General features: G+C 41.7%; 6 protein-coding genes across 8 annotated transcripts; 4 read left to right on the top strand and 2 right to left on the bottom strand.

The window, feature by feature from the left end:
- Positions 1 to 4,096: 4,096 nt before the first annotated feature.
- Positions 4,097 to 6,749, top strand: LOC128944491 (butyrophilin subfamily 2 member A2-like). 2 transcript variants are annotated; one of them, XM_054287779.1, is made up of 3 exons: positions 4,097 to 4,231; positions 5,253 to 5,355; positions 5,682 to 6,749. In XM_054287779.1, the coding sequence occupies exons 2-3, from the start codon at positions 5,280 to 5,282 to the stop codon at positions 6,188 to 6,190; spliced, it is 585 nt and encodes a 194-aa protein (XP_054143754.1). In that variant the 5' UTR covers positions 4,097 to 4,231; positions 5,253 to 5,279; the 3' UTR covers positions 6,191 to 6,749. The 2 variants fall into 2 exon arrangements, with proteins under 2 accessions (XP_054143754.1, XP_054143748.1); XM_054287773.1 differs by lacking the exon at positions 4,097 to 4,231 and adding an exon at positions 4,302 to 4,398.
- Positions 6,750 to 6,978: 229 nt separating this feature from the next.
- Positions 6,979 to 10,001, bottom strand: LOC128944180 (C-type lectin domain family 2 member E-like). The gene is made up of 5 exons (XM_054287330.1): positions 9,944 to 10,001; positions 8,900 to 8,998; positions 8,022 to 8,194; positions 7,575 to 7,681; positions 6,979 to 7,192 (listed from the first exon to the last, which is right to left on the bottom strand). Exons 1-5 carry the CDS (start codon positions 9,999 to 10,001, stop codon positions 6,979 to 6,981), a joined length of 651 nt encoding a protein of 216 aa, XP_054143305.1.
- A 2,448-nt stretch (positions 10,002 to 12,449) lies between these two features.
- Positions 12,450 to 15,252, top strand: LOC128946003 (killer cell lectin-like receptor subfamily G member 1). Its single transcript, XM_054289955.1, has 6 exons — positions 12,450 to 12,519; positions 13,187 to 13,285; positions 13,602 to 13,742; positions 14,181 to 14,335; positions 14,561 to 14,670; positions 15,084 to 15,252. The coding sequence occupies exons 1-6, from the start codon at positions 12,450 to 12,452 to the stop codon at positions 15,250 to 15,252; spliced, it is 744 nt and encodes a 247-aa protein (XP_054145930.1).
- A 13,906-nt stretch (positions 15,253 to 29,158) lies between these two features.
- CDC37L1 (cell division cycle 37 like 1, HSP90 cochaperone) lies at positions 29,159 to 39,085 on the top strand. The gene is made up of 7 exons (XM_054284141.1): positions 29,159 to 29,308; positions 30,595 to 30,876; positions 33,181 to 33,271; positions 35,255 to 35,370; positions 35,646 to 35,768; positions 36,638 to 36,793; positions 37,729 to 39,085. The coding sequence occupies exons 1-7, from the start codon at positions 29,204 to 29,206 to the stop codon at positions 37,828 to 37,830; spliced, it is 975 nt and encodes a 324-aa protein (XP_054140116.1). The 5' UTR covers positions 29,159 to 29,203; the 3' UTR covers positions 37,831 to 39,085.
- Positions 39,086 to 40,843: 1,758 nt separating this feature from the next.
- On the bottom strand, positions 40,844 to 52,077 carry AK3 (adenylate kinase 3). Of its 2 annotated transcripts, none has more exons than XM_054286843.1 (5): positions 51,905 to 52,077; positions 47,586 to 47,705; positions 44,542 to 44,714; positions 42,764 to 42,882; positions 40,844 to 41,827 (listed from the first exon to the last, which is right to left on the bottom strand). In XM_054286843.1, the coding sequence occupies exons 1-5, from the start codon at positions 52,050 to 52,052 to the stop codon at positions 41,704 to 41,706; spliced, it is 684 nt and encodes a 227-aa protein (XP_054142818.1). In that variant the 5' UTR covers positions 52,053 to 52,077; the 3' UTR covers positions 40,844 to 41,703. The 2 variants fall into 2 exon arrangements, with proteins under 2 accessions (XP_054142818.1, XP_054142827.1); XM_054286852.1 differs by lacking the exon at positions 40,844 to 41,827 and adding an exon at positions 43,735 to 43,850 and having other exon boundaries at positions 42,763 to 42,882.
- Positions 52,078 to 61,866: 9,789 nt separating this feature from the next.
- RCL1 (RNA terminal phosphate cyclase like 1) lies at positions 61,867 to 94,829 on the top strand. Its single transcript, XM_054287935.1, has 9 exons — positions 61,867 to 62,019; positions 64,664 to 64,735; positions 65,573 to 65,748; positions 71,833 to 71,907; positions 73,167 to 73,291; positions 75,769 to 75,894; positions 77,390 to 77,546; positions 87,011 to 87,114; positions 93,185 to 94,829. Exons 1-9 carry the CDS (start codon positions 61,872 to 61,874, stop codon positions 93,333 to 93,335), a joined length of 1,134 nt encoding a protein of 377 aa, XP_054143910.1. The 5' UTR covers positions 61,867 to 61,871; the 3' UTR covers positions 93,336 to 94,829.
- Positions 94,830 to 110,140: the final 15,311 nt, after the last annotated feature.

The raw sequence follows: 110,140 nt of genomic DNA, 5'->3' as shown, positions 1-110,140 counted from the left end.
CTCGGGGTGGCAGCTGCCCGCGTCCCAAAGAGCTGCGTCGCGGGACGGGCAAGGCGGCGATACCGGGGCCGAACCGAGCCGTGCCGGAGCCACCAGAAGAGCTGCCCCGAGGGCGAGACGGCGCTACGAGAGGCGCACAGCGCGGGTGGTGCGCTGCGAGCCGCCCTGGTCGCTGCCCAGGCCCCGGGAGCTGCACCACGGTACGGGCGGGGCGGCGGCAGAGAGGCCGCACCGAGGCGGGGGTGGGGGGCGAGATGTGAATGGAACGTACAGAGCAGAATAAAATAAATAGAATTAAAGAGCCGCAGCGGGGGATGGCCGCTGAGAGCTGCACGGCGGGACGGGACAGGCGCGGTCCCGCGGGGAGCGGCCGCTTATCGTGTGACGGCAGGCGACAGCCAGAGCCGCGGCAGCCGCTTCCAGCGGCGGGGAAGAGCGGGACGTGCTGTTCTCAGTCATAGCTTAGGACCCGGGACAGGTCCGCCACCCCGCACCCGAGAACCGGGACCCGTGTATGCCCCTTACTCGCTTGCTCCCTTCTTCCTGGCCCAGCGGAACCAAGAAATACCTTAAAATCTAGCCTATGCATACACACACGCACACGAACAGGCGCATGCACAAAAGAAAAATTGAGGGTGGCTTTTTTGTTTGTTGGGGGTTTTTTCGCCTTTAATTCATGACCTACATGATGAGCAGCAACAGAAGATTGGTTACTAATTATGGCAGCTGGGAGGGGAATTTTCATAAACCATTTGTCTCCCTAGGAGCATGGGCAGCACCTAGAATGAGGATGCACAGGTGGCATCTTGCAGAGTCCATCTACTGTGTCCACGTTCTGCATCTCCTGGCAATGACCCCTACTAGCTACTAGCCAGCTACTAGCCAGCTCCTGACCCCAGCAGAGGGCTCTCTGGCCTCATCCTGCTCCTCCTTCTCATCCCACCACACCCTTTTTCTCTCTGCCAAAAGCTGTAGGAGAGGAGTCGTGCCTCCAGCATCATCTTTGCTGTCCTGGCGCAGCCGCTCAAACTCAGCCTCGATGCAGCGCCGCTCAGCTTCACTCGTCTCCTGGAGGAGACAAGAAATCCGCATGCAACCCTCAGACCTAATTTTCCCCTTTTGAGTTAAAGGACGAAAGTGCTTCTGCTGTAGCCAGGGGGGGCTATAACACTGGGGCAGGGCTGGGCATGAAGCTAATTAGCGACTGATTACGTACTTCACCCTGTCATGGTTTGACACTGGCACAATGCCAGTGCCCCCATGAGAATACCCTCTCCCTGCTGTGAGATGTGACCAGGAATAAGCAAAGCAGGCTCCTACTTAGAAATAAAGAAAACTTTATTAACTAAACTACAAGGAAAGAAAAAAAAAACACACAAGGAAAATTAAAACCTTACAAAAGCATTTTCCTCCTCCCCCCACCAAATTTCCCAATACAATACATTCCCCCAAATCACCAACTCTCAGTCCGGCACCACCCTTTAGAATACTCAATCTTCAGTTTATCAAGAGTGAGGAGTCCTTCTTGTGCCATAGGATTCCCCCAGAAACACCATTGAGACCTTTTGTGTTTCCTGTCACAGGTGGCACCGCTCGGAAAAGCCTTTGTCGTCGTGACATCTTCCTTTCTTGCTCAGTGCTCTCACCACTGCGCATGGACCAGAGCTGCTTCTAGGGTTCCCCTTTAAGGATGCTTTGCCCAGTTCTAACAAAGAGCACAGTCTCTCACTTTTGGGACACCTGTCCCCCCCCAAATTTCACCCCCTGGGGCAGAGGGGTCTCAAAAACAGAGATCTTCTCTTCTACTGAAGTGAGAGAGAACCAACCACGCTCTTCACCTGTTGTCTCTGTTCGTGCACTCTTACACATAACATTACTGCACTCCCTTGGCTCTGAGCCATTGCCTCCCCCTAAATGCAGTCTCTGTGTCACAGGGGGAAAAAAAATGGTTCAGTCTATGGCCACACAAGAAAAGTCCAGCCAAAAGGCCACCCTGTCATCTCTTCCCCCACTCAAAAGTCTTCTCCACTTCCCTAGTGGCCCATCCCCTCTTATCTCTTATCTCTCTTCTCATTCAGCTCCAGGAGGATCAACATTTGCAAGACTTCTATCATGCAAGAAAAGGGTTAAGTATCTCAGTCTCTGCCTGTCCCAGAGCTTTGGAACTTCCACGCTGCCCTGCCGGGCACCTTCTCACTGCGCTCCCCCTTCTCCTCCTCGGCCGGCTAATATCAAATTCAGACGCTGGCTCTCCCTCTCTCTCTCCCATGGGGTGAGGGGGGGGGGGGGGGGTGGCTGCCCGATGTCTCTTGGTGCTTCTCCACCCTTCCATCCTCAAGGGCCTCCTCACCTCCCATCTCTGTCCAGCCCCAGGCCTACCACATGGCTGCCCCTCCCCCGCCCAGCAGCAGCAGCTGAAGAAGGCAGGGACATCCGACCTCTGTGCCTCCGGAGCCTCTCGGAGCACCAGCTCTGCTTTTTAACCCCTGTGTTCTCAGAGGCATGTCCAAATGTCCCAATGGCCACATCAGGTGCCAATATTAAAATCTGAGCACCCATTGGTTTGACTACAGCATTCTAGAATTCCCATTTTTCGGTCAAACCAGCACAGCCCCATGATTCTCCTTTTCCCTCCCTTTTTGCCATTCCTCTCTATATTCTGTCCAAAACCAATCCAGGTCCTGAGAAGCAGGGGGGAGTGTTAATTCCATGTTAACACATGTCCCTTTGTGACTCAGTCTGGGGTGAAAATGAGCAGCACCATGACATTGATTTAAAGTGTGGATAATAAGCAGCTGCACATGGAGGTGGTGCTTGCCAAACCTGCCCAGGATCTGCGCCAACCATTCCAACTGGATGTAGGGCTTTACAGGGTGCCAGGATGCCTCTTGGATATGATCCCACCTGTTTCTTCAAGAGGGGCTTGGGGAAAAATAAATACCCAAAGGCCCATTCAGACTGCCGAAGAACCTGTATCAGATAGTCCTGGTGTCTCTTCTCTTCACTCGCTCTCCAGTCCAGAAATTCTACCAACACCTTCCTTAAGGATTGCACATGAGACTGGATTTTCTCCTGAATACACACACACACAAAAAAAAACCAACCAAAAAACCAAAACCAACAAAAACAACAAAACAACCTACAAGTGAAGCAATCAGCTTGTTTGTATAATCCTGCCTTCAAAATCTTACATTATTCAGGGGAGGAAAGCAAATAATCCCCCTAAAAAAGCCCCCTCATTGCCTTCCCTGGAAAGCAGGGATCAACTCATTTTGTGTTTCTTCCACAGCTAGGAGCAGGCACTAGAGCTTTGCTTTCCCAAGAAGAAATTAAAATATTTTCACTTTGCACCTTTTTTCCACGGGGAGAGAGAGGGGGAAGGACTGATGGGTCACAGGAAGGTGATCTCACCTCACAGATCTCATCTAGTCCTCCAAAAGTCTTCATGACCACAGCCTGTGGTGTCTCACTCATTGCCTCCTGAGGGGTTTTTGTCCCTTCAGCACCAAGAGATGAAGCTCTGGCCAGTGTCAGCACAGGGGCTTTGTGTGGCCATGCTGCCCTCCTGGCAAGGAGAAAGGAGTGCTGGGGGTTGGCCATGGCACGGGTGAAGCTGCCTGCCCTTGAACCGCCCCTGGTTGTTCCTCTGCTCAGTTCACAAGCTGCCCCAGCTGGAAAAGCAAACGTCATCACCCACAAGTAGTCTTTAAACAAATTTTATATCCACAAGTTTGTCTTATTTCCAGGCATTGCTGTCACATTCCTCACCTCGAAGTTACTCCCAACTTTGCCTTGTTCACCTCCATCATGTGTAAGGGGCCAGAGTCAGGTTTGGGGAACTAGGGAGGCAAAATTTAACCGATTTTTCCCTTGTGGTGCCATGCAATAATGGGGTTTTTTGCAGTGCTTTAATTTTCCTCCCTTTCCTCCCCAGTGTCTGTGTTGAGAAAATAAATGGCCCTGATATGGGGGAAAAAGGGGCAATCAGATAGTGCAGGTGTCCAAACACGTCATGGCCCCATCTGCAGGCACGAGATTGGAGGGCTCCTCCCTTCTTGGCTGATAAAAGCTGGCAGAGGCTGAGACAGGACTGAGCTTTGGCTGAGCCTGTGCCAGAGAGAGGAAGAAAAAAAATCCCAAGAAAAAACGCAGTGGAGAAGCAGCCAGTAGAAGAAAACCATCTGGAGGAACCCGAATACAGCACCAGGATAGCAAGGAAAATACTAAGAAGGTTTGAGTCAGAGGGAAAATCCCAGTGCCTATAGGGGGGTTACATCACCCTGATGTCTGGGGAGGGGGGAGAAAGGGGATTTTGAGCCCCCTCCCCATCCCATGGACTCAAGAAGGGAAAGGATTTACCCTTGCTTTTGTCTCAAGATCTTTGTTTTGGATTTAAAGGTATTTTGCAATGGAGGGTCATGATGATTATTTACTTCTCTTCTACCTGTAACAATCCAGCCAGGGAATTTGAGTGAGAAACAGCATGGCTCCTGATTTTATTTGGGTGATTTTCTCACCTTTTTCTCACTTTTACTCATTACCCTGCTGCTTTAATCCCCTTATCTGCAGATTTGCAGATGAAAACACAGGGAAAAGAAGCAACCTGTTTGTTTTCAACTCTCACAGCATGGTTTATTCAATCATTTTGGGGCTTTATTACTCATGCCAGGGCCCTTTAGCATGGGCAATCCCTTGTTTGCGTGCAAAATCCCACACTGACTTCCAGAGGAAGAATTTGAAGCCATTTGGTGCCAGCTCTTATCTCCCCCATACATATTTTCTCCAAGATCAATAACAAACTTCCCTTCTCACAAGATTTCTCTGGATATGAGAGATGAATGTGGCTTATCTCAATTTTAGGGACTTTCCTCACTCAAATAACTTTGTCAGATTTGACTGATGAATGGTGGAGGCAGAAACGGATTTAAGATGGACAGATTCAGCCTTCAGCCCACTCAAGGATTTGGGGGTATAATATCTACAATAGAGATGGGTTCATCCCAATGTGCTACTCTTGTTCCTTTCATAGTCATTAGGGAATTAATTGATTTAACCCATCTCCAAGGGTCTTCCCATAAATGAACCAAGCTATGTTGCAACTGTTGAAGAAAAATAATGCTATTTTCTTGAAGTAGTTTGATTAAATGTAGTGGTTAAACACATTTTTTGACATAGAAAGGGGCAGAAGCTGAGATAGCAGTGAAGGATGATAATTGGATTTTATCCTTTCTTTCCTTGTTCTGTGCCTCCAGTCAGGAAGAGAGGACTCTGAGGGTGCAATGGCTTTCTTCCTCAAACCACGGCCATGCACATGGGACCTTGCCCTGGACTACCACACCGCCAAACAGTTTGAAGGTAATCAGAGGCAGCTCAAAAGGAGCAAAGTACCTGTTCCTTGTGTTTTCTGGGCTGAGATGTTCAATGGGGTTGGAGATTCTCCAGCTCCACCTTCTGTCTCCCTAGGGCCTCCGTCTCCAACCTCCATCTCTTTGTTCTTCCATCTCCAGCCTCAACTGGATATATATCCTCCATCTCCTACTTCCACCTCTTCACACTTACATCTGCAGCCTCACCTTTCCTCTCCCTTTCTCTTTGAAAAGTCACCAGTGAAGGCATTTTGGGGGTGTATTTTCTCTGGGCTTAAATTTGGCTTCTGATCCATTCTCTGTTTTGCTTTTCAGTGGACGTAACCCTGGATCCAGCCACAGTGGGCCCAGAGGTGATCCTCTCTGAGGACCTCAAGGAAGCCACCTGGGGCAGACCTCGATGCCAGTGGCCTGAGGGTCCAGGCCGGTTCGACACAGACCCGTGCATGCTGGGCAGCGAGGGCTTCACCTCGGGCCGCCACTACTGGGAGGTGGAGGCCAATGGGCGCTTCTGGGCCGTGGGGGTGGCCCGTGAGTCAGTTCAGAGGAAAGGCCGGGTCCTCTTCAAGCCCAACACTGAAATCTGGGGCTTGCAGAAGTATGATGAGCTCTGCGTTGCCCTCACAGCTCCCTCCCACACCTCTGTTCCACTCCTCAATGGGGAGATTGGGGTCTACCTGGATTATGAGGTGGGACAGGTCTCTTTCTACGCTGTCAGCAGCCGCCAACGCATCTTCACTTTTCCTGCCTCCTTCAGTGGGGAGAGGGTCTTCCCCTACTTTTGCGTGCTCCTCTCAACCATTAAACTGTCCCCCAAGGGCTGACGCCCTTAAAGGATCCTCCCAAAAGCTGGTTGCATCACAGTGGTTGGAAATGCTGGTTGATGCTCCTCAACTCTAATTTTCCAAGTCTTGAAGTCATTTCTAACTCAGTTCATGGTCATTCCTTCATCTTAGATGTCTCTGTTTTGGGTTGTGCCATGGAGATATTGGGTCTGAGCTCAGTACAGCTCATCTCAAGTTGCTAAATTCATGCAAAGCTTGTTAAAAAGAGCTGGACTTCCCTGAGCTTGTTTTGAGCTAAAATCTTCATTTTTTTCTCCCAAATACAGCTTCCTCTGGAAGGTTCCTTTTGCTGACCTCAGTGCCTATGATTGGCTGGGCTTCCAGCACAAATTAAAAATCTTGATTTTTGCAGACTTTGTATTAATACCAGCAGCTATTCCTATTAAAACTTGTAATTTAATATTGTTTTATATCATTTAAATCCCCTTGTTATCACAAGGATGTGCTCACATCCACTGCCCCCACTCTTTTCCTCTGCTGTTCCCTATGCTTGAGATGTATTTCCAAGTACTTAGCATGTAAATATGCTCCAGATAGAATAAATTTCTTTTTCTCTAAGAAATCTGTATTCAAGCCATCACCAAGTTGCCCCAAACCCAAAAAGAGCCCCCAGAGCTGCCCTGCCACCCCACCCCACTCCCTCAGAACTATCTCATGTGGATCCCCAAAGTCTGCCTTGTCCCAGAAACACTTTGTTGGCCTCTGGAAACATCAATAACCCCTTGCCCAGGGATTCCAAAATCTTCTTGAGATTTTCTTTCATGTCCCTATGGTGCACCAGATATCTGGGAGTGAGAAGGCCTCCCTGCAGCGCCCAAGGAGCTGACACAGAGGTTTGGAGGCCGTCTCATCCTGTTGCCCTTGCCTGAGCTCTGCAGCTCATGTTTATTACAAATCCAGCTCCTCTCAGTGCTGCAGTGGGAGGAGCTGAGCCCATTGTCATCCAGGTAAGCACAGAGCCCACTACCACGGATCCGAAACCTGGAAGTACAGAGGACATAACCCATTTCAGATGGAGCAGCAGGAAAAAGGAGAAAAGTAACATATAGGCTTCCCTCAGCTTCAGTTCTCAGGCATCCTCATGGGCACCAGCATGCCTAAATACTCACACTGATCTATTTCTAATATGAAACCCAAAGCTTTGTAAGAGAGAAACAAACTTAAAATAAAAAATCCAAACTTAGGATTTTCTCACCAAATGCATCACTCCCATCTTTTAGGTCAAAGGGGAAAACAAAGACCAGATGCAATGTTGCCCTTCCCAAATATTGTCCCATTGCTACCTCAAGTACAAGAAGAAATGCACATTTTGTGGCAGAGGAAACACCAACCAACATCTTAATAATGAAAAACATGGACTCACAGGTGAGATAGAGGTGAGCGATTCACCCACATCCATGGCTGCTCCTCATCCTCCCGCAAAAGGCCAATCCAATGCTCTGAGATGCCTTTGTACCTCATCACAAAGCTCTGAAAGAGAGGGAAAGATTTTTACCTTCTTCCAACCAAAGCCCTCCATTTTACCACTTGCTTATGCTGCTTTAGGGCTTCTTTGGGGCTTGAACATTTCAATCTGCTACCAGAAAGTGTCATCTAGAAACAGGAGTTTATCCCTACAGTCCTTGCAGCAGTTGGCTTTGGTGAGGAATTTTAAGAGACCCATGATGACATACTCTCAAATTTTCCCCAAATTCTCACCCCAGATCTTCAAAAAAGACCCTGGAAGAGCAGTCACAGAAACCAAAAGGTTTCAAATATAGTGCTTTTGGTTTTTCCCCCCCATGCCAAGCAAGTTCTCATGTCCCCTTACCAAGTCCTCCGTGCTGTCCAGCATAGCCAAGGAAGCACCAAGTGCTGAGCAGTTGTCCTGGCTGTATGTCCAGTTCCCTTCAACCTCAGAAAAATAGTAGCATTTTCCTCGGTACCTGATCCAGTCAAAGGGGCACTGAAAGCAGGGCTGGGCATGAGGCTGAAAAGCTTGCACTGTCATTAAGAATAGAACAACGTTAACGAGCAGCACCTTCCCCTTGCCTCTCTGGCGTGGAGAGATCATCTTCCACCCCATGGCTTCCAAAAGTCTTCACCTGTCTCAACTGTAGGAGAAGAGAAAAATTAAGATACCAGGAGAGATCCTGTAAGAAAATAAGCTCATCATGACCCAGCTTGTGATGTTGGATTAGAAATACAGGTGCTGCACCTTCAGAGAAGGAAATAGGGTGGTAGACTTCAAAAAAACACATTTTAAAGAGGAGTTTCAGAGTAGTTCTATCCCTAAACATGCCTTTGGGTGTTGCTCTCTGTCATTAATGCAAAAGTAGTGAAAAAGACAGGACAAATGTCCTCTGATTCCTGCACACTTCTTGACTTGGTGGGACTCATGCCAACATCTCCAGGCCCCTTCTTCTCTGAAAAGAATACTTCTGTGTGACTGTACTCCTGAAATGGCTCTTCCTGTTGATTTTCTAAGGGTTTCTTGATGACATCAGTTCCCACACCATGGGGATGGGTTTGTTCTTCTGTAGAAAGACTGCTCTGAAATGTCCTTCTCTCTCTCAGAGAGAACAGCAGCTTGGGTGGGCTTTGTCTTCCACAGAAAACACAAGGAACATGGAAATAAATCTGTCATAAATTCAACAAGCCAAAATATCTCAGAGACATTACCTGTGAGACTAAAACTTTGACATTCACCTGCAAAAGCGATGGCTGTGATGAGCAGAGCTGTGAAAAGCACTGCCAGCATCACCTGGCAGGCGACACGTGCCTCTGGCTTCATCTCCATGCTGTGACCTGCAGGAGAACAGACCTTCAGTGCCTCTGCAGGGGCTCCCAGGGCAGCAGCATGCCACAGGCCATGCCAGGAGCATCAAGCGTTGGTCTCGTGCCAATGGCACTGGACTTGAGGTCATTTTGTGTGAGAAACACCAAATATTCTTCTTCACATGGAACAAAAGTAGCTATTTTTTTATTTATGGGAGCTCTTTGGGGAACAGTTTCCTCCCCAGCTCCAGATGCAAACTCATGAAATGTACCACAATTAAAAATCTGCTTTAATTTCTGAGATTTACCTCATTATTAAAATTCAGTGGAGTTTTTTCCTCCACCTAAACCAGGACACTTGGGGTCATGGTGCCTCCATTTCTGTGTCTTGTGATCCAGAATATGCACTTTCCCTTCACCATGAGCAAAGAAAATTCTCTTTCCTAGGGGTTTTTTACAAAAATCTTAGTGTTTTCATCCAGTAGGACTTGCCCATTTTTTGTTTAAGATTTTCCCTTTTTGTTTCCATCATATGAACCACATGTCATGGGAAAAACCCTCCTCTCACCTCTTCTTCCTGGAAAAAATATTAGAAAGTAAGTAAGAAGCAAAATATTAAAAAAAAAAAAAAGTTATATTAAAAAATTAAAATCAACAAATGAAAAATCAACCAAAACATGGAATATTTGAGGGTAAAAAAATATGCCTAAAAGAATCAGTTACTCAAGAACCTCAGGAAAGTTTAATGCTAAATTTGAATAACCCATCATGTCTGAAATTGGTCTGTTTAGAGCAAAAATTCTATCTGCTGAGTGACAAAAATTTTCCCTCAAGGGAAGTGCCAGAAAAAGCTCTTTCCCCCCTACAACCTTACTTCAGCTGGGTTTGATTCTCAAATTACAGAAGTATCAAAATAAAACCCAAACTCAGTGATTCTGAGTTCACTGAGTTCACAGTTCACTGCCCTACAGTTACCTGCCCGCTTGTTCCTTTCCATGCCCAAAAATCCGGAATAAACTCTTATTTCCTCCATTTTTGGAGTTCCACCTCTACAGGTGCTCTTGCCTCACCTGCCAAGCAAAGTTTCATCTATTAGAGGTGTCACAAAGGCTCTCCATGCTCAATTAAAAATTTCTCACAATTTAAAATTTCCTCCCTGCATCATATTCAGACTTTTCTCTCCACCTGAAGTTTTCCCACACAATTAAAATCTTATCCCTGCAATTAAAATTTCCTCTCCCCCCAATTAGTTTTATCTGGTTAGTTGTACCTTTCTCCCCTCAGTTAAAATTTTCTCCCTCTATGTCAAGTTTTCTCCCCGCAACTACACTTTCATCCCAAATTAGTTTTCCCCACCTATTAAAATCTTAAAAATTAAAATTAAAGTTTCCTCATGTAACATTTTCTCCCTGCAGTTAAAATTTTCTGCTGTAATTAAATTTTCCTCCCTGTAAACTTTTCTCCCCATTAAAGATTTTCCTCCAATTAATACCTTCTCCCCTCAATTAATATCTTGTTTTCAGTTACTATTTTCTCTCCAAAATTAAGGTTTTCTCTACTTAATTAAAGTTTTCTCCCCCCATTTTAAATAATCTTGTCCTATTTAATATCCCCTCAATTAAAATTTTCTCCTGCAATTAAAAACTTCTCCCTGCAATTGAAATTCTCTCTTCCAGTCAAAATTTAAGACCACCTCCCCTCAGCCCCCAGGCCATCCCAAACCCTGTTACCTGTGTCTGCTCTGTGGGAACAAGCCCAGTGCTGCAGCACAACCTGCTCCTGTGAAGAGAAACATAGTATTTTAAAAAGAATGTTGTTTTGGGTTATTTTATTGTACTCTTAGGGATTTTCCTGTGCCTCCTCGAGGGCAATGAAGAAGGGGCTGCCTGCCACCTGCCCGCCCGCAGAACCAGGGGTTCCCTTCCAGCTCCACCCAGCAACACTTCACCCTCTTTCCCAGCATTTCTGGAATTTTCTCTCAGCTAGGGAGATGGACAGTCCAAAAATGCCTTATTTTAGTGTGCTGTTGGAGGAAACACTGCTGGAGATCACTCTGTTCCAGGATGTCAGGGCACCCCAGAACAGCGTTCAGGGATTCTACAAGGGAGAAGTACAGTTCCCTTCTGCACATTTTATAAGGTTTTTTACTGTAAAATTATAAAAAAAAAAAAAGTGTTTTTGCAATTAAGCTACCCAGCTGCAGGTTTTACCCTAAAACCTAATTTATTTTGTATTTTTAGGGGATTTTTGTCATCACTGGTCACACACCACTGGAGCAGCTGCCTTTGCAGAGGGCAGGAAGGCTGGCTGATAGCAGCACACCACAAAAACTTTCTGTGATAAAGGGGGGAAAAGAAACTAAAAATAATCAGGAAACAATAAAAAAAAAAAGTACATAAACACAAATTTAAAATAAAACTATTTATTTTACTTTAACTAAAAATTTTAAAATTATTTCAAAATAAAATAACACAGTGCTTTTCTTACTGGGGCCTTTGGTTTATCTTCTTATTTACCCTATTTCTGTGTGGTGGTAGCTACTGGGGAAAATTTCTCCATTTTGCTTGCTTTTTATTTTGGGGGGGTGTTTGAGGAAAAAAACATCATTTTTGCCTCTGTAAAAAGGTGTTGCTTTGGGATACTGTGGCACTGACTAAAACCTGGGCTTAACATCAAAAAACCCTAAGAAAAGGGAGGGGGAAAGGTTACTGTAGGCTGGAAATTGTTGGTGGTTCCATGCAGTAGTCAAAGAATCCCAAACCTGGAGGAAACATAGGTCTAGATGGTGTAAAAGGATACATCAGGTGTGGGAGGATGGGCTTGCAGGTGAAAAAGTCAAAATAAAATAAAATAACAAAATAAAATTCATTAGCAGCAGGCAGCCAGATGGAAATCCAGATTCTTACCTCATCCTGGGCAGGAGCTGGGCAACCCTTGACCACATAGGATCTCTTTGCCCCAGGATAAAACAGAGACCAAATATTATGTCAAAACCAGCAGAATAAGTCACATGGAGCAAAAGGCATTTCAAGTCACTCCCAGCCCATATTCTGAGGAAGAAACACCAAATGTCACCTGTCTCTTCCCCACCTGCCTGTGGTCACACTGATCTACCTCCTCTCAGTCAAAAACCTTATTTAAAGGCTTTTTGAAATGATTATTTATTAATTCTGCTTTTCTAGATGTTTAACACAGCCACCAAACCCACAGATGTTTCTACATCTCCAGGTGTGCCGCCTCTTCCTGGCTGAAGGACACCCATTCCCTCTTCACCAAGTTCCATTTACAAGGGAAGGGTGTAGAATACACACACACACACATATATATATATGTACATATGTACAAACTGAAAAGCAGATAAAAGCCCCGGCCAATACCATTTCCTGGAGCAGATGCAGCTGTGAGTGCGTAGTTCACAAGGCAAGGGGTTGTCCGAGGACAGTGTCACTTTTGGGCTGCTTCTGGGACCTTCTGAGCAACCATGGCTGGGGAAATTGTTTATGCTGATTTACGGCATCCTGGGGACAGTTCTTCTGCTGAGAAGCATCATAGTAAGTGCTATTTTGGGGAGAAAATGCTTGTTTCAAATTTTGGGAAGTTTTTTGGATTTGTTTACTTTTAGGTTTGCTTGCTTGCTTCATCTCCATGTTAAGGTTTCCAAGATCATGGAGAACATTGTTGTGGGTTAAATGTCTTCTAAGGTAGCATCCTGGCTTGAGAAGAGGAGAAATAAGAGAAAGGAAGGGATGGGAGAGGGTGACAGATATCTGGAAGCCATTTTGCTTCTGAGACTCTTCACCTGGGGGGCAAAATGGGTGCCAAGAAACCTAACATGAGCCAACACACCTGGATGGGAAGGAAAGCTGCTGAGATCCTGTCTGGAATCCTGGTGGAGATGAGAGCTGGAGTGACCATTGTCTCACCAACTCCCAGCTCTAGCAGGAGCTTTAAATTAAGCCAATTTCAGAATGGTTTCCCATCCCCCAAGATCCATCATTGGGTGCCCAAGGATGCTCCTGAGGCTCCTGCAGCCCCTCCTCCACCTGAGAAGCCACCCTCACCCTAGACCACATCAGTGGTGATTCACTTCTTTGGAGGAAGCAAAGAAGCTGTAAACTTCTGCTCAAGCTCACCAGCTTGAGAGAGGGGCTTTCTTTTTCCTCTAAACCCCCAGTATTTTCATCTTTCATTTTTTAAAGCAAATGTGGCCTCTTTCAGCACCTGCCTTCTGTCCATGGTGGCACAGGCTCCTTCTCATAGCCAGCGGGCTGGGGCAACTCATCCTGCTGGTCCTGGTGGTGGTGCTGAGTGTGCAGGGTGAGTAACCAGCTCTTTTCTACACCTCACACTCCAGTGAGCAGCCAGGGAGGGGAAATTGGGGTTTATTTCAACATTTCAGTCTTTGGAGGGGACAAGGTTGTCCTGTAGAGATGTGACATCACCCATCAAGAATAAGCCCATTCTGAGTAAACATGGATTATACCCATAGCTATCAAACAAGGGTGAAGAATACAAGCCATGTTTTTCAGGCTGGCTTAAGCAACTGTATAAGAAAATGAAACCCAGTTTTGTGGGGTTTGTGGTTTTTATCCCCAAATGGCTGCGGCTTCTCACCCCGGATTACTGCTCCAAGTTTTTCAGGGGTCCCCACAGCCAGTGGTGAGAAGCGCTCCACAGCTAGGCAGTGGGATCCAGGGAAGGAACCAAGTGGAGCAGTGCATGTTTTCATCCCTGGTGCGGTATTTCTGCAAGCCCCAAGGGGACAACCCCACAGGTAATCCCCCTCTCAATCTGACTCTGCTGGGAGATGTTCAGGTGAGACCTTTGTGGGGATCTTCTACTGCAAGGAGAGAGACCCTTGGGGTTGTGAGACCACAAGAGTTATTTGGCAAAGAGGAGTCTTGCAAGGAAGAATCCTCTTTTCCATGCAATTTTGCTGATCCGTCCTCCATGGAGGAGCAGGATCAGCCCTAGGGAGAAGATTCCTTGCCACTCTTCCTCCACCTCCACTGGCCAATAATGTCCTTGTGGTCACCCAGCCTCAGTAACCTTCCTTCTCTCCAGTGGCTGGTAAAACTACATCGATGTGAAAAACCCAGCAATGGGGAAAGAGCTGGAGTGTGGGATGGGGTACCATCAGTACCTTCAGCTGGTGGCTTGGGAATATCCTGACAGCCCTTCGGAGTGTCTCATGGCTTTTTCTCCACTTCAGCCTATGCTGGCTGCAAGCTGTGTCCCCAGGACTGGCAGCTTCATGGGGAAAGATGCTACTGGCTTTCTGAGGAACTGGGAAACTGGACTCAAGGCATGAAAAGCTGTGAGAACCAGGACTCCCAGTTGGTGGTGCTCCAGCATAAGAAAGAAAAGGTAAATAGGGAGAAGAAGGCTTTAAAAAGGACACAAAAGTCCTGACTTTTAGGTGGACAGGGAAGAAAAAAGGGCCTATCAACAGGAGGGCTTGGAGAAGCATTCAAATTAGGGGGGAAATTCATGTCTCATGAATTTGGGAGTCACATTTACTCTGTGAATTTGATTGCCATGAAACCCTCCAGAGAGAGATTTTGGGAGCAACTGGTCACTTCTATTTTCCAGGAGCACATCAAGACTGTTACAGGCAAGAGCCCACCACCAGTGTGGATTGGATTAAGGTCACATCAGAAGGTGTGGAGATGGGTAGACAACACACCTTTCAACCCCAAAATGTGAGTGTATCCACAGTCTGTTGGTGTAAACAGCAGCTTTGCTCCATTCCAGACCCAATTCATGCTCTGACCCATCTCTCCACCATGTTGGAGTTTATGCAAGAGTCTCATATTCCCCCCAGCAAAGTTCTGTAGAACAAAGGTTGGGGAACTGTACCGGAGCACAGTAACCCCACAGCTCCCACCAGACCCATGCAACAATGTGTGGAGCTTTTCATGCTCCACACGTGCTCCTCGTAGATCTTACTGCAGGTACAGCAACTCTCCTCAAATCCGGTCATCCTCCACCAAGAAATGATGCATGCACAGTGAGACAGTGCAGGAAAAGGGCAGAACAACCCCACCCCACATCTCCTTTTCTGCAAGATTTGGAGAGTTTCCTCCTCTTCAGCACTACAATTTTTGTTTTACAGGCTTGGCACCTCTCTGCATGAGATGGATGAAGGGTGTGGAACACTGAGAGCCAAGGACTTTGAAGTTAAAAGATGTGACGCTGAACACAAGTGGGTTTGCAAAAAAAAGCCTTTCCTTCTCTGCTCTGTGACAGCAGAAGATGGAGAGAAAAACGATGCCTCCATCTGATAAACATGCACCCCAAAATGCCCACCCCACAAGACACTTGCTGGCAATATTTGGGGTGAAATAGCCCCATCCTCACAGTTACAGCTTTGCAGGGTTTGGAAATCCTCTTACCATGAGGATAAGACCAGTTTTGGGGGCACAGATGAACCCCTGAGCTGGAGGATCAGAAAGGCCTGTGCCTCAGGCACAGTGTTGATAAAGCTGTGGCATCAATAAAAGCTTATCAAACTGGTTTGCTTCAATTTATTGAAATAACACAGGCAAGAGCACGAGTGGCACATCATGCAAAGTTCATATATAAACATTGCAAATTTCAACTCAAAAAAGCTTTTGTGAGTGACAGATATTACCTGTATGCATCTCTCCAAGCACAGCTGAGAGTGTCAGCACACTGATGCAAGTAACTGGGTGAATGCAGGCAGCTGGGTTTTGCTCAAGTTTTGAGGATCTGGAGGGGTTTGTTTCTCTTCTGAGTTGTTTTGTTGTTTGTTTTGTTGTTTTTGTTGTTGTTTTAGGGTTATTTTTTGCTGCTGTTTTGGAGAGGTTTTCTGTTTTGTTTTTTGTTTATTTGTTTGTTTTTGAGGTTATTTTGATTGTGGGTTGGGGGTTTATTTGGTTGGTTTTGTTGTTTTTACCAAATTCTCTCCTTTTTTTGATCTCCTTCAAATGGTAGAGAAGTGTGCAAGAGGCAGGGAAACCTCTTCAGCTCCGGATTTGGAGGGAAGGGAAGTTCTGGGAAGGAAAGTTCTGGGAAGGGGAGGGAGGGGAGATTTGGTTGATATTCAAGAATCACCTCCTACAGGATCAACAAGCTCCATCACAACAAGTAGGAAATGAAAGGCAGCTGGAGACTGGAATGACAATGTTGTTCCGAACTGAACTCAAAAGGAAACACACACCGCAGTGAAAGCTGGGACAGATTGTGCAGGAGGAATACAGAGCTGTTGTGATAGCACCAGGAAAGCCAGGGCTAGCCTGGAGATGAATCTAGCAACATTTCTGCACATGAAGGGTAACAAAAGAGAGTTCTATGTGTAGTTGTAGCAAATAGCAAAAGGAATAAAAGGACAGCTAGGGAAAATGTAAACTCTTCCTGGATGGGGTAGAGGTGCTGATAACAAAGAACATGGAAAAGTCTGAGATATTTAATACCTTCTTCGCCTCCATGTTTTCTAGTAAAACTGTCCTTGAGGAATCCCAAGCCCTAGAAAACAGAGGAAAGTTTGGAACATGCCTGGCCCTCCACAAAAGAAAAAATAGATTAAAGAGAGCTTAAACGAACTGTACATATATAAGTTCATGAAGCATAAGAAGTTGGACCCACAAGTGATGGGGAAGCTGCATGATGCCACTGCAAGTCTTTATTACTCTTTATTACCTCGATATGTCATGGCAACTGGGAAAGATTCCTGAAGAGTGGAGGAAAGAAAATGTTACCTCTATTTTCAAAAGTGGCAACATGAAACATCAAGGGTACTACAGGCAGAGCAGCTTCAACACAATCTCTGGGCAGATAAAGGAACAACTAATCCTAGAAGCCATTTTTCCAAACAGGTGAAGCACAACATGGTAGTCAACATGGATTTATGAAAAGGAGGCCATGCTTGACTAACCAGATAACTTTCCACAATGTGGATGATGTAACTGTTTTGGTGGATAATGGGAGAACAGTGGAAGTTGTTTACATCAATTTCAGTAAGACTTGTGACACTGGCTCCCCTAACAGACTCAGAACAGCTGGCAAAATACAGGTTAAAGAAGCACACAATGAGGTGGATTAAAACAGCCTACCTGCCAGGCCCAGAGTGTTGCGATCCCTGGTTTAGAGACAAGACATTAGGGCGTATCCAAGTTTTGGGACCAGCACTGTTAAACATCTTCACCGATAACCGTGAGTACATCTTTCAGCAAGTACACAGTACACAACTAGAAGGACTAGCTGATCTATAAGGTGATTGTAGATCAGAGATAAGGTAAGATTCAGAGGGTCTTGGTCCAACAGAAAAAGGATGTCGGAGAGAAATCTCTTAAAGAGCAACAAGGATGAATGCAGATGTCTGTGTCTGGGGAGGAAAAACACATAGCAGTTACATGCTGTGGCCTGGCTGACTGAAGAACAGCCCTGCAGAAAAGGATTTGAGGACTTTGGTGAACAAGCTGACCATGATATAGTGATGCAAGCTGATGGCAAAGGCAGCCAACAGCCTCCCAGGCCACATTAGGAAGGGAACTAAAAGCAATGTGAAGGGAGGTGGTCTTTTGTCTCTACTCATCTCTAAAGCCACACATAGAGCACTGTGTCCAGCTATGAGCTCCCCAATACAAAAACAAGATGGACTTACTGGACAGTGAAGCACTACAAAGATGACTAGGAGACTGGAACATCTTCCAAATGAGGAAAGCCTGAGAGAGTTGAGACTGCTCAGCCTGGAGAAGAGAGGCTTGGGGGTGCCTTACCCACATGTATAAATACCTGAGGGGTTGGAATGAAGAGTGCAATGCCAGGCACTTTTCAGTGCTTCTCAGAGACAAGAGGCAATGAGCACAAATTGAAAACCATGGAATTCCATCTGAACACAAGAAAACACTGTTCTACTGTGAGGCTGGTCAAACACATTGCACAGAAAGGTTAAGACATTCAATGAGCAACTGGGCATGATTTTGAGTAACAAGTTCTAGCTGTGAGCAAGAGAGTTGGTCTCATGAAATGTTTTCCAATAGAAACAATTCTGTTATTCTGAGATTGTGCAGTTGTCTATGATTATCTAATGTGAGGATATAGGGAAGATTAAGCCAGGCTTTTTTTCAGGCAAGAATAAATGGTGTAACTTTTAATTAGATGGAGGGAAAACTCTTTTTTTACCATGGTGGTGGTCAGCCCAGAGTAGCTATGAATCCTCTGTCCTTGGAAATATTCAGAACTCAACCACGCACGGCCTGAAATAACAGCCATCTGCTGATGGGTAGTTTTAAAGAGCTTTGCTTTGTGAGACTTTTTCATGAAATGGCATACTTAGGACTGACTTGGAAATAAAATACTTCAGCTTATTCCCATCACTGTAGCAAAATTTCATTTAACAAAAACAAAAAAAACCCAACCATCCCATTATTATGCTGCAAAAACAATGACAGGGGAGTTAACAAGGGACTTTCAATCACAATATTAAAATCATCCAGCTGATCTCCTTTGACCATCCTGTTTCTGACTTTTTATATCTCACCAATTAGCTCTATTTCTCAGGCTTTGTAACCTTGCTAGTTGCATACATCACCTTAACAAAATTAGACTTGCCCTTAAGTTAGAAGTGACAACACCAGACACAGCAGTTAGTTTACTCTAGTTAGTTTACTCTAGTTAGTTTACTCTAACTACACCTGCTTTAAGGGGAATTTGGACTAAGTGGCCTCCAGAGGTCCATCTCAAGCTGAAGCATTTCATGATTCTCCATGGCTAGATTTAAAGAAAGTAACTCATAACAGCTCAACATATTTGTGGTAGCACTTAAAATACACATGACTCTTAAATATAGGGTTGGTAAAACATGCATACTGAGGAATACAAGACCAGGACCTAGGCAAAGCCAAGTTACTCTAGCTAGCTATCATTTTAGACTGGAAATGCTGATCACCTGAGATATGTTCCTCTATATATATAAATAATCAGAAGAGCACTGTCCTAGTAATTTTTAGTGCTTTGAAACATTCAGATGGAACACCCCACTGACTAAACTCAAAGGCTTACAGATGAAACCCCAGAAAACCTTTTCCACTAACTTGAATGACTAAAAAAAGAATTTGATGGATCTAAGGGGGACTGACAAACATTGCCATATCACCAGGTGCCTCAGCCTACTTGGCCTGTCAGTAAGTGCAAACAGGCCCAGAGATTTCAGAAGGAAGCAGAAGGCCTAGCTCAAAAATATGAAAAAAACCTGCTCATTAAATCCTTACCAAATATTGAAATGTACAGATTGGTTTATGTCCAAAATAAAAGGAGAAGGTTAAAAAGAAAAAATATTTTAATGTGTCTTTTGAATTTGAAATTCAGGAATACCTTTTCCTTTCCTAAATATTCCTAACTCATTAACCTGATTTTCACCAGAAATTTGTCTATGATATCCAGATACAAATGCAATAGTAAAAGTAGACTCAAACAGACTCAATAATAGGTTGTAAAAATTGGAACCAGACCTTCGTCCTTAGCATAAATGCTTACCTAATTTTTCCTTCTGTACTGAAGTGGAAGCTCTCCAATAGTTGTCTTCATGCAGAACTCTATTTTTGGTGCTATTCCCTTGATAATAACTGTTAATCACTACATATGCATCACTCTTATAATCAGAACATTTCAAAACCTCCATTGAAACTGCATAATCAGAAATTACTAAAGGAGGCATTTTAGCTAAAGAAGCCTTACAGCAAATTCACCAGCAAATAACAGTGGCAAAGGAGTTTTCCTATGAAAAGCAGCACTTTGATTTTAGTCTGCTCTTTTAATTGGTATAAACTGTACCAGAAGGGGAACATGATGCACAAGGCCAGCATGTTCCAAACACATGCTTGAGGCACTGACCCAGGCACTTGGTAGTGACTTTGACACTTCCTCATAAAGCCAGTATTGTGAAGAAAGGGGAGGAGAAACCCTTGATCTAGAAAAAACACATACAGTTTTTAACTGTAAGTAGCAGCTCCTTTTGTACTGTGGGGGAGGTGGACTAGCTTAACCCAAAGGACACTTTCTAAAGTGATGTGAAAAAGAAATTCAGATTTGCTTTTCAAGGCAGGTAATGCCATGAAAAATACTGTAAAGACACTAATGAACAACAGCTGTTCACTTATCTTAGACTTTGAATTGTGCATTTCTAGAAGCTAGTCTCTTTCTTCTACAAGAATGACAGAGAAATCATGGTACGGTACCTTCAAACTTCATTTGCCCCTACCCTTATGCAAAGAGGATAATATATAAGCAGTAGTGATAAAGAAGGAAAGAAATAAGGTACACCTGGAAGGAAATATGATGACATATTAGTAATTTGAATGCAGCATCTGGCTGGCCCAGACCCAGCCAGAGAAATGAGGTGATGCTGCCATTTCTCCTTCTGGATCTAAGCTAGTTTGAGGGTACTCCCAAATCACCTGTTCCTTTAAAACATGTCACCACCTTCTTTGTCTTCATCAGGTTCTTAAGGACCAAGTTAAAAAATTGTACAATGTAATGTTTAGTTAACCTGAGCATATATTTCTAAATTTCTATTCCAAATGTATGGAAAGTATTCCTGTATTAGGCAGAACTTTGTAACAGTTAGATTTTTTTTAAGTCCAGTATTTCTATACTTGCAATTTATATATAATACCTGATTTTGTGATGTGAAATAATGCCACTACTAGTTTGTAGAATAAGCATGAGAACCTTCTGAATGAATCAGTGCAAAAGTGAGTTCACAGGAAAGATGACCCTCCCTGCTCAAAGCTATTGTATGCTGAAATACACTCATATCAATACAACTGAAGTCAGTTTCATTGCTTCTTTTGCATAATCTAATCCATCATGTAGTGAGAAGTATGAAAATATAATTATTCTAGGCTGCTGTTTCTCCTCCTGGAAACAATGAACCCTAGAAAGAATAGGCAGTGGGAGGTCTTACAAAAATAAAATACCCCCAAGAGAAGAGTGAGAACAGGCAAAGTGAAAAAAACAAGGCATGTACATGAGATAAAGAAAATGGACAGCAATCTGGCATCCCCAAAGGCCACTGGTACAAAGAATCTTGAAAATCTTTTAAGTGACTGGACCTTTCACACTATCTGTGGATGAAGGCATATAGCTAAACATAATGTTTTGTTATTAGATCTTCTACCAGCCTACAGGGTGTGACTAACGAATTTAATTGTTAGGATGGCCTGTACTTGGAACATTCTCTCAGCACTTCTATATTCAAAAGCGCGCAGGAGCGTTCCCCTCTGCTCAAGAAAATTAAAGAGAGAGTCAAACTCCATTCCACACAAAATTGCCACTGCCACTCCAGTCCTTTCTTCAGACACATATGATAAGCACTAGTTTCAGGCAACTTACCAGAAAATAAGGAGAAACTGTCATCGCTAATTCTCTATCCATACCACAACAGGCAGGAGTCAGCTTGCATTCTGGGAACAGAAAGTCTCCTGTACTCCCTTCAAAAAATGCACAGTCATCCTCTACTAAAAGAAGAAAGAGGCACCTATCAAAAATAGCTGTCAGGGTTGTTATATGGAATTGTCATTGCTGTGCAATGAAAACTTCATAAATTTATAAATGTGAATGAATGAGTGAATGCTCTTGACAGAATGCTGCTCATCTCGCGCATAGTGATGCTTTCAGAAGCAGGTGGTGGTTGGAACATTAGTGGGCCTAGGAAGCGTGGTACAGGAATGGCACATATTTAGCAGGATTAAGAATCCTGCAGATGTTGGAAATCAGCATACTGTCCTTCTCTGTTGTCAGGGAACATTTCGGTTTGTATTCCTGAACACAGCAAACAAAACCAGAGAAATAAGCAAGCCCAAACCACTTGGTCCTGTATTTGTATATAGGAAAGAACACAACAACATCAGGGGTTTTCTGCCTGCTTGACTAAAAGATAACTACTTATCCAGAAAATGGCTTATTCAATATATCCCCAGAACTCTTACTTTGCTGCAGCTGATTACTTTGTTTTCTGAACAGGAAATGAAGAGGGTAAGAGGTTGGGAAACCATTTATGTTTGCACTGGTTTTGAAAGATTTGGTTTAGCAGAGCAGTCCTGAAGTTTGATGCTGTCATTAACCTTCAAAGCATTAAAGAAAAGTACATTGGGGATGGACACAACTACAAGACTTGAAGGCACACTACTTATTTAGGTTGTAGAGAATGTCCACAGCTGTGATAGAGGATGTTGTGCTAGTGCATATTTTATAAAATATGTATAAGGCATATGTTTATACACAGATTACTAAATCTTGATCTTGATTTTTCAGTGTTTTCAGTACAATTAGAAAATGTCTCACACAGGGAAAAGAATTAAATATTCTAATCCACCTACTGCAGGAATAAAATAAAATAATTTGATATGAAATTACAACACTTTAATGTTTGTTCAGCAGATGTGTCATCATAAAGTAGTGTTGAAAGATAATCACCATAATTTTCAAAATGTATTTCCTCCAGAGAGCCAGCATGTAGTAAATGAACATTGTGTAATTTGGCCAACAAGCCATACAGCATGCAAGCAGTGTCCTACAAACTGAGGGTGTAAGTATCCATGTATTACAAGCAAAAAGGTGATGCTAGTCTCTCAAGGACAAGGCACAACAGTCAACAACTTTGGCTTTGCTGAAAGCATGGCATTATCAGTACACAAACCCTAAACAAATGGGGGACCAATGGAACTGCATGGGAGTACAGCTCAAAGGATAGCAGTGCAGAGACAGATAATAAAAGTTGCACTGATTAACTGGCTTGATTTACCTATATGTGCAAAGTTCTGTTTTGTTCCCCAGGGATCTCACTGCTTTTGTCTGAATTGCAAGACTGGGAACTGGTCATCACACTGGTACCTGTGCAAAGTTGAGTGCAGATGATGAAGGAAGCAAGCTATCCTGGTTACTTGCACCAGATAAAACATGCTTTATGTTTTATAACATAAAGCATATGAGGGACTCTGCATATGTGGATGGGGAGAAGTAAGGTACCCCAGATTACCATGACCAGATATGATGTACCTGGGACTGTACATACTTGGATGAGGGAGGTGAATCGTCCTGGGTTACCATGGCAAAGTCTTGTCAATCCCTATAACACACTTGTCTTTAGCTCTTTTCTCCCTTCAGAAGCCTATTAACTGTGTTCTGAGTAAAGGAGGTCAGTGCTGCGCCATACAGGTGGCATAGCCAGAGAAAGAAAATACTTTCATAAGCTCTCAGCACAGGAGGAAAGCTATATGGCACACTGTCAAGTATCTGGCTTAGAAACTATAGCAGAAACTAGAGCCTTCCTGAGGTGTGACACTAAGATGGCCACAATGGATATTCTGCTAAAAAAGCTGCTGCCTTCACTTGGACAGGTTCCGTGTCTTTACAGAAGCGGGGACGTGTTTGCTTCTAATCAGAGGAAAAGCAAACCCTGAAAACCATGCTACAAGGCTGACAATTTTCAGTAGAAGTTAATAATGAGTCTACCATGTTTGATCGTATTCAAAGTTTCATCTTTTTTAGTCACACCGCTTTTCTGCCTTTCTAATGGATCCCAGCTTTACAACAACCAAGAAAAACTTTTGTGAGCTTTTGACACTCTGAAAAGAAGGCAGTACTAAGTTTTGCCATATGAGATCTGGCTTCTGCCGTACCAAGGACATAAGTAGGCACTGGTTCCTCTTGTGAGGAATAGACTTTGCGTTTGTCAATATCTTTTAAATTTAAAAAGTTGAAAGAAGATAGTATACCCCACAGTACAATAAGTAAGCCAAATCTCAAAGCTGCATAATTTTGTAGAGCCAAACAACAACAAGAATTAAAACAGATGGCATTTGATGGATGAAGGACATGTCAGTACTATGCAGAATAAAGAACAGATATTCTAAAGGGCCAGAATATGGTGATGATATTGTTAAATCCTTTGGCATTACGTAAAAGAGTCTCATCCCTTTTAGAGGTATCAGTCTTTTCCATCCTGACACACAGAAAAAGTATGCTATGCCCAGGGGACAAACAACCTTTATACACTACACCTACTCATCTGACAGCATGATACCCACAAAGCTTGCATGAAAGTAATCATACAAGAAAATGAGCACTCTCTGTACTAAGCTAGATCACTCTCTTTTTTTTCCCCTTGTTTAGGCTTTTATGTAGAGATAATAATAATAGATTATCTCAATTTAGTTTTTGCATCCTTCTCCAGTATCGCTGAGGTTTTTGAACCAGGAATAATATCACAAATTACCCTTTATATCAGCAACTCTTCAAAGCATAAAGCAAAAAGGAAAGGGAAAGATTACTATCTCAAGCAAAATATCTTGGAAAACAAATACCAAATGTACAGGAAATATTTGTTACATGGGGAACATAAAGTATTTTTTTTAATTTGATGTAACAGAATAATAACCAATTTTAGCAAATAGCCTGCAGTTTTAGAACATACATGAATGCTTCATAATCCATGACCTCAACAGTAGCACTCACCTGCCAATCGATGTCCATTTGCCTTTTTTCCATCTTACAAGATGAAGCCTGAAGATGTCTATCTAGCAAGATGAACTTTACATTTTTGTGTTCTGGTTGAATGTAACCAAAAAACTAGACTGCTATCAGAAACAAGAAGATCAGGATGGAGAAACTAAACATCATGACTGATCCTAACAAATCATTCAAACTATTCAAATCAGAAAAGAATTTTTTTTCTACTCAAGTGTGCACCCACAATATACAAGAAATTATGGAGTAGAAAGAAATACTAGTGGAGGAGGTCCTTAAAATTATAAGGGAGAGAAAGCTAGGGGGCATGACATAAAACTAACACCAGTTTCCTTAGTATCCTGATACTAATATCCTTTACAGTATCAAATCAATTAGCATATGGAAAAATATTTACTTGCCTATTACCTGAAGACACAAGATGAGTTACTTCAAATTTTATTTGAATTTATTGAATTGAATTGAATTATTTATTTGAATTTATTACATTAAGTGAGAGATGAAAAATAAAATATAGCAGGGTGGCTGAATGATAGAATAGATGTACTGTTTACATCTGGGACTGTAATCAAAAACTACCCATACAGAAAGGAATGGAGGGAGAACAGCAAAGGAATGAGAAGAGTGGATAAATGATAGATGAGAAAGGAGATAGATGCAGAGCTACTTTCTACTTTGGTTCCTTAAGTGTTTGTTCTAATATGATTTTCATTATTGCTAGAATAGATACACACATAAAAGTAATATCAGGACAGTCGATCTCTGTGATTGACACCTGATGGATTGTAAATCCATCAGGACAATGGGACAGTCAGTGGCTTCTGCTTGAGCTTCTGTTGATTTTAACAGGAATGGCTTGCTCCAGAAGGACAAAAACCTGAAACCCTTTTAAGACAAAGGAATTCCAAGTGAATTAAAGCTAAGGGATGAAAATATTTTAACTAAACATGTGCTTCTGTAGGTATGACTGACTGTTGAAAGTTTACTAGCAATGGCAAAACAGAATGCAGACAGGTCATTGTTATAAATATTTTTTTTCTCTCCTACATCCCCCTACAAGCAATAGATTTTGGCTTTTAAAAGACTGCCTAACCATTAAATGTGACACGACTTGTCAGAATTCAAAATGCAAAACTGCTGACAGAAAAATGAAAAGCACAGTGTCAGGTTAGCCTAGTGTATCACACTAGGTGTCAGAACACAGCCTGTCCTAAGAATGGAAAAATAATGTAATTTATTTGAGGGCAGCTTGCTTACAAAGGCTGACATTCAAATGGCTCAAATAAGTGCAACATAAAGGGGGACCAACATGTACCAGGTCACGTACTCTGGAAAGACAGTCAGAGAAACACTCATTATGAGAATACATGGATCTGCTTTTTCAATTTTAATTATCACCTATTCAAATATCATACTTTCTGTATTTTGCTTTCTGCAGCAGGATCTAAGGCACCTTCAAATATCTATGGGAAAACAGTAAGAAGCAAATAAATTAATTATAACACTCATTAAACAAAACAGCATTCACAGGAACACTTTAATATCTATTCAAAATAATTCTCATGTTTTTGCCAAGCTGCCACTGAGCAAAACATTTAGCTAATATTATAAGTTACTGTGTATTTTAGGATGTGATTTACATTTTTTAAGTAATGCAATGTTTTGGAAAAAAACAAAGCTGAAATTTTATATTCATTCATATAGGCATCAACTTCAGAACAGCCTGTAATTTGTAGGGAAAAAATATCAGGTTTACAGTACCCTGAGTAAAATTCTTTGAACTGTAAACCAGAAGAACCACAAGTACAATTGGGAAATATATGTTTGAAAAACACTTGAATTCTTGGCCAATCCTATAGGACACATCCCAAATTAAAATATTAAAAGCTGTAACTGTAAACACCTTAAAGGACAGAAATTTTCCACAGAGGTTATGGGGAAATTAGAAAATGTAAGGAAGTTTTCCTTTATGTTTCTCTGTATTATGTAAAGTGTGTTTGAATGTCTTATAAAAACAAAATCAGTTAAGATATCATCTGTGAAATACCTTTTAAGAAACAAATTCAAATTTGCCTGTCTTTAGCTCTTGTCTATTTTGCTACAATGAATTATGTCTTATTCAAATGCTCTTTGCACACCTTGGAGTGAAATTCTGACCCCTTTGAAGTAAATTGGAATTTTACCACTGATTTTACTTGGGCATAAATATCAGATATTCTATCTATTTAGAGAAGATGCATTCAGCTGCATTCTTCTTGTTTTATTAATATTTGTTACTCTTTTTTTTTTTTAAGGCATCAACGTCCTTCTTTGAATGACAGGAGTGTTTTCAGACAATATTTTAGCAATAGTCTTTTTTAAAGAGGGTTGACCTAAGCAACGTTTTCTCTAAGAAAATGTGCTACTTCACTGTTTGTCAACACCTACTGATGAAGGTGACAGGCACAAAAAAACCCTAATGTGTGGTAAGAAAAAAGATGAACTTATCTAACAAGACCTACTTCATGTGAATTACTTGGTTTAGTAAACGTGTAAGAAACTACTCTTTGGAAGTGGTTATATTTCCCACTTCTGGTCATAACATGGCTGTGGGGTTTCATTGCATAGAGATCGAAGAGTCATGTGTTCAGAGCTGCATCTGCCTTGAGACTGGGAAAAGGCCTTAATGAGAATAATAGTTTAGTTTCCATGTGTAGTTTTCCACTTGTGTCAAGGACAACCAGAGGGGAAAGGAAAAGCAATCATGCTACTCAAAGAAAAGTGTCTTGAGAGCGAGATGTAAACAATTTTAGAGAAACACACAGGTAGTAAGAGTAATTTGGAAAACCATCAAGAAGACTTTGGATCAAATAGATAAGAAATATACTGTTCCTCTAAACTTATTGCATACCTGTTTTGCAAATGGCTTCAGCATGGGCTTGCTTGTCAGTAGCCACAGGCATGCTGCCCTACACCATTTCTTAAAAAACAATCTTCAAACACAACATACATTAACATATAGAAAGGTACAGGAAAAACACTGAGACTCCTCTTATGATCAGTTCCAGGTATGCAAAGGGACACTAAAACCACTCGTCCATCATTAATTTAGATCTTCATTTACATCATGTGTCTTCTATACAGACAGAAAGCTCAACAGATGATAGCCATATTATTATTAGGGCATCATATTGATCCCAGATCAATCATATCTGAATCAAAATAACTTCAATTACCCTCATATAGACTATTGCTGTTACTAATATTAGGTAAGAACTGTCCATGTGGGAGGTGACCTCTCATTACCACTTATGTAAACATTACATATCATAAAATCTTAAAGAAATGTAAAGTTCCATTTGAGGAATGGGCCTAATAATGCATTTTATTATGCTGAGATACATGTGAAACAAGAATAACTTATCACTTGTAAAGATAAATAAGATTACACCTGAATTACATCTCATACAAGACTTGAGACATCAATTTCTATCCCAAAACATACAACAAACCAAAGACACCTTTTCAAAGCACACCTTATGAGACAAGAGAGGAGTAACAGGGGGAAGGCATTCATTCTTTTTGTGTTCGTCCAAGATGCACAAACTGAGAAATATCTTGGTTTCTCAGCCAGAAACACACCAGAAAATGTAACCTTATGAAAGAAAAGAATACTTTCACATGAAACTGCTTGGTCTAGTCTTAGGCATGTGCACCAGTCCAGGTCTGCAGGACCCTATCTCAGAATGGACTCAGTGGCCCCTGGTGTTATTACTGATAACCTCAAAATGCCAAGTTAAGAGCTGTCATTGGGAGTTCTTTCATTTTGTATTTTTGGCTTTTATCGTCCCCTGTAACAGGGACTAAATTTCGTAGGCCTTAGCATTACACAGAAACATTTGATTACAAGAAAATGATTGAATGAAAATCATTATTTTCTTTTTCTTCTATCTGATGAGGACTTTTGTGAGCAACATACTAGTATTATCCCTTTGGCCACAGCAGTAATGCTTTTGTTATATGAACAACACACAGCAACAGGTCCCCTACCTTGCCATTTAAGCTAAAGTTTTCCTGACGTATTTTTCTTGCAGACTTCACACCTGCAACCCCCAAAGAATCAGTCAGCACCTCGTGTTTGGAGGAAGAGCTAAACAGCCAATCCATGGGTAAAAAAGTTGGGCTACAACGAGGGCACATTTTAACCTCTGCAGGGGCGCTATCACAAAGGTATGGCCTCATTGTATCCTAACTTCCATTCCCAGATGAGAGCCAAGCTATTACAACACCCTAGACAGCACCCTAGGAGCTCTTAGAACTGAAGGATCGTATATACATGTACACACATACACACACGTGGTTGTTTGCCAGCGCCGTGCAGCAGCCTGCAGAGAGGTGAGCGGCCTTCCAGCGGCACAGAAAAGGCAGGATTAGGGAAAGGCATAGGGACAGCCGACGGCACAGGACAGGGCCAGCGGCAGAGACAGCCATGAAGCAGGGACAAAGGCGGACGCACGGACAGAGGCACCGGCCACGGCAAGGGCCGGAGCCGGGGCCGGGGCGGAGCCGGGGCCGAGGCGGACCCGCGGCAGCGCCCGCCCCGCCCCGCCCGCCGCGCTGCCTCCAGTGCCGCCCCTGAGGCGCGCCCGCCACTCGCTCCTCCCGACGCGCCGAGGGCGGGCGCTCCCGGCCGCGCTGCCATCGGCGGAAGTGTCGCTACCCCAGTTCCGGCGAACGGGTCGCGCCGCCGGGACGGCACCGGGCATGGCGCTGTGGCTGCCGCGCTCCCGGGACGGCGGCGCCCCGGAGGAGGAGGACGAGGAGCGGACACAGGCTGCCGCCTTCCACCAGCGCTTGCCGGAGGTGGAGGTACGCCCGTGCCCCGCAGCCCCGGCCCCCCGCCCCGCGTCTGGCGCCCGGGGGCGCGGTGCGGGTCGGTGCCGGGCGGCGCGGCCCGCGGAGGGGCGGCGGCGGGAGCGGGGTCGCCGTGTCGGGACGGGGCCGTGCCGGAGCGTCCGCCGGGGCTCCGAGGGCCGGTGGGGACAGGTGGGGTCTGACGGGCCGCCCTGGTAACAGCTCCACCGCGGGCAGGCGATGCGGAAGGAGCTGGGCTGGAGTTATCCCGGCGTCCCCGTGCCCAGGGAGCAGATAGGGAGGCGGTGTGTTTCTCTGTTGGCCGGGGCGAGGCGGCGATTTGTAAACGCGTTGTGAGGAATTCTGTGTGGTCTCGCAAGCAGCTGCCATTACGTTACCCTTCCAACGGTGGAATTTTCTTCTTGTTACTGCAGAAATAAAAATGCTGTAATTCTCAAACAAAGTTGGGACAATAAGTTTGATTTACTTGCGTTAAAGTTTCCTTCAGATAGTCTTTCACAAATTATCCTTCGTGTGCCCCTGCCAGAGGCTATCAGCACTGCAGATTTCATAACGTGGCAGTGGAAGGCTGAGGAACTAATGCATATGGATGCATTTTTCTTCACTCTTGGTGGGAAAGGCTTGGCATATTAGTGAGTGTAAATTCTGAGCACACACCTGGAAATAATATAAATAGGGTTGCTTAAGGTGTCCCTTTTCTCTCCCAGCTATGAGTGGTGACATCCTCAACAGATTTGACCTGAAGGAGCACATGTTTGTGCTGGGCCTTGGCCACTTTATAACTTAAATACCACTTCTTGTGCCAATTCAAGAGAAGATGTTGGCCATTTGTTTGGGTACTAATACTGAAATGCAGGCAGCAGTTACTTTACTGTTGTGATCTGACATCGTAAGCCCAATACTTTCTTATCAGAAGTATATATTCAGAGTATTCTCACACTTGGCTGCTGCTAATGTTCCAGCCCTAAGACAGCCAGAGGGATTTCAGCTGTGTCAAAAGTATTTTTGCAGTCTGGAGACTATTACTGATAGCAGCACATGATCCATGATTTTGCAAATAAACTTAATAAACTTAGGGTGACTCGAATTGGAAATCTCTTTCTAGAAGACATAACTGTACATTGCCATGCTTCATCACTTCTGCTGTTATAATGCTGTGTATCTAAGGTGCCTTCCAGGTGCATTTTTATTAGCTTTGGGATTTAGGCCAGTCTGCTTCTATAGAAACTGTAAATCAACATTTTTCTCTCCATAAATAGCATGTCTGATTTTCCTCACAGACATACAGCCAAGGGATTGAATTAGCCTGCCAAAAAGAAAGAGAATTTGTGAAGCACTCTGTAGAATGCACATGGAACCTAGCAGAAGCCCAGCAAAAATTTGGTAGTTTAGCACTGCATAATTCAGAATCCTGTGATCAGGAATCTGCTCAAGCAAGGACTGAAGCTGCCGAGTTGAGATGGAGAGAGGAAGAGTGGAGAAGAAAAGAAGAAGCGCTAAACCAGAGGGAACGACAGAATCTATGGAACACAGATCCTGTTAGTAAAGAAGTTTTTAATAAGGTATGACCTACATCATTGTGCATGGAAGCAAGTACTAGCCTGTTTTGTTCATTCCAGTTGTTACGTGTCTCTGAGTGTCTTCTGTGTCTTGTACAGCACAAAAACACAATATGTCACTCACCTCTGTGCCTGGGAGGGTCATGGAATATACCACGGAATAGACCTTTCTAGGAGCTGTGCTCAGGCACACGTAGGACAGGGAGGTGGTTCGGGACATTCAGCACAGCTGCACCAAGGGTGGGTCCTGCCAGACCAATTCTTCAGTGGCCTTATCAGTGTCCTGTGATGAGGTGGTGGCATCAGTGGACTGGTTAAGGGTGACAGATGTCATTTATCTGGACTTCTGCAAAGCCTTGAATGTGGTCTCATACAGCATCCTTCTCTTAAACTGGAGTTAGACAGATTTGATGAGTGAACTGTTAGGTGGATAAGGAAGTGGTTGGTTGGTGGCATGCAAAGGGTAGTGGTCAATGGCTCAGAGTCCAATGGACACAAGGATGGTGTCCGTCAGGGGTCTGTACTGGGACCAGTGTTATGTCTTCATTAAAATTAAACAGACTGATTGGATGCAACTTTCAGGAAGTTTGCAGATATCAAGCTGAGTGGTGCAGTTATCAGACGTGAAGGAAACCTTCCAGAGGACCTGAACAAGATGCGGAACTGGGTCCATGGGGATCTCCTGTGTTTTAACAAGGCCATGTGCAAGGTGCTGAACCTGGGTCAGGGCAACCCCCAGTCTCAGCACAGGCTGGGCATGAACAGATCCCAGCAGCCCTGCCCAGAAGGAATTGGGGGCGCTGGTGGGTGAGAGGCTGGACCTGACCCAGCCATGAGCACTGCCAGCCCAGAGAGCCACACGTGTCCTGGGCTGCATCCAGAGCAGGGTGGGCAGCAGGGCAGGGAGGGGATTCTGCCCCTCTGCTCTGCTCTGCTGACCCACCCCAAAGTAATGCACCCAGTTCTGGGGTCCCCAATACAAGAAGGACTCCTGTTGGACAGCTGCAGAGGAGCACTACAGAGCTGATCAGAGGGCTGGAGCGCCTTTCCTACAAGGAAAGGCTTGGAGAGCTGGAGTTGTTCACTTGAAGAAAAGAAGGCTCCAGGGAGCCCTAATTTACCTTCATGTGACCTTTCAGTACTTAAAGGGCCTTGTAAGAAAGAGGGAGAAAAACATTTTTTATCACAGCCTGTGCTGACAGGACAAGAGGAAATGGCTTTAAATTCAAAGATGGTAGGTTTAGATTGGATGTAAGCAAGATTCTTTTTTATTATTAGGATATTAGGACGCTGGAACCAATTGCCCAGGGAAGCTGTAGATACCAAATCCCTAGAAGCAACAGATTGGACTGGTTTTGGAGCAACCTAATCCAGTGGAGGATGTTCTTGCCTGGGCAGGGATGGTTGAAACTCTTTGGTCTTTAAATGTCCCATCTGACCCAGAGTATGCAACTGTTAGTTTGCCTCTAATACTGTCTACTGTAATACAAATTACTTATCATGAACTTTTTTTAATAGGAGGATCTTATCTTTGATTTCACAATTTAATTTCAACAGCTATCATTGCCTTTTCCTGAGCCCTAAAGTCACAAGCCAGACACAGTCAGGTGATAAATTTGGTTAATGTTTTGTGAAGGGTCCCTTCAGATGCACAACACACCAAAATACACGCTGAAAAATGCACTGAAGGTGCACATGTGACATAAACTACAGTTTTACGAGCGTAGCAAATTAGCATAATTGAGAAGAATATCCAATTAGAAACACAGATGTTGAGGTAATTCCCCCTCTTCGTTCAACTCTCTTCTGAAGCCCCAATTCCTGTCTAGTGCTTTATGGCGGAGTGTTGTCCTTGGTTTCAGAAGAAACTAGATGAGGATTGAGCTTTTAGGAATGTATTTTGTCTTTCTTGCTAACCGAGTAGGTGAAATTCTAGCTATGAATCTATATAGTTATACAATAATAGGCTACAGAGCTACAAATGGACATTAAGAATATAAAAAAGCAGTTTCTCATCACTATCACATCTCCTAATTTCTCCTAATCCAGACTGCAAGGTACATGATTCTCATTACTAACAAATCAGTAAGTTCCTATATGAAAACAGAAGTTTTTCAGAGATTATAAGGAAACTTTAGAATTCTGTTACTAGGTTAGACACTTTCTGAAAAAAATCTTCCTCAAATATGATACAACTCTAAAATTAGAACATAGCCATTTAAATGGTAACAAAGTATAATAACTCCTTTATGTCACTAAACAGTATGTGTGGATTTTATGTGATAGTACAATCTTTCTCTTCCTCAGAGTTTTATTAATCAAAAAAGAAAAGAAATTGAAGATGAGGCTGTGTCTGAACCACTGATGCAAAAACATGAACAAAAGATTAGACACTTTGGTGAGTGTGTTTTTCCAACATCTTGTGGCTCCTACAGAATTTGTTGATTTGCTCATTCTTGTACAGAATGAATGCTAATAAATGAAAGACCTAAATGACAGACTGTTCAGTTTTATTTTATCAGGACTTCAGGGATATCCCACACCAGTGGGAAAAGGCAGGGACATTCCTAGACATATAAGTTATGTATATAAAAGTGCATGGGTCATCCATGGCTCTCTCCTTTTTTAAAGGAGATTAAGTTAAATGTTTTATTAAATTATTTTCTGTTACTTGTTAATTTATAAGGGTAATGACTGATTAAATGGACATATTTGTTAACACCTACACTGGGAGTATGTATGCTCAGAATTATGTATTTAAAACTATACTTAGTTATCCACTAGGTGTCACTTTAGCTCTGTCGTAATTATTAAACCCGACTGAGCACTAAACTGATCTTGTAATGTGATCTAAAATTTGTATGGTTCTCTGAAGTGCTTGCCATTCAGGCTGGTTTCATGCTATAGTATAGTACAGCCATATTTGGAATTCTGGAACAATCAAGAATAAGACTGTATTGGCAGAATTCAGTTGTTCTTACAAAGTTGTTTTTACTTTTTTTTTTTTGGCTTCTGAGGGACTTAAAGCTGTTTTAAAGAAAGGGCTTTAAAAAGAAAAGGGCTTTTAAAGAAAGGGCTGTTAACCTTAGCAAGCCTTTCAAGTATCAAGTAAAGGCAAAACACTGTCAAGAGTATGCAAATAGTAGTAAATTGGCACAGGTTCTCTTAAGTACCTGAACTGTTCAGTGTAATGATATTGGAATTAGAAAACATCTCTCCTGCTGTTCATTTCAGCAGGTAAAAAAAGAAGAGACTATCTTGTAGGCTTCCTAGCTGAGAGTTGGGCAAAATTACTCTTTGTCTAAATTCAAATTAGACTGTTAAAAGAAGCAGTCTTATTACAGAAGGTAATTTTTTTTTATACTGCCTGTGTTCAAAGCCATGTTATTATTTTAATTTGTGATACATAAGTCCATTGTAGAAAGCCACAGTACATTAATGCTTTCTGAAGTCACTTGTTGCATGCTAGCTGCTGCCGAGGGGCAGTGTGGACTTCGTTATATTGCATGAGTCCTGCTTCTGGATCCTCTTCTGGCTTCAAAACAATGAAGAACTTACACAGAGTAACTTGAAAACAGTCAAAAGAAATACAACCTGTTGCTTTCTCTTTCAGCATTTGTTTGCTAGAACTAAGATTAGCTCAGGTCATTACCATTGAATTATCTTCAGCCCTGTTGTAATTATGTGCTGATGGACAGGTGAAGCTGTGCATGTGGTACCTGTTGCCAATAATGACTGTCAGAAACAGGACAACTTGAAGAAGTGCTATGAGTATTGAGTTCTGATTTTTACATTTGGCTTGTTACTTGAAGCTAGTGCCATGATACTGCCATTCAAAGTTCTAATTAACTTTCCAATACTGGTGGGGGTTTGTTTTTTGAGATCAAGCTGTTTTTATAATTAATTTGAATTCTCTAAAAGTCTAGCAAGCTGTATCTTAGAAGCACTTTAATTTTTGACAGGTTACATGTTCTGTTCTTTTATTTGCAAACATTTAGAGGATTGGTGTTTGTTAGAATCACTTAATGTAAATATCTGTCCATAAACTTTTTAAGCTATTTGGTGTTGTAACTAGCAGGTATCTGCACCATTTTGTTAGCTTGTGAGAACTGATTAAAAATAAATTATCAGCATTACTAGAAGTGCATGACTGTTATAATCTACTTTTAGTATCTTCAAAGACTAATTATGCCTTCTAGTAGTGCTCTTTCAGCATTGGCTAGATGTATAAATAAAACCCCCACATTTAGCTGCATACTATTATTCTGAGGTTAATAAATTGCCAAGTTGTTATGTATCCTTGGTATCAACACAGGTAACTTCCTTGCTGCATTAAATCATTTATCTTTTTAGAATATCTTAACTGTGTTTCTCTTATTAGGCATGCTGAGCAGATGGGATGATAGTCAAAGGTTTTTGTCTGATCACCCATACCTTGTATGTGAAGAAACATCTAGGTATCTCATGTTGTGGTGTTTTCATCTAGAAGCTGAACAGGTATGAAGATGTTTAAATCTTTGGAAGCACACATTTTCCTATTTGCACAGTAGAGATGTGACCAACTTCATTAGCTGTTTAACTGTTCTTCCAGCCCCCTCTACTTTATTGATAGTGCATTGTCACATTTATGTCTAGTTATACCTAACTATGAGTCCTCTTGTTTCTGTAAGCATCAGTTCACATCTGCTTAGGAACTGGAACAACAGGGAAATTCTGCTGAATTTTAGAAATATATCTTTAAATCATAACTTTAACTTTTTTCTTTTTTTCAGAAAAGAGCTCTGATGGAGCAAGTAGCACACCAAGCAGTTGTAATGCAGTTTATTATAGAAATTGCCAGAAGCTGCAATGTGGATCCAAGAGGATGTTTTCGTCTCTTTTTCCAAAAAGCCAAAGTAAGTCAACTTGGGTAATAATGTGAGAAACTCTTGATACAGTACAAGTGTTTTAGAAGGGATTTCTTCCAACCATGTGAGGCTAAATAATTTTTTGACTGATTTAGGCTTATGGGAACGAGTTTTGATAGCAATTATTTTCTAGATAGAACATTTCGTTATAATTCTGGTTCTGCTTAAATGAAAGCTTAGTGAATTTTGCTTGTTGTAGGTGGAAAGCAAAATGCGGCTGGGGGACAGCAGGTGTGTCGCAGACAAGTAATAACTAAGTAACAACAGCAAACACCAACTGATCTTAAACTGGTCTGACTGTTGACTAATTACAAACGTTTTCAAAGTCTCCCCCTTACTGTGAGGCAGCTATATAAAGTGTCCCTTTCTCATGACTGAAATAGGGCAATCCAGAGCTTTGTAGGAAAAAGGTGGGAAAACTGAAACTGTGATTTGTTACAGACTGTGTTTAGTTGTTCAAGACTCTAATGGATGCTAATATTGCCTAAACTAGTATACTTAAAATGTGGGTTAGTTTGTGCTTTACTTTTGATCAAAGGGCTTCAACAAGCACCTGTTGTAAGGATACCTTCTGAGTTGGAATAAATTACAGGCTAAAATTAGGTTTGCTTTTACATGTTCTCAGACAAATCAGCTACTTTACTTATGCATATAAATGCTACAGATTGTCTTAAAAAGAAATCTACATGAAAGATAACTTTAAATTGACTAACTTTATCCCTGAGTTGTTCACAGTTGTTATTCCCCAAAAGGTATAACATGTCATTACTGCCTGGATTTTTTTTCAGCACTGTGTAAGCTTACAATTCAAAAGAACAAATTGCTAAAGAACGAATACTTCATTTTTTTCTTGGCAGACAGGAGAAGGCTACTTTGAGGCCTTTAAAAGTGAACTTGAGGCTTTCAAGGCGAGAGTGAGAATCTGGTCACAATCACATGGCTTTCAGACCATGTTACTCCATGATCTCAATGTCAGTCCTGGCTGTGTGGGAGAATGGACATCTTTTTTACAGGTAGGTTTATTATTTCCAAAATTTAATTGAACTAAGGTAGGATTAGGTCCTGCCTAGAGAAGCTGTACCTTTCTGAGATATAAAGAGGATTATTTCTTGAATTGCCAGTGCTTAGGATATATCATGCAGTTTTATTAATACACAAGGCATTTATGGCCTTTCTTTTTACTTGCTGGAATTCACAGCATCAGCAAAAGGTCAAAAGTATATGTTTGTTCATTGCCTTTACATTTTCCTTCCTAAAATAAACACTGCATGATAAATCTGATCAGATCTTAGAACTGTATTCCCAGTCATCACCACTAGCAGTGTAAAATCCTGGGATCAGTCAAGTAAGTTACAGAGTCATAGAATGGTTTGAGTTGGAGCAGACCCTAAAGATCATCTAGTTCCAAACTCCCTGCCACGGCAGGGACACCTTTCATAGGCCAGACAGCCCCATCCAGCCAGGCCTTCACAACTTCTTTGGGCAAGAGAAGTCAAGTTTAAGGAAAGTCTTCCTGTTAAAGGGTATACTTAGGTGTTTTTTGCAGTTCCAGTTAGGGCCACATTCTGTAATGAAGAAACAACTTAAAAGATTGTCAAAAATTATGTATTAGGAAAGGAGTCACAATTGAAAGTACTTGTTTGAAATAATTTGACTAAAGTACCTCTCAGAGGTATCAACAGATCAAACAGCTGAATTTTATATAAATGTGCAGTTAGGTGCTAGAAGTATTAAGACCAAATACAAGCTATGCTAGGAAATTTAAAAAATTCTTGACATAGTGACAAAATACTGGTGGAGGATGTTTTCAGATCTTACTTCCTTTTTATTGTAAATTTGTCTCATCATAACATGGACAATGGAAACAGTCTCTGTTTCTCTCTCTCTGTTTCTCCCTCCATCTATGTAATTATGAAGCATTAAGCTGTCAGTTTTTCATCTGTTGCAGAACACAGGAGATCTACAAGGTTCCATAAACACAGATGTCTGCAGTTTCAACTCTGTGATACAAAGAGATGAAGAAGAATCCAAAATGATGGACACATTATAGTACTTTTAAGACTGAGGCCAAGTACTCCTTTATTTCCCTTTTTTTTTTCCCCCAAAGAAACAAACATGGCTATTTTCTTGACACTTATTTTTCTGGGTACTGCACTTTATTTTTAGTGTCAGATTTTTGTTGTTTTGATTTGGTTTGGGGGAGGGACTTTGAAGGGTGAGTAATTAAGAAAAAACTTGTAATATTGTTTGAAATGTGCTGCTAGGTTTTTAGTTGTCCTTGAAGAGCAGGGTTCTTATATTGCCGAATGTGAAACTGGATGTGTTTTCTGCTACTAACCTTGCCTTTCATGACTTTAGAAATTAAACATCTGCACAAATACAATGTTTACAAGAAGCAGCAGATTCTTGGTAGAATCTGCTATTGTCTTACTACAGATATGGATATGTTTTACTCTGAATATTGGAGATTGCAACTGTATTCATGCTACCTTGCTGACAGTATAAGCTCTCAAATTTGGTTATCACTAATAGCAATAAATCAGTATCTGGTATCAGTATTTCTGATCTGAATGGATTAGATTAAAACACTGGCTTTCTACCTCTACTAAGGGGATATAAATGTTATATTGTACTTTCATTAAACATAACTTGGTTTAATCCTAAAACATAACATCACTTGTCTACAAATGAATGCTGAGTTGTATGATTTCTGGGAGTCTGGTTCTTTTCTTGTTCATCAGGCTAACTTCAGATTATTTTTTTATACCCAAGTCTTGTTATGGTTGAAGTCATTGATGAAGGGAACTTGTACAAGGGTTAGGCTAAGACCTCAGTTTAAACAAAAAGCTTTGTTACAAGTCACATAGGGTGAAGTGTCATGCACTGTTTGAAAGTTACTTCATACGTTATTCAACCAAATTGGGTTTCTGACATTGTAAACTCAAACATTAAGTGGAAAAGCATTAGAAGCTTCTTGTTTAAGAAGCTGGAAATCCAAATACATTTTATAGACAACAGAATCTTGCACTCCAGAACTCTGCTGTGCTTTTCTAACGTGCTGCTATTACAGCAAGTTAGTTATGTATACTTTAATTGGAAGAGTAGCAAAGACAGCTTATGCCTCCCATACATATTCTTCATGCATTACTGAATTGTCCTGATTTTATGTAGGTTTGGAAGACATATTGATTTCAAAAGTTCAGTGGTCATAGCCTACCTTGTTTTTAGTTCATGCAGAACAACCCCACAAGTGCCACAAGCTGATACAGAGTGGCTGGAAAGCTGCTCACAGGAAAAGGCCCTGGGGGTGCTGGTGCCAGCAGCTGAGCATGAGCCAGCAGTGCCCAGGTGGCCAAGAAGGCCAATGGCATCCTGGCCTGTGCCAGCAATGGTGTGGCCAGCAGGAGCAGGGCAGGGATTGACCCCCCGTACTCAGCACTGGTGAGGCCACACCTCAAATCTTGTGCTCAGTTTTGGGCCCTTTACTCCAGGAAGGACATGGAGCTGCTGGAGCATGTCTGGAGAGGGGCAGTGGAGCTGGTGAAGCAGTGGAGCACAAGTCCTGGGAGGAGCAGCTCATTGAGTTGGGGTTGTTCAGGCTGGTGAAAAGGAGGCTCAGGGGCACATTATCACTCTCTACAACTGCCTGAAAGGAGGGTATAGCTGGGTGGGGTTTGCCCTCTTCTCTCAGGTAAGAAGTAACAGGACAAGAGGAAATGGCCTCCAGCTGTGCCCAGGCCAGTTCAGGTTGGACATCAGGAGGACTTCCTTCACTGAAAGGTTTGCCAAGCATTAAAATGGAAGTGTTGGAGTCACCATCCCTGGGAGTCATTGAGAAATGATTGGACATGGCACCTAGTGCTGTGAGTTATTTGGCAGGGTGGTGATGGTTAGAGGTTGAACTCAATGATTTAGGAATTTTTTTTCCAACCTTAATTATTATGTGATTCGGGAAATAGATTCAAGTAATTTTCAGTTTTGCCTACAGCCAAGTCTGCAGAATATACCAGTGTGTTAGTACCAATGCAATAACAAATACACTCAGAAGTAGCTTTCCATATGACTTCTGTTCTCTAGCCTTCTTTTGCAAACAGACTGAAGAGCAAGGAGCAGTTCTGTCCCACATGCAAATTTGAGACAAAAAGTACAAATTTCTACTGCATCTGGTTAAACTTGGCAAATCCTCCAGGAAAGGGTAAGCAAACGCTGCCTCCTCCTTAATAATTAGTTAAATATTAAAGGAAACTTAAAGGGAAACAAGTAACTTCAGGTTGTTTTTTAACTGAATGTTGTATGCAAGGGTAGTAAGGGCAATATAGCACAGTGACTTGCTACCCTTAGCAGTGGATCTAACAACCTGTTACACAGTAGAAGTTATTTCTTAAGTTTCCAAGGGGGTAAAACTGGATGCTGCAGAAATAAATGTCAAATAATGAGATTTCCTCCCCCTCCTCCTTCTGGTTCACTGAAATTTATGTATGCTGATGAAAAAAAAATTACTTTTTAATTGAAATCAAAATGTAAGAATACTAGCAGCAGGTATTTCCTCAAGAGGACAGTACAAGTGGTCAATCTTCTTGGCAAGCTTTCTTTAAATGAAAGGAAAACTGATTGTACTGATAGCTGCTGTTTATGTTGTTAATTTATAGTCGGGGGAAAACTTCACAAATTCTACAATGGCTATCTCTTTTTAGACTGAAATATGTCTGAATATTTATAATGCTAAAACTGGATGTGCAGATGCAGTCCAAGGTATGTCAGCACCCCAGCTCTGTAGCTGTTTACAGTCACTGCTAAAGGAGATTGGAATCTGCATTACTAGGACACAGCTACTTCAGACATTACCTAGACCATTTGTTCCTCAGATTTTGCTGGCTCCTGAAACTCCCACTCTGATGAGCATTAAAAAAGGGCTGGGAGGAGTCACTGAAAAATAGCAGTGTCTGCAGTGCCTGGACTGTTGAGAACTGTGCACTGTGGAAGTTTGTATTTCCAGTTATGTAGTGAATTAACACAAGGGCTGGTCAGAGACAAGAACCACGTGAAAACCAGTCCAGTTGCTACAGTAATATGCCAAAGTTAATATTTTGACCACTGGAAATCATGTCACTGGCATCAGTGAGCACATGTTTTCAAAGATAGTACAAAAGGCATTCACTGGTCAAGATCATACAGCTAGCTAGCTACAGGTTTACCAGATTACACAATCTGTTCAGTATCTTTTTACTGATGAAGTCTTGCAGGGTCACACAAAATTAGAGGCTTTACCAAATGTGTTACACATCATTGAAACTCCCATTTTCTGCAAAATAGTTGCTCTGAGGGCAGAAATAGAAACATAATACTTGCTTAGATAATTTGCCCTGGTACAAGTGTAATTTATGGTGAGCAAAATCAAGTCACATCTATGTAAGCAAACACGAAGCTAACCTTTCCATAAGATCAGTTTCCATACACAGGAGCTCTGGTTTGAAATAACTCTTTGTAGACCAGTCATCATTGTTCTTCACAGCTTCTGGCTAGCTCCAGCTAGGCACATGTTCAAGGAATGTGCTTGCATGTTCTTGTCATTGCTTTATTTACTGATTGAGTAAATCAGTCAATGTGCTTTCTAATTAAGATGTATTCTGAAATGTGTTTCCTTCATCAATCAATATTGCAAATGTGTTTGCCAAATAAGAGACACAAGAGTACTGACTTTTGTTAAGGACAGTTACTGTATTTTTGAAATTAGGTATATTTAATATAAAAAAATACAGCATTGAAGTGGTAACCACAGGCAACAAAATTTAGTGTAAGTTAAGGACAGCACTGGACTTAAATTATTGATGAGTCTGGTAGACTACTTGGACAAATCCTTGATTGCAGAATCTCATGTAACTGGGAGTGAGCTATGACAGATAAGCAGAAGTTTGACCCATTTTCACCTGGGGTTGGTAGCATCTTTCTGGCTCACATCTGGCAACTTGGTTTGAAGGAAAGCATAGATATGTGGCCAGATCTTATTGGTTTCTGTTCCAGAAAATGATTTCAATAACCCTTTTTTCCTAAAGAAGAAAAAGAAGAAAGCATTAGAGATGTCAAATTGTTTAATTGTTCCAAAATCTCCACCTCACTTGAAGATTATCCTGGCGGGAGTGTGAAAATATGCATGTGATGTAACACCAAGAAAGCTGTAGCATTGGAAATGCAGGCTGGACATTGATTTCTGCTCAACAGTCCTGGAAGAATACAATGAAGGGTGGTGAATATGGAAATACAAAAAGGACAACCATTGATGTTGTCAGAGTCTGATTTCTTTGTCTAGGCAAGGTAAGACTAGAGCTCCGCATGGTGACCTGCTACGAATCAGCAATATGATGCTTGCAGCTTTACATTAGGAGAAATATTGTGTATAATTTTGATTCTTAAAAGAACTAGTAATTTATTTCCACTCCACAATGCAAATGACAATTCTGAATTAGCTACTTATTCCTAAAGAGTCTTGCTAGCTGTGCCCAGTCACAGTCCTGTTCTTAGAACAGCCACATTTAAATCCTCACTAACAGTTTCTTTATTTGTGTATGGCTTCTTGACCCCTTGCACTTATTAGCAGTGTTCTACTTATACATCCAGAAAACAAAACATTGTAAATTCTTGCAAAAGAAGGAACTGTCTGTTGCTTCACCCACCAGAGCTGTTGTTGCTCATAGCAGTACTATGGAGGTATTGAGTAATGCATAGCATTCTTTATGAAGCTAAATGTGGCTGGCTGCAGTGGCAGGTTATTTTACCACACAGGTTCCAGGAGGTCTCATGCAGCCCTGGAAAATCATACTTATTCTGCTGGGTTGATTTCTGACTGAGTTCATGAAAGCTACACAGCTACTCACACCACACTCACTGTTGTGGTATAATATATTCTGTAGCAGAGAGATCTGTCCATCAGTATGCTGATGCACAGTAATATTTTGGAATGTGGAAGAACAGATTTTACTACTCACCGATAATATTCTAGGACGGGTTTTGTTTGTGCCTCGTAAGCCTGGAGCCTCTTGCTGACAGTCTCTGGCTTGTCATCATCACGCTGAACAAGGGGCTCGCCAGTAATGTCATCAATGCCCTAATCATGGTTAAAAGCAAATGCCAGAGTATACTTTTTACTTCTCTTTAAGCATGCTTTATGTAATTTTCTATTGAAATTATGATCAATTTCCACTTAATCAGGATGTAGATTTCTGCTTATAAAGAGAGGGTGCTGCATGTGTTCTTGTCTAGAATGTTAAGTTGTTGACTTTCCAGTAAAACAGTCTGTCAGTTAAAAATGTTTTGTCAGTATTGCCAATGAATATTAGATCATAGTAACTTGACTAATTTGACTAATTTGTCCTCTGGAACATTCACAGAACGTGGGGAATATGAAGACAAAACCTTCACGTACAAGAGAATACTGTTAGTAATACATTCCTGTATAACAAGAAATAAGAGACCAATTGGACCTTCATTTGACAATACTAAAATGGGCAAAGGAGTTAATGGCCCTTTGATTTTAAGTTGCAAGATGGAAGAGTTATTATTTAACAGCAGCTGTACAAAAAATTGGCATGAGAGTCAGTTGAAGCTTTCCCTACAGAGGTAGGGACCTAATGTGTGAATGTTCCTACTAAGTAAGCAAGCATTTTGCAGGTTTATTAAGATAATAGAGACAACTGTATTTCACCTGTTTAGCTCTAATCCATGTTTTCAATTTAAGTATTGCAGTCCACTGTGTTGTGGTAAGTCTGCTAATTAGTGAAAGGTAAGACAGATCCTAAACAGCAAAGCTCTGGCAGCTGAAGCCTACTCTGGTAAGTCTGAGAATTCTCTGTTCCATCTTGCCTGTGCTTTTCTGCAATTGAAAATAACCATGACTTTAAGCACCTTGTTTTAAACAAAACAAAGGCAATATTTTCAGTTGCTCACTTCCAGTGCTTACCTGGTATTTCAAGCTGGCCTCTTTTCCTGCAACACTGAAATTCGAAAGCTCCAGGGCCTGCTGTATATCTGATGTAAATTAATAGAGCTTCCAAGTGAAATGTGATGCCACAACAGCTAAGTTATTTAGAGTTAAGGATAAAATACAGTTTTAGCTGAGTTGCACTAAAGCAAATTGTTCTTGAAAAAATTTAACAATGTACAGTCTTTATCTTCAATCTTCTCTTTAGGATATCTCAAGTCATAAAAATCTGTTAAAAATTAATCTCTTGAAAAGCTTCCCTGACTTGAAAATTTCTACATCCAGTTTTGCAATACTGCAGCTCTTCCCTTGAAAATACCCATCTTGGTTAAATATAAACACAGGGAAAGCATTAAGTGGATTCCTCTGACTGGTTTCCTATATATAAAGCATTACTCCTCTGGAGGAAGGAAAAGAAATCTACATTTTGGACTGTACAGGCTGCAAATAGGCTAAGACCATGCCCAGATCCTGTGCCAGTGCACAAGGCAGACAGTATTCCAGATCAGTGAACAGCTTTAACAAGTGCTTACAAAACATCATGGTGTTCTGCTCTGCAGGGGACAAAAAACATTGTCCAACAGCTTGAGGTTCTGCCAGGTCACTAACATACCCTCAATACCAGCAGGGTGTTAACAGAAAGATTCTGCACTCCCAAGAAATGACATGAGCCTTTTTGTTCTGAGCTGCTGTGTTTTGAAACACATTATGCAAACAATATTTTACTGCAGCTAGCAAACACAATGCAGTACTTATTTAGTGCCATCAGCAATGCATATTCCTTACCTGCACTTTGGGAGGACTGAATTCAAGATTGTAAACTCTGCCACTGGCAGGGTGGATCCAGCGTGCTGTAAGCCGACACTTTATGGTCTCAAATGGCACGTCTAGGTCAATCACAGTGTCTATGTGACATTCTTTATCGAGCGCTTCTGCCTGAGCAACTGTTCTGGGGAAACCTTTTTAAAGGAAACAACTTCATAAAATTCTGAAAGCAGAGTTATAGCAAAAATTACCTGGATTGAGTCATTAAAGAAAATAATTGTTACACGGCAAAAAAAAAACCAAAAAGCATTGTCATGTTCTATAAAGATGGAATAGACATTAGATTTTCCAATATCTTTCAGTGTGTCATGGCATTTTAACTTTTTAAATGCCTCCCAGCTTTTATTTCTTCATTTCAGCTAATAATCTTCCCAAGAGTGCAAAAAATAAGTGCAAAAAGACTCTGTATTTATATATACACCATATACCACTACACTGAATAAAAGCACTGTATACACATTTGGAATAATAAAACATTCAGTGAAGAGTTTCCCTCAGAACCACCTAGAAACATTTGTGATATATCTTACTTTCAGAGCTGTGTAAGTCTGGCTTAAGGTGGTGGTGATTACAAACCTGTTTTACTCAGTTGCAGTAAGCCAGATATATTTACCAGAGGCAGTACAGGATTTAGAAGGTTTGTGAAAGTTTTAGTATATCAAACTGCCCTCAGATATGATGACTGTGAGAACACTCAGGCTGATCAGGAATCTGTCTCTTCACTTCAAAGGTGCTGCATTTTCCCCCATGAACTCTGTGGCTCCCTATTCTATGCCTTAAACTATTAGATAATCTAGTGGAACTTAAGAGGAGTGCAGTGGGAACAAAGAACAAGAAAGGCAACATCTCCACAAAGAATTTGAAATGAAGTATTGAGCAAAGACCTTCAGTGGTCAAAGCTACTGCAGAACATGCTATTGTGTCCTATACTCACTGGAACAGTTCCTCTCCTCAAAAAGCTCTAGAATAGTCTCATTTTCTTCAGTAGCTTCTAATTTGCATCATACTGTACAAGTAAACTTCTTCGTAAAGGCAAGTACCAATAGACACAAACTTAAGAAACTCTTGCATAGTGTTGATCTGTCCATTGCATGAGTAAGGAAAAACATTACAAAAAGACAGAGTTTATTAGCTCAGACCAAGTCCTTGCTTGTGTATTAAGTCTTTTGCACCTGGCTTGCATCACAGTCATGAGCTGCCCTCATTCTATTTCTCACACATTCACATTATTGCATGAAAGTGCTTCTAAATGGTAAGAGCAGAGGAAGAGCCAGGTCTTCAACACTGATGTTGAACACTGTTCAAGAACTGCTGTTTTTTCTTGCTATTCGCAGCCACCATGTTTCTAAGTATTGCAGCTGGAAATTTGATTTTGCTCTGGACTGAGTAATGAGAAAATTCCTCAACAAATTGAAGTGCTTTTAGCAAAGTATTTCATTGAAATTGAACTGACATTTTCTACATAGTGTTCTCTCTCTACAGAAAAAGATCTGCAAGAGGTGATGAATTACAAAGATTCCAGGAACACAGAGAAAAGTGCTCTAGATTATACAGCATGTAAATCTAAATGGATTATACCCACAGACACATATGACTCACACTGCTACATCTGCTATGACTCCAGAAGCCACCAACCTGTTCTAAGGCAGTAAATGGGTGTTTGGCTAAGTGAACATGCAAGCGGTTCAGCAGCTCTAGTTTGAGCTAACTGACCCCATCTGTTTGTTCTGCATTGCAGTTAGCAAACTTAAGATTATGGGTTAACATTTCAGCAGAACAGTGTTGTTCCTGTGAAGCCCATTATGCCAGAGCTATCCCTAGAGTAATTCACTGGGTCTCATTACAAATGCTGATGCAGACAAACTTTCTGCTGCATAAGTTTAAAGGCAGGAGCGCATTAACATGCAGTAGAAATTGATTTATTCTCTTATGGTCTTGACACAATCCTCCTGCTGAGAGCTGCCAGCGGGCACAGCTACTACTACTATACTGCTATACTGCTACACATCCAGATCCACAAGACTGGAACTGTGTGTCCATGGGACCTGAAACTAAAGGAAAAAAACCCAATATCTGCCATTCTCTGCTTTGTGGTGTAGGTTTCATTGTACTGTTCACTGTGGGAATAAAGGCTTTCTCTCAGGAAGGAGCCCAGCTGTGACTAAAGCCATGAGAACATATCACTGTATGTAGGAGCAACTATATAAATATAACTATAATAAAGCACTCAGGGACAGAGGCCACTGTGGATTTTTCACTCCCTCTAAATAGAAAGCCACACCAATTACTTTATCTACAGAGGCGGGTTGTGACTAGAGTCTGAAAAAACACGTATCCAGCCCAGACACTATATATGTGCTGGGCATCCAAATGTATTCCCAGGGGCTGGAATAACAAGAGCCATCCAGCTCATGAGACAACAGCAAATGCATTTTCTCTCTAGCAAGAGTGCTGAAGCAATGAGCTTACACTGCAGAACTGCAAAACAGTTCATTCTGGAGAACAGAACCAAACAGCAAATGAAGGAGACCTCTTAGGGCAATTGAGCAATAGTTTTAATTACACTCCACACTGCTGCAGTACTTTTTGCATACTTACCTTGTTACTGCATCACATTCCTGCCTTGCTGTTTAGATAATTCCAAGGCCTCATCCTTCAAAAATTTTCCATTCCCCAAGGACTTTAATAAGAAAATACTTTAAAAAAGAAACTTCTCAATGCCTATTTTAATGGGGAAATACCATATGAATTATCATAAAAAATACCAGAATTGCCAGTTTTGAAATTTTTCTGTAGTGTTGAACTACCCTTTTTAACATGAGTTAAATATCTCTGTAATGTTCTGAGGGCAGGGTCCATCCAAAGCATTTGTCAGCCAAAGAAACTGGGGCAGACTATCAGCTGAAAGTTTCACAACAAGATGGCTACCAGCTACCAAAGCAGTCCCAAGTTTTCCAGAGCAGATTTTCTCTCCATATATAGTGATATCCAACACGATAACTTACCATCCAATAGCCAGTTGTACTGGTCTAAACCTTTGATCTCATTCAGCATTAGTTGTGTCATGATGTGATCTGGAATAAGCTGCCCTTGGTCAATGTAGGACTTGGCAAGGATTCCCACTTCTGCAAAAGTAAAAGGTGGATTACACTATCTCTGACCTCCAGCAAGTGAGAAAAAGCTACAAGCCTGCAAAAAAATTGTTTTGATCGGGTGACAGAGAAAAGTTGTAAACAAGATAGACAGCATGCTTACACCAAAATTAAAAAATATCAAGATGATCAACTAGGATCTGACCATACAAACACATATCAGATTAATTAGATCCACCTGTAGGGCAAAACACACACCCTCCGAGTAAATTTACTAGTATGTATTTGAAATATGAAGTTCTAAAAACTAAAGTGAGGAGAGGCCGTTAACCAAGAGTCTTCAAAATAAAAAATAGAAAGGAAACAAGTTGATTAAGATATCAGCCCTCAGACTTCCTGAAAAGAAAATTTATTTTCTTAGCTTAGAGGCCAGTTATTAATTTACACTTAGGCTTCATTACAAACATAAATGCCTTTGACAGTATGCAGTGGGACATGCTTGCCAGATATGTATTTTTATGATTACTAGAGTGGCAAGAGGGTGTTTATAGGTAGTATACACTATTTATGGGAGTATACAGACACTAGTATTTTCCCATGGAACTGACTAACATTTAGTACCAGTCATTTATCCCACTGGCTCACTAAAATCCCATCCACGCATTGTCGTTCCAGCTATCACACTATGCTCCTACATGGCAGGCAGTAGCATGCTGTAGTTCACCCAAATCATGCATATAGCCAGGAAAAAATTCAGTTGCCTGGGTTGTGTCCTAGGCACAAAGTTGCCATATCTTTCATTTATAAAGCAATTACCCAATTATGTTACATAACACAGAATTGCAGCTAGACTGGTTTTATTGTGGGTCTGCAGAAGCCTTTACTTGCAACCAGTTAAGGTCTAGTTACAGAAAACTAAAGAGAGATTGAGATGGATGGAGATACCCAGGCAGATATGACCACTTTCAGCAGAAAGCCAGACCCATCACTCAGTGGATGAAATGTACAACAGGACAGAGGCCCTTCTTCAGGTGAGGCAACTGAAAAGCAGTACATACCCCAAACAATGCAAATAGGATTTGCATTTGGTGATGAGAAAAAAAAAATAATAAAAGAACAATTTTCCCTTACTGGCTGTTCACATCTGTAGTCAGGCTTTGAAAAGTACAAAGACCATTTAGAAATAGGCACTGTGCACCTTGTCCAGACTTCAAAACATGCTCACTATATGGAAAAGAGTCAGACTGTGGTGCCTGAGTCCTCCAGCACATCACAAACTGGAAAGAAGATGACTGTCTGTCTGTGTACAAAGTGTCTCTTCCCTACCTCCCTTCTTCATATCTTTTTTATTATTCTGGTGTGCTTTGAACCATGTACCCTGGAAAAGTGAGTTGAGAGAAGGAATAAATCATGTCTAGATAGTTTAATGTGTACTTTATGCTTGGGTCTGCTACTGATTTATGTTGCAGCATTGCTCTAGCGACAAGAATCTAAAAATATTTGCAAGACAAGGTTCACAGGAAGCAATTCTAACTTACTTTAGAAAGATTCATGAGTTTTTGGGCCCAGAAATGTTTAGAATATGGCAAGCCATTATTAGACCAACAAAGCTTGAAAAACGCTGCCTTTTGCCTCCCTTTACAGAACTCAGGTAATTTAGAAAGTCGCTATTACAGAGGGGAAAAAATAGGCAGAACCGTACCCAAATAGTCATCTATATGCACTAGCTCAGAGCAGGTTCCCCCTCCCCACTCCTGCTATTGGGAGTGGGATTTTGTGGGGTTTTGTAGGTTTTATTTGGTTTAGGGTTTTTTACAGGTTGGATCTGAAACCATAAAGGCATGGCAATCTTCAGAATTACAGGTAACACAGGTTTCTTTTCTTTGTAGGTGATGACAGGTATCCATGTTCCATGGATTTACAAAGGATCAGCAGGTTCTAACCATATTACAGCAGTCAAGCTCTAGCCATAACCAGACAATAATTACCTTAGCATTAGAGAAGTGGTCACAGACTCTCCACTGTCCAAAAGAACATGATAATAACTGCAGAATGATAAGAACACTCATCTTCAACAGGACTTTTCAACAATGTCCATTTTCACAAGACAGCAAATAGAAAATTTGCACCATATAACTACTATTAGCTATATCTAATTTTCCAAGGGCTTTAACTGCCCATCTTAGTGTAACTCCTTTCCCAAAGAACTGGAAATTGCAGGACTCTTCTGTTGTTGTCAAAACTCATGGATCTTTGCCTTGACTGCATTTGTCTAGGCTGTCTGAGTTGCCTCTCAGTTGCTCTCCTATTTTCAGTGTACTACCTAGTCCTCCTACCTCATACTTCATCTCAACCCTCTGGGAACCATTTCTGAAACTAGTGACTGACTTTCAATGAAATTGCAATAGAGTTTCATCTAGGTTTACTAGTGAATGAGAAACTCTGTAGCAGATTCTGGTAAATTCTGCTGTAGCTAATTTAGAGCAAACTTCACCTCTTAAGCTGTCCACTGACTTCTTTCCTTATATTCTGGTTTTTAATGTCTCTGCTAAACTTCCATTTCACATATTTGCTCTCCTTCCTCTGTCCAACCCACGTACAATTCTTTGCATAATCACTTCTCTGCATCACTTCAGGCTCCCAGCTCAATTCAAGCAATATGATATTTCCACTTGGAATTTCCTCTTCTCGCACAACCTTTAGCGTGATTCTGGTGCTCTGTGGTCTTGCACAAAACCAAAAGTATTTAGCAAACATTTTAAACCTCAAAACACTTGGTAAAATAACATTTCCTTTGTTTTCTTGGAATGGCTACCCACCACATCTTCCACTGAAAGTTCATAACAGAACAGTTTTGTGATCCTCTGTAAATAAAAATATATGATAGAAACCAAATAGAAATAGCATGAATATGATCAGGTCTGTCTACACAGGTGTACTCCTCACAAATTCTTAACTTACAGTATCTATAATATCAACTACAGTAAAGTCAGTCATGGTACTGAAGTCATTATCCTTACTGAGTAAATAAAGTTTGTGTGAAGACATGGGAATCACATCACAGCTTCACCTTCAAACATGCTTATGAGTATTCCAAAACTGAGACTACCAGTTACCTTGGCATAATACTAAAGTGATACTTACACAAGTGAATGGAATATTCTACAGCTTGAAGTTGTTGGAAATAATAATACTTCATCACGCACAGCCTAAGATGGTTCTTACAAGGCTTTTCACCCCACCATATAGAAAAGCAGATGTGGAAGTCAGGAGGGAACCTTCCATATTGCAAAAATCCACCAGAGAGAGGGACTGTGGTATCTCAGCTGAGGCCAGAGACCAAGCTAGACCTATTCAGCAAGAGTAATTAGTATATTTATCTAGTATAAGCATCACTGTATGTAAACACAGACCTTGCTGAAACCTAATCATGATATGAACTCATAAGACAATAATAATTTTAAAAGCTATGCAGTTTGAAAATTTTGCACATTGTTTTTGTTTTGCGGGGGTGGGGAGGGGTTTGGGTTTTTTGGTTTTTTGTTTTTTTATTGTTTTTTTGAAAGCATCACTATGTTATGCCTGCCAGCTCAGGACTAGGCGTAATTTTGGAATAGGTGTTAACAATTCCAGGTGCCCCTACTTCTAGCCATCAAATGAACATCCAAAAAAAGTCTGATTGCCCAAAACCCCTCCTCTGGACCTGCCTGTTAAAAGATGTGAATATTTTTCTCTTTTAAGATGCTTCCAGCTGGAGAAACCATGAGAAGCTATCAGAACTATTAGAAACACGTACAAAAACCACTGAGTGCTTACTAAAAGCACCCAAGACAAGGAAGCAATGAGGTGAAACAAAACAACGAAAACAGGACAACCCCGTCCACTTTCATGAAGAGGCTGGCAAGTGTCAGCGTGTGGAGGACCCAGGGCTGCAGATATGAGGCCCACTTCGGTGGCCTCTGGCCTCCAGAAGAGCTGTGTGAAGTCACCCCACCTCTGCCTGCGGGGCGGGCACACGGAGGGGGGAGCAGCAAACCCCATTAGGGAAGCGCCCTCCCTTCTCGGAGGGGAAGGGCAGGAATGCGTGTTGGGAGCGTGTGTCCCTTCCCGGAGCGGAGCTGTGTCACGCCGAGCTCCCGCGGCGCTGCGAGGGAACCGTTCCGGCGGGACGGGGACAGGAGGAGGGGTCGTCGCCGCCGCGCACACATCCCCACCCGCGTCCCCGCGCCCACCTGTCTTCTTCTGCATGTTGTCCCTCAGCAGGTCGCCGCTGGAGACGTGCTTCACGCCGAAGTGCTTGATAATCCGAGCGGAGATGGTGCCTTTCCCGGAGCCCGGCGGCCCCATGATGACGGCGCGCAGCAGCGGCCGCACCACCATGCTGTCCCCCTGTCCCCGCTGACCCCGCTGCTCCGGCCGCGGGCGCGCAGGGGCGCGGCAGGATCGCGGCGGGAGCGCCGCCTTCCCTGGGAGCGCCGCCTCGCCCCGCCGGCCGGCCCGGGCCGGTCCTCCCCGGGAACGGCGGCGGCAGCTTCTCCGGCTGTCAATCAGGGGCAGGAAGGAAAGATCCGTTACGTAAGTGCACGGGGGGAGGGAGGGATAAATTCATAACGATAATAAAAAGATAAATGAAGAAAATTGAATCTTAGAGCGTCGCATCAGGCCGCATTTAGGCATCACTGTTCAACCGGCCATGCCCAGCTTCCCCGCACCCCTCAGCCCAGCAGGCCCATTTTGGCTGCTCCCTAAGCCGTCAGCTCCTGCCCCCCCCCCCCCCCCCCCAGATACACAGAATGAAAGAGTCGTTTGGTTTGGAAAAGACCTTAAGGGTCACCGAGCCCAACAAGTAATCCAGCTTTGCTAGTCCATCCCTAAACCATGCCCCAAATTGACACAAGCCCACCTTTTAAGTATCCCCAGAAATGGTGACTCCACCACTTCCCAAACTGAACTAGGACGTGGCTCCTTACCTGGCTGTCACCTAATGACTGCTTGGCTCCTGGCACTGTCACTGCATTGCCCAGGTGCCCTGAGGCTGTGGTTGACTTTGCTGTGCTCCCTCACCCCCATGCAGCAGCCCTGCTCTTGCAGATCTCTCACAAATAAGCTCCCACTGTCTAGCAGCAGGCAGCTGTGTTTTAATGAGCTGGGCCTGAGTTTTGTTTATGACACTTGAATGTGAACAACTGCAGGTTGTCCTTGTTCTGAGTAGTGCTCTTCCAAACACCAAGATGTCCTTTCCCACAGAAACGATTTGGTGATCCTCAGCTACATCAGAACACAATATTTTGGGCAAAACACTGGATTATCCCATTTCCTGAGTATTCACAGTCATGTCCACAGCAGAAGTGGGTCTTTCTGCTAGAGGTTCTAGAGATGCTGATGGATCTCAATCACAGTCCCAGAAAGGTCACAATGGAAAATTGAGCAGAAAGCAGAGCTAGGGTCAAAACATCAATTAAATTCAACTACCTGGTTTAAAACATTGTTTCATTTCAATAGTTTTACACTGAATCAACTAAAGCCATAAGAAAATATTCAAATGACTGTTTGGTATTTTGAAACAGTAAAGAGATAAGAATATAGCCCCCAAACTCCCCAGTCAATAAAATTAATTGCCTTAACAACTAAGTAGGAAGGCACTGGCTTAGCTTATGGAGCTTACTCTGAGCACAAGTCTCATTACCCTGAGAAATGAGAACCTTCAAAAATGAACATGATAGTATCTCTATTCCAGATTGTACTAGGACACCAAGAGTTAAACATTTGGGGCTTTAGCAGTGTTCCCAGGGCAACAGATCAGTCTGCCAAAGCACCACAGCCTTAAACAAAATTTGGCAGCAAAGGCCCATTAAATGTTAGAAGCCAAACAGTACATTTTAAGCTCCACACTTCAGAGACTTCTGAATGGCAGAAGTCCACAAAATGTGTTGCTAAATCTTCCTAAAGCAAATATATGGGAAAATGGAAGGTATTGTGTGAAATATATATCCAGCAAATAACTAGACTTATCAGAGAGATCATTAAATCTAATCTCCAATGCCACCATGCATAAAAAGCAGCAATAATATATCTGCCTGATAAAAAGGAAGCCTGAGGTTCTGCCTCTCTACAGGCCTATTGAGCAGCTCAGAAATCCAGACAGGAATGCTAAGACAATCCCTTTGTTAAAGACTATTTAGAACCTCTCTGAACTTCATAACAGATTCATGAGGAAGGGGTGGAAAAGAATAGAAAGGCACTTCTCCCACACACACAGGTTCTTACTAACCTATGGCCTTTGCAGAACTGAAGTGGGTACTTAGATTACAGAAAATAGGTAGTAAAAGAAATTATTGTTCCCATTTCCTTGGCTATCTTTCCTGAAGTCCAAACCTCACTCTAGTAGTTTTGTGAGTAGTTGTGGCATACTGAGAAGTGGAAAAGGAAATAATGGAAGAAATAGGGTCAATGGTTCACTAGTTTGTATACAAGTCTTTATACAGCTATTCTGTATTTACAGACGTGCAAGTGTTTTTTTGGCAGCCTCATTATGATGTTTGGAAAATGACATTTCATCATCTTCATTCAGAGTTAATTATTCACATCTTAACAGAGTAGTCAATGTTTATGTAACACAACTTGCACTATATTATGATTAATTTTTTTCACACATTTAATGTACTGGTATAAATTAAAAACTTAACTCTTGCTTAGTGAGCATAGAAGTAACCCTCATGGTGACTGACTAGTAATCAAAATCTTGTTTCAAACAAATCCAAATGTTCTTACTAATAAATAATCTTTCACATTACTCAGCATTTTTTCAAACATAAGAGATGCTTTGAAGAGGCTTTTTAGGCCTTAAACCATCAGGAGAGTTTCTGTCAGGTATGCTCCTTGGAGATCTGAGTCCTTTCTTCTGAGTTTGATACAGAATTCTTTTAGTACTATTGGGTAACTACTTCCCAAGCGTTGTACTTTGTATCAAAATAACGTGGTTACTTGCATGAGGAAGGAGTCATAGTACCCTAGCTGTCCAGACACGGCACTACGACATGGTCTTCCACATAATTTCTGTGCCTCATTTGGTGGAGGGGTGGACTATTTGATGGGCCTGAGTCCGGCTGGAATAGAAGTGTAGTGCTTAGTGTTTTGTAACCTACCAAAAGCTGTTAATGATCATGTTTTTTCAGGGCCTGTCCTGGCGCCTTGTTTTGTCTAGTGTCTGTGAATAACTCTGGAAGAAGAGAGAGCGCGCCCTCATTAGTTTCGTGAGTAACACCAAACCATGGCCTGAGCACATGGGCTTAGGGGCAGGAGGTGGAGCTCAGCAACAACAGATGGGGAAAGGGGCCAAGCAGGACACTGACAAAATTCAGCAAGAGCAGGTACAGAGTCCTGCATCCAGGACACTGCTTCCAACAGTGCAGACTGGGGACTGACCAGCAAGGAAGAAACTCTGCTGGAGAAGACTGGGGAGAACCGGCCTACAGCCAGCTAAGCACCATCCAGCGTGTGGACACTAATATCCTGAGCCACATTAACAGGAGGGTAGCCACTACATCAGGGAAAACGCTTATCCCTTTGTATTAGGCACTTCCTGGCCCACATCTGTGTGCTGTGGCCAGTACTGGGCCCTCCAGCACAAACCAGGCATTGATCAGTTGGGGCAGGCTTAGCAGAGAGTGACCAAGATGATCAGGGGATAGAGAAGAGACACTGCCACAGAGAGATGGAACCATGCTTGTTCAAACTGGAGACAAGAAAGGTTCAGGAGTACCTACAGCAGCCTTCTAGCACCCATGAGAATGTTACTGAGAAGGCAGGGACAGGCTGCTTACTAAGATGAGTGGCAGGACTCATTAAATCAGGCAGTGGAATTTAAGTAGTCTCAGCTCCCTAATGTTTTTAAGACACAACTGGATAAAGCCCTGAGCAACCCAGTCTGACGTTGCTTTGGTCCACAGATTGGGCTACCTGGATAAGGCTGTGATGCTGTATTTGTAAACAAGATACCCCATTAATAATGTTTTTTAAAATAATGCATGAAATACTTATCCAGTGAAGGCTAACATATATACACAACACAGCTGAAAATTCTCCCTCAATAAATACATACCATCAACAACACTTGAGGAGCAGATTTTTTTTTAATTAGATATAAGTTGAAATACAGAGAATGAAATGCTGCTCTTGAACTGTCCTCTAAAGTAGCAAAGACATAACTCTTTACAAACCCAAAATGTAGAGCTGTGATTCTTTATTTGGATTTAAATAGTGTTTTATTGCAAAGAGGGATAAAACACTATCATTTTTCTGGTGTCACTTCTACCTTTAGTAAAAAGCCTAATGAATTATTCCTCCCAGATGGCTGAGTACAGCAAATTGACACTTATACATAGCATGGGTTGTTCCAAAACTCTAAGTTTCTTAGGAAATATATATTCTTCAGACAGAAATTCATTGCCTGTGCAATGAACACAATGTACACAAGCTTGTGTACACTCAAAACCTTATTTATGACAAAGGTAAAACACACATTATTTATAAAGTGAAAAATCTATTAACATATTTGAAACTTTAGGAGTGTCATTCAAGAATTATTAGTTATTACAGAAAGTTTATGCTAACTTACCATTACTAAGTTTTATTCTTTATTATAGGAATAATTAATTGCTCCACACACACATTAGTTTTTCCCATTCTCCTGGTGTTGTGTTTACCTCTCTCCCCTTTTTGCCTGGGCCCCAAGGTCATGGTCTCACTCAGGTGAGGGTGGTGGGGTTATGGTGAGTCATCAGCATCTGGACTCCCTCACCAGGAAGAATGCCAGGCTTCTGTTGCCAGTTCCTTCTTCACCCCTGTAGGGTTCACTTGGAGTTGGTTTTTTTGCTTGCTAACACAATTTTGCACCTTGCTTTTTCTTCCCTAGTCTGTAGCTCTACATTACATCTGAGTTTTTATATAGTAACTTCCACTTATGTTAGATAGTTTCTTTGTCTTTTTTGCTAAACCAAATGTGTCCAGGTCCAGACCTGCATCCAAGAAAAGAAAAAATAAATACAAGAAAAATAAATTACCCATTGAAAATCTGTCAAAACTGCTTTCACAATTAAAAGAAACAGCCAAAGCTGCAAGCAGATCAAAGAACATTCAGACAGTGCAAATCTGACTAGCTTCTGTTCTGATGCCTTGGAAACTCAGTACAAGGCTTATGTCCGGTTACGAGCAATGACAATATTTTGTTGAAGTCGCAAGCTGATAATAATCAAATACAGTTTTATTATTTGGAAAACATTTCTGTTGTCTCAGTGGTTCTTTTGAGCTGTATTTGGAGTTTGTAATTTTAGTCCTATAAAAAGCACTTAGCACAGATTGTTTAGAAAACCCTCAAAATAAACATAAATAGGAAAAGAAATTAAGTTCAAGTAAAAGAGAAGTTACATAGCTGTATTTCTGAGACTGTGTGAAAAGTCTTGGGAGGTATGCAAACTAACAGAAATTCAGAGAAAAGTGTTATCTTTCTGCATTCTTGGAACCCCCATACATTAGCAGAAGGTAGATCTCTTTTGGAAGTTTCTGTAATGACCTTTTCTGTATTATTTATCTCAAGTGATTAAACTACTGGGAGACTGTCATGTTCTCCACTGATTAAATGAAAACTAACATTTCCCTGAGTACTAAGGTAAGCCAGTAATAGCTTTACATTTTGAGGTTAAGTTGTAACAGCTGTCCAGATCATGACATGTATATATCTCTGAGGTGCCACTCAGTGTCTCTGTGCCACCTCTAGGCAGTTGATAAAAACGATTTTCCTGACTCCAGAAATCCTTGAACTTCTAGCACAGCAAGCCACTAGCATTCCCAGGGAAACAAAACCCCTCCTTTATGTCAATGGGTATTTTTATGACAGACAGAGCTTTCATTACAAGGATACTTAGATTTTACCAGCAGAATATATATGCCAGTGATTTTTTACAGAAGTATCTTATCTCAGTTACATGAGAAAATTCTGACTGCCAATGGAATAATTTTTTGGGAAGACTGTTTTCTGTTTTGTTCTCCCAATTTTGTTTTCCCATGCCTTGACATAAAGCAGATACTTGCAAATTGTTAACAGATGATAGCAAGTAACTGGAAGTCACAGAAGAAGGACAGGATGGACAGAACTAAAAATACATGTGTGGGAGCACAGGGGAGTACACAAAGGAAGAGAAAGGAGCCACAGAGAGAGCTCATTCAAAGTAGACTAGACTTTTTTGATGCAAATCTTAGACACAGAGTTCTGACAGTGCAGTGAAAAACGTGGTCCCAGCAGCAGCACCTGAAAACCTTTCAAACAATTGTATTCACAGAAGAAGCCACTCGATTTCAGTGGGAGTGTTCATCCTCTATCACATGCCACATCCACAACCTCACAGCAAACTGTTACTTAACTACTACCCTGAAATTATGCCTAAAAGGCCTGTGAATGAAGGAAATTAAAGAAGACAAAATTGTTCCCTGAAAATAGGAAACAATAAGTGCCAGACTTCTTCTCCATTAATCATGGAGTTTAGCACTGTTTGTTCTGGAATTCCAAAATACCCTCCAAACTCTGAAACTCAAAGGAGTTATGCAGAGACTTGACTGAATTTAAATGTTTGTAAACAGGAAAACAAACCACTGACTTATGAAGAAAGTTATAAAAATTTTTTGTGAAGTTTGGACATAGATTTATTAGCTCTGAGAAGATATGTATGTTCTTTACCTTACACTCAGTTTTCTCCTAGTTCTGCTCAGCACATAACAGAAAAGAATTTAAGCTGCCCAAGCCCCACCCTATTTTCTGTTATATTCCAGATCAGAGCTATAACTGGCAACTAATTTCTTACACACAGAAAGCTACAATTCTTTGATTCCACTAAACTGTCCATGACAAAACTCCCTTTTTCTACAAATACAGAGAGCTTCATCTGCACATGAACCATGAATAGTTCTAGATATTTCTGCCCATATCTCAGAAATCTTGGGCACCATATATGTGATTAAATGCTGTTTAATTGCTGCCATTTTTTGATCCTCATTTTCCACAAATTTCTCAACATGCTTCCTTTAATAAAATTTCTTAAGCTTTGTTTCTACACAGATGTGGTCTTTTGATTTAAACATATAATTTTTCTGGGTTTGATTTTTTGCCTCAATACCTGGGTCTGGGAAATCCACAGCATCTGCACAGTCTGTGTGGTAAATGGATTAAGTGGAGAAGAAACTTAGGATACAGAATGTGAAAAATTGGACTTGAGCATAAAGAGCAGTGTGTCCAGCTGCTCAAGGGGCATGATTGCCCTTTTCTACTCCACATATGTGAGACCCCATCTGGATTTTTGCATCCAGCTGTGGAGCCCTCAGTTCAGGAAAGACAAGAGGACAGTTTTAAGCTGTGCCAGGGAATAGTTAGGTTGGATATTAGGAGGAATTTCTTCACCAAAAGGCTGATTGGGCATTGGAATGTGCTGCCCAGGGAGGTGGTGGAGTCACTGTCCCTGAGTTTTTCTAAGAAAAGACTGAATGTGGCACTCAGTGCCATGGTAAAGGCAACAAGGTGATGTTGGGTCATAGGTTGGACTTGATGATCTCCAAGGTATTTTCCAACCTAATCAATTCTGTGATTCTGACTCTGGTTCTGCAACATGGGCCTGATTCAGTCAGTCTAGATGTGGGCCACAAAAATTATGGTGGGCTGGAATAATTTCTTCCTGAGGAAAGGCTGAAAGAGCTGAGATTGATCAGCCAAGAAGAAAGAGCCTTGGTGAGCGCTCACTGCTGTCTTTCAGTATTTAAGGGAGCTTATCAGAGAGACAGAGAGAATTTTTACCAAGAAATAGTGACAGTTTTTAACAGTTTTTAAACTGAAAGAAGGTAGATTTACTCTGATCATAAGGAAAAATTTTTCTGCAGTGAGGGTGGTGAGGCACTGGCACAAGTTGCTGACAGAAGTCGTGGATGCCCAATGGGGACCCGTAAGTGTTGAAAGCAAGGTTGTGTGGGGCTTTTAGCAACCTGGTCCCTGCCCATAGCATGAGGGTGACTAGATGATCTTTAAAGATCCCTTCCAAACGAAATCATTCCGCTTTTCTGTGATACAAAGCTTGCAGGTCAGTGTATCAACACAACAAAAATCCTCATGTATGTTGATCACACAAGTCAGCAAGTAGGGAATAATAGATGGCTTAGTTCCTTCAGTTTCTGTAAAGTGTGTGTATCATGGGTTTCAAAAAGAACTTTTAGTCTCTGGAAAACAATTTAGTAAAATAAAAAGTACTATCATTTGTAAGGAAAATTGTCTGACTTTTGCTGTACAACTGTGAAAGGTGCTGTTGATTCTCCTGAGGGACAAGAGGCCTTACAGAGAGAGGGATCTGGATAGAGTGGAGCACTGGGCAATCACCGGTGACATGAAAATGACAAGTCAAAATGCCAGATTCTGCACCTGGGACAGAGAAATGCCAGACACAAGTCTAAACTGGGAGAGGGGCGGCTCTGGGGTTGCAGAGAGGGTTCTGGGGGTGCTGCTTGGCAGCAGGCTCTGTGGCAGCCAGCAGTGTGCCCTGGCAGCCAGGAGGGCAGCAAACCCCATCTGGGTGCAGCAAACCCCATCTGGGTGCAGCAAACCCCATCTGGGTGCAGCAAACCTCATCCTGGGTGCAGCAAACCCCAGCCTGAGTGCAGCAAACACCATCCTGAGTGCAGCAAACCCCATCTGGGTGCAGCAAACCCCAGCCTGAGTGCAGCAAACCCCATCTGGGTGCAGCAAACCCCATCTGGGTGCAGCAAACCTCATCTGGGTGCAGCAAACCCCATCTGGGTGCAGCAAACACCATCCTGAGTGCAGCAAACCCCATCTGGGCGCAGCAAACCCCAGCCTGAGTGCAGCAAACCCCATCTGGGTGCAGCAAACCCCATCTGGGTGCAGCAAACCCCAGCCTGAGTGCAGCAAACCCCATCTGGGTGCAGCAAATCCCATCCTGAGTGCAGCAAACCCCAGCCTGAGTGCACCGACCTTGGCACTCTAAAGAGGTGACTGTCTCTCTGTGTCCAGCATTAGGGCAGGGCCTCCTGTCCAGTGCTGGGTGCAGCTCTGGGCTCCACCATTTCAGAACCATGGGAAGGTCTGCAAAGGCGTCTGGAGAAGGGCAAGAAGGCGTCTGGTGGAAGGACTGGACACACCAGTCACACACCATGGCCTGTGAGGAGCTGCTAAGGGCTTAGGGTTTGTCTAGTCTGGAGAAAAGCAGCTGAGGGGCAACCTCCTTGCTCTCCACAGCTTCCTGAGGAGGGGAAGTGGAGAGGGAGGTGCTGATCTCTTCGCCCTGGGACCCAGTGACAGAACGTGTGGGAATGGCTCAAAGCTGCACCAGGAGAGGTTCAGACTCACCATTAGGAAGCATTTCTTTATAGAGAGGGTGGTCAAGCTTGATAATGCCCTGAGCCTATCAATGTGTAAGGGGCATTTGGACAGAGCCCTGCTTTACCTTTGGGTCGGCCCTGAAGTGAAGCAGGTGGGCTAAATGATTTTTGTACATCCCTTACAACTAGAGTATTCCATTCCAATAAACTTCATGTGCACATAAGTGTAGCCTAACAATTAACACTGTCACACCTCCACTGTAATCGATGTTTCTCTTAAAGTAAGAGACTGAAAGCTTTAGTCGGTCTCCTCCTTCAGGACAGCAGGACACTGTCACTATCATTAAGCAAACAGGCTGTCCCAAGGACCGCGAGCAGGACCCATTCCTCCGTCGTTTTCCTTAAGGTAGGAAATAAATTACTGAAAAGTACTGCCTAAGGAACATGTTCCCAGAAACCGACTCATTTGGATGTGGGGGCAGTACCCGTGTGCGGGCACCACGTTCCGCTCCGGACTGTCCTTACCCGCCCGCCGAAGTAGAGCCCACCTCACCCGGAGGAGCAGCGGGCCGGGCTCCGGTCAGACACATCTCTCGACACTTCCACACTCCTTAAGTTTCAGCAGAAAACACGCAGGCTGGGAGAGCAGAGGAAAGGGCAGAGGCTGCCACGCGTGCCGCGACAAGCTCAGCCCGGCCCTTCCCGCCACGGCCCCGCCGCCGAGCGCGGCCGCCAAGCGCGGGGGGCGGTGCGAGCCCTGCCCGCCCCCTGCCCTTTGCCCCCGCCGCTGTCCCAGCGCTTCCTGTTCCCAACCACGTGGGCAGCGGGATGGCGGGCGGCGCGGCGGGCGAGGCGCAGTGCCTCAGCTATACGGGATGCAACTTCCTGCGGCAGCGCCTGGTGCTGGCCACGCTCAGCGGCCGCCCGCTGAAGATCCGCAAGATCCGTGCCAAGGAGGAGGACCCCGGCCTCCGCGGTGAGCGGCGGCACCGGCGGCCGCGGGGCAGGAGGTCGGGGGGCGGCGGAGCTCCGGCTGTGCCTGGGATCTGCTGCCGGGCAGGGGCAGACCCCCATTGGGAGCTGGGACAGCCCGGGCTCCATCTGGGCGGTCCCCGCCGAGGAGTGGAGATCCCGCTGCCTCCCGGTGTCTTCCCGTGGATGCGCTCTTCCCTGAGCGCCCGCGCACCATCTCGGGTGTAGCTGTCACACGTGGGTCGGGGGTCTCAGGGGGAAGAGGAGGAGGAGAAGGCGCGGGAGCGGCAGGGGCGGTGAAGGAGGCCGGAGCAGGGGGCCCGTCACGCACCCGCCGGCTCCTGCCGTCAGCCTCCCTCGGTGCCCGGCGGGCGGGGAGAGGGAAACGGGGCAGTACCATCCCCGTCCCGCCGGCTCGGCTCGGCTTAGCTCGGCAGCCCTGCCTTCCGCGGGTCACGCCTTTTCTTCAGAGCGGGCCGTCAAGGGCCGGGGCTGGCGTTGCTCTGCCGGGCCGCCCGTCCCGCCCCACGGGGCAGCGGCGTTCGCTCCGCGCCAGGCGGGGCTCTGGCCGGCTCGCTGCGTGTGCAGGAGCCTCTCCACAGCCCCGGAGCTGGTTCTCGTTCCCGTGGCGGTGCTTTGGCAGTCGGGATGGCAGAATTAATTAATTCCCTGTCTCTCGGGCCATCGTTTCTGCCGCGTGCCCGTGCCCAAGCGTCGTGTGCTCCCTGTGCTGGCGGGAGCTCGCATTCATGCACTTTGAATAGGTCACGTTTTATACTTTGATTTTTGTCAGGGTTTGCCGAAACAGGAAAGGTGAAAGAGGTGAAATAATTTATTCTCATTTCTGCAGATTTGTTTAAGGGAAATCTTTCTTACGGAGTACCCTCCTCCTTCTCGTACAAAACCTTTGGCATCCCAGGATGAATTCCATCATAACTGAAGTAATAAAACAATAGGACAGAGTTTGAGGAAGAAGCAGTATTGCAGTGTTCAGTTATTTTTTGGGCAAGGACCCCCTGGTATAAAGTTCAGAACAGGGGTAGATACTTCTCTGTCTCCTGAGGAGCCTTGGGTGTGTAGCTAAAAATTGTACTCAAAAACTGCCAAAGCATTCTTGTGTGCTTGACTTAACATTTACCACGATCCAAAGTATTTGTTTTCACTGTGGAGCGTTTGGTAGTGATGAAGTTTGTAGCTATTGCCATGTTTTTTTAAGAGTGTTTGAATTTACTTTTTTAAGTATGGGTTCAAGTGTAAACTATGAATGTAACAGGAAAATAATAACAATAAATCCTGATTTGTGTTGATAATTCAGCATGCAGCTCTTTTTGCTTTTCATGACTAGAGCTTTTGTAAACTCTACAACTGGTGTTCTCCAAGAGTGAAATGTGTGCTCACATGCACTCTTGCACTGGAAGATGCCCCAGTGCTTATAAAGTGATAAAAACTTTGTAAGCATATAAACTGCATAGTTTAGAAAGAGAGCAGAACCAGTACTGTGTTCAATACTGACATAAATCATATTATGCAAATATGGACAAACTGTAAATTCTGCAGGTGGCTTTGTGGTTTAAATATCTATTACATCCTAGAATCACATGTAGAAAGAAAAACCTGATTACTGTGTAAGAAGTAACACAGGATTATTGCTAAGCGAGTTCTGTAGCCTACAAACAATTATGCAGATGCTATGGGCTCTTAAAACTAACTGGGTTTTGAATTCTGCATATATTCACCTATCTTCCTTGATACTGAGCCTGTACTGTATTGGGATACTAACATTAGAATACTAGCATATTCTTCCTGGGATGGCTTTTTTCAGGTGTTTCTGTTTTGGTTTAGTTTTGTTTTTTTGGGGGCTTTTATTTGTTTGTTTATTTTGGTGTGTGTTATTTCCTTTTTGGTTATGGTTGGTTGGTACTTTTGGTTTTAGTTTGGGTTAAATCTGCTTGTCCTTTTCATTGTCTTTGGGTGAGAGTCCACACAATTGAGGGAAACTGAGGAATCATTTCCACACAAACTGCTATAGTATAGTGAGCACAGTAAGCAAGAAAAGAGACAGTGGGATGACTTTTGGTTCTCTACCCTAAGTATGTGCAAAACTGTTTTGGAAATGGAAAATTTTAGAGTCTGCAAACAACTAATTCTGTTTGTGGAACAGATATGCAGCAGCAGCACTTCACATCTAAGTGTCCCCTTCTTTTAAGCTAACACTTTTACAGAGAATAATGTGAAGCTGTTATTAGCTTGTCAAGCTTCAGTATATGGGGTCCTGTTTGCTATGATTTGTCTCTTTTGCTTTGTACTGACTAAAATGTAAATTGTCTAAGGTTTTGTCCTGTACAAGAGCAATCCCTCAAGCCACTGTGGTCAGAAATGTCCACTTTTATTATGTGCTGTGTGCCAGGGAGAGGAGTGTGACTAGTCTAGCTGCTGCATCTGAAGGCATCTCAATTGATTTGAGATGCCTATGAGGCTCACGTTAACATCTCTGTTTTTACAGAGAATTGCCTTTTCACAAGTGGTGGCATTATAGCACAACTTGAAGAGTGTGCTTACTCTTGTGGAAGGCAGGAAAAGGTAAAAGAACAAGTAAGCTGTTGAACTTCTAAGAAACTTTACAATTCTGTCTGTGCTCTACTCCTTAGATTTTGAAGCAAGTTTTATTCGCCTGATTGACAAAGTGACCAATGGCTCACGGATTGAAATAAACCAAACAGGTGAGATCTATTTTTTTTTCTGCTTGGTCTCCAGGATTTTTCAGTTTCTGCAGTAGAATGGAAGTCTTATCTTGATAAAGGTAGGTCTTCAGGTAAGATTGACTGAGAAGATCAGAAATAACAAAGTTGACAAGTTTTGTAATAATTGATCACATGCAAGAAGGTCAGTGCTCTACCATAACACAGGGAGCTAAGGAAGCTCTATTGCCCAAAAAATTTAGTTAAATTAGTATTTTGTTAGGTATGCAGGATTTCACAGTGGGCAAAGGTTCCTCTGTACCAGAATTGATTTTTGTAGAAGAAAAAGAAGATTTATCCTCTACAGAGGCAAACTTCTTAGCCAGACTGTTTGCTTATTCATGCTTAGAAAAAAGTTTGATTAGAGTGAAAAGCATTTCATGTGAAAACTCAGACTCACTTGGTGTGAGGTTTTGGGTTTTTTTAAGGGTTTAAGGTAATGATCTTTAGTTGGCAAGTAAGGCAAATTACTTAGCATCAAATATGCCAAGATTCCAATGACCTAATACACTGATGAAGGTTTAGCTTCTTTGGAGAATAATAATTGCTTATATCAGCATTTTGGAGATTCCTGAGAGATCCTTGGTTTAAGGGGGAGGGGAAAGGAAGAAAATGGTGTGCAGGACAGACAAATACTCATGTATTGACCCATTTATTAGTTGCAGACATGTAAATAGCGTGCTGGAAGTGATTTAGCCTTCCATATAGTCTCCTATCTCCAATTTGCCTCATATGTTGTTACAAAGTATTTTTGTGCTGTTTAATGGGCAGTGTTTTACAGTGCTCTCGTTTGGTTTGCTCCCCTGGCCCCTTCCCCAGGTACGACCTTGTACTATCAGCCTGGTCTTCTCTACGGAGGCTCCTTGGAACACGACTGCAGCCCCAGCCGTGGTATTGGCTACTACTTGGAAAGTCTGCTCTGCTTGGCACCTTTCATGAAGCATCCATTGAAGATTGTCTTGAGGGGAGTGACAAATGATCAAGTAGATCCTTCGGTAAGTAATAAAGTTTAAGTATGGGAGAAGGATTTTTTTCCCCGCTAAAATAACAAGATTGGGAAGAAGTGTCTAAAACATGTTGAATTTTTAGCATCCCTCACATCCAGAAGTGTCCATTGTTGCTGCATTAGTAAACTCTCTGAGTCAAAGAAGCACTAGCTAAGCTAGAGTGTATCACACTCTGAACTTCAGTTTGTAAACCCCCTGACTGAACTGATGTTCAGTTCTGTGTGGCTTCTGTCTTTTCCCCTGCAAACTCCTTTTAAATGCATTTTGAGGCCCTAACACAGGTTTGGTTCTTCTCTTCTCTTAGAATTTCAATGGATTATTTCTCTTGCCCCACACTTGTATTTACTCTATAAAGAAGAAAGTGTCTTCAAAATATGAGCGCAAAAAGGAAGGAATCTTTCTCTTCTGTTGGGTTCTGGACATAGTCATACCACTGCTGCTTCAAGCCTTCTTTCTATTAGAAACAGGAGTCACATGGTGATTAGGCAATTACAGTAGCAAAAGTATGTAATAACTCTCTGGTTCTTCAGAAACATGCCATAAGGTGTGGTAGGTGAAATGGCTATGAAATGCTTGCCTTGGTTTCTGTTACTGATCTGCAGTCCTTTGTTTTGTATCAGTGTTGTTACAGAAATGGGCTGTGGGAGACGTGATCAGAATGCTGAAGTAAGGATTATGTGGTCAATGCTATATTTATTTTTCTCCAAAAACTCCAAACGTAAACTTCTACCTTTAGAGAACAGCATTACTCTTTACTTTTTGAATGGTGATTGGAGGCTGCCTGATTTCCTCTGAGTAAATTAAGGACACATTGTAATCTGAAAATGTAACCAGCTTACATGAACACAAATACCTGTATTCATTCAAAGTGTAACTGCCGATAGTACACCAGCCCCTGAGTCCTGCTCGAATTTATGACTTTTCTGCTGTGTTTCTCTGTTCATTTAAAAATCTCACTCTCTCACCTGTGGCTCTGTGAGACATCCCCATGAGTCAAGGGATGATCACAGTGGGTTGTACACAACACTATAAGAAAAAAAAGAGGAAGTATTTTTTGCTACCCTTTCAGTCATTATGATTAAAAGTACTTATTGTATCTGCTAAGTATTAAGAATCAAAAAAGTCCTTTTTTGTTGACTGTTTAATCACAGTGGAGAAATTCTTGCAGTAATCTGGAGATGAAGAGTGGTCCAATGTTCATTTTGCTTTCAAGTAAATTTGGACACTCATCTAAACAATACAGTCTCGATTCTGGGAATTATCTCCTTTTGGGCATCAGTTGCATGGGCCTGAGATTAAACTATTTTAGTTCAAATGGGTGCAAGAATTAAGGCCATTTTGTACTTGAAGGGTGCTTGTTCTCGCCAAAATTTAGACAAGTGGGTTGGCATATATCAGCTGACTCCCAAGCTCTGTGCGCTGAATGTAAATCACATGCATGTAAAGAGTTACATCTTAAGTTCATTGTGCTATAGTAGAGACTACGTTTTTGTTCTTAGTGACAACACAGTAACAACTTCAGTTACTGTGATACAGCTCATAATTGCTAGCTGTTAAGTGGTTGTAACTGAATACCAGGTCCTAAAATTGGTTTCACCCTGGCGTATGTCTGTTTAACTTGCCTGAGTAAACATTAATCCTGGTGCACACCAATAGGGTACTTAGAAGACTTCACCAAGTTGTTTGGTATAACATAAGTCTCTGCTGGTTTCTGAGACAAAAAGCACAAATTTAAGTGTTACCCTAATTTATTTGTATGCTTATGTAAATGGAAATTTGGTTTTAAATCAATTTTGGTTTTTATTTTTCAGTAGACAGAGGGGGTATATAAACTCAGTGAACAGTTATTACCTATGCTTGCCCAAAAAGAGGTGCTTGAATTTATCTATCTGTATGTTTTCTGCTTTCCAAAGATGGAAAGGCAAACCAGTGTGACTGCAGTGTGGAAGCTTAGGTGTTTTACCTGCTGCTCTTCATGTAGCAACTTCTCTATTTCAGCCTAGTAGCTTGTATTGGATTTGCATGGCTGGATTTTGTGAGCTAGGATTCTACAGACGTGGCTTCTGTAAGAAGCTGACCAAAGTTTCACCTTCGTCTGGCAGAGGCCACATTGGCTGGCTCCAAGACAGACCCACTGCTGGCCAAGTCTGAGCCCATCAGTGACGGTGGTAGCACTGCTGGGGTAACAGCTTTAAGGAGGAAAAGTGAGGGGGTGGAAGAGTGGAATAATCTGGAACTGGAGAGAAGAGTGAGAATGCGTGAGAGAAACAGCCCTGGAGAGAGCAGGGTCTGTGAAAAATGGGAGGAGTTCTATGCACTGGAGCAGAGATTCCCCTGTAGCCCATAATGAAGACCATGGTGAGGCAGCTGTCCTCCTGCCACCCGTAGATGCCAACAGCAGACCATATGTCCACCTGCAGCCAGTGCAGGGCCCCACGCTGCAGATGGAGCAGGTGGATGCCTGAATGTGGCTATGAGCCCATGGGAAGCCTGCACTGGAGCAGAATCCTGGCAGGACCTGCAGGCCTGTGGAGAGAGGAGCCAATGCTGGAGCAGGTTTGCTGGCAGGACTTGCGAACCCATGGGGAATCCGCACTGGAGCGGTTTTTGAAGAACTGTAGCCAGTTCTTCAGTGGGAGGCAAGTAGCAGGAATATGTGTGCAGCCAGGGGACTGTGACCTTTCTCTCATGGTGGCAGTGAGCAGGTAGGCTGACCCACTGGGCTTTGTGAAGTCTGCTTTCAGCGCTGAGATCTTGGCTTTTACACAGCCATTTACACAGAAGTATTTGTGGGAGGTAATTGCTATGTCGTTGGAGTTTTCACCATAGACATCCTTGTCAGGTACGTGCAAGGGAATATTGTGGATCTCCTGCTGTGAGGAGAGTAGAAGAGATTCAGGTGAGAGGAAGAGTTTCTAAAGCACATCTTGTAGAAAGAAAACTTCAGCTGAGTTCAGTGAGGCACAGGTCAGGCTGCGTTCCTGGAGTGTAAGAGCATGTGTTTACTGTGGTGTTTGTTTACATACATTAATAACCCTCCAACAGGGCCCAATGCGAAGCCCTTTGACAACTGACATAACTCCTGAAGAGTACCATGGCCACTGAACATGCACTTGTTCCAAGTGGGACTGTGCTGACATTGTTAATAATAATATCCCTATTATTTGATGCCTCATTAGACACTGGAACAAATCAGCCTGAGAAGATGTGAATGCCACAACCCCTGGCAGTGTTCAAAGCCACGTTGGACAGGGACCTGGTCTAGAGGGAGGTGTCTCTGTCCATGGCAGGGGCAAGTGGAACCAGGTGATCTTTAAGGTCCCTTCCAACCCCAAAACATTCTATGATTGTATGATAATACTGTGTGAGTGATACATCCTGAATGGGTGAAAGGCGTACTACTTGCTCTCACTTGTCAGGAAGAGATGAGCCTTTGGAATACCAGTCTGGACTATTCATTGGCAGCCTACACCTGCAGTGTGTTTTCCTGTGCTGCCGCTGGTGAGATCTGATGCTGGGTAGCTTGTGGGACCAACCATGTGGGACTGGTTTAAGGCAGTTTAAAGTTTCTCTGTCTAATGATTATGTATACAGAGGATGCCCTTTGAAAGGCGCCTTTTTGAAGGGAAAGGAGGTGGCACGCAATTGATAGCTCCTTTTTCTTTCCTTCTCTATTTATTGTTATTCTGACATTTAGATATAGCTGCAGTGCCCTGTTTTAGAGTAATCATTCTTGATGTTTGTGTTTCCATGTGTTAAAGTTTTATACAGCTATACCATGGGGGCTTTGAGTTCAAGTGACTGTCATGCTGACATGAGACTAGTATATGAAATTTTAGCTTAGGAGCAGTAATTAATCAGAATTCAACAGTTGTCTATAGAAAACAAGCAGGTTTTTCTGCTGAGTTTTCTTCCCACAGTTCTTTGTTCCCTGTTAAACTCTGCTTTTCCCCTTCTCCCAGTCTAGGCCCTTTGTTGTGAAACATAACACCATATGTTAGGTGGGCTTAATGATGTGTGCAATGCCAATGGATATACAGGCCAACTGGTGCTTTTCCGTTTCTCAGGTATCCGCGTGCTGCTGAGTCTCTATTTTGTTGGTTTTTTGTTAATATCTTTGCACTGGATAAGGGATTCTTAAAGTTACTTTTCTACCTTTTTCTTAACTACTGTGGATTTATTTAAAGGGAAGTGATACGTGATTTGCATTTACACAACTTTGCAAATAACCAATATTTATGTGACTTAGAATGTTGTCATTTGTGGTGAGGTATACCATCAGTTGTATGATGCATCTGTTTAGGTGCAACTTGGTGTTATGCTGTCTGTTCTGGAAGTGGAATAACTGCCCTCCAAGGGGAGCTAAGGGATGGGGTTTATGGCTGAGGATAGGCAAAAGGATAGAAAAGCGGGTGTACAGCTCAGTTCAGCTGCTGTTTTGTAATCTTCAGTGAACTGCTTCACATCCTGCCCAACTCCCTACTTGTCTGGGACGCAGAACAGCCTTTTCCCATTCTTCAAATACTGCTGATTGCCTCCTCTGTTTAGGCAGCAAAATTGGAACAGTCAGTCTTATTATTTGTCTGTCTGGTACCTCTAAGTATTATGCCTGGAATTTTTCTGAGGACTGAAAACTACAAGTAGTCTTGAAGTTTTTTGAGTTCTTAACCTGCACAGTAAAGTTTTTATTTTTTACTGGTATGTTTTGTTTCATGAGAAGGAGGAAGAAGTATTGTGTAATTTTAATTTAAACCAGATCGGCTTGTTGAGATTTCTGCCAGTGGTATTCACATGCTTGTGCACATGCATGTTAGTAAAGGCATTATTCCAAAAGTCAAATTTGTATAGTTAATGAATACTATTGAAGGGCCAAAGCAAGGTACCTTGGCTTTAAAAAACAGTAAACTTTTTAAGTTAAAAGAAGTTAAGCATTGGCTTGCAGTTTTGTTTAGTTTAATGTAGACATTCAAATATTGATACTAAAAACAATACCAAATGTCTTTCTGTAAAAAAGGAGATAAATTGTCCAGCTGATTTGAAAACAAGAACTACAACATGCACTCGTAGCTCCTCAGGTACCACTAACAAAATGTTCACAGATTTCTAGGCGAGGTATGTGCTGCAATTTTGTCAGTGGCTTGTGCTCTCTTCAAAGCAGAGAAAATGAAACTCAAGAATTATGAATTTTGGCTGAAGGTGTGGGAAGGAGGGTGCTTTTTATCTGCCTTCTCAAATGCTGTCTACCTCATGACTGTTTCCTTCATCTGTGTTTATCTTTTCTTTGGTCATGCTGTCCTGATCCTGTCTCTCCACAACTATTTGTCTTGGGTAACTCCCTGTGCTGTTGCACTGCTAAATAATTTATATCATGTTTGGTAACACTACTGAAGTTTCGGAAGAGGGCAGAAGAGGGCAGTCCCTGTAGTCTTAGGAATTAGGAAGAGCAATGGCAAGATAATTCTGTTCAGACCTGGACCTGGTGAGCACCTGGCTTGAAAGGGAATACACTGATGATGTGTTACCCTCTTCAGATTCTTTTAAGTGCTTGAATAGAAGCTACCTATAAGCTTCTGTTTCTTAGAAACAGGTAAAAAGAAGTTGTTGATAGAATGATCTTTCTGCCAAATCAAGGGCATGCTCTTGCAGTGATGATTGAAAAAATGCAGCGGTCCTTGCATTAATTTGTTTAGATATAGGAATTTTTTAGTAATGACAGAAGAATATTGTTTACTTAATAACACAGGAATGTTCAGAGAAATGTTTCACTGTGCAGAGAAATAAGTACTGTGTTTTACATAATGGCATTCAAAATCAGGCTGAGGAAGAAAGCCAGAATAGGAAATTCTATCTGCCAGTAATTTGTTCTAGGAATTTTTTTTTTAGTAATGATGTATTGTGGTAGGCTAACTAGATTAAGCTCTCTGTGCTGCATTCCCATGTTTTCCCATAAAATACCTTCTATGAAGAAGACTTGTCTCTGTTTGTCACCTCATAATTTGGTGATTGTTTAAATTACTGACTAACCTAACTTCCAATAGAAAGTCTGTTCTTAAAATTCTGTGTTCCACATAGGTTGATGTCCTTAAGGCAACAGCTCTACCCCTTCTGAAGAAGTTTGGAGTTGATGGTGAAAGTCTGGAAATCAAGGTAAGACAGCTTTTTCCTTCCTTTCTTTTCAAGCATGTGTTGAAATTATGCTCCTGCATAATTTCATAAAAGCATGGGGCCATATTCTTGCTGCGGGTTTCTGTCTCTAACAGATAATTCATTGTGGCTACGAGCCACACAGTGATAGAGAGGGTAAGGAGAAAGTAGTGACTTTCCTGAGTCTCCAAAGAAGAGTTAGAAACCTTTTTGCTTTTTGTTGCCTTTCAGTTCATTTATTATCTTTTCATTTCTACTTGTTCATTCTGTCCTGTGCTTAGGGCTAGGAATTAAAAATTATATCATTAACCTGTTTCACCTGTAGGAGAGCTGAATCTGTGTTTGGGTCGTTGAGGTTTGTCTCCAATTTGGAAAATAGAGGAATGAAATTTTTCTTGAAGACTACAGTCTTCAGAGGCCCAGTAAATCTGGATACAAAACAACATTTGGGTTCTTTTAGGTGGGAGAAATGTGTGAGGAGTCTGGCTGCACTACTGGGGCCTGCTGGTGCCTTTCTCTGCAAAGATTCACCCCTAACCCCCACCCTGCCCACAGCCCAAGTGCCCATGTCACTGTCCTGGCACTGTCACCTCTGCTCCTGTGACCCTGCAGCAGGGCTGGCCTTCAGCTGGCCACAGCCCTGCCCTGTCTGGCTGTGGGCCCCCCCTACCCAGACCCACTCACCAGACCATGTCCCAGCTCCATCCTTGGCTTGGAATGGTGGGACTGGGTCAGGCTAGACAGATTTGTTAGTGGGAATGAGTTCATTCTCGTCCCTCACATACAGAATATTCTGAGTTGGAAAGGACCTTTAAGGATCATCAAGTCCAAATCTTAAGTGAATGTTCCATATGGGAATCAAAGCCACAACCTTGGCATTATCAGCACCATGCTGTAATCAACTGAACTCAAATCAAATAGTTCTTGTCTCCTCAGCAACGAGGGGCAATCTGCTACTAGAGACCAGTCTTAAGCCAAGGTTGTTTTAGTAAAGATGTTTTTGTTTGGTTTTGCACTGTTTCCTATTGAGAAGCCATGCTTTACTTTACTTGAGAGGAACAAAGAAATCAATGTCTGCTTTTAGTTTTGATGCGAAATCCATTTCTGCTTTTAGGATGTGGTTTTCTTGCCTGTATTTACAAAATGTCCCAATACTTAAAACATTTTATTCTCTGAGAAGCAAAAGTGTAATTCTGGGGTGTATAGGTACATTCTTTGTACTATTCACTAACCTGTTTTTTTTCCTCCATTATTTGTTCTAGATCAACCGAAGAGGAATGCCTCCCAAAGGGGGTGGAGAGATACTGTTTTCTTGCCCAGTGAGAAAGGTCTTGCAGCCTGTTCAGTTCACAGACCCTGGAAAAATCAAGCGCATCAGAGGAACTGCGTATCCTTTTTGTTTGTCTGTCTGTTTTTCTACTTTTAAATGGGTTTGCTTATTAAAAAGAATTAATTTAGAAGTCATAGAAGTGCACCCACCTTTCTGAGCATGTATCTAGGTAACACAGGCCAACATTTCACAGAGGGGTCATATTCAAGACTGTGCCTCAAAACTCCTGTGTTCAAAACATTGCTATTCAAAAAGCATCTGTAGGCTATTGAATAAATTCAAAGCTGAGTGGCACTATTTAAAATCTTTCCAATAGCAAGAAAAAGTTAAAATACCTTCCATCCCATAATGTAGGAGCACTTAAAGTAATCTTACTTTGTGTGTAAATTCAGTAGTAACCAATGTAGTTCAGTTGTGCATTGAATAGGCAGTTACTAGTCTAGCAGAAGTTAGATGGGGTGATAGTTCAGTGTGATAGTTAAATCTTGGTTGAGTTTACACCTTGCAGCATACACTGAGTGTTTTGGTGTGTTTTGAAAGAAAATTCTTTGGCTCTTCACCTTTGGGGGTACCAGTGCAGGTGGAAGTGGAGGAGGTTTTATTCCACCTGGAGATAAGGGCACAAAATATCTTGTATCTTGTATCTAAAAGTAAGTGAACTCCTTACTTTTTCAAACAACTGCAAATCTAGCCAATGTTTTGGATTATTTCTTTTTGACTTCCTTTTTCACTTGTGGCCTTTTTATGGTATCTGTCATGAATCTGCTGTCATTGTAGAAAGAGGGTAGAAATCCCTTATATGAAACTGTATTAAGCAGTGGCCAACATGTAGTTTAATTTGTGTTTGAGAGTCCTAAACATGATTTGGCATTGATTACTCAAAAACAAAGCAGGAAGGAGGTCATGTTTTCTGCCAGAGGTGTAGATGTGCAGCCTATTTCTTCTTTTAGTTTATGGCATCCCATCACAACTGTGTGTATAAACTGGATGTTTTGACTACCTTGTCCAATTGCAGCATTTAGGTAGGTGCAGTAGTGCCAAGCAAGAGCTGTTTTACTGGATACATGTGCTGTAGAACAGAAAGGAGGCAGCTCATTCTGCTTTTGGTGATAGGTGCTATGGTATATTGGTGGAGGAAGTAATTTTCTTATGCCTCCATTCTGCTCTGTAGTAAGTAGATATGTTTCTGTGTGGAGGAGGAAGCAATGATCATGACTTTACTGCCACTGTTCTAAATTGACATTAATATGCATCACCATTCTGGACCACTTTGACTGATATACCTGGTTGAATTCTGAACTTCTACCTTGCTGTAGGCTTTCCTGGGCCTTTGCTCAGGTTTTGATTGATATTGATTGAATTGATTGATATTGGTTGAATTCTGAACTTGGTGTAGGCTTTCCTGGGCCTTTTCTCAGGGGTATAGGTTTGCCTTTAAGCATGATGAGAGGCAGACTCAGTTTAGCTATTAGATGGTCCTTCAAGGCAATAGAATACAAAACATCTGGAAGGATAAGTCCTTATGTCTTTTTTATGTGTAGTTTTGTTCCTCCAAGATTCGTCTGAGTAAATCTTCCTCACAGAACAAACAGTTTTCTGAGTATTTTTTAGTGATTTTGCTCTAAGGTCCCAAAGTTTTGAGTTTGCCTACTTCACAGAAGATGCTGTAGAAATTTGTAGAAAAGAAAATTCCTCCTTCCAGCTAGGAGTTTTGGGAGTGTATTTCTCTGCATTGCTATGTGAATGTATGTGCAGATGGGTAGAGGGTGAGTCTGCATTATAGTAAAGCTGGAATTTAAAGCATAATGTGCTTTCTACGTTTGAAGATCTTTGGGAGTTCCTCTGAAGCAGCACCTGAGTACAAGATTAGAAAGGCTGTTCATCTCTTATGGACTGTGAGGGGGTGGGTGGTAAGGTGGTAGATTCTTTCCTGGAACTTTCAGGTGATGAATGACTAGACAACTAGTGAATTTGATAGCCTCAAAACACTGCAAAATAGTTGGAGATAGCAAAGGTATTTTTCTTAGAGCCTTTTAATTTATTTTTTTTTGTTAGAACATTTGTCTTAAATTTCTTATTCATCTTCCCAGGATTTTTTTTCTGCTAATTCACAGAAATTTCACTCAGGATCGTGTTTTAATCAACTATGAAGAACAGAGCACATGGGACTTCCTCCTACTTCCTGCTCTTTCCTCCTTTCCTCCTTCCTTCCTACCTTCCTCCAGAAAGTACAAGATGACAGAACAGCAATTTAAATTTAATGAAGGGCATTTTCAAGATAGATGTTTACGTAGTCGTAATCTGTTCTTCAGCATATATGTGTACTTCACTTCAAGGTATATCAATGAAAAGACTGTAGAAAGCACTTACATGCATATGGTTCTCTAGGTACAGGAACATAGACAAAAGCTCATAAATAGCTGTATAAAACACATGTTTTCTGAAATAATGCACTGATGCCTCTTCACTTTTGTCAGTCTCTGCTTTCAATTTTTTCTTGTGATTACAATGGATTTCTTAGCTCAGAAATGTAGATACTCTGTCCGAGTGTCACCACAGATGGCAAATAGAATGGTGGAATCTGCAAGGGGCATCCTGAATAAATTCCTCCCAGACATCTATATCTACACAGACCATATGAAGGGGGTCAACTCTGGAAAGTGAGTATCCAGAATTTACAGGAAACAGACATGTTATTCTGATTTGTTCATTTGCTAGGCTGTCCTGATCTAATTTTACTGAGTTTTTAGATCACAGCCTTCTATTTTGTTGATTTGAAATAAGTATTTCTCACAAAGAAAGAACGGGTGTTTCACTAGATACATACCAGGGATAGATGTGTTTTCTTAAGCAAGGAATGAAATACATCACTACTGCCACTAAATTTGAGCTCCCTTCATTTTTAAGTCTGTTGCTTTGAAAAGAGATTAAGATCAAGGTGTCACGATATGTTCAGGAAAGCAAGATTCAAAGTTGACTGTACACCTTCTGATGGAAATTATAATGTTAAGGATGGGACTGAGGTGTCTTAAGGAAGTGATAAAGCAGTATGGGTTGTCTTCTGCTGAGTGGCTGAAGGCGTGTCCTCTCACTAGCGAGGACTGGAAAATTAATTTACTGTACTTCCACAGATTTTGTTTAGTGACAGAGCACAGAAGCGGTGGATGCGATTCAGACAATTTTGCTGGTGTCTGTCATCTCTGATGTCTTCTTCCTTGGGGTTGAAAGATTCTGGATAACTCATTTGACAGTTTTCTGTCTGTATGCTCAAATGCAGGCATGCATGTTTTCTTTCACTGTTTCTGCTTTTTGAAATATTTTGTCAAATTTTGTTAGATTAAAACGTTTATGAACCTAGAAATTGTTGAAGAAACTTTTAGTATTTTTTGTCTTTTCCAATCCTTCATCATATTTAATATGCCAAGATTGTAACTTTAATGGCTCCAAACTGCTTACAGGATCAGAATTGCAAAAACATTTCTGGGAGCTGTGTAGTCTCAACTTTGTTTTTCATCTGTTTATGAAATTTAAAAAGTCAAATGATTTGTGGTAGCAACATTATTTTTACTACATGCAGCTCATGCAGAGAGATAAATAATAGCATGGCAGAGGAACTGAATCACTTTCAACCTGGCTGGCTGGGTTTCTGATGCTACTGTGACATTCACCTTAAATATGAATCCAGTATGATAGCAGTATCCTTGATACTAACTAGTTAATCTAATTTTGCTAAATATTGCAGCTTTCAGGGGAAAGAGCTGAAGCCTTAAAGAAGGGTAGTTTTGGTTTTGAATGTTGCAGAGAAGAAACACCAGATACCTTTGAAATATTTATCAAGCACAAATTAAATACATCTGAAAGGTACCCTCCTCTATTAAAAAAACCCCAGACATTTCTAAGGTTTGTATGGCTCTTCATTTTCTTTTTCATTTTCATGTTTAAAGAGTTTAGTCCAGGAAAAACCAGCATAAAGGGGTTTGTGGCAACTGGTACTGGGTTTAAGTACAGTTGTTAATTTTCTTTTTCCAGCATCAATCTATTGCATCAAACAGGATGTTTGTCATCATATGGGAGGAGCCATTTATGACTTGAAGTTCTTGGCTCGTTACTCCAATTTTGTCCTTAAATCAAATGCACTTTTTCCCTTTCTTTCAGATCACCAGGTTTTGGCATGTGCCTTACTGCAGAAACCATCAATGGCACTATTCTCAGTGCTGAGCTAGCCTCAAATCCTCAGGGCCAGGGAGCAGCTGTGCTTCCTGAGGAACTGGGCCAGAATTGTGCTAAGCTGCTGCTTGAGGAGGTCTACAGAGTAAGTGGCCAGTAGGTTTTGTGTATTTGTATATAGATGTAAGGGAAGGAGATGATAAAATAGGTAAAAGGATAGGTGGTTTGGTGGCACCCTCAGACAGGCTCGGATCGAAGCAGAGAAAGGATCTGATGCTGCCAGTGTCTTTTTCATCCAGGTAAAGAGTGATTTTGTATGGTTCCTTTAACAGTGTAATGACTTACTGGGGCATGCTGTTTCCAATGTCTGATGTGTGTTGTTATGAATCACGGGAGCGGCAAATTCTTCTTCTGTTGCTTTTTGTCTGCAACAGAATTCAATTAGCTTCACATGGGCTGTTGCTCTTCTAAATAATATGGATGGGTGCCATAGTCCATGCTTCTAAACCAGTGGTTGGAATGGGACATTATGAGTGGAAGAACATAGGAGTGGCAGAAGGGCAAAAAAACTTGTCAAGCCTCTGCGTTGACCGCTTTGTAATGATGATGGCAACAAAGTTAAATGTGCTGAGAATTGCTGGTTGTATGAGGAATTGTATTAATGGATAGTTGGAAGGGAGCTAGGATGGTGTTTGCTTAGGAATCCTAAGTGCATCACAGTTCTATTCAGAATAGATTTTTTTCTTTATTAAAATGATTTTCATTTGTGGCAAGAATTTCAGTGGAAAAGCAGTTTTCAGTGTTACCAATGATTTGGCAAACATGAGTTTCCGATTTAATAAAGAACCTTCCAGCTGCTTTGTTTTCTATCTGCACAGATGTTTAAATAACTATGTTTTAGCATTGATAAAACATGTTTGGCCTTTAGGAGGCAGTCATCTACAAATTTTGCTCATTATTTAAAAAAACAAGTAGTTACTCTGAACTGGAATAAGGTATATGACTTCACAAAGTGTTTAAACTGCCATTATTGAGATTCTATTTTAGGGAATGCAGTTAAATATAAAAAAAGCCCATGAACTTCATAAATCACATCCATACCTGTGTTAGATTGTTCATCTGTACCCATTTTATTTTTCTCTTTCCCTGTTGCAAATCTTTTATCTGTTTGAATTACCAGTTGGCCCCTTTTTCCAGTCTTCCATTAATATTTTGTCTATGTTTATTCAGCATATAAACTGTGTTGCTAAAGGACTTTTCTGGCCCAGGCTTCTTGTCTCACAGAGAGACCAGTGCCAAAATGTTGTTCCAGGGTTGCTGGGTACAATCTAGACCCCTTGTATTTGAAACTCTGGCCTGTGAGGAGAATGTAGTCACAGCTAGTGATGGAAACATCTGTCTGTTTCTGCACTAATGTATGTCATGAAGTTATTTTTATTTCAGGCGGGAACTGCAAAAATCTTTTGGTACATTTGTTTGTGTACATGTCTTGGAAAACATCTTCTGGTAGTCATATGTCCAGACACATCAAAAATCCAGTTTCCACATATTTCTATCAGCAACAATAGGGGTTTTTCCCCTTTGGAAACCATTTAGCACTTGATAGATTAAAATAGTGAGGCAGTTTGTCCAGATAATATGTTTTGCACAGAGTCAGATGTCAGAGAATTTACAAAATGAAGAGAGCTGGAAAGGCCTAAAGCAAGTAACTTTCTGCTTTAGTGTATGGCAGCCATTTGAATATGATGACTCAAATTCTGCAAAAGACAGTGAGTATCTTAAGACAACAGGGAAAATGTTTGAGGAGGCAGCAGGGTTGGACAAGTCTTTGAATTACAAATAGGCTGTCAGGTTTCAGTGTCTTTGAAGATCAGAATCTGAGTGAGTGAGGTTGTTAGCTGTGGCTTGTTATGGTGCTGCTGGTGCTGCTGGAAGACTCCCTTATGTGTGGATGACTTCTGTCCAAGAGAGACTGAAAAATGCTGGGCAGTGTACAGACTATTTGTCCTTCACTATAGCAGCTCACTATGGAAAGTTCTAGTTTGCTAGTTTTTGGCTGTTGTGCTACTTTTTCACTGCGGTGCTTAGTCATTATTTAGTGAATTCCCCTTTCCCTCCATCATGGGCAGTATGATGGGTTTTGTTGTGTAGTTTTCATAATACATACTTGAATTTATCTATGATACATGTGGTCCTACAGTACTAGCCTGAATTTTGAAAGATAAGGTTTCTTCTTCATTTTCTTTCTTTTGTATTTTTTGGGGGTTAGTTTGTTTTTTGTTTTGGGATGGACTTTTTTAGGGTGTTTGGTTTTCGAACCAAACACATTTTTTGTTTGGGGTGATTTTTTGTTTGTTTGGCCTTTTTGGTTTATTTGTTAGGTCAGTTTGATTTAGTGTTGAAGACAGAGGGGATATAAAAACATGTTGCAAAGTACACAGTGCTTGTTTAGGTTTAATGTACTAGTTGTTTATGTTTCTTTGCCTAGGTAAAATTTTTAGTGAAACTAAAAATGTAAAAAAAAGCAAGAATAGATTACTGTGAACAGGCAATCTTTAAGTCTCACATCTTTTTACACCACCTACTTGTTGAATACAGGGCTCAAGGGAGAATTTATTTTCCTGGGTTTAGATCTTCTCTTTATGGAATTATTTCACCATCTGTGTTTTTACCAGTAGGTACTATGCTGTGGGAGCCAGGGAGGGTCGACCAGACCAGGGCACCCTGAGAGCACTGGAGACAATTCTCTGTTTAAAGGCTTTAGGTGTTGGGATCACCCACAAATCTGCTGGAGTTGCAGTTACTGTTGAAAGGGGTTCGGGGACATTTGGGAAAGTGCTTGCCATTGTGTAAAGTTTAAACCTAGAAAATCTAAAGATTTGAGTTTTGCTAAAATCCTTTTACTAAGCCTTCAAAAAGATACTAATTAGGTTGCATGATTGTTGGAATCAGCAGAGATTTTTTAATGCACATTTGTTGATGGAAAGATGTCAGAGCTAATAGACTAGTAATAAGTGGCGCAGTGCCTTAATTGCAGTGGCTCTGCAAGAGGGGGCAATGGAGTGACTGACTAGCATTGTCATTACAAATCCATATGCAGTTCTTTCTGAAGCTTAATTGTAGAAGGCCAGTAAGGATTTTAACTCTTGCCTTTGAAAGACATTGTTTATGGGGGCTTTATTTAGAGAGTAATTGGCAGAATGGAAAATCTGGAAGAGCTGGAAAAGGATTTAATTTTTATATTCTTGGTACTCATGAAAAATAGGGGAGTACGTGTACCTATTTAAGGCTGAATTCTTTAATGAAGAAAGGCCGAGTTGCTAGGGCACCTTGAAGGGGCAGGAGGGCTAAAGCTGTGTGTTTTATTGAACTAGAGCTAAAATGCGTGAAGGATTTCTAGATGGCTTAATTTTCAAGATGGTCTTACTTCAGTGTAGTAAGGCTTTGCTCCATTCTTCTGGGAAAAAAACCCAAACCCCAAAAACCAGAATACAAACCCTCTGCAATAATTTGTTACCTTTTGCATAACAAATTATTGAGTCTTGCAAATATGTACCACACAGGTATGGAGGAAATTTTCATCTGTATCCCAAAATGCTAACTAACGCTTGGTCAAAGCTGGGCTCAAACTCAGAAGAAAAAATCTTTTCTAAACACTTTTGTCCATTACGCAGAGTTGTGATATTTGCATGTACATGTCAGCTTTAGTATTTGTACAACATTTAAAAATGGATGGGATTTTAAAGGATCTGTGTCTAATTGTCAGAACTAGCTGGATCTGGCTCTGTAGTCAGTGTAAACAATAATGGAGAAACTGCCATAGACTGAATTAATACAGTTTAGAAGCTGCATTCTACATTGGTAATGAGCACGAGGTATTTTGGAACAAATGTACCATGGCTCTGAGTTTGCCCATCCCATTTCTTTTGGGAGGGTTGTTTCTAATTTTTGACTCTTGAATAAGTGGCAGGTGGATTGACAAGAAAAAAAATTGGCCTCCTTGGGAATGTTAAGTCCACTTGGCAGAAGTTATTGTTCAGTCATTAGATTACAAGCAATCAGTTAATATCACTGTCTGGGAACTGCCTTTGTAGGAATGGTTGCAAATGAGTGGTTTAGATTACTTAAATCACTGGCAAAATATTGTCAAAAGCAAGTTTTTGTATAAATTTGTTGATGTGCCGCAAAGTTTGATGGCAAGGTTCACTATTGGTTATTACATAGTTGAAGCACACAAAGAAGAATTGGGTTAGAGTGAATCTACAATGATTTATACAGAGAATGGGAATGCAAAAAGGGTAAGGATGGAAAAGGATAAGGCTGCAGAAGGGGTAAGGGAGGTCCTCCCTTTGGGTCACAAAAGTGTATCCCTTGCAAAATGTAGCCTCAGACTTGATCAACAATTTGTCTGAAGAATGTAGCAGCATTTAATCATTTACTCCTGGAATGCTGACACAATCAAATACTTCTGTAAGGTGCATGTGCACCAGTGCACACAGTATGGGGAGCAAACAAGATGAGCCAAGGACCTGCATGCAGTCACAGGGCTTGATCTTACTGCGGTGACAGAGACATGGTGGGATAGTTCATGTGACTGGAGTGTTGGCACAAAGGGCTACACCCTGTTGAGGAGAGACAGCCCTGACAGTGTCGAGCTCTGTCTTGATGAGGATGATGGGCTTATGAATCAGGATAAAACAGCAGACTAGTAAAGGTGTTTTTTGTTGTGGGCGTTTGCTGCTTGATCAGGAGGAGGAAGCAAACGAGGCCATCTACAGGCATCTGAAGCAGCCTCAAAGTCACAGGCCCTGGTTCTTTTGGGGGACTTTACTCCCCTGGCATCTGCTGCAGAACCAGCACAGTGAAACACAAACAGCCCAGGAGGTTCCTGGAAAGCACGGATGGCAACTTCCTGACACAGGTAGTGGAGGATCCCCCAGGCAATGGTGTGCTGCTCAACTGATATTAACAAACAGAGAAGGCCTTGCTGGAGGTGTGACCACAAGAGTGTGGAACTCAGCTCCAGATGAGGAGAAAGCAGGATAGCAAGTAGCCACAACCAGAGATTTTGGGAGAAGCTAACTTGAGCTTCTGCAGGGAGATCTTCATGGAGAATGCCATGAGAACAAGCCCTGCAGTGTCCAAGAGACCCTGAGGGGTCCAAGAGAGTCAGTTCATATTCAAGGATTGCTTCCTTCAGGCTCAAGAGCAATGCTTCCAAATGTGCAAGAAACTGGGCAAAGGGGAAGATATAGAACTAAATAAAGAACTCCTCCCATTATCAAGGGTAAACAGGAACTGGAAGCAGGGTCAGGTTACTTGGAATTAATACAGAGAGATTGTCAGAGTATGTAGAAAAGAGACAAGGGAAGCCAAGATGCACCTGGAATTAAGTTTGGCAAAGAATGTCAAGGACAGCAAGAAAGGATTTTTCAAATGCGTCTCTAACAAAAGGAAAAAGGATAATATGGGCCTGATACTAAAATGGAAGTGGGACCTGTTGACAGAGGACCCAGAGGAGGTAGAGTTAGTGAATGCTGCCTTTGCATTGGTCATCACTGACAAGACCAGCCCTCAGGGATCTCTGGCCCAGGAGACTGGGGACAAGGAAGGCTTGAGTGGAGACTTCCTCTTGCCCAAGGAGGGCCAAGCTGGAGTCAGGCAAACCTGGCATCCACAAGTCCATGGACCCTGATGGGATGGATCCACAAGTGCTGAGAGAGCTGATAGACACCAAGGTGGGCAATTTACAGCCATCTTTGAAATGCTGTGGTGGTCAGGAGAAGTGCCTGAGGACTGGAAGGAAGCAAACTTCCAGTGACAAAATATGTCACACTGGGCATAAAAAGGGAAAGAATGACCCAGGAAACTACCAGACAGTCAGCCTCACATTAATCCATGATGATTCTGGAGGCCATTTCTGTCCACATGGAGGACAAAAAAGTGAACAGGAGTTGTCAGCATGGATTCATTAAAGGTAAATCGTACTTGACTGACCTGCTTCTCTTCTGTAATGAAACAACTAGATGAATGGATGAGGGAAGAGCAGTGGATATTGTCTACCTTGACTTCAGCAAAGCTTTTGACACTGTCTCTTACAGCACCCTCAGGCAAATTTTGGAAATATGGATTAGATGAGTGGACAGTGAGGTGGATTAAGAACCAGCTGAATGGGAGATCCCAGGAGGTTGTAATCAGTATTGTAGAGTCTGGCTGGAGGCCTGTCACTGGTGGTGTCCACAAAGTTCAATACTGGTCCAGTATTGTTTAACTTCTCCACCAATAACTTGAACAAACGCACAAATGTTTTCTCAGTGAGTTCACTGATGACACAGAGCTGGGAGCAGTGGCTGATACCCCAGAGGGTCGTGCTGCCCTTCAGAAGGGCCTTGAGAGGGTGGAGAGATGGGCAGAGAAGAGCTCTGAAATTCAGCAAAGGTGAATGCAGGGTTCTGTACGTAGGGAAGAATAACCTGGGCACTAGCAGAGGCTGGGAACTGACCCACTGGGGAACAGCTGTCTGTATCTTGGGGGACAACATGCTGTCCAGGAGTCAGAGTGTGTCCTGGTGGCCAAGAAGGCCAATGACTCCCTGGGTAGATTAGGAAGAGCACTGACAGCAGGTTGAGGGAGTTGATCCTGCCCCTCTAGTCAGCCCTGGTGAGGCTACATATGGAATGCTGTGTTCAGGACAAGAGAGGCATGGTGCTCCAGGAGCCAGTCTAGAGGACATGACAAAGATGATTAAAGGACTGGAGCATCTCTCTTACAAGGAAAGGCCAGGCAAGCTGCTCCTGTTTGGTGTTGAGAAGAGGGACTGAGTGGGGACCTTATGAAGGGAGGGTGCCAGGAAGATGGATCCAATCTCTTCTTGGTGGTGCCAGGCATTAGGGCAAGAGACAATAGACAGAAACTGATGCACAGGAAGTTCTGCTTAGATATGAGGAAGATGTTTTTACATATCTTCTACAGTGCAGGTGATTGCACACTGGAACAGGTTGCCCAGAGAGATTGTGGAGTCTCATGCGCTGGAGAAACTCGAACAGTCTGGATGTAATCCTGTGCCATGTACTTTGGGGCAATCCTGCTTGAGCAGGGAGGCTGGACTAGCTGACCTGCTGTGATCCCTTCCAATCTTAACTGTTCTGTGATTCTGTGACTAATATTTACAAAAGTATTCAGTAAGATTTTCTATAAGCTCAGTAGCAACTTATTTGAAAAATTAAGAGATGGCAACATTCATACTACGCTTGATGTAGTATATTTAAATCAATTCATACATGCACACAAATAGACATAAAGATGTATATAAAAAGGTTAAAAATTCCCCTCAATTTTAGTAAAATATGTCAGATGGCATTGTACCTGTAAACGCTTGAAGGGTTAAGCTTTGAGGGTTGAGTGTGTCAACGCAGGCCCTGTCAACAGCTTTTGGTGATTATTCTCTAAGTACTGAAGCCTTGAGGGTTGTTGAGCCTCAAGAGCTGTACCACTTTGAGGCAGGTGCCAGTGCAGCCTTCTGTGGCCTTGGAGAGCTCAAAGACCCTCGCTTAGTACTGCAGCCAGTAGGGTTGTGAGGTGCTTGGATTTAGCCTTCTGTCATTCTCCATTGTGGCCATAATTTGGGTCAGTTGTTACTGGAATTTTCATCAAAAGGTGCAGTAACAATATTATTATTATAGCATAATTATTATTATTACAGCACAGTAACCTGTGCTATGATTTAGGCAAAAATAATGTTCCAAGACTGTCCATTAGAAAACAGCAGTGTGTTAGGCAGAACTTTCTAGGAGCAGACGAGCTTAACTGTCCAGGAGCCATTAAACAAGGTTAGTGTCTAATGAGAATTCCTGAGGAGATGGTAGAGTGGCTCAAGGGGACAGCACCACAAATGTGCATAGCAGATTGCTACTGCACAGCAGTACTGAGGATGACTGACTCACTGCAGCCATGTAGGGAGCTTGTGTGAGCAGTTAGGACAGGATGGATGCATTGTGTTTTTATTTCTTAGGACATGGTAGTCTCCATGCTGATTGAAGCTTTTGTATAAATTGTGATATAAAAGTAGATACTTTATAATGTTTTCAGCTCTAGAGAAATAAAACAAGCTCAGAAAATGTGAAGTTTTCATCCAAGTAAGAAAGAGCATTTTTATTACTGACCAAACTACAACTGCAGAAAGTCCAGTGTCAGGAATATCCTTACCAAACTCTTAGCTGCTTTGGTATATGTTTCATTGGCAAATACAGCTGGTGAGATCTGTGGCTTTAGATTGCACCAGCAAATTCTGCAAGTACCCTGTTCACTCAAGATAAAGCAAAATTTTTATCAGTCCTATAGGCAGCATTAGGTTATGTGAACTTCATTTTGGTGGCAAGTTCACACAGTTAAGAGGGCAAGTACTGTTGTAAGACCATGTTTTAGGAGTTGGGTCGTGGTAGTGAATGCAATAGAGCCACTTATTTTGCTGTGCTGTAGTTCCTTGCATGTAATGCACAGAGTTTTTTTCAGAAGAATGGAGCTGCAGGTTGTCACACAGAAGCAAGGCCGTCTTGAAAATTAGGTCTTCAGTATCCCCCCTTGAAAAGGCTGTGCCTTTCTGCCTCTCACTGAGTAAATGTGCTGAGGTTGTCACATTGGCTGATTCTCTTAATCTGTGTAATCCAAAATATATTTTCTCCCTTGCCTTCTTGGATAGTGTTATGTCTTGAAATTATGATAGGTTACCTTCCTTGTCAACAAAGGTAGCTGTCAGTTTACCTTATTAGAGAATTTGGTTTTAAAAAGGTAAGGTTTTGGTTTCAAGAGAGCCTATTCTGAGGATTTAGCATTAGGCCTGATGCAGCAGAAAACTATTCATAGATTTCATGTGGCTGGTCTCTACAGCAGCTTTGACTGAAAGTATCCCTTTAAATTTATATTCCAGCTTTCTAAACAATTCTTATTTCTAATTCTAGCCTTCCAGTTCTAATTAATGTATGCATCATAGTAAATATTTTCAACATACAGAACAATTTACCTTGCATATGACTTACTACAGTCAAATATGTACAAGAGTGTATGTGGTTCCACTTAATTTTATGTATGGCTCTTTGACTGCCAATAAAAAAATCTTCTGTTTTAATGATGGAGGGGAAATGTTTTACAAGTGTAAACTCATAAAAGTTGGCAGCAAGGGTTTTTGTGGATAAGCGCTAAATAAATTCTAACTTGCCATTTCCCACCTGCTAACACTGAACTATTTGTCCAAATGTAACTGTTATAATATAGTGCTGGAATTCATGGATCTTCACATGCATGTCAATTAGAACTAATACCTCTTTTCAATGTAGTGGAAAGAAATTCTTCAGTGTTTACATTCTGAGGTGTTAAAACAGATTAGGAGGGATATTTAATATGATCATCTTATAGGTTTTAGTTCTATTCTTTTCCTAGCCATGTGACATTGATTTTTCATTGTTAAAAAAATCTAGATTTTTATCTTCTTGGCCCTTAAAAATTGGGAGTGGTATTTCACCTTTTAAGTGTATCTTTTGCCTTTGTTACTCTCCTTCCATCTCAATTTCTGGTTTGTACAGAGATTAATTATTAAAACATTTTGGTTTGCAGGGAGGCTGTGTAGATTCAACAAATCAGAGCCTTGCTCTGCTCCTTATGACCCTTGGACAGCGGGATGTTTCCAAAGTCCTGTTGGGACCTCTGTCTCCATACACGTAAGTTGTTTTGTTCAGTTCAATTACACAGTCTTGTTTTAATTCACTAGTTTGATTGCACAGCTGTTTTTGTATATGGGAGATTTTGCCTATGGTAACAAATAGAACAACTTGTACCTGACTTCAAATGAGACAAGTGGTGTAAGTTGCCTAGTTTGTTGCTACATGTTAGATGAGTCCCTTACTGTTCTATATTATTCCTGTTTCTGAGAATTGCAGAGACAGGGTTTATTGATGGTTCTTGACGTGGAATGTATGTGTACATCAGTTGGCTTTTTATTGCCTAGTGTACACTACTATGTTTTCCCTGGTGATCTCTCTATAGCTGTGTCATTAAGTGTTGTATTTCAAATGGCTAGCGAGTGATTCTTCCTATGAAACCGCTTAAGACTTCGATTCATGGAGCTATGTGCTTTTTTAAGGTTTTACTGGGCAGCAGAATCCTGTCTGGTCCTTCAGTCTCAGTTTTTACTAAAGCTTTGTCTGTAGCTGGTAGTTGTTCAGGGGATAGAAAAGAAATTAATTTCTTATATTGCTAGTTGTAAACACAGGTTACAGAATCACAGAATCATCAAGGTTAGAAAAGATGTCTAGGATCAAGTCCAACTTTTGATTGAACACTATTTCTCAACTAGACCATAGTGCTAGGTCTGGTTGTTTCTTTAACACTTCCACAGATTGTGACTCCACCACCACTATGGGTGGCCCATTTAAATTATTAACAGCCCTTGCATTGAAAAGACTCTTCCTGATGTCTAACCTGAACCTACACTGGTGCAGCTTGAGGCCATTTCCTCTAATTCTGTCACTTGTTGCCTGGGAGAAAAGACCAAATCCTCACCTGTCTACAAAGTGCTTTCAGGCAGTTGTAGAGAGCAATAAAGTCTCCACGAGCCTCCTTTTTTCTCCAGGCTAAACACCTCAAGCTCCCTCAGGTGTTCCTCACAGGACTTGTATTCCTTCAGCAGCTCTGTTGCCCTTCTCTAGACATGCTCCAGCACCTCAGTGTCTTTCTTGGAGTGAGTGGCTTAAAATTGAGCACAGGATTTGAGGTGTGGCCTCACCAGTGCTGAGTACAGGGGGTCAGTCCCTGCCCTGCTCCTGCTGGCCACACCATTGCTGGCACAGGCCAGGATGCCATTGGCCTTCTTGGCCACCTGGGCACTGCTGGCTCACGCTCAGCTGCTGTCACCAGCACCCCCAGGGCCTTTTCCTGTGGCAGCTTTGCAGCCACTCTGCCCCAGCCTGTGGCACTGCCTGGGGTTGCTGTGACCCAAGGGCAGGACCCAGCACTGGGCCTTGTTGAGCCTCACACCACTGGGCTCAGCCCATGATCCAGCCTGTCCAGATCCCTCTGCAGAGCCTTCCTGCCCTCCAGCAGGTCAGCACTCCCACCCCGCTTGGTGTCATCTGCAAACTGATTGAGGGGACACTCAGTCCCCTCATCCCCATCACTGATAAAGATATTAAACAGAACTGGCCACAGTACAGAGTCCTGGGGAGCACCACTGGTCACTGGCCACCAGCTGGATGTAACTCCATGCACCAATACTCTCTGGGCCCAGCCATACAAATGGTTTTTTACCTAGTGAAGAGGGTACCCATCCAAGCCATGGGCTATTACTATAGTTCCTCCTTCTGACCCTGCTGGTATGAGCATCACACTGGCCAACTTCCAGTCCTCTGGGACCTGCTCAGTTAGCCAGGACTGATGCTACATGATGGAGATTTTCTTGGTGAGTGCTTCTGCTGGCACCCTCAGTACCCTTGAATGAATTCCATCCAATCCTATAAAATTCTAAATGTCTCAGTACTTCATCATGTATTGCAGAAGATCTATTCTGCTTCCTGTACCCCAGCTAGGGGGCTGGTTGCCCTGAAGATGAGTCTTACTGTTAAAGACTGAGGCAAAGAAGACATTGAGGACCTCAGCCTTTTCCTCATCCTTGATGACAATGTTCCCTTCCACATTCAGTCAAGCATGGAGATTTTCCATGGCCTTCCTTTAGTTTTTGATGTATTTATAAAAACACCTTTTATTATCTTTCACAGCAGTGGCCTAATTGAGTTCTAGGAGAAACTAGTTAGGGAGACAAATTATCAAAAAAAAAATGCATCAAAACAAATTTATCAAAACAATTTATCAAAAATTTAATTTTTCAGACTTGCAAGGGATTTATTAGATCACAGTTATTTCTAGAGACTGAGCAGTTATTCTTTAGTCAGATGAAGGGAGGTTTTTTTTATCTGGAAATGGCATCAAATAGTAAGAGTATGAACTGTCCTTTTTCGGTTATCATGGTACCGGTGCTGTATACGTGAAAGGTACAGTACTGTGATAACTGAAGAATGGTGGTGCCATCACATGAGAGCTAAAAATTACCTAACTGCTCTTCTCAGCTCCTGATACCTTGGAAACAACATTCAGCAGATTTTGAGGGGAAGACAGGGGAGTGTCCCATTGCACAAAGAGGGAGTAATCCCCTATAAAGTAAGTATTCATGTGGAAGGTTTCAGAAGAGTAGATATTAGTGTTTGAAGTGCACAGTTAAGCATATGAGACAATCCAATCACTTGTCATTGTGAGTACTTTTTAATTTTTTACCCTTTTTTTCTTCTGTGAAAATCAAGCAAATACACTAGTTTATTTTGTAAGCAGGATGAATTCCAAGCTAGGTGTATACAGCAGGGATAAAGGTCAGGAGTACACATACTGAAGCAGTATATTGTAAAATCTGTGATTCTGTGAGAATCTGTGACTCATCAATCCTATGGGATCTGTTCAGATAGAATGCAGCTTTTTATGTATTCAACAACTAGGGCTTTTTGTGCCCTCAACTAGGGCTGCTTATAAAGGACTGGTAAATTTGGCTCCCAAGCAACTCATTGGATACACAAGCTTATGAAGTAAATTGCAGTATCGTCATGTTCCATGTCTTTGTCCCTTCTTTTCTTTCAGAGCTGTGACATCTCTGTATGTAACACTTTCACCCTACAGAATCTGAAGTTACTTAAAAGCTGTATTACTGGCTTCCCTGTCCAGCATAATATAGCATGAATGTGACAGTTCAGCTGGCTGCTGAGAGCATCACATGGGGACAAAACGCTTTGAAACACGTCCATTAGAATGAGGAAACTTATTTTCACAGGAGACATCCGTTGCCTCAGCTAACTATGAGGAGTGGAAATGAAACAACATGAGTAGGGCTGTTGTGAGTGGCAGTGGAGCTAACAGCCTGCATGGCCAGCAGCTGCTCTGCGTTACCCCTTTCTTAGTGTCTGTATTTCACAGAAGCAAGTGCCTTTCTGTCAAGCTGAGCTTAAAATCAAATGCCGGGTGCTGGCCTCCCACTAACTCACAGAGGTCAGTCTGGCAGGACAGAACTGTCTGCATACAGGTGGATCAGCATGAGCCAGGGGTACATGAAAGAAAGCAACAGGAAAGCCTGTTGTGCCCCAAAAGCCAGAGTGCCCCAATCCATGGCTTTGCAAAGGTTTAGGGCAAAAGGGTTAGGGTGCCTCTGCCCAGCCAAGCTGACACTTCCAGTTTCTCCCCTGACTGGGGATGCCCACTCCCAGCTCCTCAGTCTGTCTCCTCCTGGGAAGGTGTGTGGCAGCACTCAGGAGAGCAGTGCTGGGGCTGCCGCTGCTAGCAGGCAAAGCCTTGTGCAGGCCCCGGTGCAGCTCAGCCAAGAATGCACTGCTGTGCACAGGTCTTCTCTTACACTGCTCTGTTAGTTGGTTGCTTTGCTCAATATGTGAAGTTCTTGTGTACTTGCTGGCAATTCTTAGCAGGCTTTGGGGAAAAGATAAACAGGCCTTTTACTCTTGTTTTTGGCTACAAGGCCTCCAGTGTGGCTCATGTAGCTGTCCCTGCACCTAAGAAGCAGCTCTGTTCAGCTGCTGCCTTGTTCTTGCCTGAACACAGAGTGTAAATTTTCAGCCAAATGTACCTTCTTTGTACCTTTCACCCCCTCCCTCAGTCTTGCAGCCTGTGCCTGTGTGGTTGGTGTGCCCTGTGCTATTATTTGAGGTGCCCACCTGCGACCAGACCAACCTCAGAGCTAATACAAACCTGCTTTCTGTCACAAACCCCTACTTTCCTGCCTCTTTCTCTTCTATTTGCAGGGTTTGTACCACTTGTGCTTCCAATGTTACAAGACAAAGCTGGCCTTTTGGTGCTTCTGCATTCTCCCCTGGTGTCCCCAGGCAGCCTTCCCCTTGCTCACACCCCAGAGAGCCTTTCCTATGTGTGTAGGGGCTGATATTTTTCTCCTTCTGCTTTTATTCAAAAGGGAAAAGATGCAGAGATGCAGGGTAGCCCAGCTACATGCAGAGAGGCATGGGGTCAACTGATCCCACCAACATGTTGCAGAGTTTCCTGATCACCTTTTAGGATTTTTCCCTGAGTCTCTGGCTCCACATGGCCTCTGTCATTTTTACAGCTTATACTGCAGCACCTGCTTGCAGTTCACTTCTGTTTTGGGCTTGGCTGCTTTCTTGTCACACTGCCAGAGCCTGTGAAAGGACCCAGCTAAGGAGAAGGCTGATACAGAGCTTGTGGTCTGTCTGCTTTACTGAGCATTTGTGCCAGCATATGCCTATTTGCCTACTATAGCTGCAACAAGAAACCTTGCAGCTGGGGAGGCATGGAAGAAAAGGTGCTTTTCAGTTCTTTCTTTCAACTGTCAGTTCATTTGAGAGATGAGAAAGCTGGTGTGTGTGCTGAAGCAAGTTATCAGTCCAGGAAGGTGCAGGAGAAAGGATACACTGGGAGGAATGTGCCCACATTAACCCTGCAGAGGTATTTAGCAGGTTGCCCCAGAGATACTTGAAATCATCCCAAGCACACACCAGTATAGGTGGCACAGCCTCTCTTTTTCCAGCTCCTGCCATTTTCCTCCTCTCCCATGCATATATCTGAGTGCAGGAGCAGCAGCATGCCCAGCTGAAGTGTATAAAGCAATTTTGCTCCTGCAATTTTCCTTGTACTCCTTCACAATTTCTGTGGATAGGAGCTGCCAAGAGGCTTTCAGAGGCCTCGTGATGCCACAGTGGGATAGGCTTAGGCTTTTGTTCTCCTTCTTCCCATTTTGTGGATACTTACTCTTGATTTGTTGTAATGATGTATGTGTGATTAGCTTGCAGTTATGCTTTCAGCATGTAGAGTAGACAAGGTAATGTGTGAACTGGATATCCACATTCCATTTCTTTGAACTAAGAAAGGTGCATACCAGTTGCTGGAGGAGATTACATCTTTGTTCAAGACTGCAGACTTGCTTGTGGCCATGACTGGAACAGTCCAAACTTCTGTCAGAAGCAATTACAAATTTTCTTTCGTAGTCTTTTGGTGCAATTGCATGTTCCCTCTTTTGGAGAAGCCAGCAAAAATGTTTTCTTGGATGTTTTCGGTTTTTTCTTTTTTTATAGTTTTTTGTGTTACTCACCCTCCAGTCAGTGTTTGTTTAGGATCAGTGTGATTGTTCAGTTTCTTGTTGCCTTTCTGTCTGAAATTATGAAAGTAATTTTTTTTTCCTGAAAATGAGAAAACAGGAAGAATTCTAAGTCTGAATATAATCCTAATGAAACATTTAACTGAGAAGTGGAGAAGTCAGTAATCAGTCAGAAATCAAACACATGCTTTGGGATCTCTCTTAAAGTATGCACCCAAGCCTGTTTATGTTTTATTTCTGCTTTAAACATTGGGCAAGGGAAAGGAGAATCACGGGTTTGTATGGGGTTCATATAGCCCTGATGAAGAGTCAGCACCAGGAGCAAATAATTTGCCTAGCTACATTTCTCTCCTTTCTTTCTTCTCCCCTCACCATTTTGTCTTGCTGTGTTACCAGCCATTCCTCTCTCTGCTTCTGCAGAGAATGCAGAGGTTTCAGGAAGGGTCACTAGCAACTTCTACAACACAAGTGAGAACAGTGTTTGGAGCTTGTAGCCCTGTTCCTCTGTACTATTTTCTTATTTCATTCACATGCTCATTGCTGGAATCTGTGTTAGTACATAATGCTATTGGACTTTCTGTTTTGTTTCTTGAACAGTATTATTTTCTCTCATTCAGAATTGAGTTTCTGCGACACCTCAGAAGCTTCTTCCAGATCATGTTTAAAATGGAAACAAAGACCGCTGAGGAAGAGCACATGGGCGGGGAGAAAGTCTTGATGACCTGTGTTGGCATTGGATTTTGCAACCTCAGTAAAACTATAAGATAAAAAACATCTACAGACTCTGTGAAAGACAGAAAATGCTGCAAAGATCTAATAAACCCTACCTGTCTCTGTACTTACTCTGGCGTAGGGAGACTTGTGGTGATTCCAGTGCGGGATTACCCAAGCTCACTGCACATAAACAATAAAGCTGACTTCAGACTATTTAGATCTGTGCTATTTATAAATGCAATGCCAGTATTCTGTGCTGCTTGGAGTGGCTCTCTGGAGTCTCAGCTGACTTGGGACTCTCTGCACTGTATTCCACTGAATGGGACACAAGTGCCTCATGTCGCTGTGCTCTCAGGCCTTAATGAGGTGAGTGCTCTGGTTTTATGTATTTACTGCTTTCACTTGTAGCTTTTTCTGAAAGGCTTAGATAGACAGGGAAAACAAAAACAAGCTTTGCATTGCAAAACAAACGATCACAACGGAAATATTAGCTTATTGAGGTAATTGCAGAGATAATATTGGCATGAAAATTAAAGGTATGACAGCAATTCTTTGTTTATACATTGTGTGTGTGTGTAGAATTTGTCCAATGCTCCACTCCTGTTTACATTTACTAAATTCACAGATCACAAAATAGTCTGAGTTGGAAAGGACCCAGAAGGATCACTGAGCCCAACTCTTAAGTGAATGGCCTATACAGGGATGAAATCTATGACCTTGGCGTTATTAGCACTGTGCTTTAACCAGCTGAGCTCATCTCAGGGTTGCAGCTTCAAAGAAAGAATAAAATATCTCTCTACTATTTTTCCTAATGTTAGAATACCGTAGAGGAGATCACAGCATATACTGTCTTATTTTAGCCTCTTTTGCAAAGATGGGCATGGGAGGAGAAACCTCCATGGCAGCTTTTGACTTATCACATATATTCTTTTTAGGTTTGTTTGGCATGCTATACACGTGGCTCACAATTAGTTGTTAAAAGTAGCAAAAATTGCTGTAGGTTTTGAGAAAGAAAAATTTATTCACTTTCACTATCATATTTTGTGCATCTGCTCCCTTTTTAAAGTGCCAATAATGCTGTATGGGATGGATTGACGGACGCAAAACCAGTTTCTACCAGGTTGTATATATTTACCCATGAAAGGCCTCAGGTAGATTCCAGGCAAACCTGTGGAAGTTAATGCTGAACTCCTGAAACAAGGGAAGAAATTTATATTTGACTTCAGATTATCCTTCATGTGTCTGGAGGAATATAAACCTGTGTCAAAAGCTGCTATATAGAGAGAGCAGATACCAGTGACTGTGTTAAAATGGTTTCACAAACTTTATCTGATGCCACTGTAAAGTGGGCATTACTCTGTAATATGAAGAATGTATATTGGACACAAAAAGGACTTGGACAGAGGTTCATTATTTGATTACTGTCTTGTTAACTTTTGCAGGCCGTGTGAGCAATTTTTTTACTGTACTTCGTTTGTGTTGCAATCTGTCAGACATGATTTGAAAAAATAAAGTTTGGTTTCTTTCCTAAATAAAGTTTTATTTCCCTTTGAAGTAAAACAGACAACAATTGGGGAAAAAAAAAAGCCTGGAAGTCTTTCCTAAGCCCTTCATAATATAAATGGCTATCTTGAATTAATATATGAAAAAACCAACTTTGGGAGTTGCCAGAGAGGGAGGAAGGGAAAGGGTGAAGCCATTCCTGTAATTTATTAGCTTTCCAAAATTTGACTTGCAGTTAAGGAAATCCTAAATAAAACAATAGGATGTGAAATAAAATAACTTGACTATATTTTTTACATTTTAAGTTAGAAGGAATATAGTCATGAAAGAATTTACCTTGCTCCCTTCTGTCGCTATGTAATGAAAAAACTAGAAATTTCATAAATTAAAATTACCCAAAATGCAAGTCATTACTGATCCAAAAGATGAAATGTACAAACTAAAATTAAAAGCCACTTGAATAAAAATATAAACCTTACATTAGTTAAAGATTCAAGTTTGTGCCACAGGTCCAATTTCCAAAATTTGCTTAAATAAAAATCTGCAAGTATTGTCACAATTTCAAAAATGAAAAGCTTTATTCTTTTTAAGCTTAACTATAAAGCTGTTTATCCAAATGTTCCAATTGCACCAGGCATAGACATGGCAATAAGTTGCCCAAGCAGCAGATATTATGTTACACAATTACCTGTACTTAACCTCTGTGTTAAAATTGGACTGGTAAGCCTTAGCCCTGCTGCAAATTGCACAGCTCTACAGCACAACACTTGCTGCAACAACTCAAACCCAGTGAATTTGCTTGTTGCCTTACAGAAAAAAGGAATGGTATATGAAACTGATAAGTTTTTCAAGAACAGTCACTCTTTGGAGAAATATTAACAATTCCAGAGGAGGTTTTAGGTAAAAACTGTCTTAAAATTATATGGCCTTCATGTTCTGGGAAAAGCACTTATTAGAAGGAAATCCTGCAGATAAAAGCTGTTTGTTTATCGGCAGAACAGCAACTGACATCTGCTTTGGTGGTCTGATCACACGAGCAGTAAGATAGTTAATTTTAGAGCTGGACAGAGGAAATTAATTTTTGGTGAAAAAAATTCATAGTGTTGGTAGCCACAGACTTTATGGTGAAGATGATAGTTACTAGGAGACACATCTTTCATCTCAGTCCATCCATAGCAGAGTAATACTCAGGTAACTTAAATTTGAAGTGATTAGCTGTACATGAATAATCCTGTGCTCTGAACGATCCATCAGTAATTTAGTTAATCCCTTTGGGTGAACAGCTCTGATAATAGAATCAAAATGGTTTTGGTTGGAAGAGACCTTAAAGATCATCTAGTTCCACCATCCCCCCAACCAGGTTGCTCAAAGACCCAATCAGTCTGGCCTTGAACACTTCCAGGGGTTGGGCATCCACAGCCACTGAGCACTGAGCTGCTGTTAGAGCAGCTCAGTACCCTCACAGTAAGGAATTTCTTCAAATAGCTAATCTAAACATACCTTCTTTAGCTTAAAGCCATCACCGCTTGTTCTGTCACTACAAGTCCTTATAAAAAGTTCCTTCCCAGCCTTCCTTTAGGTTCCATTAGGTACTGACTTTAAGGTGCTATAAGGTCTCCACAGAATCTCCTCCAGGCTGTACAAACCCAACTCTCTCAGCCTGTCCTCATGAGGAGAAGAGGTGCTCAAACCCTCAGATCTTTACTGTGGGCCTCTTCTGGACTTGCTTTAAGAGGTCCAGGTCTTATTTTGGAGTCCCCAGTGCGGAATGCACCACTGCAGGTGCAGTCCCATGAGAGTTGCAGTCACAGTGGTGGTGTGAAACGTATTTGTAAAATATGCCTTTACCTTGCATCTCCTGCCAATTTTGTAATACCTGTTGTCAAACTTTCTTCTATGATGTTATGATTGTAGTTTGACTGCACCTTCTGTGGTTATGTCAGAAAATCCATGCTAACTTGCTGTAGCAAGTTGTGTAGGACAGCTTCTGTAGAGTAGAACAGATTATATTGGAAGCAAAATTGTTTCATTCCAAGTGCACTTTATCAAAGGCATATGGCTAGAAGCCAGTGCAATAACTGTCTGGGGAAGCACACAGTAGGTAATTTATCTGGGCCAAAACAGTAAGTACACGGCTGTCTTGGGTAATGTTTTCAAAATGGTGTTTTGTTACTGCCAGAGCATATATACTTTCTCTCTTCTTCCTCTTCCCCATGGGTAATACAGATTGTGTTTCAATCCACAGAGGCATAATTCTGTACTTGCAAATTCTGACATTCACTTCCCTGTTTCTCAATCATACTCTTGAGAAACCAGAGGCAAAAAAAGACAAACAAGAGAGGAAACCAATTTTCAGGATGCATAATTTTGTCTGAGTTAATTTCCCCTTTTTTTTTTTTTTTTGTTTAATATTGTATGGCCATCTCCATGCTTTTATTTTGTGTGTCTGATGTATGTCCACTTCTATTTAATCTGGCTCCTAAGGGATCCCAAGTGAGACACACAACTGCGTCACAGCGACTCTAAACAGAAATGTGGAAAGAGCATCTTTTCCAGTTACTGCTTAGGTCTTGCTAAGCTGTATCTTAAAAGAGCATTCACAATGGGGACTGTAGTGTCTTCCTTGTGCCTGTTGCCTCTGAGCAGCACTGACAAGCTCTGAAAAACACCCATAACCTGTTGTCAGTGAGAAGGGTAAAAAGACAGAAAGTCCTGCAGGGAAGAGATTGTGTGGGTTGAATTGTGTGGTGACGGCATTGGATGAGTAACAGAAGCAAGTCATGCACTGTGTCACAGCATCACGATGTCCAAATAGCACTTAGACTAGATATAAATTGAGTTGTGACATTGCTACAAGACAGAACTATTAGGATGATTTGTAGTAAATCTGTAGCAATAGATGTCAGGTGTTAGTGCTAATCTCTTTCCTGGAATAGTCAGATTATGTATATACACTAAGAAGAGTGGCCAGACCTGTATTCCCTGTGTATTAGAGAGTATAGAAAAACTCTGTGTATGTAGCAATAAGGAGACCCAGAGAAGAAACCTGGTTTAAGGTGGTATTGATCAAGGATGTAGCAACAAGAAAACAAAGGCCAAAATAAATTCTTTACATGAGGGTGAGCAGTGGCTGGGTGCCCACGGAAATTGAAGCAGCAACTGCTCTGCACAACTGAGCACACAGAGGTAGGCTGTGTCTTTGTGTGTTTGTCCTCATGCTGTATGTTTGCCACATTGTCACTCCTCTTCTCAGTACCAGTTTGGCCATGCTTCCCTGGCAGCCTCCGCTGTGCTGCTCACACAACAAACATCAGTGCTCCTTCAACAGTGATCCCATGGTGAAAATCTGTAGGGCCTTGAAGGTGTCTGGTGCTTAACTACAGATGAACTAGTAGGATTAAGGGCTTGATTCCAGTGGTCATCACTACATGGCAATGACACATCCCATTTTACAAAATGCAACAGGCCCAGGAGGGCACTTAGTTTTGCAGGATGCCTCAGAAGTTACATGCTTCAGAACAAATGCCTTACCCCTTCCCACTGCATTTTTAACCTGCCGCCATGTTGCTCCTTGAAAGTTACTTAAATCTTTTTTCAGTCCTAAACTGTCTCCAAGGATAAGAAAAAAAATGCTTTAGCAAATTTTGCATAAATTAGGTATATTTTCTTAACTTTGATGAATGTGGATATATTCCATAAGTTAAGACTATGGTTCTAAATCATCATCCCTCAGCACATCAAGATAAAGAATTTTCTTTGTGTGTCTGTAAATAAGTTTTGATTCTGTATAATATGCTAAAGATTTGCAAGATGCATCTAGATCAAAATATGCATGAATTTTGATTATTTACACTTTTTTTGGTTTTAACATCATGAAAGTGGGGAAAAAAGAGAAGAAAACTACAGCCATACTCTTTTGTTTGTGTGCCAGCATTCAGAAGGTGCCTGAAACAGTATGGCTTCCTGAGAGATTCATAAAAGTATTTGTATTTAGAAACACATCTAAACATTCAGAATGTGGCTTGGAAATAATTTCTATTGAAGAATGTTTCTGAGCATTGTTTGTAAAAATCTACTTAATTCGTGCCACAAGTTTATTATCTCCTATTTTCACTTGGTTTTTTGCACATAGGTAATCTACATAATATATTTTCAAAGAACACATCCACAGTGAGTCCAGGGCTAAATAAGACAGACTAGGAAAAGGTATTTCTGTTTCTTTTGGAATGTGTTTGTCAGGTTGTTAGCAAAAATACTGTACTTCACCATTTATGTCAGCAGCAAGTTTTGTCTTGAAATAGTGTCAAGATCTTGCTCTAGACTTTTTTAAGCAATGATGTATGAATTCAAAGAGAGGAGCTGTTCTGGAAGATCTGGCTTTTTTCATGCTATGTAGAGCATCTTAGAAGAGCAGGCTATTAGACAAGACACAGTTGAGTTCCTTAGTCAACAAGAGGGTGAGGGGGGCTAGTCTAAAGCTGCATCACCAGAGGCTGGGTATGGCAGCTGCCTAAAAAGGAATTCTTCATTTTAGTTTAAAGTACAAATAAAGAATGGACATCTGTTTCAGTTTGCAGAGTTAAATAAAAATTGTTAGCAGATTTTTTTAAAACTTGAAAATTACAGTAAGAAGCAAAAAGAGAGTATAACTAACAGCCAAGGAGAAGGATATTACAGAATTTTATTACCCTTCTTTTCCCTTCTCAATCTCATAAGTTTGCACAGAAAAGAGCAATTTTTTGCCAGAAATTGTTGAGTAGCTATTGAGACATTGTAAGGAAAACACAAGAAATTACCAAAATTGTCACTTGCCTGACACATGGAGTGAAAACTTAATCATATGTATGCTCATGGCATTTTCTTCACTGAATCACTTTCAAAGAAAGAGCTGCTATGAAAGAACTTGTCCGAAATGTCTCTTTTCACACTTTTAGTGTGATTTCAGGGAAGTCTCTCACTGATTTCCTCTGCTTCATGTCTTCTCCAGGCAATAATCGTATATTAATTGATTGATAACAATCAATTAATATACGATTTGAATTGTTATTCTTAAGTCATAGGCATATAAATATTAAAAGGTACATTTTTTGCATTACATGCAATGTAATTCTTGGCTTCACGCATTTTTATCCTCTGTTCCAAAGTCTGTGTTTTGGAGAACTTCTTTTGTGCCAGTGGTAGAGAAGAATAAAGTTACTCATTTTTATCCCATAGGGAGCTGGACTAGAAAATATCAAGATTCACAGAACTTCAGATTTGCCTCACTTTATGATGGCTATAAGCTTCTTTGGGCTACACAAGTGTGAATCTCCCTATTCTATTTCTGCTCTTTTTTAACGTTGGTTTTGGTTTGAGGGTGGTGGGGTTGGATTGTTTGTTTTGGTGAAGTTTACATTCTTGCTTTTGCTTTTTTCACAGAATTTGTTTGGTTTATTTTGTTTACCTCTAAAGACTAAATTTTGCCAGTTTTACTTGAGAAAGCTTTCCATTGTGATATATCCCTTTCTCCACTGATCTCTTCTCACTCCTGTTAGATCCATGATCTTTGCTGTATTGTACTAGCTGGAAGAACAATCCCCACTATGCTGCAGTGGGACTCTGAGTTGCTACATAATTTCACTTCTCAGTTCCCTCTATGCCCACAGAATCCTCCCCTGGCCACTCAGCCAGACAGCTTCCTCTCTTTTTTTCCACTGGTCATTGATCTGTCTCACTACAGGGATTTTCATCCAAGATTTCTGAAAAAGAAGAGTGAAGAGACAGATTGGATTTCTTCTAACTGAATCTGCCCTAGTAGTTCCTGCTGTAGAAACAAAGCATTTGCCTCATCTTTCCATCTCAGATGTCTCCTTGAAGGCTTGCCATCTTGAAAAGTAATAGTCCTCTGGCTGAATCCTCTGAGTTTTGGAAAAAAGGGGAGCAAGAAAGGAACTTAAGCCTAACACTCAGAATCAAAGTTTCTTGCTGACTGGCACTAACATGTATGGCTTGCTTTAAAACTGGTGGAACATTATGCTACAAAATGGACAATGAGCACATTTTTATAAAGTCCTATGTTTCTGAATTGTACAAGATAAAATCTTTATATAAAGCTCCAGTCTTATGAAATTGAAATACTTTATTGTTTTAAGACCTTCTGTTAAGGAAGCCAACCTACTGTTGTGTTTGCTCATCAATACTGTGGGAGTTTCTGTCATTAACTTTCCACTGGTGAAAATCCTTACTGCATTTCATCGTATAAGGTGTCTACCATTGCTACTGCAAAGACTATCTCCAGCACAAAGACAAGGTTAGCTTAAAAGAAGGAGCTTTGAGGATTAGATACTACTTTTTATCTTCTTGCTAAAGAAAGCAGTGTGGGTAATAAAAGTCATGAATATATAGAAGCATGCAGTTGAAGAAACTAATGTAACTGTGCTACTGTTTCAATTATCTGTTTATATTTAAAATGTGTAAAGCTATTTTAAAATATTATTCTTTTGCCCACTAGCATTTTTTAGGGAATTAAAAAAATAATTCCACACCCATGCCAGCATGTTTTTGCAGAGCTAGCTCATATAAAAAATCACGGATGCTAACCATAATAGTTCAGTAGTTCCATCTCACCAACCACTTTCATGACAATCCACTTCTTCTGGTGTTACTGCAGCTGCTAGCCAAATATTAAACTCAAACAGCTCTGTGTGGGGCTTGTTAGTTTCACTTTTGAGGGTAAGCAGAACAGTGGCAATTCCAAGTAAAAGCCATTCCCTTTGTAATCTTTTCAATTTGCTTCCTCTGCCATTTACTGAGTGGTAACCTCTCCATAGGTCAGTAGAATATTTGTTTATATTGCCTGCTGAAACATCTCTTAAGCACAAACTGGCTCCTGTTGTCACAATTTCTGGTAACCAAAAATATCCGTCTGTGTTTTTTGGTAGCTCTAGGCTTTCCGTCTATGGCTGACTCAATTCTGTAGCAGCAAAGGAAGCAGAATAGAAGAGGTTCAAAACCAGGAGGGTTGGACACCCTGTGAGTCATCTCAGAGGACTGGGTTTCCTCCACAGGTCTAGCTGTGTTGAAGGCAGTGCCAGGGCTTCAGGGCACTCTTGCAGCTTCTCTGGTCCTGGAAATGCCAGATTCAACATTACTTGGCATTGATCGAAAACCATGACATCTAGCTTTCCTTCATTTCGGTAGATAAGAACTGCTCTTTGAAGCAATTAGATAAATACATGAAAGGTATCTTGGGAATGGCACACTCTGAAGCTACTCCCTGCAAGGATCAAGTTAACTCCTGTTTCTGCCTGAGGTACAGCTACCTTGACAATATCTTCTATAACCTAAGCTTTGAGGAAGCTTCATGGCAAGTGATATGTATTCTTTGCCCTAGGGAGAGCTTTTTTGCTTTATTTTGTATGTGTGCCTCAGTGTCAGGGAATACTTACTGGAATTGCTTATCTTAAAATCTTCCTCCTCTAAGAGAAGGAGTTAGAGGAAGCTATTTCTAGATCCTGAAACACTGTCCCAGAGATCTCCAATATGTAGTTTATTTCCATTACGCTATAAAGAGTGGAACAAGATATCAATATTTTCAAATTTAATAGTTGCTGGGTGCTTCTTTTAATATAGGAAATTAAAGAGCTGAATGTGATTTATTGCTTTAATTACAAAGAAAGATCTTTAATTGATCTTGGAATTCGAAAATAAGGGAGGAGAAGAAAACAGCGATTTGACATCGGTTTGATGTTGTTTGTACCATTGTTAATACAAAGCAATAGTGAAAATCAGTGGTTAAATTATGTAAAGTCTGATCCCACAATTAATTAATTAAAGCTGTTTTGCCAAAGCGGTGGCATGTGTGACAGGCCTCTCTCGGCTGGTTTGTAGAGGTCCATACCTTTTTGAATCTAGGAATTTACTTCTTTGTGAAAACCCTATACTCTTGCTAGTTTTAACTAAAATTGGGCCAAAGTTTCAAAAGCAAAACGACTATGTTAAAGATACCTAATAATTTATTTTTAACATAAAATATTTTTGTATTACAGTTTTGCCAGTGGGCATATTTGGTACCAACATTGATACCTAGCTTTTTCCTGAAATAACTTTTTCAGAAATATTGATAAAGCAGTAGGTCTCAAATCTATTTTCATTTGAGCAATAATTACTTAGCACATTTGAAGAATCAGCAGACTGCATATTTTTATAATTGCATTTCAGACTGGAATAGGTTTCTGATTTTAAGCTCTGCTCATCCTTTTCCAGAACTATGAATCAAAACACAACTTGCTGCTCCTATGTACTATTAATCAGAAGTAAAACTGAGTAGAAACAAAAGTGAAATTCAGTGTCTTCACTGTGAAATATTAAGATGAGAATACCATGTGGAAAAATTAACTACAAACAAATTTTTCACTTTGTGTTTTCTGTAAGTAGTTTAGAGACTTCTAGAATCACTTCATAAAAGTTTCTTGTTTGTATATTTGTGTGTGTATATCAAGGTTTCTTGCTCTTACACAATCATAAAATGCCGTGGGTTTGAAGAGACATTAAAAATCCTCTAGTTCTAATGCCCCTGTCATAGGTAGGGACATCTTCCACTATACCAAGTCACTCAGAGTCACATCCAATTTAATCTTGAACTTTCATCTTCCGTCTTCTAGGGATGGACCATTTGCAGTTTCCCTGGGAAACCTGTTCCAGCACCTCAATGTTCTCACAATAAAGCATTTCTTCTTAATATCTAAGCGAAACCTACTTTCTTCCGTTTAAAGCCATTTTGTCCTGTCACTACATGCCCATGTAAAAAGAGTCCCTCCGGTCTTCCTGAAAGAGTCCTTTACAGGAGGGTTGCTAAAACCGGAAGGCTGCTATAAAGTCTCCCTGAAGCCTTCTCCCTGAAGCCTTCTCCTCTTCCCCATCCTAACTCAAGAACCCTCATTGAGGTCTCTGGTGATTGATGTGAGTACAGAAGGCAGTTAGGAAAATGTGCAAGGTACACTTGGTTCACTTTCATGACATTGATTTCTGTGTAGCATCCAAGTAGCTTAGTAATTGTATCTTAAATGTACTTCAAAATGAAAAAAAAACCAATAAAGTTTGAGATCTCGAGTGAGGAAATTCAAAAACTTCAACAATTGACCGTAACAGGATTTTTGTTACACCATTGTGTTGTCTTTTGTCCTTTTAGTTTCTAGCTGTATCACCCTCACATCCTGCTACATACTAAAGCAGATGAAATTACACAACAGTTAAATAACACAAAGAAAAACCCCAAACCCAACAGGATGAAACACTACTGATGGAAATGAATTTACATAAACATTAACTTTTGAAGCTTCCTGGCTTTCACAGATAGATAACTGCCGCCAAACAAGCTCAGGAAGGTTCACTTTCCATAATAATGCATGGTAAAAGAATATGGGTGGAGCTGCAGTCCATTGCATTTAAAATCAGACATTATTAAACAGTACATAATTAACTTCTACAAATATTAATTTTAAGAATCCATAACAAATGTTCGCATCTAAATCTCCATTCATGTCTTGAGATAGAAGAAAATAATTCTAATATATATATATATATACATGTGAAAACACTATTCAAAGAACAATCTTACTTTCCACAAATTGATGCCAGGTCATTACATAGTCATGAACACTGTACACAATGAAGTCCTGAAGAAGGTGAACTGTGCTGGAAACCTATAAGTGTGCCTTAGAGTACTTCTGGTCAGTTTCTGAGTCCCTTTAAATATCTGGAAACCCCAAGAATGAATAGAGAAACACTAGATTGTGTATATGAGGAAAGCAGGCTGTTCCCCACATTTGCCTAAGGTAAGAAAGGCTGAGGTGATTTTGGTTTGATTTTTCAAAAGAAAAAACAGACCCGGGCCCTTCAAAATCTATTTTGAGAGGTTTTCAATCTAGTAGACTTCCCTATTCCTATGGGATTTTCAAAGACAATTTATTTGTCAAAAGTTATTTTCCTATTGATAGGTAGACCTAGGAAGACACTTTCATTTATCTTTATTATGAATATGAATACAATTTGTATAAGAGTAGCACTGAAAACCTTTTGAATTCAGTAGGGGGTTGATCCTGCCTGGATACCAGTATCCAACAAAGCTACTCTAACACTCCTTCACAACTAGACATAGGAGAGAAAATATAGTGAAAGGCTCATGATTTGAGATAAAGTCAATGAGACTGCTAAACCAATTACCATCTCAGGCAAAACAGACTGAGTTTGGTCATTAGTTGAATTTAGGACCAAGAAAATCAGATCAGGATAACAAGAAGTAACACAAACCTTAAAAACAGTTTTCCCCACTACTCTTCCTTCCTAGCTCTACTTCCTCCTGCACTGGTGCAGGCAGAAGGGGAACGGGAGTTATGGTCAGCTTATCAGACATTTTTTCTCCCAGTGCTCAGGGAGACAAGTCTTTCCCATGCTCCAATGGGGGGTGCCTCCCACAGGAGACAGTTCCCTATTAATTTCTCCAGTGTGAGCTCATCTCGCAGGAAGATTGCACTCTTCCACAGGTGCAATCCATCAGGCACAGCCTGCTCCAGCATGAGATCCCACAGGGTCACAAGTCCTACCAGGAAACCGGCTCCAGCGTAGGCTCCTCTCTCCCTGGGTCTGCAGGTCCCTGCCAGGATAGGCCTCCCATAGGGTCACAGCCTCTTTTGGGCATCCGCCTGCCCTGGTGTGGGTCTCCTTCACAGGCTGCAGATGGATCCCTGCATCCCTGTGGATCTCCATGGGCTGCAGGAGCACAGCTGCCTCATCATGGGCTGCACCATGTGCTGTGAGGGAAGCCCAGCTGCAGTGTCTGCCTTGTCCCTCCCTTTCTCCACTGACCTGGCTGCCTGCAGAGCTGTTCCTCTTACACACTCTCACTCTGCTCTTCTCTGGCTGCAATTACATCTACCCAATAACTCTTTTTTCTTCTTAAACATGTTACCAAAAGGAATTACCATAATTTCTGATTGTCCCAGCCTTGGCCAGCAGCATGTCTGTCTTGAAGGTGTCTGACACTGGCTCTAGCAGACATGGAGGATGCTTCCAGCATATTCCGACAGAAGCCAGTAGCTCCCCCACTACCAAAACCTGGACACGCAAATCTAGGAAAAACGCACATGTTAATGTATTTAGATACCAGTTAGGTACAGAAGATACCCTGCTTTAAAGATGAAAGGGAAAACAAAGCAAAACAGAATCTATGCAAGCAAAAGTTGGTTAGGAAACAGTCACTTGATGGAGTCCTGGCACACTGATGGACTCCCAAAGCATTTGTATTGCAATCACTAGGACTTTTGACAGCAGAGCCACTAACAAACTCAAGACAAGCTGAGTCTTCAGTGCTTGAAGGTTCTCCTTCAGCCTCAGACTGCAGTTTTATTAATTTTATTCATTTTGTTAGCAGATTTTGAGTAGAAATTCAGACTTACTGACCCTTCTCCTCACTGTGTAGTACCTGTATACCTAAATGTTTACTAAGCAAAAAAGTCATAGGGTGACAGTAAATTTGTTGTTCCCTGTAATACCATTTATACCAAGCCATTTCCCATCAGTGGACTGCATTTCAAAAATTTATTTTGAAGTTCTACAAACCAATTGCTTGTGCTTACTTGCCTGCCTGCTTTTTCCAGCTACTAAATTGTTGGCTGCACACTAGGTTTTATCCTCTAATAAGAGAAAGGCACATGTTCCTTAAAAGGAAATCCCATGCTGCTGCTCTGTTGTGACTCAACTAACTTGGCAAGAAAGGAATTTACTCCATTTCTGTATCAGATCTACACCAACCTGTGCTGAGCCACACGGATGACAGTGTTCAAAGGATTGCAACATTTAATAGAGCCACAAGTGGTATGGAGATCAGTGCAGACCTTACTACTCACATGAGGCAATTAGCTTCACTAAACAGTAAATAAGGAAATTATTTAATCTTTATTTGCAGAAAACCTATCAGACACTATTGAAATCCACAAAACTGGAACAATTAAATTTGAAAGGTGCAGATGGAAATCTCATGCACTACATGTGGGTGACTTTTGCATATGCTACCAATGTTGATTAAGAACAGCAGCAATACTGCTATGCAATCCTTTTAAATCCAAGATTTAATGCCACTGGACATCTGACATACCCATCTCTCATACAATCTGTCAGGCAGAGAACTATTCCTGATCACTGTGGCCTACAAAGCAGGCTTCTCTGTCTTCTCCTTGTATAGTTTGGAGGGAATCTCAGAGAGCTCTTGGAAAATGAAAGCTTATCCAACTCCTGGAAACTTCTGGGAAAGGAAACAGGGAGGTTTTGGACACACAGGGAGCATTACCTGTTTCCATTCCTCTAGTTTATAGAAGTCACTGTCCTGCATTAGTCACTGTAGTCTCTGAGTGCTTTTTACTTGCTCAGCAACTGAACTCATGCTTGCTCTTGTAGGGCTTTTCTATGTTTGTTTGGGTTTTTCAAAAATGTTTCCTATGGGATTGTTGTGTGATGCGGCATTTTGTACCTGATCAAGAACACATTGGGCTGTTGGAGAAGGAGCTGACAAAGAAGTGTGTCTTCCAGTGAGGTACAATTTAGTGCCTGGAGAAGTGCCTTTTGCATTCTTAGGTATATGCTCCAAAAGCTGTCTTTGCAGAAATGCATTACAGAAGGTATTCTATACTTTCTACTGTCTCTCAGAGGAACAGTATCAAAACGGATGTCTGGAAGGCGACAACCTTGCGCTTCCTGTTGGGGCCCTCAAAGCCAAGACATCGCTTCTTTTCCTAAATTAGATTTTCCCAAAGGGGATTGAATTAGAAGTGTGTCCTTTTGCAAGCTGAGTCATACACAAACCTGTATTTACAGGTGCTTTTTCTTCCATTCTCCTCCAGGAAGGAGGTAATCACTGATACAACTTCAGGAAAAAGGTTTCAGAGAATGACTATAAAAAATGAAAACATTTCTTTTAAGACTGTTCTTTGCACCATATATTTAAAGGGAAAGCATGGCTTTTTAACCAAAATATATTTTTGTCCAAGGCAGAGCCTACTACACAAAGAAAATGAGAAAAAACATGATGACATATGTACTTACTAAACAGTATGAATTTCACATCCTACTACAAAAGTAGAAAGAAAAGTGAAATACATGCAGGGATTTGACTAAAATAAGTAACTTCCTTAGTGTTGTAATTTGCAAAGGTTTTGCAAATAACTCCCTACCTTTGAACAGAGAATATGCTTTGATTTTAATTTCAGATGAAAATGATAAATCAAAGGACAACTATGAGAATTTTTGAAGGAATTACTACAGAACTATTTCTGTAATTTTCAGCTTTTTGAACATGAAAATGAAACAAAGTCTGTATCCTGCCCAGCACACTAATCTCAGAATTTGGAACACAGAAGTAATCAAGTAAGTAAAATTAAGCCTTTTGCACAGATGGCAAGTTCATAACTTGCTTTGAAAAGCAAACTAAATTTGAAGCTGCTACACCACCTGTAGAAATAATGTTTTTTTGTATAATTAGTGGTATTTTTGTCCGTTATTTGGGCATATGTTTACTAAGTTTATTGTTTAGAACCCATGTGTTTGGATTCTGCGGCTATGCCTGTGTTACTACGCCCTACACACAAGGGTATTCACAGAGTGTGAAGACACAAAATGAAATGTGTGAACAGTGTGGAGGTAAAACGGTACTTCAGCTCCCTGCCACAGACTGACACTGGTGTCCAAGCATACTAACATGCAAATGTATGGACACTGTATGATCATGTAGAAAGGGAAGGGTGTGCTTAAATGGCAGTTAGATGCAAACCTGAGATGTTCACAGTTTTTGAGTGCAGACGCCTTTTAAAGGATTTGTTGAAAATTGATATAGTAGCAAGAACTCTGATGAAAATTAATGAATGGTGCTGAATAGACCAGAGAAAAAGGATACTTCATAGGACAATTGTGTTTCTTGCTATGTTATACTAAAACATGTTTAATTATAATAGAAGACAAACAAAAGTACCAGGTATCACTAGATAAGCTATAAAGTTTGGAGTCCTAACACAGATTGGACTTTCAAAATCTAAGCAAGTGATGGTGTGCTTTATCACTCCAGAAGCTGAGAAATTTTGCAGGTCCAACTACACCTGACCCTGACAAACTACTGAAACTTAACAATATAAGGATTTGTCATCTATTTAAGTCAAATTTTTTGCATTTGCAGGGGTCTGTCCACAGAAATCTTGATGGGCAAAGTTTTATGTCATGCAGTGAGCAGAACCAATGTAGTACACTACTCTCCTTATCTTTTGAGCGGTCTGGATGTCAGTAGCATATTAGGTAATTATGTTTAGGAGGCATCAGAATATTTTTATTTTGGGGTTTCTTTATTTTCTCTGCTTCAAAGAAGTTTCCAGTGTCGCTGCAGCATGTTTGTGTGAGTTTTCCACACTGCAAACTAAGGAGAGACGTTAAACATGAAAAGCAAATTATTAGAGAATGTAATACCACAGAAACTTTATTTGAGATGAAGGACTAGATATTATTGAAGACAACATGCTGTAATTGACTTTATTTCAAAATCACCAGGTATTCTTTACACGGCACATTCAATAAAAACAAAGCAACGTAACCACTGATATAATTTCCAGTTCTGAAATGGCCTAGATTTTGCCCTTAAAGGACATGAGACCTCTGGGATGATGTTATAGCACATGGGCATACTCTTCTGTACAGAGTAAATGAACATCCATCACATCATAGAAATGACATGACAAAGTGAGATTGTCCTTAAAGAATTACATTTTAACAGTGCCAAATTGCTAGTTGACCCATAACAGCCTGCTTTGAAAACAAGAATGTCACGAGCGTGAGTCTATTAGCATGCGTCTGAGACTCATCAACCATCAAACTTTTATATGGTTTTTTAGTTCTTCCCTGTCCCAGCTTGTGTTTATCCCTTGTCTAACAGACAACCCAGTTCCTGAGCCTTCAGGTGAAGCATGTTTACTTGGCAAGGACAAGAAAACAAGGAACAAACTCATCGGACAGGAAGTGACAGAAAAGTGTGCATTTCAGAAGTCAGAACTGTGCAATAAATCCCAAGAGGTGGGACAGAACTAGCGCATACACAGACACACAGACACACAGACACACTCTTTGCTTAAAAAACAACTGTACATTTTTTTCTTTGGCCCAGCTAACACACTCACTACTGTGTAGCCAGACCGCAGCAAGGACGCACTGCTTGTTTGCCATGGCTGAACAAGGCCAGATCTGTCCCTCCCGGTGCTGGTCCCAAGCCCTCCAGCTTTCACCCGGGCGGGCTCCCAAACACGGAGACCTGTGGGAGACAGGAGAAGCCCTCGCTGCCCACACCG

Source organism: Melozone crissalis, unplaced genomic scaffold (genome assembly GCF_028551555.1).
Source record: "Melozone crissalis strain CALT ecotype California unplaced genomic scaffold, PUWL_Pcris_2 ptg000005l_1, whole genome shotgun sequence".
NCBI lineage: Eukaryota > Metazoa > Chordata > Aves > Passeriformes > Passerellidae > Melozone > Melozone crissalis.
Note: the sequence above shows the minus strand (reverse complement) of the source record. Positions and strands in the feature narration are given on the sequence as shown.

Excerpts from the sequence above, each read along its gene's own strand:
- LOC128944491 (XM_054287773.1), top strand. The coding sequence starts at position 4,333 with ATGGACTCAAGAAGGGAAAGGATTTACCCTTGCTTTTGTCTCAAGATC. Across the intron at positions 4,399-5,252 it reads TCTTTGTTTTGGATTTAAAG|TCAGGAAGAGAGGACTCTGA; the intron begins GTATTTTGCAAT and ends CTGTGCCTCCAG. Across the intron at positions 5,356-5,681 it reads CACCGCCAAACAGTTTGAAG|TGGACGTAACCCTGGATCCA; the intron begins GTAATCAGAGGC and ends TTTGCTTTTCAG.
- AK3 (XM_054286843.1), bottom strand. The coding sequence starts at position 52,052 with ATGGTGGTGCGGCCGCTGCTGCGCGCCGTCATCATGGGGCCGCCGGGC. Across the intron at positions 47,706-51,904 it reads CAACATGCAGAAGAAGACAG|AAGTGGGAATCCTTGCCAAG; the intron begins GTGGGCGCGGGG and ends TTACTTTTGCAG. Across the intron at positions 44,715-47,585 it reads GTACAACTGGCTATTGGATG|GTTTCCCCAGAACAGTTGCT; the intron begins GTAAGTTATCGT and ends TCCTTTAAAAAG.
- LOC128944180 (XM_054287330.1), bottom strand. The coding sequence starts at position 10,001 with ATGGAGGAAATAAGAGTTTATTCCGGATTTTTGGGCATGGAAAGGAAC. Across the intron at positions 8,195-8,899 it reads CACAGCCATCGCTTTTGCAG|TGCAAGCTTTTCAGCCTCAT; the intron begins GTGAATGTCAAA and ends TCTTAATGACAG. Across the intron at positions 7,193-7,574 it reads CGCTCACCTCTATCTCACCT|GTTTCGGATCCGTGGTAGTG; the intron begins GTGAGTCCATGT and ends CTGTACTTCCAG.
- CDC37L1 (XM_054284141.1), top strand. The coding sequence starts at position 29,204 with ATGGCGCTGTGGCTGCCGCGCTCCCGGGACGGCGGCGCCCCGGAGGAG. Across the intron at positions 35,371-35,645 it reads TTCATCTAGAAGCTGAACAG|AAAAGAGCTCTGATGGAGCA; the intron begins GTATGAAGATGT and ends TCTTTTTTTCAG. Across the intron at positions 35,769-36,637 it reads TCTTTTTCCAAAAAGCCAAA|ACAGGAGAAGGCTACTTTGA; the intron begins GTAAGTCAACTT and ends TTTTCTTGGCAG.
- LOC128946003 (XM_054289955.1), top strand. The coding sequence starts at position 12,450 with ATGGCTGGGGAAATTGTTTATGCTGATTTACGGCATCCTGGGGACAGT. Across the intron at positions 13,743-14,180 it reads CCAAGGGGACAACCCCACAG|CCTATGCTGGCTGCAAGCTG; the intron begins GTAATCCCCCTC and ends TCTCCACTTCAG. Across the intron at positions 14,336-14,560 it reads TCCAGCATAAGAAAGAAAAG|GAGCACATCAAGACTGTTAC; the intron begins GTAAATAGGGAG and ends TCTATTTTCCAG.
- RCL1 (XM_054287935.1), top strand. The coding sequence starts at position 61,872 with ATGGCGGGCGGCGCGGCGGGCGAGGCGCAGTGCCTCAGCTATACGGGA. Across the intron at positions 62,020-64,663 it reads GGAGGACCCCGGCCTCCGCG|ATTTTGAAGCAAGTTTTATT; the intron begins GTGAGCGGCGGC and ends TCTACTCCTTAG. Across the intron at positions 65,749-71,832 it reads ATGATCAAGTAGATCCTTCG|GTTGATGTCCTTAAGGCAAC; the intron begins GTAAGTAATAAA and ends TGTTCCACATAG.